The 144,179-nt window shown below is 37.9% G+C and overlaps 3 protein-coding genes across 5 annotated transcripts; 1 reads left to right on the top strand and 2 right to left on the bottom strand.

Moving 5' to 3' along the window:
* Positions 1-37,275: 37,275 nt before the first annotated feature.
* Positions 37,276-40,468, bottom strand: LOC124157786 (dnaJ protein homolog 1). Its single transcript, XM_046532800.1, has 3 exons — positions 40,317-40,468; positions 39,167-40,068; positions 37,276-38,161 (listed from the first exon to the last, which is right to left on the bottom strand). The coding sequence occupies exons 2-3, from the start codon at positions 40,058-40,060 to the stop codon at positions 37,928-37,930; spliced, it is 1,128 nt and encodes a 375-aa protein (XP_046388756.1). The 5' UTR covers positions 40,061-40,068; positions 40,317-40,468; the 3' UTR covers positions 37,276-37,927.
* Positions 40,469-40,624: 156 nt separating this feature from the next.
* Positions 40,625-51,507, top strand: LOC124157787 (very-long-chain enoyl-CoA reductase). Its single transcript, XM_046532801.1, has 7 exons — positions 40,625-40,722; positions 40,809-40,956; positions 41,048-41,098; positions 41,396-41,703; positions 41,779-41,995; positions 45,656-45,848; positions 50,871-51,507. The coding sequence occupies exons 2-7, from the start codon at positions 40,951-40,953 to the stop codon at positions 50,996-50,998; spliced, it is 903 nt and encodes a 300-aa protein (XP_046388757.1). The 5' UTR covers positions 40,625-40,722; positions 40,809-40,950; the 3' UTR covers positions 50,999-51,507.
* On the bottom strand, positions 48,628-97,884 carry LOC124157784 (cilia- and flagella-associated protein 57). Of its 3 annotated transcripts, XM_046532798.1 has the most exons (21): positions 97,588-97,884; positions 93,425-93,698; positions 92,680-92,945; positions 92,378-92,588; positions 90,689-91,051; positions 89,617-89,818; positions 87,653-87,870; positions 81,422-81,634; positions 75,822-75,995; positions 75,545-75,709; positions 70,682-70,837; positions 70,220-70,404; positions 66,093-66,192; positions 62,683-62,864; positions 61,967-62,117; positions 61,042-61,185; positions 60,584-60,799; positions 56,956-57,135; positions 56,034-56,228; positions 51,534-51,656; positions 48,628-48,926 (listed from the first exon to the last, which is right to left on the bottom strand). In XM_046532798.1, the coding sequence occupies exons 1-20, from the start codon at positions 97,791-97,793 to the stop codon at positions 51,543-51,545; spliced, it is 3,915 nt and encodes a 1,304-aa protein (XP_046388754.1). In that variant the 5' UTR covers positions 97,794-97,884; the 3' UTR covers positions 48,628-48,926; positions 51,534-51,542. The 3 variants fall into 3 exon arrangements, with proteins under 3 accessions (XP_046388754.1, XP_046388753.1, XP_046388755.1); XM_046532797.1 differs by lacking the exon at positions 48,628-48,926 and having other exon boundaries at positions 51,234-51,656; XM_046532799.1 differs by lacking the exons at positions 48,628-48,926; positions 51,534-51,656; positions 56,034-56,228; positions 56,956-57,135 and having other exon boundaries at positions 60,708-60,799; positions 61,025-61,185.
* Between the last annotated feature and the right edge of the window lie 46,295 nt (positions 97,885-144,179).

The following is a 144,179-nucleotide window of genomic DNA, read 5'->3' as shown; positions in this document are numbered from 1 at the left end:
GAAACCAAATAGGTTGAATTACTCGCAGATAAAACTTGCCGTCAGAGTGTTAACTATGATATGCATTAATAGTACTTAACAATTTTCCACATAAACTTTATTTCACCTGAGGCAACATGTGTTACTGCACTGCAACATTATCAAGACTGTCAAGAAGTCATTATCAAGAAGTTTTTTTGGATTGTTAACTATTAGTTGAGTTTCAAATCCCGAGTGCTGTGGGTGTGTGTTTAAAATAAATCCTTTATACTGAGCCAAAATTTGTGATTTCAATTACTTCCGTCATAACGGCTAGAAAAATTATTTTTTCTCGAGAAATACTTTTTACGGTGCATATATGACGTAATTGATCGTAATACTTACGCATATTTTTATTTTTTATATCAAAGTCAATGTAGCGATGCAAAGACTTAAAATGTACACCGTATAAAGAGATTTGGAACAAAATTATACCTCCACTGCACAAACGCTTAACAATTGCCCACCGACTCAAATCCGCTCATCTAGTACTACTAGGGCTACTAGATGAGCGGATTTGATTCAATGGGCGATTTTAGAGCGTTTGTGCAGTAGAAGTATCGAAAATTTCAAGTAATTAAAAGGAGGACATGAAATTACGAAAAGTTGATTGGGAACTCGACAGAATCCATAAAAATAGAAGCATCTTCGACATTGGAAACCAAAATATACTGTCATCAATGCCGATATTGGGAGATACACTTTACGTTTTCTACGTGACTTCTACCTTCGATATCGATATAATCATCATTAGTCAACAATCCTAAGATTGGTTTGACGTAGCTCTCCATTCAACTCCCCTATCTGCAAGCCTTTTCATATCAACGCGACGTAGTATTTCTTCTCTTTTACGTCCTCAATAACCAGTGGCGGATACAGATGGGGGGCGCAGAGAGCGCGCTCTGTATGTGACTTGTGTTTTATTATGATAAAAGTAAAGGTAACTCAAGATATCTTTTGCGCCCCCCCCCCCTTGAGTTTTCTCTGTATCCGCTACTGTTTATAACCTTCCCTTTAACGTCCTTTATAACCTGTAACTCATTCGGGGCCGTCCCTTGCCCTTCTTCCCTTCCACCAATCCATCATCTATGATCGTTGTCATCAAGCCATAATGCGTCATAATGTGGCCAACTCAAGTTGTCCCGTCTTCTCCTTAAGGATTTTAGAAGACTTCTCTTTTCTCCCACTCTTCTTGGCACTTACTCGGTCGATCCTTTTATATTAAAAAATTCTTCGGTAGCACCACATTTCAGTGTTTCTACGATATCGGTATGGCGAATTAAAATATAATAATTTCAAGGAGTATCGTTGAAATATATCGCCTTAGTTTTCTCTCTCACCGCAGACGCCTAGCTGACACTTAGTTAAATCGAAAATTGATGCACGTACGTGGTGGAAGGGCTCCAATATAATAATAATGAAAGACACTTTGTTTCTTCCGAAAGTGCATAAAAATTTCTATTTTATTATTGTTTTTTTTTCGTTTATTTCAGGATTTATTTTAACACGACGCGTTCTGATGTTACAAGCATCATTATCAAGAGCCGTTTGTTTCATATCGTTATTTGCAACAGCGAAACGCGTCGTGTTAAAATAACTCCAGTAGAAATATTGCAATGTCTGATTTACCAGTATTAAGAACTTCTACCATATCGTGCCGTATATATCATACCTATAGCTGACAGCCATAATTCAAACTTGACGTAATTTTTCGCTCCTCAGCCAGCTGCTGCGTCCATCGGGTCACCGCTAAATTCGCAGTGGCGCGACTCTCGGCCGCTAACCACTGGTTCAGATGAGGCCATCACGAGCTGCGTCCAGCGGGGACGCCCGTGATCGAAGTGCAAGCCTCGGGAGGACTTCGTGGGGGGGCACATACGCTGTGGCAGCGAATACGCAGTTTCGCAACGCAAATAAAGCAAGTCAATTGATCGGTGACGAGCAGCTCGTCGCCTTACGGCAGCGAGACGTGCGATGACTGGAGATGTCCGTTACTTCACGACTAATGATTTAAGCGAACCTTCCAAGAAATCTTTTAGGAGAGTAGAAATTCCGACGTAGAATTCCCTTGAAAGGCATGGTTTTTACGCCTTCCAATCATAAACTACTTGGCACATGTGCGACGAACGAAATAAGGAGTGACGTCTATGCTCAGGACGACAGAAATGGCCACAAAGATGCTTCATGCTGTTTATGAGCGTATTGCTAACCACAGTGATTTATATTCGCTCCAAAATGTACGTATCAGATTAGCCGATGGGAAAGAATGACTCTTCGGAAAGCGTTGATGTGCGGATCGGAAAAATAATAAAATGGGATTTGGGTCATTGGATTTATCCTACCTGTTTTAAATCCCATTTATATCTAAAAAAATCATTGTTTCATTTAGGCTCGACCAATTAGAAAGGGTGTTTTTTTATGTGACTTGCTTCCTTTTAAAAATTTCACTCACTAGCTCAAAAGTTGGTGCAAATTTGAAAAGTAATTGCGACGAAGCTCAGATACTTAATATAATACCTACTTAACGATTCTACGAGCGAACTCCATATTTTTATAACATGTCAGGAGACAAAGGGGTGATCAAATGTCCGGTAACTTGAAATATAAATCAAATAATATAAATGTATGAGCCATTAGGGCTGTAAATCAGCTAAAATGACTCTGCTTACCAGAGAGGGAACAACGAAATAGGAGTGCATGCATGGGAGAGTCTTCACTTATTTCCAACGCTAATTGGGGAGAGAATGAAATCAGCGCTGGTTATCCGGTTATTCGCGAGGAAACGCAAAACCAAATCGTCATTTCCCCTTTCCTTGATAATGATGAACACGTTACTTACTCAAGAATGCGGAGGAAGCGAGGAGATAAACCCTTAATGAACGCAATATCAGAAGGATTACAGGGGCTAGTATCACATCATATCATGCCATGTATTCTACACAACAATCCACTACGACACCCAGTAAGGACCAAGATTCTACATTTGAACAAACTTCCATAAAGTGATGAAAGCATACAAACGATTTAAACACGGGCGTTATCTTGTTGCAATCCCGTCCAAATTTAAAGTATAAAATTTCCCGAAGGGAAAATAAATTAACGAGAGTCATTCCTCATTTCCTGTAATGCGGTCTAATCCCATTAGAAGTTGTACAGATCCGAGAAGACCACAGACCGCTAGATAGCTGAACATGGCGACGTAAGGGTTGGTCAATAAATATGGAAATTCTATCAGTAGAAAATGAAAGGTGGGATATAATTATTTACTTTTAATTCACACAGGAATTTCGCCATATTCAAGGCATTTCAACAAATTATTAAAAGCTTTAACAAGCTCATATTTTTGAATTGGAAGGTGAGGATTTTACTCCACTATCATCAACATCATAAATCGACAATCACAAAATTGAGTTGACGCAGCTCTCTATTCCACTCTCCTATATACTAACTTTTCCATGGTAACATATTACTTCTCTCTTACATCCTTAATTAATCACCGGCTTCTAACGAAAAATACAATCTCAATCACAAATTCCACAATTTACCGATTAATTTTACACAAAAGATTCGATTTTTCTACGTCGATTACTCGCTCGAGGTATATCAACTCCACACATTTTTTAAGTGAAAACTTCTTACGGCGCGCTACACACTTTTTTTCAGATGGGTACAGGGGCGGATCCAGGATTTCTTTCTGGGAGGGGCACAAGCAAGGCCGTATCCAGAATTTCGTTCTGGGGGGGGGGTATATAAGGATACCTCGTAATACAAAACGAACCCAATGATAATGGGACTGTATTACAAATCTTGCATATTTTTATGGGGAGGGGGCACGTGCCTCAGTGCCCTCCCCAATATCCGCCAATGGATGGGTAAAAAAAACTCTGAACTCGCGTGATCTTCACCTCAAAATCGTCATCGCCTCGCTGTAAACGAAGGAGAGGGAAATAAAGAGAGAAATATTTTTGAAGTTGCTCGTGCCTCATGTGTGAAAATATATTATGAAGCAGAAAGGGTCGCTACGTTTAGTGTTGACAATAATTAGTCGATTTTTTCATGACAATGGTTACAAATATTTTTTTTCGAATTTCTGCTAGTAAGTTGGATTTTCCGAGTTTATGTTCCTAATCCAGTTGCCAGCAGACTGTTCTTAGTATTAAGTAGAAACTTGCATGAAACGTATATTGCACATTTTTTATATACTGATCAACTTTAATTTTTATTCTACGCTTAAAAAACCGTTAAATCCATAACTAAACCAAGGAAACGTAACAAAGGTAGGCGAACATATTAAAAATAAAATCTGAGGAGTGTGAAGAATGTATGATGTTCTCTAAAGGAGACATGATGTGTAAGGAAAAGATAACGTGTATCACGTACGAATAAAAATATCGTGTTGGTATTCAAGAATTATTATCAACGGGGATTGACAGCAAAAAAAATGAAAATAGTACGAAATTCTCATAGTGATTGTGCATGAGCGAATGGTATACAGTTTTTAAGAATAAAATTGAAAAACCCGTTTTTTTTGCGTGGACAGTTGAGTGCAGCATTTTCTAGAGTCCCCACTTTCCGTAAAATTTATGTTTTTGTTAAACAAACTGAAAACGAAAAAGTTACAGACGAAAAAATTGTTACATCAAATATTGTCTTTAAAGGAGTTCTGTTAATTGCGTACCATTATTAAAAAAGTTTATTTTTTAAAGTTGTACATTTATTCTCATGGGCCTCAGTGCTCACGAAATTAAACGAAATTATTATTCAGTAACAGACGTCATGGTTGTTCTTCCTAGTACCAAACTATCTTGCCTGTACTGTATTCATATGTTCTGTACATTTTTGCAAGAAAGCAAGTATAAAGAAAGTACTATATGATACTCCTTCTTCTCTATTTAAATCCCAATTACACCGTTTCGTTAACATTTTTATTCCCTGATAGCGGGAAAGTGCGAAAATTTCCCTCGGGTTATCCAGTTTCTTTCTCATAATAAACTTTTCTTAGGTAAAGAAATGTGCTTTCAGGCATAATTAAAAAGTACTATGCCTCATACTTAGAAAGAAAGCGGATTTTTGCCGTATGCAAGTCAGTAGACAACAATGCTAAAAAAAATGTATTCCATCCAAAATCCATGATAAAGAAATTAGAATTATGATTGATCCAATTTAATAGATAAAAATAACCGAAAATACACTTCAAGAGGGTATAAGTGGCAGCTCTGAGCAGCGACAGCCTAATTCCTGCCGAATTCTAAACGGTCTCTCTCCAGGGTGTGAGCACGTTGTCCTCTCTTTTTATTCGTTTTTTATTTTATCTTCATTTAATTACCTTTATGATTATAATCACGGTGGCGAAGCTAGAATAGCTGAAGATTATGGAGGTCTCCGGTTCGAATCCCTATGACGACTTTTTTGAGAATAATATTTTTCCTCCTTTCCCATTCCATTGGAGGCACACAAGGGTTTCCACTAGATGTGGTATCACGCTGCCCTCCCATTTTCATTTTTTTCATATCACTATAGACAAAATTGGCATTGCTGAGATTATGGTGGTTGCCAGGTCCTGTCCCAATGAGGGGGATTTTAATGAGGGAATCGACCGAGTAAGTTTTGAGGAAGGGATAGGAGGAGTGGGAGAAAAGAGAATTCTTCTAAAAACCTTAAGTAGAATACGGGGAAATCTAGTTGGCCACATTATGAGGCATGATGGCTTGATGGAAATAATCGTAGATGACGAACTGGTGGAACGAAAGAAGGGCAAGGGGTCGCCCCGAATGAGTTACATAGGACAGTCTATAAAGGATGTAAAAGAGAATAAATATTTCGCTATGAAAAGGCCAGCGGATAGGAGAGAGGAATGGCATCATACCAATTTTACGATTACAGGGATTAAGGAAGGTTTGCATGGAGTACTCAAGAAGCATTCTGGCAGCCTCCCCTTCATTCAAGGGCGTACCCAGGACCATAACTAGGGGGGGGGGGATATAATTTTTCGTGGGTTTAAAGAAAATTTGTTGAATACTTTCGTTTAACTTCAGTACTGATTTTACTTTAAGACTTGTGCGATTTTTGTTTCCAGTGCGGGCCAGCTGCCCCTCGCTGGGTACGCCCATGCCTTCATTCATGTACTTCCCTTTCAATTCAGAATAACGCCGACTACCTTTCATTCTATCTAAAAAAAATCCCATTCTCTCCCTTCCTCTCCATCCTCTCCTTCCTTCCTCTCCTCCTCCTCTCCTTCCTCGTCACCCAACATTCTACCCTCAACACTGCTTTCAGCATTCCCTCTCCGCTAAGTATTTCCTTCATCCATACTTTTTTCCTCCTCCGTATCTCAGCTACAAGCTTCCTCTCCTCACCGACCATGTCCAGCACTTCGTCGTTCTTCTTCCTCTGCGTCCAATTCACATTCTCCATTCTTCTCCACACCCAAATCTAGAATTCTTCCAGTCTTATCTCTTCCTTTTTCCTCGGGATCAATGTTTCTGTACCGTAGAGCGCTAAACTCTAGACCAGACTCTTCTCTTAACTTTTCTTTAACTCTTACATAATGATCCTCTCATAAAGTCCTTCCTGTCAGCCTGAAATATTTACCGGCTATGGTGTAGACATGATGAGAGGGAATAGAAGGATGAAAAGTCATTCAGAGTTGCAATTATATATGTATAAGAGAAATTTCCTGCGGAGAATTGAAAAAGGCGGATCAAACGGATAATACCGGATATAAAGTGGGGTTTGGCTTTAATTAAATACGCACAAGCGCGATTTTTGGCTTTTGCGCATGCGACCAAGATTGAAACTAAAATTAAAAATTATGCGGATGTCAGGCGGATTCGTAGTTTTCTCATCCAAGAGTCGGTAACTCGTGGTAACAGCCGAAAGCAAGGTGCTGATGGAATAAAGTTAACAGCTTATCCACAAAGAGTCACGGAAAAGTGCGATCGGTGTCACCTTATTCCTCAGTTTGGAACCACGCGAGAGGCATAACAGTTACAAGCCGCGTTGGGGCATGAACCCAAAACCGTTATCCTGAGGACGCTTGGCCAGGCAACACTACCCTGGCGGAATTGACCAGCTCGCGCCTAAGTAAGCATCACATCGAACTTGCTGAAAGGATGAAGGATTTGGTGCTTTCCCGGCAAATCTTGCTTATGAACTCTTCTCGGGAAATCAGCCGGGTCAGGATGGACATTGCTGCCGACGTTTCGATAGCCTTCTCTGCCATCGTCATCAGGGCGAATGATGGACCTGGTTAGTACCGGGTTTGTATACACAGTTGGGGCGGTCAAGTCTTCTCTGATTGGTCCGTTTTTGGTGTCCTCCTTCCTCTTAGCTTACTCATTCGTTTGATGATGGGATTCCATGTTTTGCTCAGGTTGAAACCCGCGTCTCTATTCATTATATTCTTTGCGAGTCCTATTTCAATCGCCTCTTTTGGTAGGCCGATCCCAATATGCATTTGCCTTGCAGAGGATACTGACCCGGCTGGTTTCCCGAGAAGAGTTACTGAAAGAAATCCAGTAGGCACTTAGAAAAAGTACGATTCATATAATCGTTCACGCATATGTTTCATTAAGTTATTTCCAAGGTTGGTGTAATTCGGATTATATTCATCCCATACTTAGCACGGTATTACTATTATGTATTACCCTGAGAGCCACTTCTAGGATGTTTGGCAGTAGATGACCAATCTCGAGTATGCCACAGATTCCCCTCACGCATACCACACGGACGTAAAAAAAACACTCACAGTTTTTATATATAACATTGCATAGCAAATAAATAGGATTCATAGGCATAAAAATTTTGATTTACACTATTTATGCCTGCGCAACTGCGAAAATACTTCTGTATTAAGTATTCGAACGATAGGCATGTCTAGAAAAATAGGAAATAAGACAAATTTTTCGTTTCTCTCTTTTAAATCAGGAAAATTTATTCCCGATTAAAAGGGATGTCTGATCGTCAAACCATGAATGCAATATCTTCTGTTCGATTTAACAGCTTTTCATTGTAGTAATCGTCTGTTAGTTGTATATATGCAATGTATTTCTTTCGCATATATTTTCGTTTCCTCTTAGCATTGGGATAAAATAAAAAGAGACCAAAAACACAAAAAAAAACACTTTTATGAGCTAGAAAGTTTAAACTTCGCATAAGAATTTTCAAATAGTTTCTGTGTAACACCATGGATCTGTAAATGCCTTGTGCCCCCCACGCAAACCATGTATATGGGGTAAATGCTAAACAAATTTCGAGAAAAATGACCACCACTTTCGATTTTTTTTCTGATAAAAATACCAACTTTGGCCTCTCGTTATGGTTCAATGAATTGATTCGCGGAAAAAACTATCACATCATTATAACATATAGTGCTTTCTTTTCTATCTGGAAGTTCTTCAAATATTTTTCAAGAGCACACCAACAGGCAATACCACTATGTAAGATGGTAACTTGCAGAGAAATCTGAGGTAATCGCGAAATTAGTTCACCTTTCACCGTATTTACATTTTTAACTGGAGGATATGGGATAAAATAAATGCGAAAAATTATGCAAAAATTATTTGAAAATACTTATGAAAAATTTCCACTTCCTTGCTCAAAAATAAAAACGTTTTTAAGGTTTTGGCCAGCTTAATTCGATTTGAGCCCTAAGTGCACCGACTCGATTTCCATCAAGCCCACCAAACTCGAAGTCAAGTTGCTTTTTCAAAATGAGACGGCGGCAAACAAAACTCGACACGGGAGCCCGACCATTCTCTGGGGGGAGGTTTCCGAATGAAATGTGACTCCGCCGCACGTAGCGTTGATCAGGGAGAGAAGCCTGCTGAGCGCGCGCAGCCAGCGAAGAACGTGTAGTGTACCTACGTATTTCCCTACTTCATTTCTCAAATGGCGACGGCCCCGCGGCTTGCCGTGGAAATTGGGACGATTGGCACATGCGGGTCGAGGAGCGCTGGCATTCCAAGTACACCGTTCCAATGAATGGCGCTAACGAATATCGAGGCCTTTTCAGAGACAAGGCGACTCATTCCAGAAAAACTTACGATAAACGTAAAATTCACCATAAATATCGTAGTGATTCCGTGCACAACTTCTAGAACCGTACGATTTTCAGCCATCTACATATTTTTACGAGCACAACAAAATATATGCGTAAATCAATGAAAGATTTCATTAAGGACACATTTATGGATGAGCATCCCCCGGCTAGTTACCGTATTAACGTTGATACTGGCCTTCTTAAATAAAATCCGAAGATTAAAGCGAGATGGAGTGAAATTTTTCCATATTGAAGTTAATACTAGCAATTTTCCACGATTATAAAATTTGTTACGACCTAGGCTTCAATGTTACTATGACATTTAAAGGTGACGTAGAAACCTTGAAATCTAGAAGGTGATGTATATTAGGAATTAAACCTTCTTAAATATGTTTATGCAAAGTTAAACATGATAATCATTATCCTGATAAAAGTACATAATAAAAAAAATTTCACAGCTTAATGGAAAATTTCCTCAAGAGTAAATGTGGTTCTTTGTAACAATCAGTATTTAAAAACATAAATAGGGTAAAATAAATGGCAATGAAATTATTCCATATCAACAAAGGTCGATAAAAACTTCTTTTTTCCTCTAATCACTCTAGCAAGGTTTAACGCCTTCAAATACAGCTAACTCGCAACCCGATATAATGTACGCACATATTTTTACAAGACTCCTAGAAGAAGGACTCTATAGAGTTCAGAGGCCCTCAAACGCCGTACTTTCCATTTCCCATACCATATTTACCATTTACCCAGTACAGTTCGTGGAAAGAAGTAAAGTGTTCAGCAACTTGAAATCCTACGCAAAAATCACAAATAATAAAAATTCACTACTGTCTAGTCTACTTCGTTAAGGGAGCGTAGTTAAAATTAAAAAGTTACGCACATACTTTGGCTTTATGATACATGCATTTTAGCTTTATGTTATTGCCAAAGAAATTCTGCTCAAAAGTCGGTGAAAATCCACAACCTATCGCAAGAATTGGTGACAACGCATATGAGTTCACGCAGTCGTACACATGGAAAAAAATTTCGCGGCCGAGATAATAGAGCAAATTATGTTCATCGTTTGGTTCTTAGCCGCTAGATGGAGGCAGTCGGAGTGGAGCGATCTAAAGCTTGCAACTCTTTCACCAGAACGACCAGAAAATTATGAATTCAAAGGAGCGGCTCTTGTCAGGCATGATTTTGATGGCACTAGCTAACTTGTATTTAAAAAAACAGGATTATTTTAATTCCATGAGCTCCAAACGTTTTTTAATTGTTCATGGGGTGAAAAATACTCATTCCGTATACCTTACAGAGTTTTTCTTCTTCTTGGAGAGATCATATGTTATAGGTCTGTGAAAACAAAACATAGCTTATATTATTACGACTTCTTAGAGGTGGCTTTTCTTTCCACTTGCAAAATTTTTAGTCTTTCTTTCAAGTAAAAGAAAAGTTGGCTATTTTCAATCAATATCTTTGCATAGTTTAATCCATTTACTATGGAGAATAAATTAATTGTAATGACTCTTGTAGCTATTTAGGTCAAAATCATAGCCGGAAAATTGCTAGGGAGGAATTATTTTTAATGGATAAACATAAGACTGTACCCCCGAAAATTTAGAAAGGGTTTGGGGTTAAAGTACAATTAACTGAGTACCTCACAGTGCAAGCAGAGAATCCTAAATGAAGTCCAGGTTGTGCGACAGCAGCAACCTTGTATACAATGGGAGCGCCCTTCAATTGTTTCAGCTCCATTTATGCTCCGATTTCATCTAACTCCTCGTCTATATCTCCGTGAACTATGAAAAGTAATTAACCCAGATTACCATACACCGTCTTCCAAGAGCAGATTTTCCACAGCCAGTCTCAGCTGAGAGGACATTTTCAAGAATAAAGCGCAGATCCAATAACAACAATACACGCCAAAACCATAGGTACAATCTTAGGTATAGTATCAATAAACTTACTTCATTAATGCACTTTATGGCTATTTTTCAATCATTTATTTTCATTGCCAAGACTCAATGCATACAATTATTGGTGATAACATTAATGAATTCATATTATTTTGTGTACAGAACGTCGACCGGATGAATTTCTACGTACATAATTGATTTTCATTAGAATAAAATGCACGAAATTGAAACTGAAACCATAAATTCAACACACATGAAAAACTAAACAAAAGCAAAACTGCATGACGTTGGAAGAATGGTCTGACAAGTAGAGGCTATTGCCAAACTGAAAACTGTTCAGGTGTATTCACCCTACAAATTCAATTACAACCTCCCTTTTTGGGTTTCCATTGGTTCAGTAACATTTCATAGTTATTCAAATTAATTGAGAACTGAAAAATAGCTAATATTTTCATTGAATTGAAAACATTGCTATTCAAAATTTCATAATACTTAAGAATTTGACCTATGATTTGAAATAACTTCAAGCAAATTATATATGAATATACCAAATCGTTCTCTTTGAAAGTTAATAAAAATTTTCCGCTCGGCCGTTTAATGAAAAACAAATTCTCTCCACGTGATTCATGTTTCACAGAAAAAAATAGGTGCACGAAAAAAGTCATAAGCTATTTTTTTTCGAGGCCCATTTTTCTCGGCATTGGTACGGGAGAGAAGTCTTCTTCGCCCACTAACTCGAGTGAGGCTGCTTGGAAAACAAGGTTATGACCTTGTATTCAAAACATAAGCATACACCTCATGATAGCTGCATTTTAAAGCTAAGGTCAGAAAAAAGTATAATTTATCGAAGGTTCATCTTAGCCAGAATATAGAGAAGTAGCTCTTTAGCCACTGATATTATAACATTTTCATTTTTACTGAGAATAAAAGATTGCGAATGGTGTCGATGAACAAATGGGTAGAGGGAGATCGATAGAGGGTTAGGACGATATCTTCAAATCAACATATAAAACAAAGTCGTAAATCGTGTTACTTACTCCATTGAAAACTCGAGAACGGCAGTACCGATTTTAATGATATTTGTTTTTTTTTATCCGTCTCAGTCCGGATTAGCAGAATAACCATTAAAATATCGCAAAAGCTCATGGAAAAATATTAATCTTGATCGATAGAGGTATTATTTTTAGGTGCAGGAAACTCTGCAACAACCGTCAAATCGTTCGAAACTACGAACTAAATGATTTATTTGTCTATATCAATGTAATGACTGATCTTCGTAACAATATCAAAACATTTTAACGGATTGAAAGTTTAACTCCAATAAATTTGAGCTAAGCCCATCTCGAGTTGACACGTCACTAACGCGTTTGTAAACAAATCATAGACAATTAACAAAAATTTATGTTGCCAGTCAAATTGTTTCTTTAATTAGTAGTACAAGATAGATTAGATTAAAATCGGTCTAGCCGTTTTTTATTTGTAATCGGTAAAACTAAAATGTTCATTATTTGTTAGGCGGTACGAAGTTCGCCGGGTCAGCTAGAGACCAATAAAAATGAGAGAAAAATCCTGAGAATAAGACAGGGGAACCTTATCGGCCACATAATGAGACATATGATGGTCTGATAAGGGCAATTGCAAAAGGGCATTACGACGGGAAGGACGTCGAAGGAAAGCGTTGTTACAGATCTATATGTCAAGAAATTAACGAGTGAACAAATGGAAATAGATTCGCATGAAAATATAAGCTGATAAGAGGAATGAGTTGATAGCTTCGTCAAACAGGGTTCCCACTCTACCTGAACAATGAAATTCACGGCTTTTTCCAGGTTTTCACGGTTATTTTTCACGTTTTCACGGTTTTTTTTTAAGGTTTTCACGGTCTCAATTTTGCTGAATTTACGGTCCGTTAATAAGCCAACAATAAGAAAATCACTGGCCGTATATCAACAGAAAATTAACGTACGCGAAAAACGCCGTGAATGTTAACGCCGCAATGAAAAGTGATATCTGTTATGACGTGATCTATCGTTTGCAAAATTCAGGGCCGACTAAAGGACCAGCCCAACCGCGCTCTTGCCCGGACGCCGAATACCCTTCGGACCTTCTTCCGTCCGGACACTCGAGGTCCTTTTTTAATTCCTCGCTGAGAGATTGTTTTTTGCGCACGTTGTTATTACTGCACAGTAACCGAATTTCCCCCACCCCAATATTTCTTATTTAACGGAAAATATTTTATTTAAATTGATTATAGAATATAATAAATTGATTCTTTCTTACTCAGCGGAAAATATTTTATGAAAATTGTTAATAGAACATAATAAATCGAAAAACAATTTCATACAACGTATTAGCACGAATCTAAGACGATCACGATACTAAGACTACCCTCCTTTTTTGGAACTCCTCTAGGGGACAATTTTTCTTTATTAATAACGATACGATTATAAAATGAATGCGGAAAAACGATCAATGCTTAATTTTTTTTGCTAGATTGCCTATGTCCCAGGAAACGCAGGATTTTGGCGAGTGATTAAGAAATTCATTAAAGGTTTCAAAACAATATTTTAGATAATAACAGGAATAGTAGTACTTTATCAAGACACATACGTCATATTGTTGATTCGACCCATATCTCTTTCAAAATTCTGAATGTTTGCTCTCCACTCGGCATTTACACTGCTATTATGGATTTCAGTCAGATGTAAAAATTCTTATCCATCAAACACCATTTCCAGTACACATATTCACGAGAGCAATGTGCATGTTGTGCCTAAAACAACCGCATTCGCCGGTGCAGTGACTGGTTGTGAGATGGATCACGAAGGCCAAAAATAGTCAATTACTTGAATTGTTCATGTCTAATGAATATATTTTTAATACAATTGAGGTAGTGTGTAAAGCGTGAACAATGTTGCGTTAATCGTCAGCGGCACGCCCACCTGGATCTTCGCCTTCATATCTCTACTTGTTTTCTCCAGGTAGCTCACTCTACCCCCACCCCTAACGTCATGTGCTAGCGGACAACCCAAGGCGCTCTGCAATATTCACGCGCATCTAGCCCGGATTATTTTCTTCATGTTCAATTATTTTCAGTCCATCTCTTTAAGTTCTCAAAAGTTACTTCGGAGGGGCCATGGTCGGAAGACGACTAAAATTAAACTAGTGAAAATGACTTTATTAAACCCACATGGAAAACACTCGGTGGTTCGAAGTCCAGCCACCCCGGAAAGTAGGGAACCACTCGTACGAGGTGAAGTTCGGAACTGACGTATCGCCAGAGCACACTGCAGAGGGCGAAGCGTGACCATATGACTGCGCCATGAAATTTTTTACCCTTAAGATGCCCATTCTTTTCTAATTAGCGTAGCGCCAGATCAGATGAATTCGGATTGTTAGTAGGGAGAAACAAAAATCCTGAGAAGATATCCCTTCGTCAGTAACTCTGACAAGTGAGACTACTAGTAGTAGTATAGCTCGTAAATTGATAACTGATAACAACCTGGTATCATGTTTTCGGAACAAAATGCCGAATTAACTGCCGTAAGCTCAGCTACGAGGATATCGCGTTTCGCCAAAAATCACCATCGTATTTTTCCATCTATTTCCTTGCTTAAAATACGTCATGTGTGGTCTCGTTTTTTTTTAACGTGCAAATTACTAACATTTCAATCTAATAAAAGCATAATAGCAATTACTGAATATCATTGTTAGATACCTTTTGGGCTAATAGGTGATTCATGCAGCAGTTGACCTCCATAAACTGGGAACTTCGAAGCAGTTAGGCTGAAAAAGGTCAGTTGGTGAGAAGAGGGGGGAGCGCGAAACACGTTTCTATTGTTCTCGTGTAATTCGATATTTTATTCGAAGCTAAGGTCTTCGTAATAAGATCCCTGCGCGAGCTGGGACCTGTTTTTATTTTGAAGAAGAGGAAAGCGTCAGAAGGGGGGAGGAGAATGGTGAATGGAGGGGGATAAAGGTTCTTGGGAAATGCGCTAATGTTACTTTCCCACGGCACTGAGCTTCTCCCAATGGTAGTTCCATCTCTTGGGGAGGATTCCAACTACGTGCTTGTCGTTATTAGCCATAAATGACACATTGTATTTATTTCGTCTCATTTTCGTCAAACGATGGATGCGGGAAAATTCTGCGTCGGAACCGCGATCTTCAAACGATCAATGCGAGAAACGATACTTCGGGGAACGATAGATGCGGGAAAAAATTAAATTGTCTATAAGGAACTTTATTTGGGACCAGAAACGGCAAACGATCAATGCAGGAACGATAGATCGAGGTTCCACCGTATAACATTCTTTTGAAAGCGGCAGTGTAATGACTTCTTTTCTCTGCTATCGTAATACTCTGAAACCAAAACTGAATCGATCTCTCTAATCAGAGGCAAATCATGTTCCCTTCTTACCGTTGCTCTGGGAAAAATGGAACGACTATGTAGCATAATTAATCGTAGAGGGCGTAACTTGGTGGAAATCCATAATATCACGAATACAAGGATCAAGGAAATAGCAAAGTTCTTGATCCTTGTATTCGTGAGACTATGAAGCAATTTATATCGCGACGGCATTGAGGCTTTAACGACACAAACAAACAGCATTACCTTAGATAGCACAAAGAGGAGGAACTGGATCACCACCGACAGTAAATTACTCCACACAAACTTTCCGGTTGCGACGTAAAACTGGCAAGTTCCAGGTCGACGCATGCGACAATCGTGTAAAGCGGAAATCTTCTCTCGTTTTCAGGGCCGCAATGCGCGAGAATTAGTAACGTCACGCCGAAAGCTCGCTGTCACCCGGTTCAAACGCAGGGAGCGTAGTGTCCACAGCGCATGGCAGGTTGTCAAGGCTAGCGGTCTTCCAGTCATAGGATTGAGGGTGTTGAATAAACGTTCAAATTTTTCGACACAATGGCCATCTAGATTTAGTTTCGAAAGTGGTCGCTGCAGCCAGTGAGAAGGCTAATTGGGTGGAAGGGGGACTAAGCAGTGACCGAGGGAGGGGAAACCAAGCCATTTGAGGAAAGCAAACAAGCTGATGAGAAGTGGTGTCATATTTCAGGAGGGGGAGAGAAAAGGCCTGCGCTGGGGAAAGATGTTTTTTCTTCAGGCAACATTCGTTCCCACGATTTTCTGACCCATGCGACCGCATTCGACGATGCTCGCCACAATGAATAGAAGTGCGCTAGCTACGAACGAAGATGAAAATTTCTGGGAAGGTATTATTATCAAGATTGAGAGATTTTTAAGGTTTTAAGACGAAATTCACGGCTATTTCCCGGTTTTTTCACGGTAGAGGAAATTCACGGCTAATTCACGGTTTTAAGGTTTTCACGGTTGAGTGGGAACCCTGTCAAACCAATATCAGAATTGATGACTGACGTAAAACGGGATAGCGAAAACATTTTGGGAAATTTAATCGCCTCAAAAATAGCATACTCAAGATGTGACATTTGCAGCGGACAAAGCAGAGTTTTGGCAGTTACTTTTACGAAAAAAATTACAAGTAAATTTTCAAACTTGGCCCCAGCAATCAACATTTGAAACAATGATTCTGAAAAAATGATAAATATCAGTTACATATGAATTAAAAGACAATATGAATCTTTCCCTTTCTCCTCCCCCGGCATAATTGTTGTCATTGTTGGGGCTGAAGAAGAAGACGAGGCATTACCACTGAATGGTGTTCCTTATGAAGAAGTAAGGTAAAAAGAAATGGTATTATCAAGTGTTTTATTGATTTGAACAGATGGGTGACAGGTGCAGCAATTTAAAATAGATGTATACAACGGAAATGATACAAATATGTTGTTAAGGAGAATCAGATGATGTCACTACCCATTGATAATTTAGGAAAGCTGAAACGTATTTTAAATAGCAGTCAAAAATGGAAGCGATATTGCTGTGGAGTTCTTCTGCTGACTGATTCAAAATATGAACGAGTTTTCCCGTGGACGTTCCACATCGAGGACCCAAAGGGAAAGTTCAAATTCTCATTTCATGCCAACCGTACCGGGGTCGGAAAGTGGGAAAAAGGTGCTTTCATTCTTGATCACGCTTTCTGATCGATATCCCAATTATCTTCACTTTTAAAACCCTGTAGCATGATTCCACCACGGTAAGAAAAACGGTAAGCAGGCGACGAATGCCAATAGGTTTTCCATCCTCAAGGCACATTGCTCAAGGCACCGAAAGACACATTATAGAGAATTATTGAAAATAAAACATTATATTTCTGTTTAACATTTAATTCAAACATTTTTAGCTAAGTCGTACCTGATTTAACATCTCATTTTGATTTAAAAAGTTATATATGTATATTTTGGAAGAAATAAGCCATTATCATATTCTAATATGTATGTTATTGGAGCCAGTAGATAGATGAATCCTACGATATAAAATCTACGATATAAACACACGTAGTCAAGTATGATAGGGTGATTGGACGAGACAATTTCGAAAGAGGCAACATTTCTTGTTTTGATAGGCGTATTGGCTACTTTTTATGGACCTTCTCAAGCAATCACACGAATTTTGCAGAAAAAAAGGCTCATCATACTGTACAGCTGCATCTGAATAACGAAACTGATGTAGATTAAAATCAAAGGTTTCAGACCGAACGAAATTACACAACGGTTCCTCTAAAAATGATACATTTTTAATCGAGAAGAGAACTAGATGTGTCTAGTTAAAAGAAATATGCTAGGCTACCATCAACTGTTAATTCATTCATGACTTGGGCGTCATTTCGCGTTGAAATTTCCAGGAAGACCTAACTGTTGCCGCGGCTTCATATTGATCACCACGGCACGGCCAAGTACCTACTATCGATTCGGGCCATAGGGAAAACTCCAGTGACACACTCCAGTTACTTCTCAAAATCCCTCATCAATATTCCTTACACCGAGGGAGAAAACGCCTTAGGTCATCAGTATGCTAAAAATAAAAACCAGATTCATAGCAAATTAATTTGGCGGCATATCAGATTTCCCAGGGATAATTTATGTTCCGTAATAATAGTGACTCCAAGGAAAATTTGGATATCTGGTATTGAGTGATGACATATATGTAATATACTAAGCATGACATAGCGAAATAAGTACGAGGTTTACATTAAAATGAGGCGAGTACCAATGCAAGATATGCGAGAATCTTCTTTATTATTTCTACTGTATAGATACCTTTTTCTCAACTTATACGCAACCAACTCTACAAATGAGGTATCAAAATGCACAGAATTTATCAGAGAACATGCGACGGCATATCTTACTTCCTAAATATTGCTATTGTTTCCTAAAATTGATTTTTAAATAAAAAAAACAAAAACCGGTAAATATTCCTGACGTTAACGGCGCACAAACTGATACATTTGTTCATTTGCAACAATATCTCGCATTATTTAAATAACTTTTATAAAATGCGGATGATTCCACATTGAAGTCTCCTGTTGATACGTAAGTATGAGACATGATGTGCGTTTAACAGAGGATAGTGTAATTACTTCCAATGTTGTGTTTAAAGAGGTCCTCTGACCTCAATTTGAACATGAACATTCCAATTAAACTTGTACATAAGACACTGCCTTTTTTTCTACATTTTAAAATTAGAAACGCGCCTATCCCTCTGTGGACCTGCATTGAAAAGAGCGGGGAAGCCCGCTGGGAGCGGGCGCAGCACGCTCGTAATTTTAAAATAATGAAGAGGAGCATGTTTGCTTAGGACACCTTCATAGATTTCGTTTTCATGGTTGCACTTGGAAGCAGGAGGAGCATTCAATCCCAAACGGACAACGATAAAATCACGCTAATACTTGTTCTGAATTAGCCTTAAGCGAATATTCAAGAAGTGTCGTCACACTTAGGTAAGTGCTATATATCAGTTATCGAAGGGTCGCCGAAAAGGCGACGAGGTCGAACGTACAAGTTTCTTGTTTTGCCCAAGACGGCCATCAATTGGTAGGAGCACATAATTTTACCTCCATACAGTCTTGTAAGTGAATATAAATATGATATTTTGGTCGTTCTTCGAATTACAGTTCGACATTAGTATTTCCTGACATAAAGTTTCATAATTCACCACATATATCCTCTCCTTTGTAAAAGCCGCTATACACGGTGAATGATCATGCGAATGATCATGTTGAATGATCATTCGCAGGATCATGCGAGAAAAATAGAACATGTTCTAATTTTCACTGAATGATCATGCGCATGAAGGTTCATTCGCGAATTGAAAAATAGAACATGTTCTAATTTTCACTGAATGATCATGCGCATGAAGGTTCATTCGCGAATTGTTCCGTCATACACGGTGAATGATCATGCTGAATGGTCATGCGAATGAAATCATTCGCCGGGTATAGCGGCCTTAAGGCGTGAGATTCAACCACAAACTGGCAGTGTTTTTAGCCTCTCTTTGAAGAAATTGTTCCAGAAATGGTAAAGATTAGATGAAATAATTTGCAAAACAAATCAAACGTTAAAATGAAAACCAATAACTTCCGAGAAATCAGCAGGTGGTAAGATCTTAACCCTATGAGTGCCAACCGATTTTCTGGGCACTACACTCAATGCGCATTTTTGCTGATTTTGCACTAGGTTAGGAAAAAAATTAGGCCTAAAAAATAACTATAGGTATAAATTCAATAAATTTAGGAAATATTATTTACAAGTGGTTTCAAATTTTTAATGTATTATATAACGAACTTTTGGTAATATGAGTTGATTTTTATAAAATAAAGAATGACATTGCAGGGGGCACTCTTAAGGGTTAAAATCCTCAGCAAGTTTTTGGATCCTTTCTCTTTCTCCTTCGGCAAAAGTTTTCTAAAATTCATATTATATGAACATGTCCTATGATATCTTACTTTTTGCAACAAAACATGGACATTTCATAGATATTTTCTCAAATAAAATGAGCAAAATTAATCAAAACTTCTATTTCGTCAAGTAAGGCGCGAGATTCAACCACATTCACGGATTTTAGTCTATTTGACGTAATTTCACCTGCCAGTACATCTTTGGAAACGAGGAAGGCAAATTCGAATGAAATGTTTTTACCAGCCTCGGTGGCAGCGGGGTAAAGTCCTCGCCTGGTCGCGGGTTCGAGTCCCACCTAGGTAGGTTGCCTCAATCCAGGGCGTGATTGTTCGTGCTCGCGTAATTGTTACATTCGCTAAAACCCCAATGAAAAAGCCCAATATGAGCTGATTTCGGTGGTATAAGAATGGATGAATTAAATTAATTAAACGTTAAAATGGCTCTTAAGAACTCTGAATTGTCGGCGGGTGGTAAAACCTCAACAAGCTTTTTGGTACTTCATTTATCTCCTCTCGGGACACTTAACGACCACGCTTTTCGCTCAGAGACGTTTCGCGCCAAAATATAGACAAGATTTCAAACTCAGCATCAATCATGCGCCTCACTCGAAGCCTGAATGTTTCCAGGTGGCATACCAACACAGAAAAAGGTCAAAGGATGCGGAGCGCACGCAAAGGACTCGACTTCTTAGCAGCCATTAGCTCCAGCTGGGTTTCCTCGTGATTGTATTACGACCCGACACACATAACACTTTCTCTGGTCGCAAAACACGGCCTTCCCCTCAAACGACCTCTCTTAGCGCCACCAGACTCTTCCCTTATTCAGAATATACCCCCGCCTCCTCCACCTCTATTCGCGTATTCACGGCCACAAGAGAATTTCTCTCAGTCAGAGATGATGTCATCCAGCGGCGACGACGCCGCGGCACGGGCACGCATAACATCCCGAAATCATGAGCGAGTCCAGACCGCTAGTCTGGAAATGCTTTTTACCGTTGGGAAACGGGGGCGTATGGAAAATGAGAAAGGAGGCGAATGCCAAGAGGTTTTCCATCCCATTACGTGAGCGATCAAACAATGGAAAAAATTGCTGTGATTGTCTCTCGGGCTTCCCACCGTGTTAGGCATTCCATACAGTGGTGATCCTGCGTGGAGGGACCTAACGAAGCGGTTAAAAGGACCAAGTTATCCGGGGAGGAGGGATCATAATTACAAGAGGGATCATAATTACAAGGCCCCAAGGCAGCTGTCAAATAAACTGAAATTTTCTTTCCTACATGGGGGGATAGAGGAATGGAATGGCTTGCCGGAGGAAATTTTTATTGAGCCCTTTCCAAATCACGCCACAATATTTATCAATAGGATAAAAAAATTGAATTTTGAGGGCTTAAAATCGTATATTTTTTAAATTTGGTGTTTCTTGTCTTTTTTACTTTGGTCTTAGTTTATTATTGTGTAAAAATGGATTTTGAGGGGAATGTAAATTTAGACATGTATTGTGTTTTTTTTGCTGATTTGGTGCTATGTGGACATGCATTGTGTGAAATATTTGGTGAAAAATTTGGTGCTTTGATGACATGTATTGTGAGTGTGAAAAATGGTATTTTTAGGGCTTTGTAAATTTTTTTTCTACTTAGTATTTTGTTTTGTATTTTGGGTTATGTATATTATTGTGTCTTAATGCACTTCCTAAATCTATGTTACCACCCGACTTCATGGTCGACTTGTAACTAAATATTTTAATAATAATAATAATTTCTGCCGACGTTTCGATGAAATGCTTTTTCGTCGTCCTTAGAGCTGGTTGATCCGTTGAGCTGGATTCGTCACAATATTTGTTGCTGTCCCGGTAAACCATGTTTACCCCAACCAGCAAATTAATAATTTTATAAATAATAATAACAATAATAATAATTTCATTTACTCCTACATTTTGATTTTGAAAGCTGAATAAGAATTTAACGAAGAAAGGAGCTTTTAGTTGGTCTCCAAGGTCATAGGACCAGAATTGTGCCACCATCAAATAACAAAAGAGTATGGCAATAAAATAATAATGCAGTATATATTACATGAGGGTTTTAAATAAATAACTTCAAAGTAAATGTTTTATTATTTCTTGTGAGAAGAGCCAGTCTTTGGTAACTCTTTAATTTTTTTTTAGCGGGCAGTAAATGAAATAACTTTGGCCCCATATAAAGAAAACAACGTTTATATAATGTTAACCTTGGCAGGGGCGCAGCTGGGAATTACGGGTAGGAGGGGTTTTAGGCGCAACACATGCCATATTGGCAACAATTTTAGGGTCACTAACAACGGAAATGAGTGTTCATAAGGATTTTTGGACAATATTTCCCGATTTTTTAAAGTGCGCATTTGTCTACCTATGTATACCTACTGTTATTTTTGTGTTAGCAGAAACTTAAAATTAACAAATTAGATTAGAACTGGTTGATGCCGGTGGGATCTCACTGAATGACGGCGCTAAAGGCGCGAATTTTCTTGCTGTACCGGTGAGCCTCACCCCATCCAACCAGTTTACAATTATTAATTTAAAAAATAGCGGATGTGTACTGTTGTTGGTTTAAAGTGTTGTCTGTGTGTAAGAGAGACTTAAATTTAAAATTTATTACATAGAAAAAAGCGATTCTACAATAAGAATCCAAAACAGTAGACAAATTAATTTTTTTTAATTTTCTCATGTCGCGGCCTTATGTACAATCTGAGTCAGTTGAGGCTGGTTCTAATTGGAGGAGTTAAAGTTGGTTTTTCCCGCCATTATTATAATGGAATTTCAGGTGTTGCTGATGTTTAGCTCTTTGTCTCAGTTGACTTTGTTTTTGGCTAATCGTGTTTCTATCGCCTCCTTGGTGATTCTTTCCACCAGCGCTGAGGAATATGAAAAAGGTTTTCATTCAAACGTTGGCATAAAGGGAACATGTAACCCAGTGAGACGAATGAGAGACATTCACAGCTACCATTCGCCGGGAGAGAATCAAATCCTTAGTTAACGGCAAAAATTCCATGAAATCTTTCCTTCAAAGGAGTGGGAAGAGACGAAAAAGGCACGCGAATGATATTTCGTCTCTATTTGTCTCGAATGTTCACGATTGGTTGCCACTCACAATCAAGTCAGTCAAATTTTACCGAATTTCCCAAAAGGAGGCTGGAACTGAATAATTTTAAGTGACACTCCCACCTCACAATACAGGGTGTTTCATGAGGAATTTGCTATATGTGCTTCAGGAGTTGGTAGGGGAGACAATTTTAAACATTTTTTTCTCCCAAGAAATGGGACCTTCGCACCTTCTTAGTTATTGAGTAATGGCGAGGAAAACATTTTTTTGGATGCACTATGCAGTTACCATGCTAACGGTTTTTCTTGGGTATCCATCCTTCTCGAAATTTTATTTAATACTATGAATTTTTAAGCACAATATTATTAATTTATGACGAAAAGTTCCGATTATAAATGCCACACACAATCAATCAATGACCTTAATTAAACTAGAGCTTGGGTGATTATCAACGATACGATTACGCGATCTCACGCTTTTGAGTCTTTACGTATGCTTTTTTTTCTTAAATGGTTATCGAAGTTACACAGCTCATTGAATTATTATTTTACTTGCAATGTAAAAACACGTTGGGGGAAATTTCGCCTCGTCCAAAGTGGATTTAAAAGGTTTACTAAACAGCTTTTTTAGAATACACAAGATAGTTCTCGAGTATTTCCCATTTCGTTCACGTTCACGTCGCTCTACATTTCGATTCGTCATTTTTTGTGTAAATTTTTTATTCCTCCATCGGGCCACGACCTGGGAACCACAGTTCTGCAATCAGGACTTCTTAAGATGGCTCATGTCTTCGTGCAAGCAAACGATTACGAAACGGTACACTTGTCTAAATAGAATCATAGTCGGCTCTCTTACGCGTTCACTCATTCCAACAGCTGCCCAAGCGATCACAGCTTTCGCTATTTTTCTTTGTGCGATTTTCGTGATGCAAACGTTCGCGATGAAATTGCGCACATCAGAACTACGGGCAAAATGACCATCAGGCTTCCGGTAGTACGTGGCTGTCGACGCTTAAGACAATGTACCCTCTTTTAGAGCCCCTTCCAATCTTCCACTCCCAAATATCCCATCATTCTTACGGCTTCCCCCGAATTTCGGTCACCAATCCCCTTTACTCTTTGACCAGACAAAGGAAAAGAGGAGAAAGACACACTAAAATGGAATGAGAGGAACTTCATTACTGGGTAGTATTGACTGAAGTCCCTAGTAAATCCCTAGTTGGAATAAGCGGAAAATATTAGCTGCTTGCTTAAAAAGCACTGAAGGTATGCTTGATGACACAGACAGCAATCGAGGAGCAGTAAGAAAAATTCAAGGTCGTAACGAACCTTTGATTACTACAGTGAGCCTACCAGGCCTACTTCAACAACTAACTGTAAGATAAGAGCCAACATCAGACCATCCGCACCATAAAAACTAATCATAATACTAAAATACGCTTGCAAGGATTATTTTCTGAGAGGACAAAAATATTCTACGACTTTCTTCTCACTAAAGCAGGCAACTTTTAAAACAATATGTTTTTTATTTAGTGATGTATGGTACCAGTTCCCGTTCTGTAACCCAAAAGAGGTATTCTCGGGCTCGGCTATAGAATGGTATTCAACTTGCCAAAATGTAAATTTTCATCACAATTTTTCTTCCGTAGGCATAAAACTCCAAGTTGAATTTCCAGACAAATCAATTATTTTAGCCGATTGTGTCACATTATCCGTACAGAAATCATTAATAAATTTTCTTTTTGTATTTTTTTATGAGAGCAACTAACGTGTACTTATATGACTATACTTAATCAGTCAACAATGCTGGTTTTTCACAGTATTTTATACATTTGCCATCTTCAGGTATGACCACAGTGATCCTGCTCACCAACTCTTCGCTTCTCTCACCAATTCTTCCGGAGAGTGTGCTTAACTGTATAACGTGTTTCTTTCCATTTGTATAAATCTCGTAACAATATTCATCTACAACATTCATCCTATCCTGGGACACACGTAAATAGCTTCAACGTTTGCCTCTTGCTACTTAGGCACTCGACCTTCCCTCACTCCTTTTTTCCAAGAGGGACTTTACGGTTGGTTCCTTACGGTTCTTCACAACAATGCCGTCGTAGAGGAAAAAGTGCCTCCGTGAAAACGAAAGTTTAGGTCTATATCCCTCGGCTTGCCACAATGGAAGTTTTGGGCTTGAAGAAAGCAAACAAGCTTTTGGTCACTTTCTATAGGTATAGCCGGCTCCTATCTATGCCATGTAAATCAGCTTCTCTTTGCTCACAAATATCTCTGAATTTAGCCCGGTAAGTGGTGTATATTATGATATCACTGGAAAGATCAAGACTTTTTCTTTACAATGAGATAAAAATCATAGAATTCTATGATGATTGATTTTTCCCTCAAACTACCTTAAGGCACTTCGTAGCTACCCAAAGGACTGTAGTGGTCAAGGTGGTTCGTGTAGTGGTCACATATAGTAATGCTAAAAGCAATTGATTTCAAGTTCTCGGAAGTATGCTATCATTACACGGGTAGGGATAATATACACTGTCCGTTTACGTCAACACTAACAATAAGTGAAGTGTGACACACACTCTCCGGTTATTTTGTGGCATTTCGTCCTGAAAATATGATTTTTATTTCTTTTTTACAGCACCTGAATTGCAAAAAATATTTTCCCTCTTTTTCTTTGTATCTTTAATTTATTGTGGTGTGCTAAAATTTAAAGTTGAATCCTTCGTTCATATAGATTTTTACTCCCGTTCCCAGTTCATTACTTAATAATTTTCACAAAGAGTTAAAAGTATTAATCTCTAGGTTGTATAATAGTGCTTGATTATATTGAATCTATAACACGGCCATTCATTGCCTTTAAGTATGAAAATATTTTTCTTTAAAAAACTCTCGAGCACAGAGCCCGCAATGGCACAGCTAATAAATCCCTCATCCCATGATGTGGGCGTTATTAGCGGTCAACTTTCATTTTCCAATTCCCCCACCCTCTGATATATATCTTATTTTTTTCATCGCCAATTCTCTTTCTAACACGATTTTTATCTGAGCTAAGTTTTATTACATTCAATGAATCTCGGAAACTGAACGTCTCACTTCCTTTTAAATATTTAAATTGTCCTCCTGAATAATACTCAACAGTCCCTTCGATTATTATCTTCTAAAATAACACCTGGAAAAGTCTTTGAACAAGAATTGGCCACGTAAATTCGCGGTTTTATCAGTAAACCAACTGTATTAACTCGAACTAATTCATTGGAGAAGTTACAACACCATGGTAATATCAATTTAGATGGATTATAGGGTAGAGATATCACAATAGGGTAGTTTCCTTCATCAAAGAAAACGAAAGGCATTGATTGCGATTCGTTACCCACCATTAGTGTATTCATAATACACAAATTATTTGGTTTTTGAAATACCGGTTTAGACGAATGGCAAGGGTCAAATTTTATCCTCATTTGAAAAAGGCCAGATTGGCGCCCATGCGATTCCACTCCACGTGACGTCACAGGGACCTAGTTTCTACACGAGAGGATAGGAGTTATACATCGTCTGAGGTTACCAATGCATGCATGAGGCACAGAGCTCAGGGAAACATGTCTTAATAATCACCTATTAAAACTGGCTAAGGTCGGAAAGTTTTCTTCGTTTGATAAGGTATTAATAAACCTTTTTTGAGCCAAGCGCTACCAGACAGCAAGGTACTCAGCTACCCTCTAGCATCCTGCGTCCTATCAGCGCTCAGAGCCTCGATCAAGGTCACCTCACAAGGCGGGAGGGGGAACCAGAAATGCGTCGCACGGACTTTTTCCCATCATTCCTACTTACGCGTCGCGTTTTCGCGCGCTTGAAAATTTTCACTTTTCATTTTAACGCCAAAAAATAGATATCGTCATTTAAAAATCTAAAAGTTTGACATTCGTACTCCAGGAGTAATAATCTTTCGATTTAGGCAATAAAAAAATAATAGGAAACCACCCTATTACGATAAAGCATTACATCCACAACTACGATTTGGAGAATATACTTAAATTTACCTTTCAAATCCAACCCAACTTCCCTTCCCCCATATGTTTCCGAAAGTCTCAACTCGCGTCATATATTTCATTGAGCGACCCTGTCTGGGTACAGAGGAAATGAACGATCGACCAGCTAATCTTCAATTACACTTCTTCTCAAGCTAGGGATAAATTTCGGTATGTATATGAGATTCGAAGCCTCAGATGTTAATTTTACACCGGCAGCTGCTAAAAGTGGGTTGTAGCTCAGCTGAAGATGCTTGGAACGTCAAGAAGACTTCAGTTCATCTGACAACAAGCGGTGACTCATTCGACCCAAGGTAAATTATAGCAGTTAATCTTGACGCTTTGAAAAGTCAGAGAGATGCTGGTCGGGCAAATTCCGAATATCCTCTAAGGACGAGGAGACCGAGACATAGATTTAATAGAATAACAGCTCGATTTCCCACTACAAGGATCAAAACTATACTTTTTAATTGGCATACCGATTGTTGTTCGCATAAATTATTTTATTACCATTAAAACACACACAGATACATATGGAAGATTCGTAATTATGAACACGGCTACTCTACTTTTAAATACCATATAACGGAATACGAAGGAAAAACTTTGCTCACAGTAATACAACGTTCATACATGGCTTAGTCGGTATTGTAGACAGTGACCTCTATTTACACTATCTAATCTTTTATCTATTCTTTGGTATGCAGTAGGTACCAAAGAAGACGTGACAAATATTTTCAGAAATTCTTCAACGTATTTAATGAGGGTCAAATCAGGGATTGGACCATTTATGGAGACATGGTGACGACATTAATGGCTTGACTTGCAACTTGCACGGGTCAATCATTTGAGCAAAATGAGATATAATTGCCCATTTTCCATTAGCCTGATGCAAAAGGCGATTGCGCACGCATCCGTACGCTGTATAAGTTGAGTTGTTCGTAAGAGCTTGTCGAAAGCTCAGAAATACAACGATCACTTTCATGGTTCACAAATGAAATCTATAAAATACAATCGGCGAATCAGATTCACATGGATGTCAACATTTTTTTAGCATATACCATCAACAAATACAAGGTAAAGGTATTATCAATTCAAAACAAAAATATCATATCTTAATTGTCCAAGGCAGTCAAAATATATGTTAAGTTCATCTTTTTGGCGCTAGCGCTTTAATGTGTCCACCAACATTGATCGACAATAATTTCATATATAAACAAGAGAGTAATGTAGAGAACACGGCAAATGCTTCATAACGGTCTCCAATCTTCCCATACGTGTACCCCGTACAAAGAGATATATCACAATCCTTTTATCCCAGCCCTATGGGAAATCAATTCAATATTACTTGGCATGAGTACAAAGCCACGCACGAGAGCACACCATTTCATGATCAATGTATGGAAAAATTTCAGAGTGATCCATCGGACTTATACAGACTGCCCCAAGGGTCGTGTGTCATTTTTGACCTGTAATTTTAGTAACTTTGCATCGAGCAATATTCATGAAAATTGGCATACTTATGGGGAAAGGTCCTAAGTTTTGTTGAGTGTAAGCAAAATCTTACAATTTTGACCTTTTTTTGACCTCACAACGTGGGTCCGAACCAAAAATTTGAATTTGCCTTATGGGATTTCAATGTTAAAAAAATCGAGATAGAAAAAAGTCTGAATTTCATTGACCAATATGTCAATTCTTAGGTTTTTGGACACGAGAAACCCGAAAATAACATGGGTTTATTTTCCCTAGTTCGCATCAATACCATTTCAAGAAAGATATTGAAGAGTAAGAAATTGCTCTTCAAGTCACGGATATTTTTTATTAGTTCCATGAAGAGTAAGGAATTATTTCGATCACTAAAAATGGCAAGTCACATTTATAGAAGTCCCTCATCACAGATTATAAATCCGGAAAGCATACAATCAGGGCGTTAACATCATTTACCCAAGGAATGAGACATATCATCAAGTGATACAAAGGTAGTGGCGGCGATTTTCAGCTTCGAGGTGCCGGCTAAAGGAAGGAGCAAAATCACAGGAAGATATTTCGGAACGGTCGATCATCACTGAAGGATTATCTAAACTTCCAAAATGTTAGGGGAAAACTTCCCTCACTTACCGCCAAATCGCCACCTCTGTTCGCTGCTACGAGGACGCCTTCGCTGTCTTAGGTGATCGCAAGGACGGATTAAAAGGGGGCGGAGTAGACGACCGCCTTTCCCCCACCCGAGAAAAAGAAATATAACGTCGGGTCAACGGCGCGGCACCTCGCGACAAAGCTATGCACGAAGTTAGGTGGTTTTACGTCTCAAAAAACCGATAAAACTGCCTAAAGGGACATTTTTTTTCAAAATTATCTACGATAGTGTCCCCGGACATACCAAAAATTGGGGAACATTCTTCGTTAAAACTTTCGCGGGTGCTCATCATTATGATTAAAAACTTTTGGGCTATGTCGCCGCGTCAATTCTTGGGTGGCCCCAACGTTTCACGACCGATGCTGGTCGCTTTTTCAAGGGATTATGAAGAGATGGGAATTAAAGATCTTTTATACAGGTATCTGCGTCAGGTGGTGGGGGGAGGGGAGCCGGAGGTTGGGGGGGTGGGTTGCTGCTTGTTTCTTCTTATTACGGGTTGCCAAGTACGGCTAATTTTAATGCCGGTGTCTCTGTTGAAATTATTCTTATCTTCTTTGGATATTTCAATGGCTTCTCTGACAAGTCTCTGTTTAAAACCTTTAACTTTGGCGAGGATTTTGACTTCCTTGAGGTCGGTGATGTGGCCAAGCGCTGGCCACCCAAGAATTGACGCGGCGACATAGCCCAAAAGTTTTTAATCATAATTGGGGAACACTTCTACACCATTCTTGTTCCGGTTCCTAGTTGCTAAAGGTTAGCTACAGACGGTACGAATTAGTGATGGGTCGATCATGAACGATTCGATCAAAAAGATTGAATCACTAGGTGAATCAAATGACTCATGATTCATTTAGTTAAACAAGTCGATCATCAATCATCAATCACTCCGACTTCCGGTTTCATATCAATCATCTCGGTTTCCGGTTTGATTCAAAATTTGGAACGACTGATGCTTAATCTCTTTTCGTCAGGGCAGAAATAGTTGTGATAAAATTAAATACTATGTTATGAAGAACTGAATACTTGTGTAATCTTTTTCTTAAATGTTTTCCAGCAGTTATCAGTATTAATAACACCAGTACACGTAAAAGGAAAATATTAAGATGACTCCTGTAGGAGAACGTTAAGAAGTAGAAGTTAAAGCTGTTTATATTTTATTTTGCCGTTCATAAAATTATCCTGCAGATCAGATTCATGCATAGTGTGTGGTGTATTTTGTATTATATTTTGATCAACTATAGTTAGAAATTATTTTATTAGTGTTAAGAAACTGTGGCTGTTTCGCCTTCCCAAATATTTTCATGACACTGCTTCCTTCATTTTTGCAATCTAATTTACTCATCTAGGAATTTACAATTAAAATAGTATATGAAATGATAATATGGATAGCAATCAGCGTTACCAATGCTCTTCGCAAATGAGGCAGTATTTATTCGATTATTCAAAGTGATTTATTACATCCATTGATTGAGTCTTTTCGATCTTGATTCCTTTTGAGTCTTTTCGATCATGATTCCATTTGAGTCTTTTCAATCATGACTCCTTTGAGTCTTTTCGATCATAGTGATTGAATCTTGATTTGAGTCTTTTCGATCATAGTGATTGGATCTTGATTTGAGTCTTTTCGATCATAGTGATTGAATCAATTGATTGAATCACTTATGTGACTCGAGTCAAAATGATTGAATCACTAAAATGATCGACTTTGCCCATCACTAGTACGAATAAGTATTGAAGCGACAGTCGCTAATACATCCCCTATCTTTCCTTAGCAACCGCTCAAAGGAACGCGAATAAACGCGACTGTTAGTGTTATCTCCCACGCAACCGCTTCTACCCACAACATTTCATTAATTCGTCACTGAGCAATCAATACCATAACTCGATGATCAATGCTCGCCATTGCGCTAATTTGCATGACAAAAACACGCTAAGCCCAAAGGATTTCACGTTATAAATTAACCATCATATCCAATCCAAACTGTGGCAAAGGTATCTCATGAGCTTCTGTAGTTTTTCATTGCTTATTAACAGTAGGAGAGAAATCGTTCCGACAAAAGAACATAGTAATAACGGCTTAAGGAGGAAGAAATTAGAGTAGAGGATGAAGAATGTATCGTGTTGATGATGAAAAGAAACAAGACATGAATTATGTAAAAAATGAGCAAATCTAAATAACACTTTGTATGTAAAAAATTGGATCAGGTATGAAGCGGGAATAGGCGAGGAAAGATTTTGTAGGTCACCTAGGACGCCGCTCTGTCCCGCTGCATGACCACTGAGCGCACCTCTGGCATAATGAGGCTTCTTGAAGGGCTGGGTGCTTACATGGCTATGCTCGGCGCTTTGCTCCCGTATATCCGCTCTCTCGGGAAATTTACTGCTCTTACTCAGCATGAAAGAGTCCGGTACCATTTACAAGAGAAGAGCGTGTTTCGTAACAATTTAGCAGCGAGTTATGGAGAGTCCCAGTCTGGAAAACTTGGATTAAAATGCCACAGCAAGCCAAAAGCATTGTTTTTCGAATGGGTCTATGTGAATTATTTCTGATTTTTACCGCTCTACAAGTTATCCACGTAGACCGAACGGGCGCAAATTACTAAAGGAAGGAGATGTTCAAAAAGACATGAACAGATGAATATTTTTTAAGTAAAGATAACTTGAAATGTGACTGGTTTTCGGGCGTTCCTTCGCGTTTGCGTGTATCGTGGCGAAAATACGTATTTTCAGCCATTCTATTCCTTCAGCGTCTTCGGGAAAGCTTCTCCTATTAATGATTAACTCTTTGGCAACTTCATTGCTCATTAACTCTATTTTCATGAAATTTATCAATACAAAACTCTCTTCCTCCGGGTAATATGTAGTGCTTCTGTTTGAAGAGGTATCTGAATAACAATAACGAAATAATTCATATGACTGAGCATAGGCGGATCCAGGGGGGGGGCACGGGGGCACGTGCCCCCCCCAGACCCTTAAAAATATGATAGATTTTTAATACGGTCCCATTATAATTTCGTTTGTTTTGTATAAAAAGGTATCCTTGTGCCCCCCCCTGAACAAAATCCTGGATACGGCCTTGCTTGTGCCCCTCCCAGAAAGAAATCCTGGATCCGCCCCTGTGACTGAGGCGCAAGAGCCGATGAAATCCTCAGCAAAAATGCGAAGTCCTGTAGTCGTCTAACAACGGGAATGAATACCTTTATTTTCACCGCTCCGAAAACAGCGCAACTAAGACCTCCGTAGCAGAGGAATCAAACGAACAACAATGCAGGACGAACACCCATTCCCTGGTTAAAAGCAATATTCCCAAGCGGGACTCGAACCCGCGACCTTGTGTGGCAAGCGAGGACTTCATCCCGCCGCCTCCAAGGCCGATAGGTAGTGAATAATCCCTTTCGTGTAGGTACATACGCATATTCATTTCAATAATTCGATGTTACTGGCATAGGCTTCGTCGAATCGTCGGTTACGACAGATATTTGACTAGATACCACATAATTGATTTGATATATAGACGAAATCCTGGAGTATAGCGCTTTGCCGCGTGGAAACATGCTGACTTATAGGCAGGAGGACGAGATAAGAATGAAGGCGTTCGAAATGTGGGTGTGGAGAAGAATGGAGTAGGTGAAGTGGAGGGAAAGGAAGAGGAGCGAAGAAGTGCTAGACAAGGTGGATGAGGAGAGGCAGCTTCTAGAAGAGATAAGGAGGAGACAGAAGGTATGAATGGAGAAAGTACTTAGCGGGGAGGGGGTTCTGAAAGCAGTGTTGGAGGGTAGAATTTTGGGTAAAGGAGGGAGAGGAAGGAAGAGAATACGATTTTTAGATAGAATGAAATGGAGTAGGCCTTATTTTAAATTGAAGAGGGAAGCCCATGAGGGGAGGGGAGACTGCCAGAATACTTGTTAAATACTCCATGCAAACCTACCTTAATCGGTAAAATACTTTCATATTTATAGACGGAATCACTTCGGTTATTACGGTGTATCTTGAGTCAAATTTTGCTAATCCTGAACATCACAATGAAGAATCCGAGTTTTTCCCGGCGAATGACTTGAATTAATTCTTCTCGGGTTTCCAACCGGGTTAGGGTGTATTGGTTGAAGGCCGATGTTGCGTTGGGAGAGACATTCCCAACATTTTCAGGGAATCTTCATGTGAAAGAATTCGGAAACCCGAGAAGAATTTCATTCTGAACGGCAGCATTCCCGATATTACTTTACGTCTCCAAATGGCATTCAACAATCCGATGACTATTAGTAGGTATTAGCGAGGTTACTGGCATAGGCTTTGTCGAATCGTCTGTTACGGCAGATATTTAACTAGATCCCACATAATTGATTTGATATACATGGTGAAATAAAAACACAGTACTATTCCACAGCCTTATATTTTTGCAGTCTACTAGTTTCAACGTTTACACCGTCATTATCAAGACTAATTTGATATATACATAAACTCCTGGAGTATAGCGCTTCACAGCGTGAAACATGCTGACTTATAGCAGTGGTTCCCAACCTTTTCTTGTTTGAGGCACCCTTGGAAAGCCTTTCAAAAGTTCCCGGCACCCTTATAAGGAAATAGATATTTAAAATCTCCGTAGCTTTTTTATTATTATTTATTTATTTGTTTCATTTCGAGAGTTTGCATGCAACAACACCTTATACCTAGTCCTAGATGATATGAGAATACTGTTTACACTGATTCTGCCTCAATAAAAAAAATAGTATTACGATACAATTATGTAATGTGAAATTTTGGCGGCACCCTCAAAAGATCTCATGGCACCCCTTAGTGCCGCGGCACACCGGTTGGGAACCACTGACTTATAGGAAGGAGGATGAGATAAGACTGGAGGCGTTCGAGATGTGGGTAATACTTCAAAAAGTAAAGTTAATCTGCCACGATTAACTGTAGGTCCGCCGCTGGAGTGAAGACTAGCTAGCTCGCATCTTTCTAGCATTCTCGCGGAATGAAATTTATAAGCAAAATCCGCTTTCAGGAGGGAACAGAAGGCTTCTAATCTTACATGGACGATTACTTCTTACAACATGCACGATTAAATTAACCGAATACCACCATCAGGAGAAGAAAATGTGGAGGAAATCCTATGAACCCCCTAATTATCAAATCAAATAACAACCGTCAAAAACTTTGCCATAAACTGATAATATGGACTCAGTGGCGCCGACTCCATGGGGCCTGAGGGGGCCCGAGCCCCCCCAAAAATTCGTTGCAGATGTGAGGAAAAAATGTGTCAGGCTTGTCGATTTTCCCCGGAGTGTCCAGATATCGAGATTTGAGTGATCAGGGTTCTAATGTTGACCATATGACTCTTCTAAAATGCTTAAAAAACTTAAAATTCACTACTTATAAAATTTACCGGGGCAAGATCCCCGGTTTGGCCCCCCCCAATATTTTTTGTAAGTCGGCGCCCCTGAATATGGTTGATATAAACTGCAGAAAATGTGACGTTAAACAAAAACCAGAAGCACTGTCCAGTTTATTTTGAGATGAAAAAAACCTCAGAAATACAGTTATATGAGTAAAATTCTGATGAGATCACGTTGGCTACGATATTTCGCTATTATTTTTGGTCCTCAAAAATTTTCCTTTTTTAAACTACTTTTTTACTTCATCCGATTCATTTTCTATATCGCCTAAGTTATCCAATTACGACGAAGATTTCTTTGGGATGATATGATGCAATGGATACTTTTTTCGAATATTCTCCATGATTATATTCTTTGACTGCTACATTTCATCTGATACTGTAGGACCTACGGTGTAGGTTCCTTCACACCCTCATGAAGCCTTCGAAAGTGCTGGCCATCAGAGAAAGAAATCGCGGATGCATATAGGAAAGCCACGAACAGAATCCTTATCAGCGGCATAGGTAATAGAATTTAATTCTTGACGGATTATTTTTGCGATAAATATCACTTGGTAACTTCCTGAATACGTAAGTTTTGGCCGAGAGCACATCTATACCTCCACTACATAAACGCTCAACAATCGCGCACCGAATAGAATCCGCTCATTACTATATTACAAGAGCTATCTAGATGAGCGGATTTGATTCGGTGGGCAATTGCTGAGCGTTTACGCAGTGGAGGTATCGACATACCAAGCGTTAATTAATGATCAAAAATTGTTTCAAAGCTACTTTGGCCATGTATAGCATTCGATGCGGCCTTCAAAGTACGGACATACTGGCCTCTTGGAATGAAATGAGGCTTCCACCAGACAGGCATATTCAAACGACCTTCTTACGAATGCATGTATATACGAGACATCAATAAATTCCGAAAAAAAGTAAATTCATCCCTCATCACATTTCCCTCTCTGCCTGGCGATGAATCTGTTTCCTCCAGTGTTAAGTCTTAATCACTGACTCTATTTCAAGCCGAAGGTAGGTTTAGATAAAAGTGAGGGTTGAGCTCACCCCAGACTAAAACGTGGGTTTGTGCATAACTCACATTCAGGGTAGACGGGAGGGGGGGGGGGGCAGTCCTTCGTTGGGGGTCTGGAGTAACACCTGGGGCTCTCAGGTAAGAAGAATTACGCTCAGCTCACTACTTAGGCTACCACGACCTCGCATCGTTTGGATAATTTACAATACTTAACCTCACCCATTGATTTCTCCCAAGCCTTAGTGGCAATTTATTTTCCATAAACCCAGAAAATAATCAACTGGTATCATTGGGGACCCCCTTCCAGCAACTAGAAACTCTCGGGGCAATACTCCGATGTACCAATGCTACTGCGTCTCAGGGAATAAGTTATCAATATCTCTCCTTTAAGCCAGTAATAAAAAGCTAGATTTTTTCGCAAGCACAACTAAACATGATCGATTGCCATGATTAAATTTAATGCCTGGCAACTTGCATGGTTTTTGCCAACCAAAGCAGTTTTATTAAATAAACAACTTCACCGATCGTTGCGAAATAGTTTAAAATTAGCAGATAACTGCGGAGCACATTCGCAACAAGCTACTGGCAATGCATCCAAATGAAGAACTCATTCAAATATTCACTCATTGTCAGAAGGAGAGATGTGCTTCTTCTGCACACGAAATTCAGCAATTTCGCATTCTGTAAATCACTTTCAAGGAGATAACCTCAAGGACGTGGTCTTAACTTCACCACTCGATCTCACTCCTAGTACGTGGGCAAAGTTCTGGATATAATATCAATGACGTCTTACCCCTCCCCTCCAGCCCCTCCCAATACTGTCGACCGCCCACACTGTCTCCTCGCCTCAGCCTCCCTCACAGGCGCTGGCACCAATGCGTGTTGGTCTGCCGGTTCAAGCCGCGCTGCCTATTTTGGGAGGCCGCCCCGTCCTCAGGCGGGCCGGAGGAGGGGAAGGCGAGAAGGTAGTGGGAGTAGTGGTCACTGTGGGTTGTACACGCGAGGCAAATTAACGGGACACAAATATGCACTCGCGAGCGTCAGCGTAAAAACTCCACTGACCTCTCCATTAACTTCGACAATGAGTGGGAGATGAACGATTACGGTGATTGCTTATCTCCGGAGCCACTATTCAGAGGAGATGTTCATCTCGATGAATTTAAAGGGCCAACTCGTAATACCTTCAAGGTTGTCAGTCAACATGAACACCAACAAAATACTAACAATCAAATAGAGAGTTTGCAATCTCCGAAAAGGAATGATGACCAGTCATCGGCGGACTCGAAAGATTGCCTCGTAAATAAGCATGATTCTAAAATAATGATCAACGTATGCTGTATAACATTGCCAATTATCATTTTCCTAGCTCTTGGGAAAAATAGTCAATCCTCGACGCGCCCCGTCTCACGTTTTGAAACAATTTTACTTCAAAACCCTACCCTCACATTGGGGAAAGTGGAACACGCGATGACTATTTTAGACTGGGTGAGTAACCACACGCACATCTGTTTGACACCGGACACCACGCCTAACAAAACGTAAAATTATTTCGTGGGGAGTATCACGCAAATGGAATTCCTAAAAAGAGATCATATCCCACCAACTTCCCACGATGACAGACAAGTTTAACTTATACATGAGTGATTTAGCTTCTAATTATGTGGTAGGAGAAGTAAGTTTTCATTATACCGGCCACGTAATCACATATTTCAGTGCACCGGCTCGGCAAAATGAAAGCAATCTATCACAACCACCAGCGGGAGTATGTTCCAGGAATTCAACATGGAGGGTCACAAACAAGTACTATAGTAAAAACACAGCGTTAGATATAAATACTCAAAATCTTGATTTATTGAAATTAAATATGGAATATTTTCATCGATGGCGTTGAAACAAATTTAAATTCAGTAGTTCACTTTATGAAACTGTACATTGCTATAAAGGAAATAACATTACCATGCTCAAAATCTAACTAAACGGCAGAAGACACATACACTGACAAATTAATTACATTACTGAAACCACATCACAGTAAAAACCACACACACCACGAAGTAATAAAGCCATTAGGGTGTCGACACATAAATCACAGCTTCTCCTCATCGGCATTTAAAAAACTTATGCAGTTCATAAGAACGGATGTTGTCAGGTTAGATGACACAAAAAGAAGGCGAAAGAGCCAAGTGAGTCTGTCACTGTACTCTAGAGTCTATAAAATTATATACAAGCGTTCAAGCAGTCTCTTTCTTGAAAATGTGGCCATATTCAATAATCACGGCCATATTGTACTAAAACGTACATAAATAAAACTCCTCTGTCTCAGGAGGTAAAATAAAACCACTCGACATGAGATTTCACTCATCCACGAGCTGGCAGAAAAAACTTCATTCACAGAGTAGCAGCCTGTCGTCGAGACGAAGGCTACTTCTCGAAGTCCTCCAAGCCCAAAAATATTTTTAATCCCTGAAGGAAATTCAGTTCGGGAGCGTATCATAGAGGATATCCTTGGCTGACTGCGTCATTGTGTCTGGAAATTTGATGTCAAAGGCAACTAGAAGGTCGCCTTTCCGTGATGAATCCTTAGGAAAAGGAAGTCCCTTGCCGCGGAACCGCTTAACCGTAGTCGGCTTAATAATTTCCTTACTAAGGTTGAGAGATAGTTTCTCACTTGTCAGGGTTGGAACTTCAATCACCGTCCCACAAAGTGCCTGCAAAAGGAAGGCAAACATGGTCACATGAGTATTTCACGAACAGCTCTTATAATATGAATTCATTACTTAAGTCATTGAGAACAAGAGAAAAAACTATAGTCAGGGCATCCAGGTTGACTAGATGTAATGGATTTTCATTGCAATACATAGAGAATGGAAATTAAGACAGACAAAAACCCCTATTGACAACAACGCCCAAGATGCCTAGGCAACATTTCATACTTGATACTGCGGTATAATGCATGAAATAGCCTTAAAAACGCGCAAAACAATCTAAACAAGGGAATCGAGGACTGGCATATCTGCAAACATTTCTCAGCCGTGTGCACCTCCGAGGGACTTTTAACGATGGGGATCTGAGGCATAGTGCCTAAGACAGGCCCCCAACACTACATTGTTTCCCAATGTAGTGCGTTCCAGTACTTCATTATTGTTTATTCATTAATGCGCCCGTATGCTCAGAGGTAATCAGCATGCAGACCTAAGTTAAAGTTGCTTTTCGGTGCAAGAACATTTCCACCGCGGGAAAGAATCCTCGGCGCAAGTGCTTTCATGTGCTTACGAACAAAATGTCACCATAACGGCCTGACTAGAAAACAATTACAAAGGCTCATCGAGTTATGAAGCGATTGTGATCTATATCGGTACACACAAATGGCAGCATAAATTTCTAAGTCTAATAATAATCAAGCACCACCTAGAAAAAGTGAACGGCTGAAACCTTCCTACAAACGATCCATGTGCCAACATAGAAAAGTGAAAGCGACGTTACATTAAGAAGACACCGCAAATCCCTGGATGCAATACATCGAGGTCATCCTGGCAGCTCATGTGGAGCAATTAGCACGCCGACCCTTAAGGCGCAATCCAACACAAAAGAGAATGCTAATGAGGGTAACTAGTTATCCGAGCTTAACGGGATACAAAGAATGTTACAAATCAGTTGTCATGCCGGAAAATTCGTTACTCTTTACTACTACTGGTTATTTTAAGGGTGCTTACCTCTTTCAGGGATATTTTTGCAGTGTATCTGACGTCACTCCCTTCCCTCTTGAATAGCGGATGAGGCTTATCCCTGATGATAAAAACAATATCAGCAGGAATTTTAGAAGCACCCTGATCGCCTTCCTTCTGGAAAGTTATCCTGGTGCCAGCTTTCCACCCTGGTTTCACATTGATGGTAAGAACCTTGTCCTCTTTCTGCGGAGGGCCACCCTCAGGAGGGATGACACGACGCGATATCTTCATCTTCTTCGTGCATCCTCTGTACACGTCATCCAATGTGACGTACAAATCATGTTCAATTGTGGGATCTTGCACCATTCTATCCTTGCCTCCTCGTCCCCCACCGCCAGGACCAGGATGGAAATTAAATGAGTGGGAACGGAAGGCTCCTCCAGGACCAAAAGGCATTCCACCAGCACGTCCCATTCCCAGATTGCCAAACGGATTGTCCACATCCATGTCATCTTCATGGAAGAAAATATTGGCACCAGGGCCCCCAATGCCCCCGGGTCCACCGCCCCCGCCACCAAGATCGAAGAAATTCTGGAATGGGTTGTCGGACCCAAAGAACTGGGCGAATGTTGCTCTTGGGTCTCCATGGTAGGAGTAGGAGAATGTACCACCAGTGCCACCACCACCAGGCATCCCACCAGAACCGCCTGACATTCCCCCTTTCAACCCTTCCTCACCAAATTTATCATAAACGTCCCTCTTCTTCTTGTCACTCAACACTTCATAAGCCTCTGCCACCTCCTTGAACTTCTCCTCCGCTCCAGGACTCTTGTTCTTGTCAGGATGGTACTTGAGGGCAAGCTTTCGATATGCCTTCTTGATTTCATCGTCCGTTGCACCTTTAGCGATGCCCAGAGTTTTATAGTAGTCTCGCCCCATTGCTCAACCTGTGCAATATGAAGAAGATCGCAATTAACTCCCAACATGTCAAATCACGGAGAATTATCAACTACAGAAGAGTAACACTAAATCTAACTGAAAACCAATCCCATATCATTGAATACACAACGTCTTCAGCAAATGATGTCCTCAAATCCTTTTAGAACGGATAACAGACGTGACTGCTGATGTCACCAACGATAATGGTGATATTGACTGCTAAAAAGAATTTCATATACGTGTTTAACAATCTTACCTGAGATGTATTCAATAATCACTGGAATTCCACTATTACTGCACTTCCAAAAAGGATCAAACACTTCCCACGCAACACTCACTTCAAGCACAATCACCAACTGAACTGAACTCGGACCTGTGGAAGGGGTATGCATTTATACTCAACCTACGCTTCTGTAGCATTCCGGAAGTTTCTAGAAGCTGGCTCCCTTCCAGAACTTCAGAAATGAGAATAACCTCTTTCATGCCATCTAGCGGATGTAGTTGTAAGGTTTCAATTCACTGAGTCACAGTCAAAACAAATATAGAAAAGATGAAAACCCTGATGACGTATCGCATGGTAACGGAGTGGATCGAAGATTATAATTTTAATTGAAAAATCAAGTTGGAATCTTGGGAAGAGGAAATAATATGCTCTCTCATCGGTAATGTAATTTGTTAAAGGTCTCAATCAGGGAATAACTTGGCTTGTACGCCAGAGTATAAGATTAATTTACCAATTCTCCGCAAGGATTACGGAGGCGACAATTACACTACTACCACGGGGAGTGTTGGTGAAACTCAGGGACGCTTCTCGGTTTGAAACTCAAGAAAACGCTGAGGTGGTATACTGGTGGCACGATTATTATTAATTGTGAAATTGTCTAAGAAAAATGGAGGCAAGTGATCTCTAATAGTTTATCTAGATAACATATGTGATGGTAAACAAAAGCGATTGTTGGTATCAATTTTTTTCTTATCTTCTTGTAGCTTGAGCTCGTCAGCACATCCAATGCAAAACCTATTGGGACCTTAAAGAATGTGAGTGCTTAAATCTATTTATCAGTCGCGATAATCAATAGTTTGTCATCTGCTACTCTTACCGGTGATATTTGTGCGCCCGGTGTAATGCGGTTGAGAGTGGCATTGTTAATGAAAAGGTTTTACTTGAGAAAATTCTTTCAATCCGTAGCTCATTTCTTGCTTCTGCATTTTAATTTGTGTTTTATATTCCACTGAAAATTTTTTTGCACATCGAACTGAACCACACAAAGTTAAATGAATTGTCGACGGCACCTTATAGTCCTATAAGCAAGACTTGAAATGTATCTGTTTCAGATAAGTCCATCTACAACAGTGAAGGAGATTAAGAAGGAGATACACAAATTGAAGAAATCATACAAGCCAGATAGGTTAGAACTCCGTTTGGAAGCCAAAGGGAAAGGACTGAAGGATGACAGCACATTACAATCCTCTGGTGTTCAAGGTCGCATATATGTTAAAGATCTGGGTCCTCAAATTGGGTGGAAGACAGTATTTTTAGTGGAATATGCTGGTCCTTTGGTTGTTTACTTATGGATGTATCAAAGGCCGTGGTTATTCTATGGTGATGGAGCTCCCGAGAAACCAATGGCCCTCACAGCACAGTATGTTTTTTTTAAGTGTTTGGATGTATATGTCTTCTCTATATGTCAGTATTTTATTTGTAAATCATTTTACAGTATTGCTGCTGGTTGCTGGAGTTTTCACTACGCTAAGCGGCTGCTGGAAACATTATTTGTACACCGCTTTTCTCATGCCACTATGCCTCTGGCGAATCTCTTCCGTAATTCAGCATACTACTGGCTTTTCACTGCATACGTGGCTTACCACATTAACCACCCTCTCTACACATCCCCTTGTTCTAAGCAGATGTTTGGAGGTCTTGCAGCCTTTCTTGTAAGTCAAATATTCTACTTAAACTTTTCTTAAGACTGATTTTAGCATGTGTTCTGCAGTTCTGTGATTCTTTCTGTTCCTATTCTGAAATAACTGTAGGTGAAACAATGTAAAGTGAAGTCATACCTTACTATGTCCAATCAGTGGTACCATCTACGCCCGTCAAAAGCGAGACATATAATTTGATCTGCGTCACAGGTAGTTGTAATTCCAAGATATCACGTCGTGTCTCAATTATTGTCATGTCAACAGCCTATCGGTTCTACTATTCAAGGAAGTAGTTGAATGTGAACAGACTTCAAATATCCGGGAATATTTTGTTCCCATTGTCTGTGGACCTATACCAGTGCTATCCACATGACCGCTATTCCCTGTAATGTATTTATGTGAAGGACTAATTATTGTTATGCATGGATAATGTCTTTCAGTAATAGTAATTTTCGGAAGAAGTAAATAGGAAGTACATCACAGCTTAAGTGATTGCTCTAAATTTCATTAAATTTACCCACAGGATCAATTTTTGGGCTCTAATTAAAGCCCAGATTGAATGATTGTTAAAGTGTTACTTTGCCAAGTGTAACTCTCTTTGTGCTAACCATCTTCCTTGGCCGTTATTGAGAGAAATTCTGTGGGCAGTTAAATGAAATGTCAAACAATAAGAAAAAAAAAACATTTTGTACAGGGTTTCCACTCAACCGTGAAAACCTTAAAACCGTGAATTTCATCTACCGTGAAAAAAACCTGGAAATAGCCGTGAATTTTGCCATGAAACCTTAGTAATTTCTCAAACCTATTTGTAGAGCTACGATTGGCGGATTAAAAGAAAAATCTATCTTTCGATCATTATTCAAAGTGGAGTCACGTGCAGATACAGTCCGGACACATTTATCTACACCCGTGTATTCAAAGCGCAATTATTAATTGGTCCATGTACCAAGACAGCACATTGACCTTAAGCCTGCGATTGGAAGACATTAACTCTGTCAAAAAAATCAGGCACTTCTTCACTTCCCTGCCACCCTGCTCCCTCCATTTTCCCACTCACACCCTTTAGCCGGACCTGAATTTTGCTAATGATAGGTGACATCATAAGAGAGCACTTTCATTGCTGCGTTTGCATTCAAGGCATCAGTAGCGTTTGTTACATTTTTAGTTAGTTTAGTGCGGCCGATGATTGTTAGGTGATCAATATTTCTGCCTAAAATGCGTTATCAACACACCGTGAATTTGATGACATTTAGACCGTGAAAACCTGGAAAAAACCGTGAATTTTGCGATGTAGTTGGAGTAGGAAGCTATTTTTTTTTTAACATCGAGGTGCAGGTTTTACCTTATTTACAGTAAACTCCTAATCATTAGTGATTTGTTCACCTATGCATTAATTTCACCCTTCGATGTTTCCCACGATCTCCTTGAAAGATTAAATTGGAAGCAGAAACACCAGAATTATCACACTTAAATGCAAGGAAACATAAGACTTATTGTTTCCATCAGAATTCCTTTCGTAAAACGTAATTATTTTCTTTCTTTGGTGGCCTCGGTGGGGACAGGGTAAAGTCCTCACCTGCCAAACTTTCATAGGTTCAAGTCTCGCTCGGGCAGGTTGCCCCCACCCAGGACATGGATGTTTGTGCATGTGTAATTGTTAAATTGCTGAAAAACACTGATGTAAAGGCCAATATGCACTGTGTTCGTAGGTATGAGAATAAATAAATAAATACTTTCCAACAAGGAATGTGTCAAGTTTACTTCGACATCTGCGCTAGGAATGCAGATAAGAGCGAGTGGCCAAAAAAAAAAACCAGATTAATTTTAGAAAATTTATTCAATCAATAATCAGTCATAAATTAAGAAAATATTATATACAATCTTTAACCCTTTCACTGCTGTGGATGTATCTAGTACGTCCGCACGGCAGACTGCTGTGGACGTACTTTTTCTTCCTCCCTGCCATGCGGTCAGCACTTCGAAGGGTTGCTAATCCGCGGCCCTATCCTCAACCAGCTCACCCACGCAGGACCGTCTCCTCGACCCTACGAGCAGGCAGCCTACCTCCCGAAAAGTGACGGCTCTGACTGCAATTTGAAAATCAATCACTCAATACGATCATCAAAAACTTATTGTTTTCATCGCACTCCTGCCAATCATGCAATCAAGTACGTCTTTGAATCGTGTTTCTGCGATGAAAAATAACGGTTTTGTTAACTTTGCTAAAATGGCAATTTTTCCGGTTGTCCGCAGCCACGTTTCTAGAAAAGTTAACAAAATCGTTATTTTTCATCGTAGAAACACGGTTGAAAGACATGCTTGATTGGCAGGATTGGGATGAAAACAATCATTTTTTGATGATTGGATTGAGTGATTGATTTTCAAATTGCAGTCAGAGTGGTCCCTTTTCGGGAGGTAGGCCCCCCGCTGGTAGGGTCGAAGAGACGGTCCTGCTTGGGTGAGCTCGTCAAGGATAGGGCCGCGGATTAGCGACCCTTCGGAGGGTGTACCGCACCCATCCTGGAAGTACCTGCTCCATGGGCCCAGGAAACGCATTTTAACATTTTCGCCGCATGTGAGGAGTTGGTTTTCGGAGATTGAACAGCAGCGAAAGGGTTAAATGCATTTTTAATAATGCAATTGTGAAATTATTGTCTAGTCCTTGCTTGTAGTGGAAAAAACGCAAGAGAACAAGATAATTTCGATACTGGTATTGTCACCTCGACCACCCAAGATCAAATGGGAGGGGAAGTGGAAGTGAAGGTAGTTCAGTGGGGAATTGGAAGCAGAGAGGGAGTAGCAATCGGATAAGTCAAAGCAAGGTGATTGCCTGCTTAGAAATTTGCTGGAGTATAAGGAGCAGTGGCAATACTAGTACAACGACGTTATCGTCACCAAAAAGGTGTGTTTGGGTGATGAAAGCTCTCCATTAGTCCTTGATGCAATCTAAAATAACAGACTCTATGCATTAATAATAATATAGTGCCATAAAATTTAACAATGCATTTGTGGCATACTGGCCCTCCACACTTGTCCGAAATCTATAGGCTGATATATTGGCCTGCAGCAATAAGAATATTAAGTTCCCTAGCTTAAGCCACTAGTGTTTAATTTGTATGCTTTCTAATTATGCATCTAAAAACATAATATGGTGAGTAAATTTTTCAATTCAAATCAAAGGGAGAGGAAATTAAAGGATGGAACACATTTTGCAACATGGCAACTGTCCTTGGTGATTAGGAATGTTTAAAGCCGTAAATCAAGGATAAATGTGGGCTGCCTAGGAATTAAACTCAGAACCAGCTGAGGTTGCTGTTGCATGCTACCAGTTCCAACTTCGAGACCCATAGACTTAAGATTTATGTGCCATGATTATGGTAGGGATATATCCAAGAGAAAACTTAATAGACAATTATACTCGTCTACATATTTTGTGTTGTATTCCTATCACTTTCAACAGTCTTATTTTAGGCCGAATGAAAGTACATATATTCTAATTCATATTTAAGGTTTTTTTATTCGTTAATCTTAGAAAGCGGGCTAATGAATATTGAAGGTTACTGCCTTTTATGGGTGCTGGTATAGTCTAAACAAAACTCTTGCTGTGAAGCCTTCAGAGAAAATATCATTTTGGTAAATTATGGTACTAACAATATTTTATATTCCTTATAGTTTTGTGAACTTGGCAACTTGAGTATTCATTTGGCTCTAAGAAATTTGAGACCAGCTGGGACAACAGTTCGCAAGATTCCCACCGCTACAGGAAATCCTTTTACATGGCTTTTCAACTTTGTGTCCTGCCCTAACTATACCTATGAATTTGGATCTTGGGTATCATTCACTGTAATGACACAGTGTTTACCAGGTGTGTATGCCATTCTGGTTTAAATAAACTCCTTACAGGCTAGATAATTATTAGCCTTTATTGATAATCCTATGTTAATTGCTAGAGATAGGTAAGTTTTTCTTTGCTGGCAGTGTGAAAGACAATTGCATTCAGTGCCAATATTTTTCAGTAAGACCTTGGTGGTGATTTACATCCCAAACAAAGCTATTTTATTTACTGGTAATAAAATATTGGTTGTATTCATAAAAAAATTAAAAAATAACTCTTAAGAGGATTGGCATACTACATCCATTTTAAGAATAAAAAGCAGTGGTGACAATTTTGGGGGATCATATTCTATGAAGTCCTCTTTTGTTTGGAAGAGTGATAAAGCCATGGTAACAGCTTACTCTTTTAAAGTATTTCCTCCAATTCCCCCTCTCCTTCCTGTGCTGTACAATCCCTGCTACTATTTGAGAGTATTTACCAGTGATAATGTGATAATTTATGCTTAACATCGTTGCCTATTGCTGTTTCCCTTAGTACAGCATGTACTTGTGATTAGGTAGAAGGATCACTGATTTCAATTTGTCAAATGGAAGCTTCCATGAGACGAAGTTGCATTATTGTGTATTCTGTCTACAAATCCATGTCTATGAATGTCTATCAGTGTGAATCACCTTGTAGTGTGAAGTCAACAAAACTCCACAGAGGAAGGAGATATGTAGGTTTTTAAACCCCCGGCATGAATTCAAGATCCAGGTTTAAACCCCAATCAAGACATTTATTTCTCCTCGGTGGAATTTTTGTTCTGTACAAGCACTTGTGGATGACTTTATTGAGTTAGCTGGCTTGTCCACGGTTATTGACTTGAATAATTTCATAGGTGAAATTGTAATATTTGTAAGTTTTTGGCATGATGACTGTGGCACCCTGCACAAAAAATATGCAGCCTTTAAGCATTGTCCTCAAAAGTCACAAAAACTCCACAGAAGAAGATGCCTTGATACCTAAATGGTGAAACACCTGGCACGGATTCGGAAGAGTTGGGTGTGTATCCCAGTCAATTCACCCCTGTGGAATGTTCATGCTTTACATGCTATAGCAGGTGTGTTGTCGGCCAGTTTGTTGTTAGTGCCTTGAATAATTAATGACAAAAGTCATAAGGTCTTGATAATGATTGAAGCTCAGCTGCAACTTGAAATGGTATAATTAGCCCTATCGAGACAGTGGAGTTCTTTCTGTAGTATGACTGTTGGATTGAGCCCCAAATGGCACTTCCGTCCCCTCTATATGGAGCATTTTTGCAGGACATCCGTTAAGAAGGGACTCAGGAAATCGCACGTGCTCAGCTCCTGCGACCCCTCTCAGCAGCAGAAACGGCAAGTGAAACTGAACGAAAGTCAAAAGCAGTAAAATTTCAATAGTTTAGTTCCCAGGAGCGAAATGTAGAGAGGAAACGATATGGATTTAAAGCTGGGGAGTTAAACTCAGGGTCGAAATGAAATCTGAGTCATAACTACTTTCGGTTGAAACTAATTTGTGAAGTGAAGAAAGGGCTTGTTTTGGTGGATCGGGCTTATTTCAGTGCTCCATATGCATTTGATGACGTGGTATGACTTAGCGAGGGTGTGGGATGCATTTGGAGGACATCGATTGGCTGCAAACCGTGTTGGCATTGGGTTTTCCACCCCTCCTATTGTGGTATCATCGAACAACTCTCACCGGCCTGACTGTATGCTAGGAATCAAGGAGTATGGTTATCCTGCGGAATGCAACACTGAATCACATTTTTTGCTAAATCACGATTGTGACAAACTGATCTAGTTGGGTGCACGACGCATCTGGAGCTGAAAAAATAGCTCCGCAGTTCCCTGCGGTAAGGAAGAATGGGGTAAGTGCTGAACAGTTCTTAAATTAACACCGGATTCAATGATACTTTGTTCAGATTGTGCCCTAAGTGAAAATTCCTCTTTGCCACCCTGCTTAGCGTCAACCAAATTGAAAGGCACCAAATTCGAAATTTTTGAATGTTTGTGTCTCTGAAAGTTCATAAATCGAATGTGCGTTAGAAAAGGACTAACTGTAATTCCAATTTACAAGTGGTTATGAGTGGGTCACCATGACTCCACAGGAATGAAGCTTTTCATAGGATTTTTCATGTGTACTGAATATAGAACAATAATTGACGATCTTGGGCACAGTACACGAGAAGAACTTAAACGTGGTGTGATTATTAGAACTTAGCATAGTGTATATCCACCTGAATGCCATTGCTTATTCATGGAACTTAACAGTAAAGTATATTGTGTTACGGCCTGGACTGGGACTGAGGTTGTAATTTCGTAAAAACGAAAACGTCGTGATAACGTTTCTTTTACTATAGCTTGGATTGGCCTTTTCGTCAGGACCAAGGATTTGCTTCATAATTACAAGAACTTTGTAATAATGTTGTTCGTATTAACGAGTGTCTTCTGTATTTGTTTCAGTTCACTTGCTATCCTTGCTTTGCAGGGACTCTGCATTATCTCGGACTCTAAGGGTAGTTAGGCTCTCTCTTTTTGGAGATAAAGACCCTCCCAGCATCATTGGTTCACAGTCAACTTATGATTTGTCTAAATGTATTAGCTACATGGATAATTGTTTCTTGCTCTTAAATTGCAGACTTTTAATTGAATTCCTTGTATTTTTCTGTAATTTTAAATGAAGCTTTACCATCAATATTGTCGTGTACCAAACGACTCAGAAAAGGTGTGTAGCTCAGATGATCAGGGTCTTCATATCTCATAGGCGGTCACAGAAAAGAAGTACACACCCATTCTTAAGTAAAATCCATTTAATTCATATAAATGAAATACATAATAGAGGTTTTCGGCTTACTCGTCGAAGAACATGATGTTACAGGTGGTCAGGAGTAAACAAGGAGTCTCACGAAGGGTGCGTCCAAGATTTGGCGATCCAAGGCACCCAGGCGAATGTAGGATTTTTATTTCCAGGCCGGTGAACGGCAACCACCTTCCCGCTATCCCCTTGAACTTTGCATCCGCCTGGTCCCTGATATCCGGTAGCCTGCTACCTGATCCCTCTGCGGGTGCTGTGGTCCGCTTTTCACTCACCCTTGGGATGGAGGAGACGGAAAACTGGGGGTCGGTGGAAACCTACCTTCGATTTCCGTTAGTCTTGGGATTAGAAACCTTAATTGAATTGGGAGCCATTTTAGACATTCCTCGGTGGACCCTCCATTTGAGGGCTATCTGAGGGCATTTAATTGGTGGGCTTTCATCTCGTCTAACATTGTCCCCTCAAACGCAGATTTGAAGGCAGTAACTAATTCCTCCAATGTACCACGAAGAGTACCAGATTCAACATCATATGCTGGTAGGACTTAACACTGGTCTACGTTCAACAAAATTTCTTCAGCCAATATTTGGTCATTGGACGTGAGAATACGTCTTTTTCCTTGCTTTATGGAAGGCACAGCCCAAAGATGGTTGCAAGCCCTACCAGCGTATGATGTCGAATCTGGTTCTCTTCACGGTAGATGGGAAGAATTAGTAACTGCCTCCAAATCGGCATTTAGCGGGACAATGTCAGACGAGATGAAGGAGTTAGACTGGACTGGACTTAGTTTAGTTTTTTTAACCTCTAAGTTAAGTTTTCTGGAAGTTGAAAGTGGAACTTATGTGGTCATCAAGGCGGGTAGTGCCGACCGCATTTAAGGAAGATAGCAGAAATAATGGTTAAGATGGAGAAACTGCAAGGCGAGAATAAGAGGAAAAACTGTTGGTCCCTTAATGTGTGTCTGTATATTGGCAGTAGGATTAATTAAGGGAGTGTCGTGAAAGATACGACTGGAAAAGATGTAGAAAGCGACTGACTGAGGGAAAAGAAATGGTATTTGATTTAAGACCAATAGTAACCAGTCGGCTCACGACAATATTAATGGAAGTAATGCATCGATAATTTTAATGTTTCTCCTGAAATGGAGATATCAGTTAATTTTTACGGTTGAATCTCGTTTAACGATTCTAAATACTGCTCAAGAGAGAAAGAATTCAATTCTTAGTTTAAATTTTTTGAGAAAGCAAAGAATAATTAGTTTGCAAAATGCCTGAACATGCAATCGTATGACTGCGGCCCTTTACCACAAAGAGGGATATTGTAAGACGAGGGGTTCAGGCGTCTGCTCTCGAATTTCGAGGGTAAGGCCTGGCCCCCACTGCATTGGGTCCCTAAACTAAGACCATCATAAGTTGCTGCGACCATCACAGTAGGGGTAGTGCATGGTGCTGTATATATATGGCATTCGTTTGCTTGTGTAGGAAAATCTCTTACTGTTATTTCCAGCATTTGTCTTCCTGGTCAAGAAATCTACTGGCTGATATTTCTGGTGTTAGTAATAATGGGGTTATGAGTCAGTGAAACATTACCAAAGTGATGTATTAAATCATCTTTTAAACAGAGTTTCACAAAGTTCTGCCATCCACCATCATTTTTTCTAACCACTGATTAATATCAAAATTGAAGGGGAAAAGTATCAGTAAAAAAGAGAAAGAGTATCCTGCAGTATAATGGCTGCTTAAAACATTCATAAATTTTTCAAAGTGGAAGAAGTGTTCTACCCAAATCATCAGGCTATTTATTGCCTTAAGAAATATTCTGAGGTAGTCATTCAAATAGCCATAGTCAGAAAAGGGACAGTGGAAATGACTTTGAGATTCAGAAAATGCTAGGTGGAATGAGCATATCATTGATGCCTGAAAAGCTATCACTCAGAGGGACAGAAAAAATAATTCTTTGATTCATTCTAAAGCAATTTAGTGATTATTTCATTCTGCATGAACTATGACTTGTTTTATCTATAAAGTAATGATGGCTAAGGAAAAATTATTACTATTTTTTTAAGGATGGTAAATTGTATAGATGGCACAGGAACACAGACTTGTGAAAATTATTTATGTACCCTAGCTCGTGAAAAAATGTTAAACATTGGTTATTATGAATTTACATTTACTAGAAGTGAAAAACTGGTAAATTTTACATGGCATTTTTTTTTTTCAGCGGGCATCTTTGCCCTTGCTGGAATGTATCAGATGACTGTGTGGGCCCTTGGCAAACATCGAGCATACAAAAAGGAATTTCCCAACTATCCCAGGAGCAGGAAGTCCATCATTCCTTTCCTTCTCTAAGTATTCCAAAAATATTTCGGTTTGCCATCAACAACTGATTGAAAAACGAAATTCTAACAAATGCAGTGGAATGTCTTTCAATCAATGTGGATTTTTTAAGTTTCAATTTGAGCATCTGATCAATTGTTATAAACAAGCAGCCATTAATGTTTAGTGGTGCGCCATATTGTTGTTTTGCAAGTATTTGGTTTAATAGGACATTATAATACCTGTATTCAATTTTTCGTTGTTTCCAGTGACATCAAAATATTTGATTTGTATGACTTTAGGGAAAAAGGTGGTGCTTGGCTAATATGGTGTTGGACCACATGAGGGCTTGTACTTCCAAGTAATCTCATCCAAAATATGGCACATTCCTGAAATTGCCTCTGCTCAATTTTGGTTATTGCATTAGGTTTTACTAAGACTGGTTACAAAATATTTTATTTTATTGTTATCCTCCTATTTAGGAGTTGTTTTACATTTATATCAAAGGTTATAATTTCATTAAATAGTTGGTTTTTACCTCAGCACTGAAGAAAATTATTTTAAATACCTTCCTCCCTTAAGAAGTAGATGAAGATCTCCCTGGTTTTGCTGCAACCTGCTCAAAATGGCTCAGTTTGGATGACGTTCGATCCAATTCTTCTTTCTGGACTTCAATGATCTGTTCTAAGTGCTGAAATTATATTTACTACCATTACCTCCATGCTCGTATGGATGACTCAAATTCTATATTTATCTAAATCATGCTAGCGGTAGTGGGATAATGAACAGTTTTCATTACAATTTAACAGTAATGACATTGCACACTGAGCACTAGGAAAGTTTTTAAATGGCAAAAGAAAAATTACCCATTAAAAAAATAAAAAATACCTAATATTTTATCTGGCTTGTATTTATACCTTATGGGTTGCAAAATTAAACTAAGTACTGTATATGTCTGAATATAGTCCCCCCTTTTTTTTCAAAAAATGCCCATGGTAAAAGTAAAGGGGGAAACTATATTCAAAAACATTTTTTTTTAACTTTTCCCGAAACTAAAGCCTCAAAATCAGGGGGGGGGGACTATATTCGGAGGAATACGGTAACTATGCTAATAGGGTGGTTTCCTATTATTTTTTTATTGCCTTAATCGAAAGATTATTACTCCTGGAGTACGTATCTCACGCTTTTAGATTTTTAAATGATAATATCTATTTTTCGCGATTAAATGAAAAGTGAAAATTTTCAAGCGCGCAAAAACGCGACGCGTTAGTAGGAATGATGGGAAATCTCTCCGTACGTCATATTTCTGGTTCCCCCTCCGCCCGGTGAGGTGACCTTGAGGCGAGGCTTAGCGCTGATACGTCGCAGGCTGCCAGCGGGTAGCCTAGTGCCCTGCCGCCTGGTAGCGCTTGGCTTAAATAAGGATTATTAATACCTTATCAAACGAGGAAAACTTTCAGACCTTAGCCAGTTTGAATAAGTGATTATTAAGACATGTTTCCCTGAGCTCTGCGCCTCATGCATGCATTGGTAACCTCAGACGACGTATAACTCCTATCTTCTCCTATAGAAACTAGGTCCCTGTGACGTCACGTGGAGTGGCATCGCATGGGCGCCAATCTGGCCCTTTTCAAATGAGGATAAAAATGGACCATTGCCATTCGTCTACACCGGCATTTATAAAACGAAATAATTTGTATATTATGAATACACTAATGGTGGGTAACGAATCGCAATTATTGCCTTTCGTTTTCTTTGATGAAGGAAACTACCCTATTGTCATCCAAATCAGAGAATTCCTTTCACTACAGTCTGACCAAAGGTAATTAGATCAACTTTCACCTCCAACAGGTCCTCCCCAGCATGTTGAAGGGAAAACCTTCACAACAACTCAGAGTTGAAGTTATCACATTACGCTTTTTTTTTTAAATTCTTCTATGTTTACTGCTTTTCACTAATTAAAACTATGTGGTTGATTAAATATTTTCATGCAATGCCTCACAAATACCTTTGGAAATTTTTTCCCTGTAATGGAGTAGTTAAAACACATCAGCACCATTTGTAAATGATGGTGATATCACTTTTTGGACAGCCAGGCTGACTGGATTGGGTGCTTTCCATTCATGCCTCTTGTGTCGACTCACAGAAACTGTTGATAACTCTCCAATTCCTGCACGTAATCGTTTATTGACCTCTGGCACAACAGTCGGCGACACACAGAATGGAACACTAAAACCGCAATGCAAGTCGACTTATGTTGACGTGTGTTGATGAATGGAAAGCACCCATTGTGACACAAGCTGGAATACATGATTTTTTCGGCCACCCTGAAAATTTGGTTCTTGAAAGAAAGATCACCACCCTGCCAACAAAACGCTAAGGGTGTATTGTTCCCCTAAGTACCAACACACATGAAAATTCACAAAATAAGTTTTAGTGACTGTTCCAACTAGGAAAAGATGAATGAGAATATGGCTGCATTCAGAGCGAAGAGATGACCTGTTTGGCAATATGAGTGATACAACTGTTCTCGTTGTTTTTATAGATAGGGATCACTTTAAGGCAAAATACAACAGGCATATTGTATGAATCTTCCCAAAGAGATGGAACTACTATCGGCAGAAACTTAATGCCACAGGATACAAACTGCATCGCACATTTCCCAAAATCTGCTTTCCCTCTCCCATTAACCCTTAAGACTTCCCTTATGACACTTTTCTCCCCTCTAAGACCACTCAACAGGCCCCAGACATCCCAGATGATGGCTCGCACTAGTTTCATGACACCAGTTTTGAAGGAAAATATAAACTTGAATGAAAACATGATTCAAATTAGAATTAAATCCGGCAGTGAAGGGACCAGCTTAAAGGAAATTCACACAATATCTAGAGTAAATAATTTACAATTGACATGCAATCATAGAGAGACATAAGGGCAGAGCTTGCTGAAATATCAGCAATGCAAGTCAAAATCCTACTCCTCTAGCCACGAGAATTTTGACAATGCAATACGAGGAAAGGTTAACCCTTAGGTGCACGCACCTACAAGTATAGCACCAGTGCACGCTTGCGGCTTTTTTGCCGCACTTTTACATTTTTGATTTTCCCTAACATACATTCAAATTTGAGGGTGTTTTAACGTATTTGGGTAACTTTTAATAAATAAAAGCACTTTAAACATTTTTTCCATTCATTTATAAACAAAAATACCGCATAATTATATGCAAATTTCTTGATAAATACTTAGAGTAATTTTTCTAAAGGAATTGCAGACGATAATCTATACATTATCAAGTCAAAAAACACACACAAAAAAAGGAAATGGATATGCCAAAATGTTAATGCAATCATTAAAATTATAAAAATATCAAACTGTATAAATAAAATTAATTTTTTCATCCTTATTGACCATCACTGTCTCTGTAATGACATTCATGACATTTTTTGATGCAGGTGGAATAAAAAGCGTTCATAACTAATTTTTCGGTCTCTAGTAAAGTGTAAATAATGCATTTTTACACCAATGTAATTCATATTTAGGTACGAAGATGACATTTTTAAATTACGACTTGTGGTTTGAGGTTGAGATAAATTTTACAAATAATAATAATAGCAAAATAATAATGCAGATGCTCACAAAAAATATAATAAATACAAAACAACATATTAACATATTATTGAAATAAGAATTTTGCTTCCAAGTTTTACGGTAGCGACAGATTATCAGAAGTTCCTTAGTATCGTGTGACCGCCATCTAGCGGCATATCACACAAAGTTGTCGTCGTTCTCACTTTGTAAGATTCTAATGCAATAGTTGGTCGTCACATTGACGCAAACATATGTTCTTGGTAGAGGGAAAAGTACAGAAATAGAATACCAAAGTGTACCACCAGTGATCCATGCACAATAAACGTGCTATTTCGAATTTTTGAAAAATGCGGCAAAATCCGCGCTTAGCGTGCACCTAAGGGTTAAAGGTGCAAAGAGATGTCAAGGATGGACATGTATGGCTTCATAAAAAATCTTAATAGAGCAATGGGTCAACAGGCTACTTTGATGCTACAATTACACAAGACGATTAAAGAGTAGATTTAGAGATACATTTTTTTCTGAAAAGTAATAATGTTGTATGAGTAATTCTTATAAAAAAATTCAATCACTTTTACTTGATTAATGGACATAATTGTCATAAGAGTACATAAGGAAGACAAAATAAATCAACGTACATCTAAACTACACTCGGGACTGAGGATGCTAAATTTTTCATAGGAAATTAGTGATTTGAGAAAAATTGGAAAATAGATACCCAACAAGCAAAGCAAATAAAATTTCCTAGTCAATATAGAAGCATTGAGTAGGAATAATTACTATTTATAGTTTTTTCTTTAACTATGCACATAATTTCTTCCTACTGATAAGGGGCCATCTGGGGTCTATGGGGGCCCTTTTTACCAGGGGATGCAAAGGGCCTCCCCCGAAATTTTTTTAGGAAATTGCGTGGATGAAAATGGATTTTGGTGCTATTCTGGTTCCTAAAAACTTCATAATAGATAAATCAAAATTGCAATTTTGTAAGAAAAATACTATGAAAAGTGAGCATTTCTCAGCTTACAAAGTTAAAAATATATTATGGTTTTATTATCTATTTCATGAATTTTTTCCTTGAAACTGCACTGAAGTCTAAAAAACCTATAATTTAATCTTTTTGACTAACCCTTTCCAAAAGCATCAGGTTCTCTCTTATTTTCTGACACCTCTATTTATTTTTACCTAATATTTTTACACTGAGTATGTTGTAAATTAAGGAACTATTTAGGTATAACGTAGAATTTTATCGTAGCAAAAAACTTTGGTTTAAGGAATCTGAGTCTTCTTCCTGTAACACCTTTCATGACATGTGTGAGCAATGTGGGGCCCCCCCTAAGCTCGGGGCCTTCGGCGATCGCTGATGTGGCCAGACCGCCCCTGATACACACTGCTTTACATACATATATCCAACTTCAACCTATGATAATCCAAATACAATTAATATAATGCCCATATGTACATTGTCATTCATACTACTAACCTCAATTCTCTTAGCGTAGGACTCATGTATTTCCTCATTTGTCGTAAGAGCTGCCTTGAACTTCATTTGTGCCTCATTTATACTTTCACTCTTTCCAGTCAAACCAACAATGGTTTCTATTTCTTGTATATGTTTTAGGGCTGCCTTCAACTCAAACTGCATCTTATTCATTTCTGTGATCAATGCTGAGTTTTCCTGTAGGATTATTTTATCCATAAAAAAGACTTGCATAGATACAACAAATTTTCAACTGAATCATTGCCAAAATTACAATGTTTGATTTGTTTCCTGAATTTAATTTTTTGAACTTCATCACTCAAAAGCAGAAAATTAAACTAATGACTCTTTAAATCCGCAGTAGTGTTACATACTTCATGGAGAAAAATGCAGGATTTTTCAACTAAACTTACTTTTTTATAGAATAGCAATTAAACTTTCATAAAATAAATTTGATAAAACCGGAAAAATGATGACAAGGTAAGAGGTTTCCCAGCTAGCTCAGACCAGAAAACCTCCCCTCCTCATACATATGCCCTCTAAATGTAACCATCAAACAGCTTCCTTTAAAAAGGAGGTCCTCTGTATGCATAGTGGAGGTCGAGTATAAGCGCAAAAGCGGCAGTCTGAGTTCATACTCCATGGCATTCAATTTGCCTCCTTCAAAATTTCTTTATAAAAATATCTGAATAATACAGAAGAAAAAAATAAAAACGATAACTAGTGCTAAGAAAAAAAAACACTCTCTCAACACATCACTCCTGAACACTGTCTACTGGATTTATGTTCAAAAAGATGGTAGACTCATGAAAAAACTTAGATGATGATAAAATATGGTAGACTCATATTTAAAACTTGCGTTAAAACTGAATGAGCTCATGAATTTGAAGTTATTTAAATATTTCATTCCATGCTCCACACTCACTCCAACAAGATGAAAATGATTCCTCCTGCTCCTTTCAGTTTCTTTTTGCAACTGGCTTCTCAAAGTAGCGATCGTTCTCTCAAGGTGTTCACGTTGTCGCTGAAATTCAATTGAAGCTCCTTCATCTTCTTCTTTGGCCTTAATGATAGCTTTATCTTTATTATACTTCATATTCAGTTGCTGAAAAAAAAGAATTGGAATTTTCCCTTTTAAAGCCATGTTTTCAATCAAAAGGTTAATAAGGGCTTCATGAACATATAAACATAAATTTCACTATAAGTGTATAGCAATGTCATAGGGGATTAAAGTACTTGAAATAGCAATCATTTGAGTTGGCTAAAAGCACCAAATTCATGGAAATGTGAAAACCATCAGCCAATGGGAACGTTTGGAATGCATTTCTGTAGTTGAAATAATAACTACATGGAAATGTTGTGCATGATAGGAGGTATGCCCTCCCCAGAGACTTATATGATAGTATTAAAGGACAATATGAATTATCTGTGTATATAGTAACTGCAGCAAATACATGCTATTCATTCAAAGGGTCTAGTAGGTTAAGGTGATGAAAAGTGCTCCCAGGTATTTTGAAAAATAAATAATATACACTTGTACCAGCATATTGTAACCAAAATTGGTACCTATGGCAATCGAAGTTATCCTTACTAGAAATCGGCATTCATTTCTCGCTTCAATTGTAATTTGACCATAAGATGACTCTTTTCAGCTACTTTTTACTCATTTATTGTGAATTTTTGTAAATTTTGCAAGATGCACGTCTTTGAAAAAAAAATTATTTGGTTTGATCTGAAGAGCAAGTCCCTGATTTACACAACATAACAAAATCTTGCGCTGTAAAACATATTACTGGCATTGAAAAATAATTTTTGAGGTGCTTCAGTGGTTTTAGATAGTGGTGGCCATCAGTGGCTGGCATTTTCCTCCCAATCATAGCCTCCGCTGGTTGCTACTTGTAACTCAACCAATCCACCTGATGCCACTACTCTTTAGCACAGCCTATTATCGCCACAAAAAAGGTAGAATGCTGAACTATAAGGATTTATATAAAATCCTGAAGACTAACATTAAAATAGGGAAGCAAAAACTAATCAAGGTGGATGAATTCGGTTATTTGGGAAGCAAGATAACTAGTGACGGGAGAAGTAAGAAAGAAATTATCAGCAGAATAGCCCAGGCGAAGAGAGCATTCCACCAAAAGAGAGACCTGCTTACAGCGGGAAACTTAAATATGGAAGTAAAGAAACAATTTATAAGAACCTACATTTGGAGTACATATGCTCCTATAAGGAAGTGAGGCATGGACAATGACCGCAGCGGAGAAAACAATGATAGAGGCCTTTGAAATGTGGTGCTACAGAAGAATGATGAAAATCAAATGGATTGACCGAGTTAGTAACGAGGAAGTCCTAAGAAGAGTGGGAGAGAAGAGAAGCCTCATGAAAACCCTAACAAGAAGACGGAACAACCTTATAGGCCACATCTTGAGACATGATGGCCTGATGAAGACAATCGTCGAAGGACAGGTGGAAGGCAAGAATGGAAAAGGAAATCCTCAAACAAAATATGGATCAATGGAACAAGAGAAGAAGGATGTGAAAGAGAAGAAATACGTAGGTGTGAAAAGATAAGCTGATAGGAGAACTGAGTGGAGAGTTGCGTCAAACCAATCCTAGGATTGTTGACCAGTGATGATGATAAAATCCTGCCAAAGCTACATAGGGTCGTGTCAAGTATAGTTTTACTCATTGTTTATTCAACTACAACTATAAATCATTAAACAATGTTTAAAGGTAAACTTATGGTTTCTACGGCCGAAAGAGCTTCAGTGAGTGAAGAAGAGCACGCGAAAAACTATGAGAACGGCAAAATGGCCATCTTCTTCATCTCGTCACGGGCAAAATATTTGATTGGTGCACTTCATTGTATTTTTATTGAGATAACGACATTTTCGCATTATGAATAGCTTTTTAAAATTAAATTTTACCCTTTCTATTATTTTTAAATGGCCAAAAAGTAGATTTAAATTTCTGAGGTGTGGAAAAGAAAATGAATATCGCAGTTAGATATGCTACATGTAAAATATATTTCTAAACTTTCCATGCAAGGATATGTTAATACATATTGTTCCTTTTCATTGTTTAGTGTTACATCTACTGTTCAGTATGTTACATTTTTATGATTCACTTAACTTCCATGACGTGTCCTATATCTATATTCTGTGGCTCACTGTAATACATATATGATCTTTTGGACAAATAAAATTATTATTATTATTATTATTAAAATAAACCCAAAAAGACAAAAATCATCATTTTGGTTGAGTGCATTGGCGCGGAGCTGAGCTCGCATGAATATCATGCTTTTGTTGCAAATATGTCACTAACATCTTGTGGTGGTAGGGGGCCCCCAGAAAATATCAGGAAATTCATGCCTGTAAATGGATTTTGACACTATTCAGGCTCTTTAAAACTAGATTAAAGTTAATAAAAAAATAGCAATTTCATAAGAAAAATTAATATGAAAAGTGAGAATTTCACAGTTAATAAAGTTTAGTAACTTAACATGGTTTTATCACCTATTTTGAGAATTTGTTCCATGAAAATGCACCGCAATCTAAAAAAATAACCTTTTCGAATAATCCTTTCAAAAAAGCATCAGGTTATCTTTGATCTTCTGACAGCTTTATTTTATTTCTTTTTCCAGCATTTATATCAACTCACCAACCTGTCTGTTTGTTTGTCTGTTTGTCTGGTACAAATCTTGTAACTCAAATTTGACTCACTTCCTGTGAAGCAAAAACGCTGAAATTTTGCAACTTCTTCATTTCCGATGACAATACATGAAAATATAACTTTTTCTCTCCAACCCCCCTTGAACCACCCCCCAGTCAATCTATAGCCCCCCAAAACATGTTTTTGATCTAAGAAGTTCCAAATGGTCGATTTTCGTGTTTTGCGACCACAGTAAAAGTTATCCACTTTAAGCATATCCACATAGTAGGCATTTAAAAGTATAGGGGTGGCATTTTGAAACATAGGGGGCTTACCATTCACTGAAAATTTAATAAATATAGTGACTTTTTTAATACGTCACTTTTGGTTTTTCGGGGTCACTGAGTTTTTTTGCTTTGTGTCATATATAAACGTTGCTCATCCCCTGTAATCTAAATATAAAGGCTGGTTTTAAAAAAAAATTTTTTATAAGAGCTTATTTAAATTATCTTTTCATACCAAGACTATAGTAAACAAAGCAAATAATGAAAACGAAGAATTTTATAATGAAAAAAAAACATTGGTTCAAGTATTCTGAGTCCTTTTTTTGTTGCACCTTTCATATACACTTTATGATAGACGTAAGCATTGTGGGACACCCCTAAGGTCGGAGCCCTTGGTAATTGCCCATCACCCAACCTAGCCAGACTGCCTCTGCTGGCATCAGGTAATCAGTCAATGGCCAAACCCATTAACTACAGCTCAGTAACAGTGGTCAAATTTACCAAATAATGGATTAAATTCATTTTCATCCTTTTGTATCTAATAATGGATGTCTAATGAGTCCAAAAACAAATGCCAGCTAATAAGAAAGACAAATGATAGTAATTATGTACCTTCACCAATTCTTTGAGTTTTTTCGGATTATGAATAAATCCTGATGCATTATATATGTCACACTGCATTCGCTGACAATATGTGTTCAATGTATGAGCATGAATATTTCTATTTTTTAGCTCTGCTTCCATTCCAGCCAACTTCTCATTGTAATACTTCATCTTCAATTCAAAAATTTCATTTTTATTCTGTAGTACTCCCAGTTCCCTCTCCATCTGAAAGTAAAATGAGTTTAACAAATGATAGAAAAAAAACTGATGCACCTGTTGCATGGGTACTTCCTTGAAGCATCTAATCCTGCATTACTAACCGCTCAAGGTCATGCATGAGGTAAGCCTTTTTAAGATGTACATTGGAGCGAGACTATGGTGAGAGATGAATCAACATGCCAAAAATTAAACTGAATGCTAACATTAGAACATTTTACAAAAACTACTCACTGTGTTTCCTAACTTACATCTTGTATTTGCTCCTTCCTCTCCTTAATTTCCCTCTCTCGCGGCTCCTTCTGATTCTTCAATTCAGTTATCTTAAAATTTAATACATATTTGAATTTTTCCAACTCTTGATTTCTCCTTTTCAATTCAAAAATTCTTGTTTCCTGTACAAAGTTGAAGAGTAAACTTCATCAATCACAAATTTCTGGATTTTACCACCTGAAAGTGACCTTGGAAGTGATAGAAATCATTTTTTTTAAATGCAGCCAAAAGGGTCCTATCATTTCGTTGCCAGAGAGATTAGGATGATGAAACCCTGATCCAAGCCCTGAGAACAGGAGATCTATTAGAGAAAAGGAAAAATAAGTTAATGAATATAACAAGACCCCTAGGTCCTAAAAGGCCAGTTTCATCTTGAGAGAAATAAAGCACCTCTTAATAGTTTGCGCATTAAATTGGTGACAAATGAAAGAGAAGAGTGTTATAAGACCTGCAGTGGTAAAATAAGTATCATTAGATAATTCAAAATAATAAATGTGATAACTAATTGAAATTAAAGATTTATGATTCATCTCGAAACATACTGTAGTGTATTTGATCTTTAAAAAAATTGGACTTTTTCTTAATTCCATCACAGGGTGCTTGAGATTGGATGACGCACTATCAGTGAGAATCTAAGCCCTCTGCTAATGCCCCATTAATAACTATACGAAAGGCATTTTTCATAAACAAGGACCCCAGTTAATTTTGTAACGATACAGCAGGCTTTCTGTGGATATGCTATGTGTTTTGGACATACAGGGGGCCTATTCCATGTTCATTCATTGCTAAATAGGGCAACCAGGAATTTATCTGAAGATGCAAACCCTCATTTATGGCTCACATTTCTGGTAAAAAGGAGTGTCTCTTAACTGAATTTATGTGGTAGTTATCAGTCATACTTACCTTCAGGTGAACACTTGTATCTCTTTCTTGAATTTCCTTCTTCAAGTCAGTAATATCTTTTTCAAGTCCATGAATGGCTTGTTTGTATTTGTGCTGCTCACCTTGCAATGTTTGTACTTGGTTAACTAACTCATCGATTTCTTTCTGTGAACTGAAAATATACACAAAAAATGGTGGTTTTATTGTATTTTGACAGATCCAATCATTTACACAAACTTAAGTTGGCATGATAAATCTCCAAAAGCAATTACAAAATAAGCTACTGATTAACCAAAAATATCTGAATGAGATGCTGAGGCATGTTTTTATTTCTTAGCTGTGTTATTCCACAAAATAATTTTTAACAGATAACACTTCATTGTAGAATTCTGCACAATAAACTCCAGACATGAAAAAAAATTGGCAGGTGAAAATACTGACCTTTGAATCTATTTGTTTGTTTTGGAAAAATTGAAATGAGAGCAAAGTTCATTTTCATTACCCTTTATTATGCCAGATTTAGCCATAATGACAGCTATTTTTGGTATATGATCGAAAATTACAATTTAAAATGCTTTTTTAACTTGTGGTCTACTTTTCAGTTATTGCGAGTGCAATACATTCATATTGGTTGAGCCCTTTCTGGAAAAGGGGGCTTGATGGTTGTTTTAATCACTTGCCTTTCTCATCATATCTCAATGGAAAATAGATTGTAAGCATATGTCCTTTGTACATACCTAATTAATCTTTTCTTCATTGCAGCCATTTCCCCTCTCAAATGCATACTGTTGTCACGCTCTTCCTTGAGGAGACGCTCATATTTTGTTTTTAATTCTACCATTTCACGGTCCACATCATCTTCAATTTGAGATTTGATTTCTTCATGCTCCTTTGCCCGACAAAGGGCTTGCTTATGCAGCTTTTATTTTATCAAAGAATATTTCACAGATCAGTAACAGAACACCATTTCCAATAAAAAATTTAATTAGAGAATAAAGCGATGTTAATTCAAATATGCAGTGAGATGGTATTCTGATGAACAGTGAAAATATATTTCATCTACATCTACATAATACCCCGCAAGCCGCCTAAGAGGTGTGTGGCAGGGGGTGTTAGGACACCATCCGTTTACGGCTAAAAAAAAATGAAGTGCTCTAACAAAGTTGGGACTAGCATTTAAATAAAGTCCTTTATGGTTCGGGGGGAAAAACGAATTCGCACATCTATCCGTTCGGCAAAACATCTCTCTTAATTTATCACTTCTATCGGACCTGGAAATATAGTGTGGCTCTAATATTATGTTCTTGCGTCGCTCTTAAAGATATCTATTCTCAATTGTTCAAGCAATCTAAGCCTAGCGCGCAGCCTCCAATTCTCCAGCGGCTCCTGCCTAATTCGCTTAACATCTGGGTAACACTGTCTGTATGCCCGTAGCAGTTTTTGACGAAACACGCAGCCTTCCTTTGTATTTTATCCAGTTCGCGGATAAAGTCTTTCTGCACCGGATCCCATACGCTCGCTGCATATTCAAGGTGCGGATGGACGAGAGCAAACAAAATAGCACCTTTCTTTTACTTTCTCATTCGAAAATCTTTCCACAATACGCTTGACAAATCCTAATTTCTTCAGGGCTATGCCGCAAATTTTCTTTATATGTGTTCCCCACGCGAGGTTCGAGGTTATCGTAACTCCTAGGTGCTTCACTTCGTCTGTTGCCTTTATGTTAACATCATTCACTGCATAAACATGGTTAGAGTTGGACGAATTCCGCAAGAAATGTACCGTCATGCATTTGCTCAGATTAAGTTCGAGTCCCCACTCTTGGCTCCACAAATGAATGTTGTTTAAGTCCGATGATAGAATTTCATAGCCAGAGTGATCACTAATGTCGCGATAGATGACAGCGTCGTCAGCAAATAAACGTATTTTACTGCTAATGCAAGAGCAGAGATCATTAATGTATACATATAATGAACAACAGGGGGCCGATTACACTTCCTTGTGGAACACCTGATGTAACTTTTACTACATCAGAGCTAATTCCGTCAAGAACTACTTTTTGTTTACAATCACTGAGAAAGTTTCCAGTTTACAACTGTTTCATTTAATCCGCATGACTGTAATTTGTATAAAAGTTTGTTGTGAGGTACAGTGTCGAAAGCTTTCTTAAAATCTAGAAATAGTGCGTCAACTTATCTTTTCGATTCACCAGATTTTACAACGTCGTGAAGAAAGAGCGCGAGCTGTGTTTTGCATGATCTACCTTTTCAGAATCTGTGCTGACAGTCATGGAGGAAGTTACGTCTGTCCAAGCATGATGTTGCTAACGACGATATGCTCAATTATGCCTATAATCGATGTTAATGAAATCGGATGGTAGTTGCCTGGGTCATGTCTGTTTCCCTTTCTGAATGTGGGTGTAATGTTTGCAATTTTCCAGTCTAGCGGTAACTTCCCTTCGGAGAGTGACTTCTTGAATATGATCTCTGAGTAAGGTGCGATCTGTGGAGCTAACTCTTTGAGGATACCCATGGGTATTCCTTCCGGAACCGGAGATTTACTATTCGTAATCGAGTGTAGTTGTTTAGTTATCCCATTGCGTTGTATAGATATTTCTTCCATCGATTCCTCAGTATATGGGATGTCTAAATTAAATTGAGTATCGTCAGTAGTGTATACACTTGGGAATTTAATGTTAGCTTTGTCAATATTTTCAGTGACAAGTTTACTATCTTTATCAAATAACGAATCTTCGGTTGAATGTTTTCCCTGAAGCTCTCTCGCATACAACCATAAGGATTTTGGATTTTCTTCAAGTAATTCACCGAGTACTTTTTTCTTAAACTTTCGCATTGCAGTTGGCATTGATTTCTTAGTTATTGAGCGTTGAGCAGCGTAACTTTCTTTAGCTTCAAGTTATTTCGATTTATCGATAGATTTATTACATGACGTAATGGACTTTCTGTACACGTTGTATAGTTTTCTCTGTTTCCTAAGTTCCCTTCTGACATCGTTGTTGTACCAGCAAGGTTCCTTATAAGGAATATATTATCACATTTCAGTTTTTGCAAAATTTGTTCCTTGATTCCTTGGCGCAGAATTTCTAAAAAGTGTTTCCATGTTACATCTGTGCTATGGACCTTTGATGTAGCTACGAATTTTTTGTAGGAGTCATTAAGCATCTCGCATAAGCAAATTTAGTGAAGTTGCATTTATCAAATAAGTAAGTATTGCGTTTTGGTTTTATGGCTGACACTACATCAATTTTTAACATTGTTAAGATTACACTGTAATCGCCTATACCGTCAATAATATCGACTTGTTTTATCAACTTAGGATGGCTTACTGCTAAAAGATCTAATATGTTATTTCCTCTCGTAGGCTTGTCAACTACTTGGGCGAGAGAGTGATTTGCAAGAACGTTGAGTAATATCTCGCTGATTTCTCTATTCATTGAATTTGGTTTTACAATGAAAGTATCCCAGTTTATGGATGGAAGATTAAAATCTTACTTAATACTTAGGTACTACTTAAAATACTTTGGTAGAATGATTGAAAAAGATACTCAACAAAAGACCAAATATGTATGTCTAAGGCTGAGTAGCTATGAAAAGATACAACGTAACCAATATACTTAAAAATTAGATATTATACTCTAAACTTTCCTTAGAACAGTTTACAAGTAAAAAGCCATAATTAATACTGATTGAAATCAAAATTAGGACATTCCCTCAGAGAAGAAAGAATATTATTTTTTTATTTATTTTTTATTTTATCCCTAAACCTCCAAATACAGCTCATATTGGCCATTTTAGATCAGGGTATTCAACAAATTTTAACAATCAAACGTACACGAACAACCATGCCCTGGATAGAGGAAATCTACCCAGGCGGGACTCGAACCCGCGACCTTTTGTTTGGCAGGCGAGGACTTTACCCCGCCGCCACCGAGGCCGGCGAATATATTATATAATTATCTTTTAGGAAATGACCAAAGTGCAATTAAAATTTGATGCAATGAGGTATAATGTGATGATGATTATCTAATTATAACTTTAAAATTCTTATGATCATATAAATATAGCAAAAAAAGACCACAACATAAATATCAAGCTTCAGTAGATCCCCTTCCATATTTCATGCTTACCTCTGCTATTTCCGAGATTTTTTGATTCAGCTTCTCTTCATAGTCGTCAGTCATGTTTTGCAGTGCCATTTCCTTATCTTTCAATAACTCATTATACTTCCTGTCAAGAAAAATTAAACAAAAATGTTAGAAAATGCATTTAACTTCTAAGAACTATTTATTTATTTAGAATTATTGGGCATAGTGGCAGTTTAAAAAAATAAAGACAGAAAACTGACGTACTGAAAATTGTGCAACAAATTCAGTGACAAAAATATTATAAAACCTTATACTCCATTGGATTCCATTATACTGACATTCTACTGCGTACTTGCATTGAGTATAAATCTATGACCAATAATTTATGTAAGGTGCAATTAATATGCTGATAAAAGAATTTAGGACACCTACAACAGGAAAACTAAATCAATCGACAGAGTTATGTCTGCCAGTCCAACACTTTAGCATAATTATATATTGAATTTCCCATGCTTGCTAATAGAGGGAGAGGGAGTGTGAAGTGCTTGCAGCCCTCAGAGATGACTGGGGAACATTAGCTCATAAATATTCAAACAAACTTTGCCCCAAAGGCTTGCCTGACATTTAGCAGTCCTGCATATGTCAAAGAATGGGGTAAGTTTTAATAAATATGACTGCTAGATTTCACACAGTAAGAAATTTTCAATTTCTTATTGTGCTACTGTGGTAATAGGCCCTAAAAATGATATAATGTATGTATACTACTTCCTGCAAGCTCGATGTACTTGTGTCTTTTCACAGGAGTTCCAGCATTATGTACACAACGCAGCAATAAAGGATGGTTTTATCGCTGGAAAGAAACTACAGTGCTATTGGCAGTGGCGGCGCGTGCATATACGCATGTTAGCAAGTGCACACCCAAAGATGAATAAATTATAAAAGAAAACTATTCCTTTGCAACGCGAAGGATAAAAGTACTGTCTGCATATGCAAGAAACATGAGCCTCCGAACGCTACGGCTATCTCCTTTTCGAATTCACCGCTCTACAAGTGTGCGATCCCACGGCATCATGCCGGGCACATTTTCGGTCTGTGCGATCGCTTGAGGGAACTCTGGCGGGACGAGGTAAGCGGGGGGGTATGTGCTGTTCAAAGGGGCGATGGGAGCAGACTCAAAACCATGCGAATGCGCACGCGCATGTTTTTGGTGACTGACTAGCAGGTAGTGTAGTGGTGTAGCCGCCACCTGCACTACCTGCGCCCAGATCCTAGTCCGTCTACAGAGCCATCTGTATAGCCGTTTTCTACACTACTTCCTCATAGGGTGTAAGGAAAAGATAATGAATTTCAACTACCGCCACTTGTAAAGGCCGTTTTACACGGTACACGGAATTGCGCAGGTTAGAGCTGCATTAATTTCTAAAATGGCGCGGAATTGCGCGAATGCATGAACGAAATTAGAACAGGGGCTATTTTGCCGTCTCGCATTCACGCATTCTCGCATGTGTTCTAGCAATTCACCGCTTTACACGACGCAATTTTGATTGCGCCTTCACACGTACGTTAGACTGTGCAATTCCGTGTACCGTGTAAAACGGCCTTAAAGGTGTGTTGAGAATAATTATTTTCGTACATGCTAATATTATTTCTGTTCATGCAATTTTAAGGGTAGAGTGTACCAGTGATATGTTTTGCTTGCTAAGTATTCTATTACGACGAAATATGACACTCATGGATTAGGATTAACATAATATAATTAAAATCATCCTATATCTGCTCTAATGCACATCCTAGATAAATTACCACCAGCCGCCACTGGCTATTGGGCAAGTGAGCAAATGATATTTCATCCATAAAAAATTTCATTTCTTGTCAAAAATTTTTGGAAAATATCATTGAGGTGATTAAGCCAGTAAATATAATAAATAATGTAATATTGTGTAGTTCTACTGGGCATAATGTTGTGCAACTATGTGAGGGTGAATGTAGGACGGAGCAAGTATGACACAGAAACTAAGAGAGTTGCTAAGGCCTTTTCAAGGGTGGAATGTGAATCTTTATGGAGTATGTTTTGAGTTTTCTAAGCCACTGACCATGATATTCAACAAATTAAAACAATCAAACATTTTACAAAAATAATCCCCTTTCCATTGAATATGATACTATGTGAGTATTCATACAATATTGCTGGATAAAAATTAGATATTAGGTAATATCCAAGTTGGATATTACATGGATGGCATTTGGCGGCAACTTTGGATATTATGTGGATATCCAAACAATATTGTTGGATGAAAATTGGATATCCTTTGGATATTATAATTGGATATTATAGATATTGTATGGATATTGCATAGATATCAATTGCTACTAGGGGAGGATCAGCTGGCCAAATCAATCTAGAAAAGTGCTAAATTACCTTGCAAACAACTGACCCCCAGCCGATCGTTACTTAAGTGTTTGGATAAACCTGGTTGACAAGAAAAAGAGATTTATAGAAAAACTTAACATTCCTGGCTTATAAAAATGTCCTGCAGTGAAAAGGCTTTCATGAATATTTTATAACGTTAAAGGTTATTTAGATGGTGTCCTCGCTATAACATTATTAAACATGATGAAAATTACTTGATGAATTATCTTGGGAAATCAAGCATATATGCTAAGAAGGGGCTCAAGGGCTTAAAAGCTATAAAAGACACCAATACAGTAGCTGCTCCAGCATGATGGCTTCTTCAGTAAGTGGAGAGTTGCTTCCACTGTACATGGTTTACAAAGTGCATTTGCACCCAACTTGGGTCAAAGTGGTTTGCATTCAAACAATGGGTTTAGAAGAAAAACTTAGCAAAAGCTGTCCTTAAACGCAACCCAGCTAGCACATTATAAGTCATTGAGATAAGGTGAATGGAAGAAATAAGGAAGGCGCTTATCAAGTAAGCTTGTTATGGGTTTCTTGTGGTCAGGCCGACAAGCATCCAGAGTAATGGCAAAAGAGATGCCAAACTTTTAGCACTTCCATAGATGTTGTTTTTATTCCATTGTTTTAGAGTATTCATTAAGGGATTCATGTATAAGAACAATTTTTCCATTCTTGGCACATCTATAGTATGAGTAGAAATAACATAATACGGCCATGATTTGAAAATCATTCACATTTATGAAATGATGGCTAAGTGACGGTCAAAAGAAAAACAAATAATTTCACAAGAATAGCGACGTAGAATAACATAAAAATGCCGGAAGGAATCTGTAATATATATTGTATTCATCGGGTTATCAGACCATAAATTAAAATTCATAAATGTTAGATTGTGTGGACCTTGAATAATTTCAGTTTTTTCATTCATGCACCAGCTAAGTTTTTCTATATAATTGGATTTTAAAATGGTAAGTATGCCTTTTACTCTCCTCAGTTGCCGTGGTGTAATATTTAGTGTATAGGGATGCGGATGCATAGGTCATACGTTCGGTTCTCCCTGGAGTTTTTTTTTTTCTTTCCGCCACAGGGATAAAGTACTTGTATTACGCTATATATCTTCACCAGCCAGTTGCTTATTGTTGTTAATTTTTTTTCTATTTACCGATATATCTGTAATCAGTTGTTAAGCTCTTATAAAGACTCGCTAAATTTCCCCGGTAGGCTATAAATTCATGTCGGGATGAGCAGTGTAACATGTGTAGTACGCCTCTCAGCTGCCTTTGACACTCCAACAGAAGCGACTTACATTGTCTGAGGATATTTGACGGCATTCCTTACCTATTCTTCCTTAAAATCTTACCCTTGCCTTATATAAGCCCCTTAGCTTACACTAAGCTGCTTATCAATTTTTTTCATAAGAAAACCATAGGAAACGGATAACTATCTTACATTGTGCTATCTGGGAAAAGTATACCAGTAATTCCAGCAGAAATATACATAAATAGATCACAATATTAACACATAAGCAGACCAGGGAATTTAGTTCATGAGCAGCAATGCAGTAACTTCAAAACAGGACAGCTAAGAATAACTGTGATCAATCAGTAGAATCACCCATGGGTTCATGAATCTTCATTCACTAAGGTTTTTCTCAAAAGTCACAATTTTAAATTTGGGTGTATGCTCATACAGCAATGAGAATATTATTTATAGACTAAATAGAAAAAAAATGCATAACATATGAATACATTACGTTTCACATTCTTCCTTCAACAGCTTATGAAGCTCTTCAAGCTTCTCATATTTATCATATTCTGTTATCAGTTTGTCATTGTATTCAGATTCCAAGTTATTAACTTTGGTTTCAAAGCCAAGCTTCAATTTTTCTACATTTTCATTCAGTAAACTTATTTCTTGGGCGTGCTTACTTTCCATAACCTGAAATACACCACTCGAGAACATTATATTGCAACCCATATCATGTACAAATTTATTATGTATGTATTATAATAAAAGTATAATAAAAGTAAATTTTAACTAACAGAACAAAATCTGATGAGGAGGGAAATCAATGCATAAATTCTACAAAGCTCCCAATCTCAGAATCTGACTCTTATTATTATGCCATTTGATTACCTAATAGATTAGAAAAACTTGCAAAACCGGGCAAGATATACGCCTCATATACTATTTTACGAGCCCGAACAGAGCTTACCTCGTTCACATTTTTCAAGTCCTCCAGTTCCCCGTAATAAGAGTCTTGAATCTCTTGTAGCTTTTCTGCATGTTGATCTTTAGCCTGTTTCATTTTGAAAGCATGCTCTAGTTCCAGATGACTCACACGGGCAGTTAGTTCTTGGATAAGTTCCACCTACAAATCAGAAAATAACAGCATTATGAACACTCCATTCCCCATGATAAAATTATTTATTACAAGAAAGTAAGTGACAACAACAACTGTCATTAATAATAGGGTAGTTTCCTTCATCAAAGAAAACGAAAGTCATTGATTGCGATTCGTTACCCACCATTTCTGTATTCATAATATACAAATTATTTCGTTTTAGAAATACCGGTTTAGACGAATGGCAATGGTCCATTTTTATCCTCATTTGAAAAGGGGCAGATTGGCGCCCATGCGATGCCACTCCACGTGACGTCACAGGGACCTAGTTTCTATACGAGAAGATAGGAGTTATACGTCGTCTGAGGTTACCAATGCATGCATGAGGCGCAGAGTTCAGGGAAACATGTCTTAATAATCACTTATTAAAACTGGCTAAGGTCGGAAAGTTTTCTTCATTTGATAAGGTATTAATAATCCTTATTTAAGCCAAGCGCTACCAGCCAGCAGGGTACTCAGCTACCCGCTAGGAGCCTGCGTCTTATCAGCGCTCAACTCGCCTCAAGGTCACCTCGCAGGGCGGCAGCGGGAACCAGAAATACGTCACACGGAGAGATTTCCCGACATTCATACTTATGCGTCGCGTTTTCACGTGCTTGAAAATTTTCACTTTTCATTTAATCGCGAAAAATAGACATAGTCATTTCAAAAAATCTAAAAGCATTAAATACGTACTCCAGGAGTAATAATCTTTCGATTTAGGCAATAAAAAAATAATAGGAAACCACCCTATTATGTAAAATAAAATCTTTCAGCATCAACTTAATCATAATATTAATCTGTGAATGTGATAGAGGGACTGCGTTTACAATTTCCTGAGATCAGTCCAAATCTGACTCCAAAGAACAGAAATCAGCAAGAGCATTTAGAGAAGAGATCAATTTAAATTATTCAGTCATATGTCTACTTTAAAATGAGGACTGGAGATGATGCACATGTGTATATCACTGCTGTGTCCATCACAGAGGCAGATGATATACACTAAGACATGAGTGAAGTGTGCCATTAATTACTAATAGGGTAGTTTCCTCCATCAAAGAAAACGAAAAGCATTGATTGTGATTCATTATCCACCATTAGTGTATTCATAATATACAAATTATTTGGTTTTAGAAATACCGGTTTAGACGAATGGCTATGGTCAATTTTTATCCTGATTTGAAAAAGGCCAGATTGGCGCCCATGTGATGCCACTCCACGTGACGTCACAGGGACCTAGTTTCTATATGAGTAGATAGGAGTTTTGCATCGTCTGAGATTACCAATGCATGCATGAGGCACAGACTTCAGGAAAACGTCTCTTAATAATCACCTATTAAAACTGCCTATAGTCGGAAAGTTTTCTTCGTTTGATAAGGTATTAATAATCCTTATTTAAGCCAAGCGCTACCAGCTATCAGGGTACTCAGCTACCTGCTAGCAGCCTGCATCGTATCAGCGCTCAAGCCTCGCCCCAAGTTCACCGCACAATGCGGCAGCGGGAAGCAGACTAACATCACACGGGCTTATTTCCCATCATTCCTACTTAGCCGTCGCGTTTTCGCGTGCTCGAAAATTTTCACTTTTCATTTTATCACAATAAATAGATATCGTCATTTAAAAATCTAAGAGCGTGAAATGCGTACTCCAGGAGTAATAATCTTTCGATGTAGGCAATAAAAAAATAATAGGAAACCACCCTATTGGTGGATCTATGCTTGCATCAACACATTTTTAAAACATTAATTATTATAGCAGGCTTCATTATTATAGCAGCTGAAGATTTTACCTCATCTATCATAGTTCCTAGTTTTGTTAATTTTTTGATACCTCTTCTGCTAATCAATGCCTAATTAAGATATAAAAGGGCTAATACATATGTGAATGATTTTCATAGTTGTTTATATTCTTTGTTGCTCTTTCTCACCTAATTTCCGCTGATGTACGAGATTCCTAACAGCAACTCATCCCCGCTCCTTCAACTCTTCATCCTCGTTTCCCATCCATCAGTTTTTCTACTCGTCATCACCCTTCCAGCACCTTACCTCCTCGTCTATTCCTCCTAGTCTATCGTTCCCCATGTAATGTCACATCCGACTTCTTTAGTTTCTTTCATGATGTACTTCAGAACTTCAATAGCAAGAATGTTGTTATAATAATCATTTTTGGTGAGATGATTGACTTTCATGTTCATTCTCCAATCACAGCAGATTTTATGAGCCTGCTATCTTCCCTTGGCTTTACAGTATTCAATAACAAACCAACCAGGGTGACTACTAACTTGAGTACCCAGATTGACTATTCTATTACAAATGTTTCATCATCCGTCTACTATGATACCATGGGCGTACCCAGTGAGGGGCAGCTGCCCCCCTACAAGCAAAAGTAAATTTAGTTTAAAACGAAAGTATTTTTTTATACCCAAGAAAAGTGATATTAGTACTTATAAAACATGTAATAATAATAAAAATATTTTTTCGAGCAAATAATTTAAAAAACTAACAAACTACTGTTTGGTTTCCTTAACCTTTTCTTGTGACAACGTGAACGATCACCGCTTGCCCCCCTCTAGATTTGGTCCTGGGAATGCCATTTTATAATACAGTGAGTCCTCGTTTAACGTCACTTACCGTTCCTGAAAAATGTGACGATAAGCAAAATGACGTTAATCAAAGCATAATATCCCATAAGAAACAACGTAAAAAGTGAATATCGGCTCCTAGACCTCACAATTCCTACGCGAAAAAAATGTTAGCATATCATATCTGGGGCATTTTTTACGGTGGGAATGCCAAACTATCGCATAAATACGAGTTCCTGTCTTCATCGACGACAATAGCAGCAGTGACGTAAATCCTTCTCCATTTTTGTATCTTCCAGCATTTGCTTTTCAGCTTCGCTATGGTGGTCGCCCAGGCGAGCGTCGCCTGGGCATCATCCAAGGTTCTTAGAGTACAGTCTAAGAACCTTGGGCATCATCATCGCCGAAACATCGTTGCAGTTACAGGAACCAAAATTATTGTGAACTAGGCGAAAAAAGTGACGAAAAAACTCCGAGTTCTATACGGAAAAATGCCTTGAAATCACTTTTTAGGTTCCTGAAAACCATTATGTCAAGTAAAACCTTGCGCACCTACGCAAGAATTCATTTTGCAGAAATTTTTGCTAAAACTGTAATCGCAGTTATCAATAAACAACACTGTTTTACACTTTGTATAGACTGACTATATTACCGCCCACAAAACAAACAACCTGCAACGCCCGCCACTTCACCTTTTTTTTTTTTTGCACGAAATTTGAAAGACTTGACGTTATCGCGAAGCTTAGGTGCGATAAACGAATGACGATCTCAAAATTTTCGTGACGTTATCGTGAAATGACGTTAAACGGGGTGACGTAGAACGAGGACTCACTGTACTAAAAGTCCTGATTTACTGATTATCTTGGTTTGTGTGTTTAATTGGTTTATGCTCCAACAAATTAAAAGCCTTCATGTGTGCTCATACCAAGATGATTTTTTAGTACGGATGCCATCAATAAGTTGGTCTGCAATTTATCCTTTGAATCCTGGGATGAAGTGCACATAGCTATTGGTATTGACACCAAATTTAAGGCATTTATACATACCTATATGTTGCATTTTGAAGTTTTTTCTCTCATCCGGAGAGTCAAGGGAAACATGCATCCATATGGTGAATTCTATGTCAATTCCACAGAACTGAAAGCCCTGTACGCACATGTTAGAAGCATCCACTATTAAAGGGAATTTATTGATAATACCTGTTGCAGCAAATATCTAATTGTCCTATAGCACTTCAACTCCTGTGTCATTTGTGAAAAAAGCTGTAATTGATACAATAACTTCTTAATAAATCCACCAATATTGTAAGAGATAATTGGAAAGCAATCGAGGAGAACACTCAATCCTCCACCTGCTCTGGTACTGTAAATATCAATTTTGAGGGTAAACACGACAATAACCCTAAAAATATTTATACATACCACATTCTATTTCAGAAATCACTAATTTAAAGGCAACGTTAAATGAATTAGTAGCAGCTTAAGCCCGTATGTCACTTCCCAATTTATTGGGCAATTCTTTGGATATTGGATTGTGGTCCAACTGACACGCGCCAATTTTTTGGCCAATATCCTTTTCACAATATTGGACACAATTTATTGCCCAATTTGTAATTATTAGAACAGGTTCTATTTTCTCGCGGCCCATCTCCTATCAGAAGTCAGTTGTGTTGACTCCTATAGCGGCCAATTCAAGAACCTCTTCGCAAAACATCAGGTTTGGCTGTAAAACATTGGATTTGTTCCAAAAATTCGCTTGAAGTTTCTAAAACGTGGACAAAAGTGGTTGTTTCAATACTGAATTAAGCGTACAAATCACACAAATGCTTATGCAACGTAAAATCGTCGAAATACAGTGGCGTTCTATAGCGGGACATTAGAACACTACTTCGGCCAATATTGGTGTATATATTGATACGTCTCATACGGTATAAGTAATGCCCAATATTTTAAACAATATTGTGCGCCTATTTATTGGCCAATAAAGAAAGTGTCATACGGTCTTAAGGATAGCAACATCATACAATGGGTTATATTCCACATGTTCATCTGTCATTTTTATTCTAATGCTCTGCATTATGAAATCAAAAGTAAGGGATATTACAGTTTTCTGACCTTGTTTTGGAGATCCTCTTTGCCAATGAGTACATCTTTTGATTCAATAATATCAGCACTCAATTTTATCATTCCAGTGACCTTTGAAGTATCTACTTTCCATATACAAATGGATCCATCCTCAGATGCTGTAATAATCCAGCGGTCATCAAATGAAATTTTCATCTACAAATGAATATGATTAACATGAGAGGTGAAAAGATAATATCAGAATATTTCACTAACCAAACTCATTCCAACATATCTCTTGATTCAAGAAAATAATTCAATTCATTACCTTTACAATTAGTTGATTGTGCATATCTAATGAAGTCCATTCATTGCTTGGAGTCAAAGGAAGACTTAAAGTAATTAAGGTTCCATCACTATCAGTCACAAAAATCATTTTGTCTGAGTGCGATAACATCACCATATTCAGCTTTCTATCAGCGAAAGTGAATGTTTGCATGACCTAACCCATGAAAACACAAAGAAAGAATTTTTTTCAATAAGTAGTTCATAACAGTAATCATAACAGTTTCACACGATCTAAATCCAACTTACTATATAATTGAGAAATTTTCGCAACAATATTCAGATCTTTAGGACAATAAAATTAGAAGTAAGAGTAAAGTACACCCTGTTCAAGTTATGTATCCACTTTTTAATACCTGTAGAAGTTTGTCAGTACATGATAACATCAGTCAGGTGTACTAGAGTATTTGGGAAACAATCTTAAAAAAAAGATACCTCAATTAGACTGAGTCTGAGAATAGTGAGGTATGTACCTACTTTTTAAGTGAGATATTAATAATTTAAATTTGCAAAATTAATATTGAGCTGAAAGACCACGCAACCATGTTTTCAGAGCTGTGGCATCATTTCGTACTTGCATGTGTTTTCAGGCATAGCTTGTTCTTCGGGGTGAGCCCCTCGACAGCATATACTGAGTTTGGAAAGAAGGCATAGAATCACTGAATGGATTCGATTCAACGTGAGCACATGCCATCATCTACATCTTTCCATTCATTTATTTCTCGGTTATGCTGGTCTCTATATGTATCAACTTTTCCATCTCGAACTACTAACTAGAACTCTCACTCTTCAGTTTTCTCTTTCGTGTTTTTTTGCACATTTATATTGACATAAACGGTAATAGTGACACTTAAACAGTGATAATCCTTGTAATAATACGAATTAATTTGTGAAAATGAAGTCACTATGTAGCAGAACCCTTACCTCTTACCAGGCGCGACAACCGACAGCCGACTTACAAAAAATATTGGGGGGGCCCTAACCGGGGATCTTACCCAGGGAAATTTTATAAGAAGTGAGTTTTAAATTTTTTAAGCATTTTAAAAGAGTCATATGATCAACATTATAACCCTGATAAGTCGAATCTCGATATCTGAACACTCCGGGAAAAATAGACAAGCCTGACACATTTTTTCCTCACACCCATAACGAATTTTTGAGGGGGCTCGGGCCCCCTCAGGCCCCATGGAGTCGGCGCCACTGCATAATATAACTTAATTAATTTCTTGAATTATTGGGGGGGCTCCGCCCCCCCAAACGAATTATTGAGGGGGCTCGAGCCCCCTCAGGCCCCATGGAGTCGGCGCCTATGCCTCTTACATAAATACATATTTATTATGTGAGTTATAGAAACAACCTCAATTTTAGGACTCAACAAAAAACACGAATCAAAACTAAAAATTAAAGGCGAAAATATACGTGCGTGGAGTCTAAGCTAGTCAATTACTAAAATTATCCATTAAGTTCATCGCTTAAATTAATATGAATTGGTGGATAGTCGCAACAAAACACAGTAAAAACTTGTATCTTGAAAACCTATAAACTTATACACTGAAGAAATGCAGAAGAGACAAAGCAACTTAAAAATTATGCTACCAAATACTTAGTGATCCATGAAAGCGGTTTTAATTTTTGATAAAATTCATTTTAAAACTATGTGATTTTGAGAAAACCTTGGATTATTATAGATATTGTAGATAATGTGTTATTGTAACGTTACAAATTTAGCTCATTTCTAGGTGTTCTATTATTTTTTGGTGCACGTTTCATGATTGCTTATACTTTTGTTAAGTATTTTACATAACATTTGATACAATTTCCATTGTACAAAATTTCTGATAAAACCAATGAAGGAAATGGTTCAAATGATATTGGTTCAAGATACATATATGTATATATCAATGGTTCATGCATTAATATTATAGAGTGAGCAAGAAAAGGTGCACCGTGAACACTTCACTTGATTAATTGTCTTTGTGAGAAAGGTTAAGCCGATGTCCCACGGTCAAATTTACGTCAAAATATTTGCATCAAAATTTGATGCAACTGACGCGCACCCTGTCCCACGGTCAAAATTTTGTCCAACTGGCTTTTGGTCCTATCGTTTGTACAAATCACCGATTTGTACAAATGGATAGGACAGGTTCTAAATTTTCATCCAATTGGATGAAACCGACCAATCACAGAGCCTTTGACAAAAAAGCATCGCCAAGCGCTGACACACAGGCCAAATAGGTTAAACTTATTTATCGTCTGCATGAGTATTTTAATTAATAATTATGTCTATTATGGACACAAAAATAAAATTTGTTGTATTCCACACAGTATGCATTAAAAACCCAACCAGTTTCCACCTTTTCAGGTCGTTATCTTAATCGTAAACCTCTAGATAAGGACCTGAAAAGATCGAAACCGGTTGAGTTTTTTCATTAGTATTGTATGGAATACTAAAAGGCTTAGTTTTAAATTTATAATATCAACATACCACGATGTGAATTCACAAAACATTATTTCAAATATATATATACGTTCGTGATCGTCTATTTCATCGCCTGGTGTGGCCCTAAAGGTAAATATGAGCAAAAATTTGTCTTAGTGATAGGCGATGGAAGCTCTCAACTAGGAAATCCGTAATAATTAGTTGATCTTTAATAGAAAGGAAGCGATATTTAGAATCGCAATACCAGGAGGGATGTTTTGGAAATAATAAAAGATTTACTTTAGGTATCGTGGCCGAATTTTACGCTTTGTGGAATGCATACAATGCGAGCGAGCAGCTGGAGAAATGACTAATATGAACTGACGATTGTACCTATGGAACACTACAGCTGCCCGTTTCTATTACTATGATTATCGGATAAGGACCTTATTTTAGAAACTGCTAGATTAGGAGAGAAAAATGTGATTTAAATGCACGCTTACAGCACTATTCATAACGTGTCCTCAACCACAATGTCCATCATTTATTAATAACATTTTCCTCGCGGGAATAAACTGCCTCACGTTTGTATCCTGGCGTTTTATTCTGCCCTCAACCTTGCTGATAAGGGACATGAAAATATCCTCACTTGTCAATTATTATCGATAATAAACGGGAACATCGGCGACCAACTCCTTCTCCAACATGTTTAGCATGCTTATTCCAACGCTTTCATACCCCCTTTCCAGCCAAGGCCAAGTTCAGCATTCCTTCTGTTTTCTTTTTTTCGCATCTTTAATGTTCAAGAGGCCTGTTCAGACAATTTCGCCTGCTAAAAAAGAAAGAATCCTCCACCTCCACAAGTTTCCTAATTGTTTACATAAATATCGTCTTTCGTTTGTTTTTGATCAAAATGAGATGCATCGTGGGACATCCCCAGTCCAGTTGTATCAAAATATTTGCATCAAAATATTTGGACAAACATTTTGATGCAAATATTTTGACGCAAATTTGACCGTGGGACATCGGCTTTAGAGTAAAAATTGACCAAATGGTACTGAAATTTGTTTTCAATTTCATTTTATTAATTTAGACCAATGACACATTATTTAAGCTCTTCCAGCTTCTTTTTCCCTGAAATCGAGATTTATTATTGGTGAATATATTGGCAGATGGCAAATCCCTACTACCCTTCTTGTATGTATGCATGTACTTCGAGAGCCATTCCCAAGTTTCTCTACACTAATTCCAGCATTTCAAAATGCTTCTGTAGTAGCCTTCAAACTCCTTTTTCTTCTCCTTCACTTTCTTTGATTGAGTAACTGTCTATTCAAATTATAGCTGTTGTTTTGCGGGTCCCCTTTCTTCACACGTTTAATGATGTGTATTGCCACTGCTATGCCTCAAGTCTTTCATATTCAAGTCTTTTATCACTAAATTTGCACAGCAATACTTTGTCTTTCCCATAAAATCCATCTGAGCTGAATTCACTTGCCCTGGTATGAGAGGTAACACTAGGTTTTCGGCATTTTCAAATTCCTTTCCTTCGTTTTGATATTTACCGGTGCTACCATGATAAAAATAGTTCCATCCCAAATCACAACCACTCATAACAGTGTTTTCAAACCAATTGCTAGGTAGCTACAGCATAACTATGAGAAATGTATAACTTACATTTTGGCCAAAATTTTTCATGTCGTGGGCTTTTGATACCCCTCACCCAGGTGCCGAGGGAAGATAGGTAGCAGCTAGATTTAACAAAACCACTTAGTATTGATTACAGCTGTTGCCAATCGGTCAAGAAGGCCAGTGAAAGAAGCACGCACAACTTAACACAATTGGATACAAAGAAACTTGAACTGGGTGTTTGTCGAAATGATTTTACTTTGCATTGAAGCTCAGTGGAGTGCCGAACATCCGACGATCTGTTCGCTAATAAGTAGCACCCCCTCTTCTCCAATCCTTTCTGTTCCTTCCACCTCTTCCCCAACTTCCCCCAATGCTTCTTGCATTCAAATAACAATAGGTCCCTATGGATGTCTTCAAACGAGACGAATCGCTTCATTGACAGCACGGCACTGTCGACGGCCACTGTGGTCTCCATGGTGCCCATTTCAATCCGGCACAACGGTGCGCCGTCTACGGCGTGAAATGCAGGCAGCAGGCAACATTGAGGCTGCTTTCAGGCAAAACGACATTTCACACCAGCTGCCTGGCACGTGGGCATGAAATTCAGGCTGCTTTGAGACGAGATGACTTGCTCTGCCACTCCGTGTACCATGCCGAGAACGGTGGCCGGCTGTAAGCCGTCTCCTCAAAAGCAGCCTTCCTTCCCCAGCCAGTGGCCATGTTTAAGTCTACAAAATTGCTAAGTTAGGCCCACACTTAAGGTTTTTCTACAACAAGTTATCCAATAACGCTGTCTACTGCGTCGCGGAGAGTCACCGGAATTACAGCTCGGCTTTGATGCTTGCCGAGCGTGTGAGTTTATATCTCCGCTCTTCCATGGCCGCGTTAAATTTCTTTCAGCACTTTATTGATTCAGAATATCTAATTCTTCAGGAGAGAAAGTGCATAATTGTAGATACATATTTCGGAGAATTTCAGGATTTATAAATAAATCAAAGAGAGAGGCTGTGATAAATTAAATGGCAAATTCTGGCGGAGACATCACTACAGTGTGCGATATCACGCAAATGCGATATGCAGGAGACAAAACAAGCCAATTGACCGTGAAATCGTAATGAGAGAAATTGAATGAACGTCAGCAGCTTCAAGCAATGAAGGCTTAGGCTTTAATAGATTAGGATTCATTAGATGTCATTTTTTCCCTTATTTAAAATTTGCAATAAAGGTAAAATTTTGTTTTTTATTTACTGATCATTATTTCGTGTTATTTCACGATATCGCATCTCGCAAGTTTCACGAATCTCTACAAATACTACAAGAAGAAATTTTAATTTAAGGAAAAATTTACATTTTTGATATATAATGTTAAATTGAATAAACGTATACAATTACCCACAAATGTGCATAATTTATCCAATATTATTAATATAATCAATCTTATTCTTTTTTCAATTACTAAATAATATCATTAAAATGAATAAAGAACATTTATTTAGAGCAAAATATGCAACCATGGAATGAAATAACCTCCAAACCTTAGACTGAGCAAGTTCGCAGATCCTCCCATCCAATCCTGATGCAAAAGTTGAGGTTGCACCTGGTGAAATTACAGCACAGGTAAATGGTTTCGTGGAGGACACAGTTTCTGCAGTTCTTTTTTTCAATGGTAAATCCCACTCGTATACATTTCCTTGAATCCCACAAGATACTAATTGGTAATCTGAACGTGACCATGACAAACTAACGACCTGAAAGAGAGGAGAAAAAATTACTGATTTCATTCACACTCATCCAATAATACCGAAGGGATAAGAATGGTAACTATCTCCTGAATTATAAATTTGAATATTTTCAGTTAGTTAATTTCCAACACATTTTTTGAATTAACTAAAAGAGCAAGAGCGGTCATATCTCTTTGAAATCATAGGAATGCAGGCCAAGAATTTACTTATATGTCCAATGAACAGTCAAATATTTTAATGAGAATTTAAAAAGTTAGAGCTAAATACTACATATAATGTCTACTATGCTGTAATTTATGTTCTGGGAGCAAAGTTCAGTTATCCTGTACACAAATAATCACTTAATTTTCCTAAGGAAAATTTGTCAAGAACAGGGGACATTATTTGGTAAAATATGGCAATCAAAAAATTAAGTCAAATTTATTATTGAACATAATTGCTATTATATAAATTAGGGATGATCGGATCGGATACTTCAGATCCAAATTCCCTGAAGGCATCGGATCTGGATCCAAAATTTTAAATTTATGCTTCAGTGAACGCTGCAGCGTCCCATACGAGGGAGTGGAAAGAGTTTCAATTCTGCCTTAGCATGCACCGTTGCACTGGGATGCTTGGCCTACTCATGAACAATTTTGTTAAAAAGCTCTCGTAGGAGTTATGCAATAGAATTTTAGCTGCGAAAATTTTTACGGCAAAATACGACTCTTACAAAGAGATTGAACAACCATCGGAAGAATCTCTACTCCGTAGGATAACAACCATATCAAAAGTGACTACATCGCAGATAAAAAATAACACCCTCGACCATCCTCACCCCATGCCTCTGATATTTTTTTTCCTTCCCAGACCACACAGTCCATAAATCATTACCTTATAAGGAAAATATTAACTTACAAGAGAACAATAGAAGCGTGTTTCATCCATACCCCAGCTTGCAAACTGACCTTTTTCATCTTACCTGCTCCAATTTTCTGTTTCTGGAGAACAAATGCTAGGTGAGTCACTCACTGGACCTGAATATGTCTCGATAGTTTTCGGCAATTGGATGACGTGCCCGAGATTCAAGAAAGAATGAGACCAAATGCGTCGCATTTCTGGCATACATATTTAGTTCTTTTTAAGTTCTAATCGATTGTAACAAGTTTTTTTTTGTTACAACGAGACCATACCAATATTCAACATTGTTCAAGCAGCACAATTTACAAAGAAACAGGCGTGCCATTAGTACCGTCAAACAAGATGATCCGGCCCGGAAACGACACCTGTATACATCACATAGGTCGCCCAGCTTCGCTTTGAAGGCAACAACATCACAAAATACCAAGGTCTAACATATTCGTCCTTGACTCCCTCTTTCATTGTGACGTTGCGTAAAAGAATAAGGGATTGCTCTCCTTCCCCGCCACCTCTCCTTCACGCACTTGTGCTACCCTTCCTCTCGCTGAGCCGCTGTCTCGTTGTTCCCATCACTCATCACACGTGACGCTTATGTTTTTCTAAACATTGTTAATTGTGTTGCAGATTGCATAAGTTTCAATTTAATTGAATGAAATACCGATAAAAATGTCTTTCATTGTGTAGAAACATTTTTATTGACATAAAGGGACATTGACATCATGTGCCTGGACTGTGACTTGAAACTATTGCGAGGAAGTGGAAAATCCACCTCACCGTAACTGAAGCATTTGCGGGTGAAACACAAGTCAGTATGCGATGAGAAAGTGATAAAATTCTGGTGAAACTTATGTGAGGAATATCAAAAATCAGTCAATGGCTTATCCAAAGATAGAAACCTATTTTCATTTCCAAACGCAAGCATAACTGTTTACACCCTGAGCATATAAAGATTTTATCATTAAAAAAAATAATTTGAAAGCTCATCAAAACGATTTTTAATCAGTAAAAATATTTAGACGTGTATGTAAATCTAAATAGCATTCCTTTGATAGTAGTTACCCAGAAGAAACTAATTACTTCGTTTTATAGCAGACAATTGAAAATGCATAAGGATCCAAAAATATTCGAAGATCCGGCTCTGAAAATCAAGGATCCGATCCGGGTTTAAAAAAAATCTTGGATCCGTCCATCCCTAATATAAATACAGTGAAACCTCGATTTTACATCCCTTCATTTTACGTTTTCCCTCATTTTGCACACTTTTAATCAGGTCCCAAACAATACCGCCTTTAAACAATGATACTATTTCTATTTTACAATTTCCTCAATTTTGCACTTTATGTAAGTGGTCCATTCAAAAGCGTAAAATAGAGGTTTCACTGTAAATAAAAAATCCTATTATCAAGTTTACACAGCTCTTTTACCAACAACTGCCTTTGACTTAATTTGAGTTTTGAAAAAGTGTTTGAGTTGAGTATCCTAGCAACAGATCTGTAGTGCATAGCATTTACTATATAAGTGCGTGTAAGAGGAGCACCTTTTTTTTCCTAGAAATTGCAACCGAAAATGGGGGTACGTCTCTTACACAAACTTCTTATCTTCCCCTCTCCTTCACCGGTTGCAGGTCCAAGGGGAACTGAGTAGCCTCGGTTTTCACCTTGAGTCAGTTATCTGAAACCCTATGACAAAAAAATGCTGCAGGCTGGGGTGTTTCTCCCTTAGTGACGTATTTTAACCCTTTCGAGACGGCAGAGTTTTCGTCTTAGCATGACTGCAGTACTGAGCCCCAAGAGACTCTTCTTTCTCGTGGTACGGAGCATTTTTGGAGAGCATTCGTTAAGAAGGGTCTCGCTGAACCTTTTTCGACCCCTCCACGCAGGGACTTCGCATTATCTCGGACTCCGAGAGTAGTTGTGCTCCCTCCTTTCCAGGTTTACGACCATACGTGCGGCATTGGTTCGCGGTCAACTTATGTATTGCTTATATGTATTTAGCAAATGGATAATTGTTGCTTGCACGTAAATTACAGACTTTGAATTGAATTCCTCATTCTTATCTTAGCATTGTCAAATTTTAAACGAAGTTCTAAGGCCATTATCAACGCATTTAACACAGCAACAATTTCCATGTTGATGTTTATGCATAACTCGAGGTATAAGTTAATATTTGTCGTAGAATTTCGTTTAAAAATTGTAAACGCTGCTCAAAACACAAATAATTCAATTCTTAGTGTACATATATTTCTTGAGAAATGAACAAATATTTATTTCGAAAATTGACTGTATAAACAATTGAATGACCGCTGTCCCGTACCGCTGAGAGGGGTTCTAAAAGACGAAGGGTCCGGGTACCTGCTCCCGGATTCCGAGGGTTAATCCTAAACCCCGAAGAGTTGGGTCCCGAGACAAAGACGTCGTAAACCCACGACCGTCCTAAAAGGGGGGGGGGAGCTAGAAAATGTATATATACGGCTTTCGATATCCTGGCCGGGAAAATCTCACACGTATATATATGCCCGTCGTCTCCCGGGTCAGGAAACGTCCACACGTATATATACGTGTACAGTAGGGAAAAGGTTAAAAAATGCTCCTGTTTGCTTTTCTTACTTGTAAGCATCGCGCTGTCATGTTGGTACCTCAGAGGTGACCATGGAAAAGATCGTGTGGGGTTTATCGCTCTGGAGGGCACGCTCAATTTACTGCCACGAGTGGACATCCTGCGGCATTTATACTGCAAATAGTAATAGCATATCAAACGTAGAGAAACGCATAGTTTTGAAGGACAATTACTGGTTAATAGTCAATATCTGTCTCGCTGAGTGATTTTCAATACGCTAAGGACCTGATTTTTCAAAAATCATCTTCAGACGCTGTTATGAGGATTATTGCAACTGAAAATTATATTGATCTCAAAATCTGCAGTTCAAAAAATTAGAACGAGTGTGTACATTGTTGGACTAAATGGTAGATAGAAGAAATCAGAAATGCTCATAAGTGAAGAGTGCTGAAGGAGAGGTAGAGGGGAAGGAGTTCACTCCCCCCGTCTTTCAAGCAATGAGGCTACGAGCGAAGGAGCAAGGGAAGAACACGTCCGATCTTGCATGTGACGTCATTGCCCACAAAGTGGAGGCGCAGCAATGTGATATACGCAGTTTGCGTCGCCTGAAGTTTCCAGTCCGTCTTGTTTGAACATGCTCATTCTAAGGTTGTTTCTTCTGAAATGGTCCTGTTTGGACTGCATTGAATATTAGTGACCTTGTTGTGACTATAAATCTTTGGGTCATTAAATTAGAGCTCAAAAAACTTAAATGCTTTCAGATATGCATTGCATTAGGTCTTATTCTTTTTTGAACCTCGTGCATGTCATACAATCATACAACTGCTGAAAGCTATCGAGATATCTTCGAGCTCAGCAGGTGACTTACATAGCATTTAGCCTCCAGAAACTGGGAGAATTTTACATGGTAGACTGAAAAAGGTCAGTTGGTGAGATGGGGTAGGGATGAAACACATTTCCATTGTTCCCGCGTAACTTGATATTTTCCTTTGATGCAAGTGATTTATGGTCTGTGGGGTATCAGAAAGAAAAAAAATGGCAGAGGCATTGGCTTATGGAGGGCCGAGTGTGGTTCCGTGAAATCTACGACGTGGTTATTATCCTTCAGCACTGAGATTCCCCTGATTGTTGTTCAATCTCTTGGGAACGTTCTGTTGTGTTTTGCCATAAAATTTTCCGCGGGTGCAATTCTATTGTAATACTCCTATGAGAGCTTTTAAACAAAATTGTTCGTGAGTAGGAAAAGCATCGTCGAGCATTGGCATATGCGAAGAGAGGATCGGAACTCTTTCTACTCCCTCTAATGGAACGTTACATCAGAAAAGCATCGATTTAAAATTTCGGATTCAGATTCAATTTCTTTGACGAATTTGGATTCGGAGTATATGGTGAAGGCATTATCTGTGGATATTTGAATCCGAGATATCCGATCATCCCTAGTAAGCATCATAAGGTTAAGACTACAAGTGAATACCTAATTATCTCCGAGTACCATACTTATGGAGAAAATTTAGCTGAAAAAATGCCACGTAAATTTTTAATATACGAAAGAGGAAATTTTGATAACTGTCGAAAGTCCAGGCATACATCTGTAACACCGTGTGATAGTATAAAAAAATGCCGCAAATTTATTTTTCTTTAGCTCCGATGCTAAAAATAGGGGTGCGTCTCTTACACGTGGCTATACAGTATTTAATGCTATGCGCTTTGGATAGCACCAAAAGGCAGCACTTCCTGGAGGATGATGAGTAGAGGACTCTCAATTGGTGCCTTAAAATAATGGGATGAGGGATCTTGGTGATCTTAGCCAGAAAGTAGCATCCCCAAATCAGTCGTACGAGGACCCTTAGAGCTTGAGGGCGACAAGGACCAAAATCCACAGCCATCATGGAGTTAATTTTTTTTATAAGTCTACACTCGTGGATGATCAACACACATTTAACTTTTTATTTCAATATTAGAGTTTTGTTTATTTGCTTAACATGAGCATGGATAAACCATCAAATCCTATTTTTCTTCAACTCAACTCTTTAAGGTGAATTTATACTATAATTGGTCAATTTAACTTGACAAGGGTCATTGTCAGGACTTAATGGATGTACATCATTGCCTTAACTTATAAATATTTTATTCGTGATTTTTACTTGATTGCAACCATATCAGTTATTGTAATCACAATTAACTTAATTTTATAGATAGACCCTTGAAAAATAAATAACCCCATAGGATTTTTGTGTCGCATATATCAGCTGACATATACGACACAAAAATGATGTTGGACCTAAGTCGGGTCGACGAAGGATGCTACTGGAGTAACTAATTTATATAAAAAAGACTTAACATATGTATATGCAGTCTACTCTCACGTTTTTCAATGAAAATTTTTAGGCACTTTACTTAGCATTAGTTCACCTTCAGAAATTGCAGGGCAAGGTAAACTATTTAATAAAAAAAAGAATACATGGTCAGAATCACAATGCTTTTCTGGCTCATGCATATTAATTGAATTAATTACAATAGAGTGATGCGCACATTAAATGATAACTCAAAATTTAATACTGATCTTACTCTTTTTTTATGGCCCTTGAAGGTCAAAAGCTGTTCAAAAGTTAGGGTAGAGTAAACATTGATGTTTGAGCTATTAGTGGCAGCAAAAAGGTGACCGTTAGAGCTGAAAGCACACTCATTGCACTTTCTAATGGCTATTTCACGCACTTCTTTAAGGTCATCAATTAATACATTCATAAATCTAAGTTTGTCTGAAAATCCAATGATAATATGGAGACCTGAAAGAATAAGAAGAGACAAATTAAAGGTTAGAACAAAAGAGTAATTTAAAGATATTGGATATAAAAACATGATTTTTACAGCACTCAGTTCAGCATCCACTTTAATTGCAACAACATGGTGTTCATCAAGTCTTCAGAAAGCCGTGTAAATTTAAAGGAGTGATGTATCATGGGAGAGCTCTCACTTATGGTTTCAAGTTAAAATGTTCAAATTATCAGCATCAGGTTAAGGAATAATGAGACTACATGAAGCTGTTTTTTTAAGCTACCACATTCAATTTGCCTGCTACATGCTGCCTGTCTGCGACCTGATCCAGTAAGAAAGGCAAATGTCCATGTGTACAAAATTGATTTAAATACGAAAGAGGAAGATTTGAAAAGCAATCTCAATACGAAATTGGGAAAACATTCAAATATGGAGGCTTTGAATACCAGGGATGACTATACTTCCTTCAAATTTACAGTCTATTTGAACTAAAAGACAGTGCATCAAATCCTAGTACATGGCAAGGAGGCAAATGTGGAGGCCAGGTGCTTGATGATTTTGGTTTAACACGAACGTTAGGACTTTGAGATCGAACAGTGGTAGCTCGAGTAAAAACGACACTGAAACAATCCAGACTAAGGATCAAGGATATTCCCCACAATCACCCTAGTGAAGGCGGAAAGGTGAATTGTGCAGCCATAAAGTTTCTTTTTGCTAATATTCAATGTACAAGAAACAAACACCTTGATCTTATGATATTATAAAATGAACTAGATACTGGTGTGCTAATTCTAGCTGAACACTGGTTGTCTACTGTAGAAATATCCACTTGAGCTATTGAAGGTCTCAGTCTAGTGTCTTCCTATTGCAGAAAACAATTTAAATGTGGTGGTGCCCAGGGAGCTATGTCAGGACTGCACGAAGGCTTGCGAAGCTGTACAATATCTTGCATCACCAAAAATTGCAGCGTCAGGTGTGATGAATGTGAGGATGGTTTATATAAAATGATGTTTCCTGGAGTTTAGGTCAATAAATTAAAAGTTTTTAAATTTATTAACCTAACTTAACTTTTAATTTATTGACCTAAACTCCAGGAAACATCATTTTATATATTAAAATAAGGTCAAGAAAAAGGAGAAAATAGGATGGTTTATGAGAGTTATTCATTGTGATCAAGAACTGGAACTCACCTAAGGCAGGGTGAGGAATTTTTGGGATGGCAAATTTTAATATTCGTGTGTACAACAGAATCAAGTGAGCCACCCCTTCAAAATTAAATCAAGGGGGAATTTTAGTATCCCCTTATCTCTACTTTTAACATAAAAAAACAAGTATGATTTAGGAACAACAAATGGAAGAATGAACAATTAGATTTTTAGGGGGAAGAGAGCCATCGTCCTTAAAGGGGAAGTGCATACTTGCCATAGGGTTGTCTCTTCCATTATTAGTGTTTATAACCTGACACTACCCTGTGGACTACTTTCATTTGAATCTTTCCCTTGGGTCCATCGGGCATGTATGCCCATACAGACTAAAATAAATAATTTTCCCATTCAACTATGCATTATATACATACACATCATTAGAATGCATTTGGCATCCCACAGAATAACAACACTGTAATCCAAGAAAGGCCATTTGATGATTATTACATTAAAAAAACTTAAATACCTAATATTTTTTTACAAAATGGGAACTCAGAAAATTTAAAATGAAAATTATCAAAGTTATAAAGGTTAATCACAAAATTAACTCACCAGTGGGATGAAGATCAATGCAAAATATGTCATCTTCAAAACTTTTCACTAACTCTACATTAGCTGTTTCATAATTCCACAGCCGAACTGTTCTATCATATGCACCACTCGTTGCAAATATTGACTTCAACATGCAAACTGAAAGCCCTGATACTGGCCCATAGTGCAAATCTTCTCCAATCTTTTGTAAGGAAACATGTCCCTAGAAGTAAAACAAGACTTCAGATTTCCACGACTGGATCTTTTGGGTTGTGGCTGCGCATAGTTGCTGGTAAAGTTCAACTGAGTAGATGGATAACATCTGTTGTCCCTCAGCACATTACTAAGGTGATGCAGGTGATAAGCCCTTGAGACCTGGTTCCTATGCGGCTAGTGACAGGAGTGGGTATATAATGTCTGAGAAGAAAAAGAACACTTGCTCTTTTGTTTACAAAAACTACATATACACATGCCAGTACATAAGTTCTCTCTGCCTGAAAGGTTCCAAGCACTCCACCTACACAATGTTTAATACCACCCCAAACTACATTAATGCTATCCCTTGACCTGATTTGTTTAAACCATTCTACACATGACCCCTTGACTCATCCTTCCCTCACCACGGATAAGCTTTTCCATTCCCTATACCTCCATTTACTCCACTACAATAATTTAAGCCTTGAAATGAGAGGGGAGGGGAAAATTGATCCAGAGGGCAACATACTCCAATGTAGGTCAAGTCCATGCTACCGTACTACTCAACGATGTCACTTTGATGCACTCGTACATCGAAAAGACCTATTTAATAGACATGAAATGCCAAAGAAAATGTATAAACTATATTATAAAGCATGCGAGGGGAATAATAACATTTTCAAACGTAAAATTGCATTAAAAAATTAAATTAGGCCAAAAAGTTTTCATAAGAGGATGATATTAGAATAATTTTTGGTAAAAATAGTGATGAGATGTGGAGGATAAACTTAATTTACATATGAATAGAATTACTACTAAAACAAATGTTCATTAAGGTGAGGAATCGAGGATGTAGGAGTGATATTAATTTTAAATTATACCATAAAATATGAGATACCTGCTTCTCATCAGTCACCCAGAGCTGAGTGAAATATAACTGAGATCGACCTGTTGTTACAATTAGCTCACTTTCAGCAATATTAACACAGATTTGACGAACAGCATCCAAGACAGATGTATTCAAATTAGTTGAACTTTTCCTGGCTGCACTCATCTCTTCAACGGCTAAAGCTCCTGTATCAATAGAGGCATTTCCTAAACTTGTCAATTCTATCAAGTCCGATGATGCACTCCAACTTTGTTCATATGATACAGGAATTTCTTGAGAGCTGCGGATGGTTTCATTTGAATCTTTAGCTTCAACTTCTGGCTCTTCATGTTCCTCAATAGGTTCATCAACATGGTCAGAAAAAGTAGGAACCTATTCAGTAATAAAGAACCATCTGTAAGGAAATCTTTACAGCAGACAACTAACACGTGAAAAAGAGAGAGGATATTACCAACAAAAGGTCATACTTTACAAGAAAACAAGAAAAATAGTGCCAATACCAACTCAAAAACAGATGACAAATCTTGATATTTTTAGCTTCTTACATAATAACTACATACATTATCTCATTGGATAAACTTATCCCCTTAGCAGGCAACTTTGTCGAAGAGCAATGAAAAACATGAAATGGTATTCAGTCCCTGACAGCGATGAGAGTAGGTTACTAGAGAAAAATAACTCGGTAGAAATTATCCATAAAAATGTTCCATTGTGACACAAAAGCACCAAAAAGAATTCAATGAAATTATTACCAATACCACCTTTTTCAGCAAACTAATAACATCGTTTTCTTTATGCAGAAACATGCAGTAAAATTTATGGCCAGAGTTTCCATGCGATCACCTGGCTCACCTCTTTGTAATGATCTAAAAATTCTAACATTCCCATCACTGCACGTACTTGTGTCTCCTTTGTTAAAAATAACCCTGAATACTTTCCAAAAAATAGTTCTCTGCATAATCACGCAACCAGAACCACTAATGACATTCACCGGAAAGACTACCCCAGTACTTTCTGCCAAAAAGGACCCTCATTCTCCCCATCAAAAATACACAACAAATTACCACATAATATCAAATGTCTTCCACATGTACCATTTAAGAATGCTCTGAATAAGTGTTTACAGAGAAACAACTACTATAGCCTGAAGGATTTCATGCTGGGCTCTGAGTAATCTTTGTCCATCGGCTACTAAAAATTGTACTTACAGTATACTCTCGCTATTACGAAGTTCACAGGACCAAAAAACCAGAGGTATGTAATAACGATTTTTTCGTCGAATCGTCGAAAGAAAACAGTGTGCAAATATATAAAAACAAGAAAATTTGTTTCAGTTTCTCAATAGAAGAATGCGGCATCATGCAATCGTGGGTTGATATCTTCCCGAATACAGTAAGTTTTTGATATACGAAGTACATATATGCATTCCGAGACCTTGTTTGTAAGTTGATAAACCTACAGTCCGTAATTTCATAACAATGTTTCTTTTACTATAGCTTGGATAGGCCTTTTGGTCGGGACCATCGATTTGCTTCTTAATAACGAGAACTTCGTAATAACGTTGTTCGTATGAAAGACAGTATACTGTATTCTAATAACTCATTTATTGTAACTACTATTATAATTTTTTTTGACGACTTCCAAAGTGTACTACATGCAATCTTTAGGAACAATAAAAAATATCATTATTATTATTACCTTAAATATATGGCTCCTCCTGAACCGTGTGTCTGACTCACGCCAATAAACATAAACAAACCCAAAGCCGTAGCTAAAAGCAAAGCCTTTACCAAAACTAATCAATGAATTTAATTCCATTCTCCCAGGTCTACTACCAAAAGGCTCATATGCAGCTTTAATAGCTTCTTCCAAACTACTTGCACTTCTGGACTCAGAATCATCTGGAGCTCTGAAATAATGGGATAATTATGCAAGATAATAATGAATAGTTTCTAACACAATTCACAGAATTAAGGAGTGATCAAGAAGCTTATTCTTACTGAACTCTATCTCGCAAGTTCAAGTAAGGAAGATCCTTGGCTATGTGAGTGGCTCTAAGATCTCCATCCTCAAAGACAATCAAGCGACCATCCCGAGTACCAGCAAGAACTTTATACTGGGATAGCCAACAAAATGTAGTGATTTGAAGATATTCACTTTTTGAAAATCCCTCTTGATTCCACACTGTTTCTGTATATTGTAAAAAGCGAAGACATCCAGGCCCCCCAATGCAGACCATTGAAGAATCTTCTGGAGAAAAAGAAACCTAAACACGATAAAATGTGATTATATAGAGTATATCTAAGAGGTATACACATTAAGGCAAAATCTACCCAAGCATTAGTCAACCGTCAGTGGATGTGCCTAATTCAATTCCACGAGCGAGCCAACCTCAGAAAATTTACCACAAATTGCATTCCAGTCCTTTAGGTGGAGGTATTTTCTTATTAAAAAAATTGAAACTGTTGGTGTGACTTAAAATGTCATCTATCATGGCACCAGCAATAAACAATTGAAATGTATTCTTATAACTCATCAACCTCTCTATGATGTCACAAAATCTATTGGAAAGTTCGATGGATTATTGATCCATAAATCAGAAATAATACCTCTTTTATTGAAAATTGAATACCTGGATACACATGCATTAAATACACTGACAGCTCACAAACTGACAGCTCAAAAACTAAAAAATTTGTCAATTTGCCAAGGGCACATCCACCAGAGGGTTGAAGGTTGACTTGCCTGTAAAATTGGGCCAGGGTTTACAGGATTTTGAGCCTTGCCAGAACTTTCAACTCTGTTCCTCTCAGTGCTGTAGCACAAAAGAAGCCAATCAGGATGTCCAGTTATTCCAGCCAAGAGCTTGTTGTCACGAGAAAAAGCAATAGAGGCAAACTCCACAGCTGATGGTGAATCTGAGCGTGACACATTCCATACATTAATTCTCCTTAATGATGCTAAATCATATATGGATACACTTGGGGGATCTCCTTTCTCTGCTACTGCAAGCAGTTTTCTCATGGAAAAAAATATAAACAGTTTCATTTGTACATGCATTCAAAAGATCAAGAAAACATTGCAAGTTAGACAAGTGGGTGGGGAAGCTGAAAATCGGGTTAGAGGGAAGTATGTTAGGCGAAATGGGAGGAAAACAGAGTCCATGGATAGAATGAGAGCAACAAAAGTGAGCCACAATTTCAGTTAAAGAGAAGTTCAATGTATGAGTGATGGCAGGTCAGGATGGTAAGTTACAAAAATGTTTCATATGCTTCCCTAACGTAATTAGAAGAATAATTTCAGCAAATATGTCAGCACCTGGCCTTGGGCAGGAATAAAAATTTAAGAAAAATATTTCCACATATAGCAAGTCGCACTTGTAGGGGGGAATCACTACTCCTTAAATGTTACTTGTATGCTGTCCACTCTTTCTGTGGAGTCACGTGTTCATGCTGACTCGAGGGCACAGCCTATTACTGGTTCTGACTGCTTTAGCATACAACAATTTTCACAAGCAACTTTTAATGAATGGAATTACCATTATGTACATACATTATCTAATTCACTTTAAAAGCAATATTCACACGGTTTGGCAGAAAGTCAAATAGGATGACTTAATTAGAAAAGAAATATAATAACAGCATAGGATTCCCATGGGAGCATTTTTGAATTCCATAACTATAAGAGTTGGAAAACCATTAGAAGTGGTCTGCACGCAGCATCTGAGGAAGTTCTTGGTAAAAGAAGAGTCGTTATGAAAAAGCCATGGATCACGCAGGAAGAATTAGATCTCATTGAAGAAAGAAGAAAATACAAGGCTACGAAAACAGAAGAAAGACAAAATTGTTACAAGAGAATAAGGAACGAAATATGTCATAAAGCGCGGAAAGTTAGAGAAACCTGGATGAAAAATATTTGTGAAGACGTACAAAACAATCTTAAACATGGAAAAGTAGAGGCCGCTTATAGGATAGTGAGGAACCACTTTAAGGAAAGGGGCGTAAGATGTAATACCCTTAGGGACAAAAACGGAGAACTAATGATTGAAAACGAAGACAAAGGGAAGAGATGGAAGGAATATCTGGAAGATTTGTACAAAGGAAGCAGCCTAAGAACAAATGCTATCGAAAACGAGAGGGAAGTGGATGCCGATGGCATGGGAGCCCCAATTTTAAGATCAGAAGTTTATGTGGCTGTAAGAGACCTTAGGATAAATAAGGCGCCTGGCATTGATGATATTCCCGCAGAGCTAATTAAAAATGCAGGAGAGAAGACGTTGAACCAGCTATACAAAATCATTAGTGTAATGTATTCTACTGGTGAGATACCACAGGACTTCGAGAGGAACATTAAAATCCCTATTCCTAAGAAGAAAAGAGTGGAGAAGTGCGAAGATTTTAGGACCATAAGCCTAACTACACATGCATCGAAGATACTGACAAGGATCATCTATAGAAGAATAGAACGAAGAGCAGAAGAGTTCTTGGATGAGGACCAATTTGGATTCAGAAAAAACAAAGGCACAAGGGAAGCAATATTGGCCCTTAGACTGCTCATACAGAAGAGAATGGAAAAGAACAAGCCAACGTTCGTTGCATTCGTGAACTTAGAGAAGCCATTTGACAACGTGGATTGGAGCACAATGCTTGGAATCCTGAAAGAAATTGGGGTTCTTTACAATGACAGAAGAATCAATCACAGTTAATACAAAAACCAAATAGCAGTGATAAAATCAGGGCCCAGCTGTGAAGAAGCAAGAATTAGGAAAGGAGTGTGACAAAGCTGTTCGTTGTCACCCGTAATTTTCAACGTTTACATTGAGAAAGCCATTAATGAAATCAAAGAAAAGGCTTGTCCTGTATTTGAACTCCATCAAAAAATATTCTTTAAGGTAAGAGAATACCGTGCAAGGGAGAAATAGAGAGGAAGCATCACCAAAGATGCAAAAGGTATTAACCATTGTCAAAGAAGTGGCAATGTCAATTGTGAGACCTAACAAAAATTGAGTTTAATCACTCTACTGCAATAGTGATTTGAAGCTCTATCTACATTGTTTTCTCAAGAAAAGTAAAATATTTTCCATGGGGGAGTAAGTCCAAATGAAGTTAGTTGATTCCTTGGTTGGCTTAAGTGAGCATTTGATGGGAAATGGCAATGAAATGCCTCTGGGGTTTGCTTTTATTGCATGCAGTGATTTAAAAAATCTTTTATCAATGCATGACACAAAGAATTTGTAATATATCAATCATATCATGCGCAAACAATATCTTCATCATACAGCCTTCATGGAACACATAAACAGAAAGATTTTCAGAACACATAAACAGAAATAACAGATTTTTTTACTTTGACAGGAAAATTCCTGAATAAAACCTGAAATTCATAAATGATTCAAGGAAATTTCTGACTTTTCAAGGGTCTGTGGACTTTACACTTGGACATAAGATGGCCATAAAGAAGGAGGGAAGAAAGGTTAGTGGAAGTGAAATGGTATTGCAAATAATTGACATATGAAATTTATTCACTCTATCTGTTGAAGGACCAATCCCTCTTTTGTAATTTCCAGCTCCCAATGTAACTATGAATAACATGTGCAAGCATCAAAATCTATTGTTGATTTGTATCAGGTTATTATTATCATTGATTCTTCTGCTCTCCGAGTGAACAGATGTATTTTAGATACTGTGCTGTTGTGACTTGAATACATATTGATTTTTGATCGTAGTCTTTTATTGCATCCCATCATCCTGCAGATTCACCTCAATGCTACCACTATGATAACAATACACCTACTATATGATAAAATACAGTAAAACCTGTTTTAAGTGCCCCCTGACTGAGAAAATGAGTTCCAACTTATGGAGGTGACTGCGAAACAAAAATTAGAATGATGAAGGATTAGGTGCTTTCCCGGTGAATCTTGCTGATGAACTCATCTCGGGAAATCAGCATGGTCAAGATGGACATTGCTGCCAATGTTTTCATAGTCTTCTCTGCCATTGTCACCAGGGGGAATGATGGACCTGATTAGTGCCGGATTTATATACACACTTGGGGTGGTCTTCTCTGAGAAGTCTTGACCACCCCAACTGTGTATATAAACCTATAACTTCAGGGCGAATGATGGACCTGGTCCTAATGGAATGATGGACCTAACCAGGACCATCATTCGCCCTGATGACGATGGCAGAAAAGGCTATTGAAACGTTTGCAGCAATGTCCAGTCCTGACCTGGCTGATTTCCCCAAAAGAGTTTATCAGAAAGATTAGAATGTACATACATGAAGAAATACAATCCCATTATTGAAGTACCCCGAAAATTAGAGAATGCCTTGGTAATAAAAAATAATTCACATACAGCAAACTTTTCTTCTCCTTTTCCTTACCTTTGGAATCCTATGATAAACGGTACCTTTAGACAGTTACTGCAATATCTTGCGGTCCGGATCATACGATTTTGCATAGGAAGGTCAAATATTATTACAGTAGCTTCCTCAAGCACAACATGCTAAAACAGACACTCTGACGCACTGAAGTGTTGGGTCATAGGATCTCTATCAGCAAGGGTCTAACAAAAATTCCTCTTTCTCCAGCCATTTCATTTCACAATAATAAAGCCTTTTGAACAATAATTATACGGGCTGAGGGGTTTATGGCTGATTGCATCAATTTAACCAACCTAGCCTATCAGCTGTAATGCCTAATTGATCAGCTACTGCTTCTAAAATTTAACATTCACAAAGTTACGCAATGTTTACGGCAAAGCCACTCACAGAAATAGTATCTACTCACTTCACTTTCTGATTCACACTGTCGAGGACTACAACTACTTGGGACAATTAGACTACAACTCTTTGTGCAATAAAACAAGTTTCAAATAAAGATATGATACTCGTGTATTTACTTACTTGTTGCTAGAAAGGCATATGATATTAATTGGGCGGCGTTTATCTGGTAGTTTAAGGTACTTCTGACGGTTAGTCTGAAAGTCGTGGAGTGCAATAACTGCACCAACGGGATAAAGAACCTCACTGTCCTTCGAGAAATAAACATTTCCTTTTATCTCCGAATTTAACCCGAAAATGAAGTAAGGAGTTATGGCAGAGGCGCTCATCTTGAGTCGAAATACCAAGTGGAAGTTCTCTAAAAACCACCGCTCATGGGATGGGATTCAAAACAAGCGGCCGTAACCAGGCAACAAGGCTACCCGGAACGACGGTGAACGCAGAGATGGGGGTAAGTCCGACCACCTGTTGCCAAATAAATATTGAACGAGACGATCGTCGCAGTTTCGAAAAAGCGGTCGCAACCCCAACCAGCGGCTTCATGAGGGCTGAAGGTAAAAGCACGGACTATCAAAATTGATCGACGCGTACTACTGCGTATCGAACTTCAGGCGAATAAAATATTGCGGTTGAAGAGAACTATATACTTATTTATAACAAAGAAAATAATGTAAAATCATCGGCTAATACGTATATCTCGAGCTCTCACTCAAATTTATTAACATTCTCGGCCACTAATAATGAGACGTGCCTTTCCGTCGCCCAAGTTGACATATATATAAATGAAATGCAACTTAAACGATGCGGCCCAAGGTCTAACATTATTATTACCTGGCGACTTAGACCATGTAAGCTTATACACATGGTGTTATTCAAGGGGTCCATACAACTACGTTCAGGGAGTACAGGGGAGAGTGGGGTATGGCGCAATCCAGCTATGACACCTTCAGTCCTTCCAGTTCCAGCCTTCGGTGCTTCGGTCTTCGCTGCCTGCCGTACCCGCCGTGCCTTTCAATTTCCGAGGCTTCCGAAGTGGGAGGGTGGCGGCTGGTGGCAGCGCTTGGGCGCCAAAATTGAAGGAGGAATTTCATTGAGCGCAAGCGCATTTTCTCGTTACCAATGGCAATATCAGTTCCAATCCTTTATTCTCCTTTCTAAAATCCTTTAAATACTAATTTCGGTTTAACCATGCATTTTGAAGTCTCTACTAACGTATTGATGGCGTAAAAGGATTAAAATTCGAATCAAAGGACAAATCATGGCTTGGAATATTGGATTCATGGTTAGTATATGTTGGGCGCGAGAAAATCATACTAAAAAGTTGAGTTATTCAATATATTATAACTTCTGAAAACATTTATGCAAATATTATGAATATATATATTCATTTTCATCAGGGTATCACAGTTTGCGTAATTGCGAGCAGTGACATTTCAATTGTAACTTTAATTTGTGAATACTATAATGGATAATCTTTGGATATAATTTTTAGTGTCGTCGCAAGGAGCGTAAAAATAATTGATACAATGTTGGTAAGAAATCGAGATAATGTAATTGGATTACTTGCAACAATTACTATCAGTGGTGCAGCGAGGGGCTGGGGTTTTGGGGGATAAAACCCTCCCAGAGCTCAGAGAAATTTTTAAGTTTAATCCATTTTACTTATTTGGATCAGTATTACTAATAGAATCGTGTTTGGATTAATCAAATATCCCTCAGGAAGCCGTAAAACTCGCAATTTTGAAACATTATTCTTAAATTTTTTCTGGAGGAGGGCCCCCGCAACTCCTGCTTACCCTGGTGGGTATGCAATACCCCAACACCCGTAAGTATTAGTTGCCCCCCCTAGCCTTAATTCCTGGCTGCGCCCCTGATTACTATTGCAGTCATTTTTACTAGTTACGATTACTTTTTAAGAAATTTAAAAATATTTAATTGTAATTTACGCCTTACGTTGAAAGAGGATTCTTTACTTTCGTTGTAATTGTTACTTGCTCGTAAATACATGATTACTGATTCCACTGATTTACCGGGGCCTACCGATACTTCGCGTCCCATTTTCCTGTTTAGATTCAGTCATTCTTAAATCGAAACTTGAAGGTTGTACGTGACGGAAAGGCTCCATATTATCAATAGCAGACACTTTGTTACTTCCAAAATAAATTTAAAAATAAATTTCGACCGATTTCGGCTGTTAGGCCAGGGAGTTTCAGTATAGCTATTAGCCAAGGGAGTTTCAGTGTAGCTAGTAGCCAAGGGAGTTTCAGTTTAGTCGGCCAAGGGAGTTTCATTGGAGTAGCTGGAGTACCTAATTGCATTGCCATCCCTCTTCCAAACTCCACTGGTTTTATTTCAGTTTCAATGCAGTTTCAGCACAGAAACATGGCAGTGAGTTTCAAGATTGTTTCAGCCCAGTTTCAGGTAAGTTTCAAGGGAGAAATTTTTACCTGAGTTACACCATTATTAAGAACAGAAAATGGCCATCCAGCCATTCTTATGTATTGTAGCCTACTGATGAGTGCAAAATATGACACCCACACCAGCCTAACCTGCGATGGATACAAAATACAACATTTTTCGCGAGTGCAATTGCAACGTTAGCAATACCTATGGCTCAATAATTCCACGATTTTACTGCACTATTCGACAGTTGCTGGGTGGTCTCTAGAGTGGACAATCTTACAAGAAGTAACTGAAATTGTTGCTAATTTTACTAGTTACTTTTTGAAATCAGTAATTTACATTTGTAAGTGATTACTTTTTTTTACCAAGTAACTAACTGAGCCTGATTACTTTTTCTCAGTACTTTTACATACACTATTGATATATACTAATTGAATTGGGTGGCCACTGTGGAAGTTCTTGTATTGTGTCTGGATAGTCACAGAATTTTGGATAATGTGCTCAAATAATCTGGAAAAATCATATTCCTTGTTAAATCCTCTGTGGGGATTCTTCCTCATCCTTTTACACATAACATCATTTTTGATATTTGAATATCACATATCCAACATGCCTTTCATAAACTCACTTTAAAAATTCTCTTTTTCATGCTAGTTAGAGGCTAATGACCTATGTGGATAATGCATCTTATGAATTAATGAAAGGAAAAACAATATGTAATGGAATCATACATTTTTCTTGTACTTCTGTAATTAGTATTTTGTATAGGAAATACAATGTCTAAAAGTATTTAGTATCTAAAATATATTGGCGAAGTATTTTGTAATTTCAAAATACATTCAAAATCAAGTTAAGTACATAGTTTAAACCAGTTTTGGTTGAACAGCCATGGCTGCCCCTAAGCACCCTAGACATTTGTTTGGCCGGCAACACGATGGATTTTTCACATAGATTAAATTTACTGTCAATGCCATTTCAGCAATAATGTAATGAAGTAAGTTGGAGCTTAGACACTTGAAACTAAAGTTTCCTTTGACAGTGGTGTGCAATTCCGTGCCCCGTGTAAAACGGTCTTAAGACTGCATGACTGGTACTAAGAAACCGTACCTCATCTTCCAAAAATTAGTGTATAGCAACAAAGGAGGAAACTTCCCTAAATATTAAGCAAGGCTGTTGTGCCACCTCTCAAAAGAAAATCCCAAACTTTTTTCTGAATAGAGAGCTCTGAATATTGATGAGAATTTCTTAGAAAGAAGATTGTTTGGTCTTAAAATATGTATACTTTTACTTTGAATTGAATGAAATATATCTATGACAATCAATTATCTGAAAGAATTACAGCAAAGAAGCCATAGGGCTGATCAGTTTCCCAGTTGTGGTAATGAAAAAAATCGATGAGAAGTCAATGATATTTTTCCTTATGTGAGGAGAAATGTATCCTACAGAAGAAGTGGGTATACAAACTCACAGCCACCATTTTTTACTATTTGTCTTAGACTTTAGCCTGTAACTCTTTTAGCTAGGTGTTTTAAATTATCGAGTAAAATATGGATATGGATAATCTATAGGTATCCAAATTTAGTTATTAGAAGTGTAGGTTAGTGGAATAATGGAGTTAATTCATAACCGACTTTGGTGGGTGAACAGTTAAGGCAAGCTGAGATTAAAAAAATTCTGCATTCAGGCATTTTTCCATAAGTTCTAAACAAAAACACACAAGTTTCTGCTCTCTTTTTCGTGAGTTGGTGACGTTATTCTAGTTCATTAACTCATTCTATGATAACCGGTCATTGAGGGAAAAAATCGCGCGTAATAATTTAAACAACAATGAACCACGGATCACTCTTGCATGGAATGGAGGAGTGGCCAAGAATCATTGACCCATTTGGTAGGAGTACAGGTGCAATTATCTCCATAAGGGCTGCGGCTGGTTTGAGAAGTAGGCCATGAGTTGAAAAGCGAAAAAAACGTTTCTTTATTTTTCAAACCTTATCGCAATTGTCATTTAAAAATTAGCTGAACGAGCCAATGCTACGATGTGGCAAGATGTGTCCCTAAAGGTAGGCAACCCACAATGCCGCATTCGCCTTCAGACAGCTTGCGATTGTATCTATTAATTTGATTGGGAGTGGATTCTTTTATTATTTCATGAAAAATATGTTCGATATGATCGATGTAAATATATCCCTAAAGGTAGGCAGCCCACAATGCTGAATTCGCCTTCAGACAGCTTGCGATTGTCTATTAATTTGATTGGGAGTGGATTCTTTTATTATTTCATGAAAAATATGTTCGAAATAACATTATATAATATGTATTCTAGCCCAAACCTTTTTCGCTGACCCCACAAAATTGAATGAAGTTGACATGTTTTCGTGGTGAGTGCTAGGCGGTTTATTTCGTGTATAGCTCCGTAGTGGTTCCTCCTGCTACACATAATACAGTCGATTTGTGAGGCATAGCGATTTACGAATTACAGTACTTTCCTTTCAAATATATAACTGTCGGTAATAACAGCTTTTTCCTTGTTTATTAGTGTATGTGGATGATTTAATTCAATTTCAGTGATTTTTTGACGTTTTTAATTTTTGGATCTTACAGTTGATCGAAACAGGTGAAATGTCTGTGAAGCGCTTGCTGAAATACAAGATACGCATACTTTTTAGAAGACAATTTATTTCTTTACCTCTTTTCTCACTAAAAAATAGGTGTAGCTCCTATGCGAAGTTGGGCTATCTAAAAGTAGAAATGAAATTTTTTGTTCCCCGTTTGAAATAATATTGTTTTCTATGAATTTCCAAGTATCTCATCGCATACTAGACCAGGGCTAGCTTCAAAAATCTTAAATTATCGCAATTTATCTAAAATATGGCGCAGCTGCAGAGAGGTCACCAAAAGAATTCATGGGCTAGTTAATTTTGGCACTAATTGAAATATTGATTGGTGGTCTGGCCGTTTTTTTCATTAATAACCGTTTTATTTGGCATTTTTTATGAGAGAGTCGAATTAAATTAAAAAAGAAGAACTTTGTGCTTTCACATTAATATTTATTCACGACCATGGTTTCAACGTTAGACGTCATCATCAGGTGAACTCTACAGAGGTCCATCACATCCTTTTATACCAGGCTATGAGGGGTAGGGAGGAAGGTAATTAGGTTGAACGGATTGGTCAACAGAGAAGAGGGAGGGGGAAAAAAACTTGGTCATATGGTATGAAAGAAGTTAGGGGGAGGAGGCTCCCTTACGGAGGGCATGGCAGATGGAGGGGGAGGGTTCAGGTGAAAGAGAGGCCGAAGAGTTCGTCATGTCATTAGCCCAGGAATTTAGGAGTGGGAGGCTTAAAAGAGGGGAGTGGTAGTCATGAATTTTTGTATTTAATTTGACTTAATCTGAGTGAAGGATTATATAAAATTTGCTAATTCGAATTTCACGAGTTGATTCCCTTTATTCTAGGTTTCGGGTCATATTTGAAGAGATACGTTTCTTCCCCTCTTCCTTCAATACAGTTGCTCTAACATGCAAATTCAACCAGTTACAATATTACACTAGATACAGCACTTACTGTAAGTACATTGACAGTTGAGGAAGAAGATTTAAAGAAAAATTAAAAAAGCTTTAAAAAGTTCTGCTCCCAAATCCGTTACATTTAGGGCAAAACCATATAGATATGCCATAAATGAGGACCAGAATGTTGTCGGCTTTGTAAAAATTAAAATGATGTGAATGAGAGGAAATTATTGTCGTAAATTCGGGAACAAGAAAAATAATAAAAAAATCTCACACTTATTTAGTAGAATTTTACTACATTTAAAGGGTTTAAGAGGTTACGGAGAATCCGGAAAATTTGGAAAGTTCAGGAAGTATTATATTCATAGTGCGACATTAGCCAACGCACTTAAATCGCCAAACATTCAAAAATGCTAAACTTCCTGAAATAGTTTACCTTGTGTTAGATGAGACTCAATTGGGGGGGAGGGCAATGGCCCCTTGCTACTGCCACTGGATGAAGCCAAATTTTGTCCGAGAGAAAAATGGCGCCACTCTTATTTGCTGAGAAACGTATTTGATCCAAAGTATATCCTGGAAGCGTCGTATGAAGGGGATATTTGGTATCGACCCGAGTGGTCATTTTGTGTAGTGGAGGTGGTACTGGGGCACCGTGCCTTCCGAGGTATACTCCGTATCAATCGTTGGTGAGAAGTTTGCAGGGTCAAGGCCGGAATTTAGGCCTTGTGGATCTCATCAATCACTCAAGGACTATGACGCGCGCGTCTCAGTTTGTATCCGAGTTTGGGCATGTAAGGCAGAAACTTCGAGGATAGAAACTTACCTATTTCTCGATCACCTTTCTACGTTCGTCATCTTCAAGAAAAAACGTAAGTTGCCTCTACTTCTTGAGAGTTTTGCTGCCTTGCACAACTATTTCCTGGTCAAAGCTCATCTCTTTATTTTTATGGGAAATTATCATGGAAGTAATGAAATGCTCCTTTAAAACATCCAAGTTGAATATGCCTAGGGATTGAAGTGATTCATGGATTAATAAATCTGCTGAGTCGATGAGATTGGAACCGATTAGTTGCTCTGTCATTTAGTTAATTAGTGTTGTAGGATCAAATTCATGATGGAGATAACCGTGAAATATTCAATTCAGAATTAGAGAGAAAATATGCGCATTATTCTTCGAAGGCAAAGTAATGGCCTATTTTCGGAAATTAATTTGGCGAAATTGGCATTTAATTATGTATATTAGTTGAAAAAACAAATTGGAGACATAACGATTAGATTCCAAGGATCGATCGCGTTAGAAAAGTTACTAGAGTGACGCATTACGGTTGAGTAATGAATTAATGTAAAAATTGCTTAAACGGGGTGTAAATATTTCGGTAAAAAAATTGCATGTAACGATGCCCACGCTCTTCGAAAAACTTCTCGGCACTTGGAGAGCATAGTGGTCTGGTAAGTCAAAGGTCTATGGTTCGATCCCCGGTTCAGGGGAATTCTTTTTTGATGGCAATCAATCTGAATTTCCTTGTAGTTCCCGCAGCAGTCTTGAAATAAGCCGCATGTATCGGAAAATATTTGAATTATTTCGAATATTTGCCAATTTTCCTAAATTGGATGGCCACCAATAATGGAAGACTCAAATAGGTCATACCTTTTGACACTTGAAGTTTCGTTCCTATGTCGTGTAGTAACATTCCTTAAAAATATTATCAGCGTCATTCATTTGAATGTGGCATATGGAAAAAATGCAGGGAATTAAAATAAGTGGACTAGTTAAGGTGTTTAGCACGAAATTCTTATCAAAAGTCCAAGTTACTTTGCCCGCAAATAAGCTGGTGATGCGAAATATTTCTATAACACAATGATCAATAATAAGTAGACTAGTAAAGGTCTTTTGGCACGGAATTCTCATCAAAAGTCCAAGTTATTTTATTATAATACGAAAGAACACGATAACTTGAAGATAATGACACTCAGGGTGTCATAGTGACCACTCGTATCGCTACTCTGAGCGGCGAAAATGTAGTTTTCTCTTTGTATTTTTTTTCAAAGGAAGGCGGGTCATTCCTTATGTTCCTCGTGTTGTCCTATTTGTCATATGCGTTTCCTATCCACCTGAGATCCGTATGCAGAGAGGGGGCAAACGAAAACCAGCAGCTCGAGTTCCTTATTAATTTTTGTTCATTTACTAAATTTATTTGTTGAAAGTTAATTAGTTTCTATGCCATTCGGCTTACGTATATCGTGCAAAGAACAAAGGAAATAAAAAAATACTCGCAATTTTACCGCTTTTGTTTTTCGTCCACACTGCTTCTCCGAAACTTCCCCAACCAGGAGTCATTAAGATGTGCGTTTGAGAGCTTTTATGCAGCGCGTAGCATCAAAGGGCCTGGTTGTTTTCATTAACTTACAATTTTCAAACAGTCTTTGTTCTGCATCGCGTGAGAACGATGTCGTGACTTCCCTTCATAGGTCATATACTCTTGCGTTCAAATTATGTACATTCATTGGGTCAATTTAGTGTTGCTCGCGTAGCACTTGTTTGCCATTATTTGTTAAACGATCATATTTAAAAAAAGTAATATTTCTCAAAATCTGTGTATTTGAAATAAAAGTAACTTGGAGTTTCTATAAGAATTTCGTGCTAAAACACCTATGCTAATTTACTCATTTTAATCCTCTATATGCTTGTCACATGCCAAATCCAAATTATTAACGCTAATAATAACCTATGAGCAATTTTAATATGTGCAGTGGTAAAGTATTTTCCGATCACCAAGCTGCTTTAATGTAAATTTTACTGTTTAGTCAGTCCATTAGAATTTCATTATTACCACTGTATGCTTAGTTAAATCGTCTGCATGTATGTTATATGTCAACTTCAAATTATTGAAGCTAATTATATTTTATGAGGAATACGCGCAGTAATGGAGTATTTTCTATTTGATTTTAAGGTAAGTGTGCTATTTAATCGCTAAATTAGGATTTTATTATTGCCGTTGTATGCATGATCGGTAGAATTTTATCATTATGTCATTGACTCATGATACATATGAACTGGAATATTTAATATAATGCGTACAATATGGAAGACCAGTTCGAAGGGTGTAATTTTAGTTGAAACAGGAATATAGTAACATTTTTATTTTTTATTTTGTGAGTTGCCAAAATATGTTCTTATTCTCTTTCATGTGTTTCATTTTATGAAGACGATAAAGATGTTATAACTATCTTGAATCAGACTATTAATTGATAATGGCTAAGGGCGGATCCAGGATTTTTTCTGGGGGGGGGGGGGGCACAAGGGTCTGACAGGTAAACGGTCACCTCACAGTGGCATAGCGAGGAGGGAGGTCCGGGGGGGGTCCGGGTTTTTATATTTCGGGGGGGGGGGGTTTCCCCCCCCCCCCCCCCCCGAAATATAAAAACACAATTAATTTGCTTCATAAATGAAAACAAAATACTGAAAAATGATGAACTTACAAACAATTTCTTTGAAATATGAAGTTTTTTGATTTCTAAAAGTGTGTCAATTAGTTAAAAAAACCTGTACTTACAAGAAGTACCCTGTTTCTAAAACATTTTCCCTTTTGGTTTTGAACCCCCCCGGACAAAATTCCTGGCTGTCCCACTGTCCTCTCATATTTGAGATTAAAAACATGTAGTAACGGAATATTCCATTTATTTTAATATTAAAGTTATTAATATGGAATTAAATTATTGAGGATCTGTAATGCAGAAAACAAAACGAACATAATGATGACCGTATTAAAAATCTTGTCCATTTTTTGAGCGTCTGGGGGTGGGGGGCACGTGCACCCGGGCCCCTATCCTAAATCCGCCTTCCATAATGGCCGCGTTTTCTTTGAAATAATGTTCGTTCGGGTACATCCTGTCACGGTATTTGATCTCTGAAGAGATTTTGTCAATGCAATATTCGGATTTTGTATCAGCCGAGGGAAAAAATTCCCACTCTACAGCTGTTTATAAAAATCATTTTAGTATCAGTATTTAGTTGGGTTAAGTGTCAGCTGAAGAATAGCAGTTTCTGATAGTTGCTTCGACAATATTTGAAAATACCTAGTTCTTTGGAAATGGTGGATGAAATTAATAACACCTCCACGAGGTAAGACCTAAATCCTAATGTGAAAATTAGACAATGTTCAAATGAAAAGAAGAACTATGTCTTTGTGTATTTTGAAACATATGAATATTATTTCTAGTCAAAATCTATAAATTTGGTCAAATGTGACAGATAAAATACTTTTTTCCTTTTTGTAATTTGGTATGGTACATGTGCAATGGATAAAATACTGAATTCATGACTCAGGTTTGAGAATGAAATTTGTCTGTAGCCGATTTTTTTAGCGGAATCTCTAACTCTTCCTGGGTGTTCATTGAATAAAACTGGAATTAAAGGTGGTGAAACTAGCCTTTGACTGAAAAAATATGAAATTAACAAGTTGCAGATGAGATTCACCTCTTCTTTCATTGAGTTAGAATTTAGCAGAGTCCGATCTTTGTTCTCAAGCCCTTCGATAACTTTTTCCTGATGACAAAAACTTTTATTAACTTCTTTTGTAGTGATATCAGAAATTGATATCACATATTTGCAGCGTACGAAGCGTGTATTTAAGGAAACTTTTTCACTATCTTATCTTAACGAAGAGTTTTTTTTTGCAGTCGGTTTCATTTTATTGCTCACTTCTCGCGCTTAAAGAATTGCAGTTGACTTCTTGAAAATTACTCGTGAGTAAACAATCTCCCTTATGACGATGATGTATTTTCCCTTAAGAATTGAATGAAGGTGGTTGGAGTACTATATCGCATCATTTTCTTTCTGCTCGAATTACACTTTGTGCCCAAAAGAATGGCGGCATGCATATCGAGTTCCTGCCGAGAGAGAGGGAGAGAGAGATTGGTTGCTGCTTTAATATTTTTGCGCAAGAGCGAGACTGATTTCAGTTTCTCGTGCTCTCTGAGGGACATGACTTCATTCGGAATGAAAATTGACTCTCAGAGATTTTTGAAATCGGATTCCATCAGTAAGATTGAATCTCTGCTTCCGCAAAAGGTGGAAGAAGTGCAGTCTTGAATTCTTGCAGTAAAGTTACTGAAAAAACGTTTGAATATGGGGCAGGATATGTGATCTACCTGAAGCATTTAATTGAATTTTAAGTTAAAAGGGAAATATATGAGTTCAATCCTCGTTTTCGGATGTTCGTGCTCGAACGTGGAAAAATAGAGCCCGAAATTGCGAGATACATATGGAGGAACCCGGGGCAGAATGTGGTATCAAGTTCAAAACATTAAAAAACAAGCACAGAACGGTTTAAGAAAATTACCTCACTTTTTAAATAGACCTTTTGAAATGTATTGAGCACAAAAATAGAATAAAAGAGTGGAAAAAATCTTAATTATATATTTTTTCCTAAAATTAAAAAAAATATGTCAATCGCCCCGTTCTGCCCCATGTATGGGGTGGAATGGGATAGCGATAAAATGAATTAGAAAAACAAATTAAATATGTGACGCAAAAGAAAAACTCAACTTGCATGTTCTTGTTTTTTTTTTAATTTGAATGAATTTTTAGGTGCAGTTCACTTTTACTTAGTCTCTTTTGAACCCTAATCACAACATTATTCACAAGTACAGTATAATCTGCTTCGCTATCCACTCCTGTACACGAATTGTGAGCCAATTTCTTACAAAAGGAACAAGCGACCCAGCCTTCAACTGATTTTGAATGAAAATTGCCGCAGTATAAACATAGAGTTGTCTATTCATTCGATCATTCTTTTTTCCATTTTTTCTTACTTCCCCGTTCCGCCCCACCCGTTCTGACCCAATAACACGTTTACGCTTTCCTAGGAACTGACGCCCGATAATTACGTTTATTCAGACGTTTAACTATAGGAAACTAACGATAATTAGACTTACTTCAACGACATACCAAGAATTACTGTAATTGAAACGCTTGAATATGACTTACCATCGATACAAAATCTTCCGAAGTTGGAAAACAACGGCTAAAATTCACACAACTCACAGTTCACATGGTAGCACTAAATTAACTAAATCAACATGGCTGCAGAAGATGAGAAATAACAGGTAAATCTATTTCGAATACTCTCTGATAGTTGATAGCACCTCCTAGTCGTAAAAAACCCGAAATCTCATTCTGCCCCGGCCCCCGTTTTACCCCGTGTTCCCCTACATGAACGTATATCAATGGCAGTTGGCATGGAAAACTATTTGCTTTACTTTACTCTCGCCTGGATCATCATATCATTTTACAATTAGCATACGCTAAGATAAACATGACTATCAATCTAATTAATTTTTTTTGCAATCTTTAGTTCTACAATGGTCATTAAATTAACCGATTTCCGCCCAGAGAACTTTCTGCTTGCGATTATGAAGATATTTGGGTACGTTTCTCCTATAGAAGCTATGCTTTCAGTAATCTAGTGAAATATTCTGGCGATAAGTCAACTGGTTTCTTCGAAATGACCAGTAGCAATAAAACTACACTAGGTACAGAATCTAATGTTGTGCAATTGCTACGAGTGACCTTGATGGGAAGGACGAATCTTTAGAGCAAGCATTTTTTTGGATGAGAGAAAGGTAAAATAATCTAAACAATGCATTTCCTGTATATTTTCATGTAATTTACAGAAAGTGGGCGCCCGTTTATTGAGTTTCCGTTTCGCATCCGTCTCTTGCGGGAAGTGAGCTTAATTCCACCGGCTTTAAAAATAATCTAATTAGTGGATTAAGTTATTGCCAGCTTCAACCACATATCTGTGCGGGCAAAAAGGAGTGCGGGTTTTCTTCAAGAGGCCCTTTCGCTCAGAAAGAAAGGATATAGCCGTAAGACTTCCTATACAATGTCCGGATATGGGATAACTGTTGGGATGATGCAGACTTCTGGTTTAAGTAAAAGAGGGATTAGGTGAACAGGGGAAAATGTTACATTTTTGGAACCATTATGAAAAAAATGTGCTCTGTCGACTGCGGAGAGTCGAGAGAACGGGGAGAGTTCAGAAGGTTACGGCAACCGTGACTGACTAGGTAAAACAATGCGAAAGGAAGGCGTTGATCGAGGAAGCCATGCGTTATTTTTGAGCCGGAGACATAAATGAGGGTTTGGAAAAATTTGGAGCGCATCTGAAGGAATGCATAAAAAATAGCAAATACTTGGATATATGGAGGAATCGATTAGGAGAAAATAAGGGGAAGGTAAATTTTAGGGACCAGTTGAATGAGTTAAACCTTTAGCCTTTCTTTTTACCTCGAAAAAGAATGGGGTGATACACACAAGATGCATGATAGTGGGAAGTATCCATATCTTTAATTTTCACGTGGAAGATTTTTAGTAAGGCCCCCTCAAAGTTTTGTTTAACATCCGTTTCTTTAATTATACCTCATAGAGTGTCCATTAACAACATAAGTCCATTACTTTGACTAGTTTTACTTAATCGAAAGACGTAGAAATGGTGCTTAAATGTCCCAGGCTAACCCACCGATGGTAGAGGCTGAAGCTTCTCGCTGAAGATTTTATGGATAATCTTGTTAAATATAAACGACTATTTTTGACAGTTATGCCGTGGAAGTCTTGCTGTGACCATAGTTACGCCTCTTTAAACAATTTGGCGTAAGAGTTTCTCTTTCAACTGAGACACTAGCTTCTAATTAAGGCAGTGGTCAGACGATGTTAACCCTTCTGAAAGTCTCGTTAAGAACGTACCGCATCTTGATGAGTTGAGCGTGTTTAGCTCCCATGATAGGCATGCATAATAGACAAAGCCCTTACTTCGAGTTTAGGTTAGGGATTGTAGGGAAGTATTTGAGACTTAAAAAGGCAGAACGGCGGCGCGTTTGCGATTTCAACCGCAGAAGTCCCATGCCGTCGAGGCCATTTGACTAGGGCCGAAGGGGAACGCTTGTCCGAAGAACGTCGTGCCTGCTAAAGGCATTTCGTTCGTGCTATGCCGATGAATAGTTAATGGGCTCATCAGCGAGACCGGGAGCTATTCACTTCCAGTGTTTCCAAAGCGCTTGCAGTGCGTGTGGAGGTAGCTACTCTTTCCAAATGCTGGGAAAGGTTTTTTTTGCGATAAGGTCGACTGCGGGAATCTTGATCCGTCATTGTTTTCTCGATGAGGATCAAGGCCTGTTTACTAGGGTGAGCAGACGTCCGGATTTGTCCGGACATGTCCGCCTTTTTGAAAATCATGATTATATATATGGTAAATCTGTTAATAGCCATTCAAAACTTCTCAAAATTTCTGAATATTTATCCAGCATGCCGGGGCACAATACTAATGCAGAGGGGTATTTTCAATAATTTCATTTCAGTGGACTACTGAGAGAAACATATTAAACATTGACTCATTGACAGTAAAATTTTATAAAAGGAGTTCTGCTAAGAATGCAAAAATTGCTTGAAAAATTATATCCATAGAAAAATATACAAAATCATAGTGCTAATAAATTTTTATTGTTCTTAATTATTTTTCAAGTCTCCTACATTTTCTTCCTTTATCCTCCTTTTTCACCTCTTTACATCTGGTCACCCTACTGTTTACACGATACATTGTCAAATACGTCAAACTGTCTGTCAATATGTCTGATTGCACGAACGATTTTGGTGGACCGGAACGGAACATGTACGAATGTATGAATCAAATTTGAACAGTTTCTATTTTCTGTTCATGCATTCGCTCATGCAGGGTGGTTACACGGTGCATTTTTGCTTTTATTCTCGCGTCCATACATTTAAAAATTAACCCGTACGTGTTAATTTACCGTGAAAACAGGCCATTATGCTCTATTTAAGCGTGTCAGTGTTCAATTAACTCGTAATTTTAAAGTTTATAATCCTCATATCACTGGGAAATCTCATCTCTGGAAAAATTCATCATCACTGGAAAAAATCTAAACATTGGTTTGACGCAGCTCTCCGCTCAAATCACATGTCAGCTAATATATTCATATCTACGAATTTATTCTCTTTCAAATTCTTCTGTTACGTATATTTTATTCGAGGTCTTCCTTTTCCGATCTTGCCATCCACTTGTCCCTCGACGATTATCTTCTTACAAATAATATAAGGAATGAATGGTGTGGTGGTTAGAGTAGTCGACCTTAATATTCCGAGGATCCCGGTTTTATGTTTTGCGGTGATATTTCTCAAGAAAATTTGATAATTTTTTATTGCATGGAAAATATTCTAAGGCATGAATATCGAAAGTTTTCTATATTCATTACTTGAAAATAGAGAGCTAATGTTTATGTTTCAAGTAGGTAGAGTTTTTACACTGTCCAAAAATTGTAAACCTTTTAGTACCTTTCGGTATGATTGGTAAGTAGTATGACGGTACGATTAGACCTATGTCGAATTATGGCTTCTGTTTATCCTTTTTGGTTTTACTGCCTACCTACCTGCGTAGATCGACGAAAGGGATATTATTGGTGCTCTCTCTCCATGCTCTAACCATTAGGCAAACTTGCTCTCTTTTGTTGCAGATACTATAATGGGCAAAATACTAACGCACTTTTACTTCGTATGATAGAATTGTATTTTTGTTTAATTATGTGACGATGTTTTACTTTTTTATCAGTGAAAATTTCCCCCGCTCTCTTTGACTCTCTCTCCCATTCCTGCATACTCCCTTGGCTACATCTAAAATCGTTGCATCACGTTGTGTTGTTACTTTTACTACTAACTTTCCTCTGTTAGGTTGTTCTGTTTATGGGTTCATTGTTGATTCTTGGTTCACCCCTTCTTCACATTTACTGTAGTTACTCTAACTCCCCTCCGTTTTGTTGTTTGACTCTAATCCGTTCTCTCCACATTGAAAATTAATTTATAATGCTCCGTATGGACTGTTATGCCACAGCTGAATCCAAATCAAGTCCTTTCGTGACCCATTCGTTATATTTAATTAATCATTTTTGTTATCAGCGCTTCGGAGTTGTCCCCATGGGAGAAGTCTAGAGTTTAATTTTGAGGGGAGCCAGGCTCTCCCCCCCCCCCCCCAAACTTCGCCAATGGTTGCTCCTTGTTAAATTCTTCAAGCCGATTGCTCTGACTTGTGTTTTTTCATCCAAAATTCACTGCCACCCAGAAAACGACATCAATATAGGATGAAATTTGCTCATGGTCGCCGCCAGGTAAGAAATTTAATGCCAGCCGATGATTCGGGTCCCGATTCGTCTCCCATTCTCAAATTTATATGCACATTTGTGCATTGCACAGTCTTGCCAAAGGGTGACCTAAAACGCCGGCTGACCGAAAATTTCCTACCCGGTGAAAAGCCCAAGAAAATTTCATGCACATCGTTAACAAGAAAAGAGTAAAAATAATAGCATCAATGCTGCAACGTGATTTACTGAACCGAAATCGAAAAATGTGGGAATTTACGCGGCAAGTTGATGTTGAGATGCGAATGTAACAACGTTATGATACTATGGTTACCATGTAGAGAATAATTTGACCTTGTGTATTTACGCCCTCCTCAATTCCTGCCCGGAAATATTCACAACGCCAGGAATGATTCGAATTTTTGCCGCCGCGGCGCACAGGCGCGCCCGCCGGTTCGCTCAATTTAATCTACTTATCGGATATTCCTTTTTCTCTCACTTCATTTGCTTGATCCCTTGTCGCCGTAAGTTGGAAGGAGAAAAAAAGTTGCTTGTTCTGATGCTTTCCCGGCGTATGCTGGTGTTGAAGGTTGCTCGTGTTCTCCACCTGGTAAACTCCTCCATGGCTGCCGACGTTTCGAGTTACGAGTCGTACTCCGTCATCAGGGCTCAATATCGTGGCTTGGAAAGTGGTCGCATCACATACTGGTGCTTGGATCTCAGATTCCATCTGATTGGTCCTTGGTTTTGGTCTGATCTTCGCAGGACGGGTTTTCAGTTGCTGCTCAGGGGGTACTGCCGTCTCTATTGACAATGTTATCCGATAGCCGGATTACTAAGGCCTCCTTCGTAATTCTTTCCAATTATTTTTTTCTCTCGGGATATGACCTTCACATCTTCCCAATGGATAGAATGGTTTTCATTGAAGCTGTGTTCGGCCTCTGCAGGTTTTTTAGGTTGACATAGCCTGAAATGCCTCTGATGTTCTTTTATTCTCGTTGCGATTGTCCTACCAATATCTCCCAAGTAAGCATCTTCGCATTCTCAGAGAATCTGGTATAATCCGGGTGTTGCGAGGCCACAGGGACCCTTTGCTCGGACTAGTTGGTCTTTAAGTTTAGTGCATGATCGGAAGAAGGATTCAATTCCATTTTTTTTTTCAAAATCCTGGATATGGAAGGAGAAGAGGGGATGTTCTGCTCCTGTAAGGGGTAAAGCCGTTGTGCGAGAAATGAGGAAGGAGCGAGAAAAATGGTATAAAATAGGGTGGTTTCCTATTATTTTTATTGCCTAAATCGAAAGACTATTACTCCTGGAGTACGTATTTCACGCTTTTAGATTTTTAAATGACGATATCTATTTTTCGCGATTAAATGAAAAGTGAAAAGTTTCAAGCGCGCGAAAACGCGACAGGTAAGTATGAATGCCGGGAAATCTCTTGTGTGACGTATTTCTGTTCCCGCTGCCACCCTGTGAGGTGACCTTGAGGGAGGCTTTGAGCGCTGATACGACGCACGCTGCTAGCGGGTAGCCGAGTACACTGCTAGCTGGTAGCGCTTGGCTTAAATAAGGATTATTAATACATTATCAAACGAAGAAAACTTTCCGACCTTAGCCAGTTTTAATAAGTGATTATTAAGACATGTTTACCTGAGCTCTGCGCCTCATGCATGCATTGGTAATCTCAGACGATGTATAACTCCTATCTACTGGTAAATAAACTAGGTCCCTGTGACGTCACGTGGAGTGGCATCGCGTGGGCGCCAATCTGGCCGTTTTCAAATGAGGATAAAAATGACCATTGCCATTCGTCTAAACCGGTATTTCTAAAACAAAATAATTTGTATATTATGAATACACTAATGGTGGGTAACGAATCGCAATCAATGTCTTTCGTTTTCTTTGATGAAGGAAACTACCCTATTACGGAGAGTATAAGAAAATGCGGATTAATTGTAGTGTTTTAGTGGAAGAAAGAAGGAGAGAAGGATGGTGAAGGTACGTTCTCAATGAATTCACTTGGCGTAACTTGACTCATTATATAATTATCACTGCACATATTATAATTATCAGTGCTGTAATTAGGCCGCTACGGCGTACCCCCCAAAATCCAAACTCTTTATAAGCGTACCGGTTAAACTACCTTTTTACATGTGTAAAATCAATTGGCATTTCAATTGCGACCGGATGTATAATAGATGTTCAGCAGTTGGCAATTTTTGGTGACTGCTTCCTAAATTTTTTTCCCAACTGCAGCACAGCAAAGTAGCTCTTCTCACAGCATTACTTATTATTGTACATACCGATCGATGATACAATCCTTCAAGCACAGGACAAACCTTGCTTCAATTCCGTGACTGATTTTCGAGTGTGACGATAGTTTTTTATGTCCCTCGATGGACAACACCACCTGCTTTGCTAAAAGTTAATTTCATGAGAAATGGGAGCTGTTCTCAGCTAATGACAATCCTAAATAGAGTTACGCATTTTTTTAAATTGTTGTGAACCAACGCCCTTTTTAAGATTTTAAATTTTAAGATTTTAAATAGATTTTGTTACGCCAAGTTAAATTGTTGAGAAGGAGGTTAAAGGGAAAGTAGGATGAATATGAAGAGGTTGAATTTGAATGCGGCAGTTGGAAGGGCGTGAATTAATACGTAATAATTTCTTCATGGCAGAAGTTTGCAGAATTGTCGCTGAAGAGGAAGAAAAGTGGGATTTTATTCAAGGGTCATGAGAGATAGGGTTGACCGGTATTAGCTCGCAATGTGCTCAGATATAACGTTTTTGCGATTTGTCTTCAGCTCATTCGACCCAAATTCATTTAATTAAATGGGAGGCAAGTTAGCGTTAAGGGTTGCGGGAATAATTTAAGTAAGAAAAAAACTTGGCGACATTTCGGAATCTTTATTGAAATTCCTTCTTCATTAAAATTTGTCATTAAAAGCTCTTCCGCTTTGCTCTTGAAAAAGCCTTTTATCGCAATTTGAAAGATGAAAGCAAAAAGTGAAAAATATTTATGTTGCTTGCAGGAAAAATAATTACTCTTGATAGTCAGTCAATGCAGAATCTCACTACTTAACAATTTGAAATAAATGCTTGCAATTTTCCACGATTATTAAATTTATTACGACCTAGCGATACCTCCTCTGCGCAAACGCTCAACAATCGCCCACCGGCTCAAGTCCGCTCATCTAGGAGCCCAACAATATGAATCCGCTCAGCTGGGAGTAGTCGGAGGATAACGCTCAACTCCGAATCTCCAAGCTTCAGAGGTGAGCGTTTGTGCTCCGTCTACTGCCAGCTGAGCGGATTCATATTGTTGGACTCCTATGTAAGCGGATTTGATCTGGTAGGCGATTGTTGAGCGATTTGTGCGGCGGAGGTATCACTAGGTTTCATTGTTACCACATCATCTGTTAGGTACATTTTGTTTCAAATGCAATGTAAAGCGTAACCTTTGTACCCAAAAAGATAATGAAGTAACATTGACACCTAGGTCACAATACATTTCATAATCGTGGTCATTTGCAAATATTTATTTCAATGAGGAAACATTTTACTCAATAAGGCTTGAATCTTCCGATTATATTCGATTCTCGACTCAACCATTCGTTTCACAGCTACCCAATTAGGTAAGTGTCTACAGCAAGGTCTTAATATTTACTTGTTATTTAGTATGGTATATCGGCTCACGAATTCACTAGCGAGTTATTCCATAAAGATGCACCGCTTACTTGTCATGCCGCATTTCTCCCGTGCCTGGAAAAAAATACCGCGAAGTACAGTTGCGAGTTAAAGTTAATATTAAAATAAAAAAATAAATTTGAAGAAATTTTGTAAAGATGATATTGTTATGCATTGAAAGGTGATTCAATGATTCTTGACGAAATTGAGATATTTTATTTTCGAAGTTTATGATATTCCAGTACTAATAGCGTGTCACTATGTCATAGTGAACCCTGCAAAAAGGAATAAAATTGTCAAGGGTTCATAATTTCAGCAAATCTCCCTGCGTTTGAAGTAGTTCCTGGGATTGATTTTATCTTTTATTATTTAAGAGTATTTTAATCCCAAGTGAAGTGTTTGAAAAACCGAAGACAAAAAAAAATCCGATGTGCGAGCAGGCCCAGGAAAAGGGGGTGGCCCCCTACCCTGAATTAGTGAAATCCACTCACCCTTGGCTTAGGGTGGGACAAGCTCTACCCTCGCTAATCCAAACCACCCCTCGAGTTGAATCACTGAGTGGGTGAGTGAGAGTATTTTTCTCTGGGAACTTTTAGCGCTTGACTAATAAAAATGATGGTCTCGCCGCGCTTGAGCTTTACTTATATATTTTCGCTCAGTTAAATTTAAAAAATGCGGAAAAAGCGACTGCTTATTAATGCACTAATTTAAGGTTCACATTCAGCGATGCACTGTTTCCGTGTTGTTCACTTTTTGTCCTTGCCACCCTATGAACGGAAGCTATCCTCGTATGCAGTATTGCGAGATTGAATTTTAATCTAATTTAGATCTGAATTATGGGCTGATTTATTTATATAAATAGGCTGATAGTCACTAATAAATAGTAATCCTTTGCATCCCGCAGGAAAAATAAATAGCCATGGGATTTTAACAGATCGATTCTGAGCTATCTGGCAAGATAAAAAACATCTTTGTGCTATTAATGTTTAAATAAGTTTTATTTTATGTGACATATTTAATTTTTTGATAATTTTAAAGGAATTTTAAAATATTTATAACGCTTGGTAGTTCAAATTCGAAGTACATCGTGCCTTGAGTTTACCATTTGTTCTCTCATATTTGGCGCAGTCTATCGTTAACGACCATCTGTTTCCCAATCTCCGTCACAGGCGCTGGTGCCGACCCCTAATCCCTTGCCCTCCAATACATGTAGAACGTGACCGAGGCGCCAAAAAGGGCCTTAATGTCTAAGGCTGAGAATATCGGAAGAGGATGGAGTGAAAGGGATTCTTTGAGCTCTTACGTTCCACACAGAGATTACTTTATAAAAGAGATAATTTATTTTTGAGGTTGGCCTTGATGGTCCATCCACTGTTTTCATTCGTCCCTTCGAAAATTGCGCTCGTGTTCTATTAAGAGCATGGCTTTTCTCATAGGATACCTATTCAACAAAGATGATCTGCGCTCCATTTTTCAAGGATTTCGTAAATCCTGTCTACCTAAGCATGGCAGGGACCACGGCTTTCTCGTGGTGTGCACGGAGAGAATAGTTTACAGTTCTGATATACAGTTATGTGTATACCTAAAATTTTAAATTGGGATAGGCTCTTACAACTTTTTTAATCACCCAATGAAGGATTTAAATGTTGTGGATGAGAAATAATTCAAGGAATGGAGGCATATCTGAAGAAATGTAGGTGTTGGAATCACAAATTCATCAGTAGTTTCCCTCTATTTATAAGCTCACGTATACATTATTGTTCCGATTAACATTAGAAAGAACTCGTTCAAAAGCGCCCTACAATGAATATATTAGCGAGCATAATTGGATCCAATATTATTGAACAATCTTCGTCATTCGAATTTGTGTTATCGACTTAAAGTCAGTATTCATATGACTTGACATGATTTATTTTAATTCTTTTTTTTAGCTTTATACTAGGCTTATACTAATTATATGACGCAAACTATTTCGTACTAGATACGTAGCTATCATATTCAAAATGAAAATCCGTCATTTGATGATTGGAGTGATGGAATTTTGAAACGAGGGATTTATTTTACCCATAAACTGTACTTGATATCATCCTTAAACATCGCTCAAAAGGATGGATTTTTCATATCTATGCGCATCGGCTAACATCTCAGAAGTAATTGTTAGCATCGAAATTCAAAATTTTCATGACTTCAAAAAGGACGTTTATCTTACTTGTTGGTGGGAATAATTGACAATCAAAAGCATTTTTTACTGAGTACAGGTGTATTTAAACTGCAAAGGAGTGAGAGCCTAGAGAAAAAACATATTTATTATCTCAAATACCCCCGAAAGCAGCGCAATGAGGCCTTCACATCGGTGATTTCAACGATTACTAATAGAATATCACAAACATCCATTCATGTGCAAACTATCCTACCGGAACTCGAACCCGCGACCTTCGGCATGGTAGGCGAGAACTTACCCTCGCCGCCACTGCGGCCGACAAAAAATTGACATCACCGGGATCGGAACCCAGAGCACTCGTGACAAAGGTCACTGGACGCGCGCATCAACGCACTCAGCTACCCCGCTTAAAGATGTAGATCGGCTTGGTAAAAAAATTACCACTTTTTGAAATTTTAAAATGAGTTTTATAATACAATTTGCCCATCGTTTGAAAAATTTTACTTTTTTTTAGAGTATTAAAAATAAACACAATTTTCCAGGATTATAAAAATTTTAATACGACCAAAGTTTCGATATTACACAATCTTCAAGGTACAAATGATGTGTGGTGCATTCACTTCATTCAGTTTGTAACAAGAGTGGGGGAAGTAAGAGAATTTTTTTTTAGAGAATGAGACTCCCAGGTTACTTAGGATATTCTTAACTGGAAAGATTTGCGGACGGAGTTGAGTCTCTGTGATACGACCCACCCCCCAGACAGCTGCCATGAATAGTTAAGCCTGATTCTCCCCCTTACTGACTAGCTGTCATTTCAATTATGAATGAAGCCGGTCTTAAGGCTTGAGAGCCTGGATCCTGTTCTATCACCGTAAGACCATGTCTTGGATGGCCCCCGTAATGCTCTTAAAGACTAATTTCATCGTATTTTCTAGGCAGCTGTTATCTCCGTTTTTGCCACTGATGACCTCATTTTTGGGAGCGGAACTTACTGTTTTTAAAAATTATTTCCTTCTGTATTCTGTATTATTATTAAATAATTGGTTACAAGTCGACCATGAAGTCGGGTGTTAATATAAAGTTATTACACAATAATATACATAAGCCAAAATGCAAAACAAAATACTTTGTACCACAAAATTTTTTTAAAAGCCATCAAAAAACCATTTTTTTACACAATACATGTACCCGTATACATAGCACCAAATCAGCAAAAAAAAAAAAAAAACAATACATGTCTACATTTTCACTTCTAATGGTATAAAATAAGTTTCTTGGGTTGATGGAGTAGAAAATGTTGACATATAAATGTATTTTTGGATAAAATAACGAATTGATGGCTATAGTCACATTTTCACTTGATAGAAGGAAAAAATGTGAATGTTTTCCTACTGATTGATTTGCTTTGGATCATCAAGCTCCTAGCAAAGTGCATTCAAATGTTTTGAGTTAATGGGTTTCATTTAGCTTTTTCATTTAAGCCTCGAGATCAAACCGGGTGTTAAATTTTTCTTTCCTAATTTTTTATCAATAAGGAGACTGGCGAAATGGAGTTAATGGATACATTTTAACTCGTCGACATTCTGGCTACGTGATATTTTTCCGAGGGTGGCATTTTGTATCGATCTTTCACAGACTCAAATGGATGATTGGATAAAGGGTTGTCGTAAGGTCTTTCGGAATTTTTCCTAAGAAATGTTCGCCAAAGTTTTTTTTAGTAGAACAGGGTAGGGCGATACTTCTATTTTTGAGAAAATAATGTGTTGATGGGACCAATGGCTGTGCATCAAAATAATTTACAATCTCAATATGTTGATGTTGAATTTTGTTTTCGTTGATATCCGAAAAACTGCTTTTGATTAATTACTTTCCGCGAAAAAAAAACGAAAAATCAGTGATTACGCACTTATTAGTCACTTTTTTTGGCATTAAACCATCGATCATGCTCGGAAAAATATACCATTTTGTACAGTATCGTTATGATTGAGTACATTATGTGTACTATTGAGGCTGTTGGTCCAAACATTAACCTGGACCACTGACGTGACACTGCTTATATTTGCATGAGGGGCCCATTAATGACATAGTTTTGAGCTTGCTGTTCCGATTTGTGCATGCGTAACACGATTGTTGGGGCGTTTGACGTTAGTGGTCCAGAGATGACTCATGACCTCTCACGAAAAAGCTATTCCGTTGGTGGGAATATTTAATTGGAAATGGATTGGATTGTCGATTTCGATGATATGACAATTTTGCGGCAACGCGTTGACAATAAGTGGACGTAAATTTATTCGATTAAATTTGATTCATGAATGACTTTGACTTGGTTTTATAAGTGCTTGCAAAGTTTACTCTGAAATAGAATGAATTCAATAGTGAAATTTTTATCTTGCATCATATATGTGTATGAGAATTTATAACTGTTGTTTGGTATAGTTTTTTTAGCTTAACAGAAACTATATGGTCGAACTACTAGTTCAAATTTATAGACATGTGAAAATTCACTGTTTTCATCCAGCTCGCCAGAATGGTCGTTGATGGCATATTTTAAAAATTACTGTAACTTCATAACTAATTAACCTAGAAAATTAAGAGGGGCCAAATTGTAAATCATCCATGTAGGTCTATCACATATTTAAAAAAAAAATAAATTACCACTATGGTGGTGACCCGCACCTACTGCATGAACTAGGATGGAATGGCACAGTAATATTTTAATGTCGAATTCATTCATCTAGACGTCCTTTAGATTCATAAGCAATTTAGAAACAAAAAATGTTAGCTTCCTACAACTCTTACGCGTATAGCATCGTGCGATTTCATTATACTTATCCATGAATCTAAAATTTAAATTGGGATTATTATTTCTCGCAATTTTGTATTCAATATAAAAATTATACTAAATAATTAAAACGTAGTATTGACATGGTTTATCAAGTGGTTGAGTGGCTCGTGATTTTTAAAATTTCATCGCTTTACAACGTTTGCAAACTTGAAACTTCGTAATCGAATATGAATATTTGGACATCTTGTAAGAATCACTGATATTGCCAATTTTTAGTTTAATAACTGAATGATAATCGATTTTCGCTTAAAGATAATGTGAATAAATGAAAAAAAACTGCTCTGTAATGTTCATATTTATTACGCGAGATGTAAAAATTATACGATATATATTTCATCTTTCATATTTATGAGATGCCATGGCGCGCCATCGCGAAATGTGACTGCAAGGTGTTCTTATTTAAGGGGGTTATGAGGATGGGATCATATGTACATGAGACGAATTATGTATAGTTTTATTAAAGAAGAAAAGTATTTTCTTTATGGAAGGCATTAAATATCATCAACAACAGTAACAACAATATATATGAAGACGTGGAACGCAACAGGAATACGCAAACAAAAGAAGACCGCATGCTAACTACGGAGAAATTACTTATATGCCTCATTCACATTACGATCGTCCGAGCCGTCTTCCTAACGATAGTTGACCGAACTAGCCGTGTGAATGCAAGTTCTGACTATAGTTGACGTAGTTCCGAACGTTGCCACTTTACGATGGTTAGGCGCTGGGAGACCGGAAACGGAAGCGACAAGAGAAAGACGAAAAGCTCGTGAAGCTCTACTTTTTTCCAGGATTTGTCCTAGGAAGGAAGAATATGGGCGGAAGAAAAATGATTCGGTAAATACACGTTTAACACAGTAATATTTTGTCCATGCATACCTCAACAGCTTTGTCAACCGTCAATTTCCCATGCACTTTTCATGTCAGCACTAAAGGGCAGCACAGGTTTTAACCATCGTTGTGTGAATGCACGATAGTTCCGACGACGGCTGGAACCATCGTAATGTGAATGAGGCATTAGTTCAACACAAAGTACCGGCAGTAACACTGGAGACGTTGTCCTACATATAAAAACTTCCTTGTGGGAGCATTTAAACCATTTGACAACTATTTCTCCTCTACTTCGACAGCAAAAAAGAGAAATAATCCTCGATGAAGAGGCTGTACCAGTAGCCGGAAGAGCTGGGTCAAAGGAGAGGGCGTGTAGATCGTCGTTTTGCCTGTTGGTACCTCGTTTCACCGATTGACGCGGATAGGAAGCGAGCACCATTTCCACCAAATGACGGACACCAAAATTAAAAATTGACCATGACCTTGGAAAAAAAAGAGCGAGAGAACGAATGCGAGGGACGAGGCCGAACGAATGAGGTTGAAGGGGTTGGGGCAATGGGGAGACGGATCTATCTATTCCTGTTCGATACACGGATTCGCTAAGAGGATTACCAAAACGCGAGAAAACGCTTCGGAGCTCGTACAGCCCTCCAGTTTTGGGTTTCGAAGGGAGATTTTTTTTCCGAAGTGGGGGCCAAAGTTTTCCATTAGGGGAATCGGAGAGAGCACGGAGCTATGGTTCGGGAATAAATTCGTTCGTATCGGTTGCGAGGAGGGTAGTGGTACTACCTGACGAGATTTCGCTTCCATTTATTCGCTTTGCCCTTACTCTAATCACTTCACAAATCCTGCAAACCTTCCCAATTTTCCTGGTCTTCAATCTCCTCCTTGCCAAAATAATCTTATCATCCAAGTGATTATTTTCTAGGCTTTTGAAGATAATATTGGTCAGTATGTCAAGGGGAATGGCCAATACTATTGAATTCATTGTAGCTTGTAGTTGTGCAACCAGATTTAATGATTAATTTCTGTATATTTTCGGCACTGGATCCGGAGATAACCTTCATTTTCTTCTATCGCGTCAGAGTTTTCGCAAAATTCAAAATCATGCTGGTCGTGTGCTTAAGCAATTGCGATTAGGGTGACTCTTTCACATACTCGTAGTTATAACAGCTCGTTTTTTATTAACGTGAAATTTGGAAATCAATATTTATTTTATGAATTTATAAATGATTTATTTCTCATGCAGTCAATAAAACCTAGTGTTATTACCATGAAGTTTATGGTGGAGACCAACCGGATGAGATGGGGGTTTTCGGGTTTTCTTCTACTTATATCTATTACTTTGGGCAATAATTCGCCGGTGTTCACGCGAGCTTCTTCAGAGCCCCTGGAGTAACCTTCTTTAGTAGATCTTCAGTGGACATGAAGACGGCACCTGGAACGTTGGCGAAATATTGTCCTCAGCAATTGATACACGGGTAAGGGAACTCGAGAAACCTATCTCATTACTACCGAAATTATGTTCAAACAACACAAGAATAGATGATACTCTCCCACTCGAGTCATAGGGAGCATGTGCATGGGTATCGATTTAGAACTTAAGGAGCCTCATATAATAATTAAATATGTATTTATTTTAATTCATATACGAACGAAGTCAAATGGTGAACGACATAATTGTTAAAAAATTAGCTTGATGAATCTCCTTATATTTTGTTTTGATGAAGACCCTAAAGAATCGGAATTCTAAATCAAGCTACAAGTGGTGGAGGCCTACTTGTCCGTAACTTGGATTTCTATAAGATTTTCACCATGTTACCATCCTAAAAGAAAAACGCATTCAGGAAGCGCATTTCAGTAACAGATTATATGTCTCAAAATCAATAGCTCGCTTTAAATTTCTTTTGGCGCATTCAGTAAGTTTTTGTCTAACGGTAATTACTTATTTCTCTTTTATTTTCAATTATTCCTTGGTAAAGTAACATTTCATGTTGCCTATGCATGCCCGTAGGAATAATTTTAAAGTTCCTGTATACTAAATATTAATGGCCATATTGAATATAAGTCATGGGTATAAACACAAATATGGCATCGAAGGTCGTCGAAGATAATGTCAAGAATGATATGCATCATAATCATCTTCTCCTGAAGACTGTTACTTATCTTCGACAAATTCTATTATCTACATAGCATCAATGGGAGCATCTAATGGCGCCGAGTGCATTATCATGTCATGTTAATGCAACTGCAATGCTGGTGTTATATCATGGTACATGCTAACCAACCGCTGTGTTAATGTTATTTGCTAATGTATGTACAGCAAAATGCATTGGATAAGCTGAATGATACAAGATACTTCTTAACTATGCATTTGGCGGGTTATAATTGTAATGCTTTTAAAATTCTAATTACATTATTTCAATTCCATTGTCAATTAAATGAACTGTGGAAACTGGAATTTTAAAGAAATTTTTATGGATGGAACTTATCAAAGATAACAAAGATGTAGAATATATCAAGTAAAAACGTAGTTCTCCGTGGACATTTTTGGGTAGTTTGTTTTTTTTTATCCTTATAAGTTTTCTGGGGTGCTCAATACGAATCTGAGGTTTGCTAAGAAAATTGCGAAAAGAAAGAGAGGCTTGAAAATGTATATTTATCTTTTTTGTTTATAACTGGTAAGCTGTCAACTTCTATCAAAGAAATTTATGAACCAGCATTTAAGTGCAATAATTTCATATACTTTTCATCCTATAGTTTTTTCTCCGAAGAGCTCCTCTCTTCTTCAAGCTTCTGTGCCAATCGAAAATGACTTTTCTTTTACCCGTCTCCACAAAAACATTTTTTTTACCGTAATTAATTATACACACCTGCGTTAGTTGTGCTTCTAGATTTGATGATTAATTGCTGTATATTTGCCATACTGAATACAAAAATGACCTACATTTTCTTCCATTACGTCAGAGTTTTCGCAAAGCAAAATTTCTAATTTTATGTTTTGAGAGGTGCGCTTTAGACGGGTGTGAATTATAGAGTCGTCATAGATGGAGATGAATTTTTGATGAATGATGGAGGCCCAGCAATTTTCTTCTCATTCGGGATGCATTAAAATGTAGTATTAAAAATTTGCATGTTGTAGCATTAAGAAATATTGCGATGACGCAAGTTTCGAATAGCTTGAAGGGCCTCGGTTGTCTCAAGTCTTTTATAAATCTATTATCAAAGTCAAGGGTCAATTCTAGTTCAATCAAATCAATACTAGCGGTCAAATTATTACACGAAGTTCTCTTAATTAGGTTATGTCATGGCCCGAAGTTTCTTCGGGACTAAAATCTTTTAATGATATGAACAATATTCTCCCTGACGGGTTAATTACAATTTATAAGTTAAACAAAGTTGAAGAATTTTCTGAAGGCTTCGTAATTTGTGCTTTTAATGTTTGAGTCACGTCAATAAAGAAATTTATTCGTCAGCTAATAAATATCTCTCGATAATAATTATAAATAATGAATAACTATCAAATGTGAAAATAAATCTCATTATTTGATTTGAAATTTGCATGCTCTTATAATGGCTCGAAGTTGGAATTAGTCTCCCAGTTCCCATCACTACCTATTTCTGTCATAAATGATATTATTGGGAAGTCTTCTATCCGACTGGAGAATATGCGAACGTTGTAAGATTTAGGTACGGCTCTGTTTCAGCGAGTCAGAAACTCAAATATTACGTTTTCATATTCGTCGCGTCTTTTCTCCGCTACTCGTATGCATTTTCTAACTTGCTTGAAAGTTGGAACGGGCCATGAGCAAGGCAACGCCTAGTAATTGCGAGTGATGGGATGGTGTGGGATAAGATGGGAGTCAGTCTCATGGAGTAGTCATATGATAAAACTTTAACCTTAATTAGTGGTTCGTGGTTATCAACGAATGAATAACCTATTTCATGCACTAGGGAAGGCCATCGAATATGTCAGTTTTCATGCGGTCTCGGCTGTGTGAAGGGCTGCCTTTCTGTCTTTCTCATGTATTCAGGTACTGAGAGTGTCATCTTTCCAAGCTGCTGTAGGTTCAGAGCCACTTTTAGACAACACTCTGACCGGTACAGTTGATTCGTAATCGTCAGTCGCGTTTTACTTAAAATGTTTTATGATCGATATTTTCAAGAGTAAAATTATTTTGGAATCATTTACTGAATAATATATCATAGCCGTTGAAATTGTAATATCAGAGACTCTAATGTGTAATGATATTCTGAAAAGTATGTCATTTGTTTCGCATACACCTCGTATTGTATCTTCTGTCGGAGATATAATTTCTGTTTAGCATGTTGATGTCGTGGAAATTCATGACATCTGTCGGCAGCGTGTGTGAGTAAAACGTCTCTCGCCCTGAAAGTGTTAAAAATGATATTACTACCTTTTATCTGTAAAAGAACGGTTGGAGCTCTTCTACATGAAGTCAATTTAGACTACTGATTGGCTGTAATTGGCGCGGAAAACAGGAATCTATATCTCAATACAATAATTACGGCATTGCAGTTCCCGATTTCTAGCCATGAGTTACGGCAATTAGTTGTGATGGTGCACGAGTAGCTTTCAGACATACAAGACCGGGTGAGTGAGAATCTGGTGGATATGGAAACCCAATATCCTTAATTTAGCAATAAATTTTCACGCACCCAGTACTGATACCTTCAGGTGTACAGCGAATGAACTAGAGATTAAAAATAAATATCAAATATTCGTCATTGACTCCTTAGGGGCATCAAGGCGGACCAGTTTTCGGTATGGTCTGAATTGGAGATTAAAATATTGGAGCAATTTTCAATATATGCTCACATAGGCTATATCAAGCCCCATTACGCTAAATCTTGTTTCTTATGACTGGGGAGGGTATGCATTTGGGAGAAAGTCAATAGGTCAAGGCTAAGGGTGGATGAAGAAAATGTCAAGGGGCTGCTTGCATTGGGTGGTAACACTCTTGAGTCAAGCCGGGAATGACCTTAAGAATATGTGGAGGCAGTTCTGCCATGCAGACAGTGGATTGTAGCTGATATCGAACTATGAAAATATCTATCAATCGATTTCAAATGAAATTGAAGTACGTATTCAACTGTGTTAACAAGCACTGGCTAAAAGCTAACAGAACGGCGCAATTTATCATATGTTTCATATTTTATAACATTTATACGGGTAATATTTGCTACCATTGCATGAAATGTTGAGTCACCCTTTAGGGTTGTTTCAAGGAAGGCGAGGAATAATGTAAGAATTGAATATCGGATGTGTGAAATAATGGCAGATCGTATAAGGAAATATTGAAATTAGATGGATTCGTTATGACGGAAATTACTGCTGGATTTAGGAGGCCTTAATACTTAATAATTTACTGCATGCAATAATTGAAACGTTTTGAGAACAATTTCCAAGTGTGATTATAATGCCAAGTAAATTCACACATAACGTTTTGAGATACCTCCGTTGCAAATTACTATAAATTTTGAGATAAAAAATTATAACTAGTGTTACTCGTTAATTTAATACTTTTGTGCATCTTAGATTCTTCGATTTCTGAAAATTTCATATAAGACAAAACGATTGGAATTAAAAAATTTGGGGTTAAATATTTTGCAATATGTATGATGAGGCACTTGCGTATGCTTACGCCATAAAAAATTTCTATTTCATTCTTTCTGTTAATTTAGTCGTCGGTGATGTATTAAAAATATACAAGACATAACAGATACTTCCATGTACGATAATGTGATTCGGATAGTGAGATGAAATGAATTTGAAAATGCGATGTGCTGACATTTCTTATGGGGATCGGGTTGGTGTGGTGGCTAGAGTGTTGGCTTCCCATCCCGTGGGCTCGGGTTCAAATCCCAGCAGTGACAGAGAATTTTCAGAGACGACAGATTTTAGTCGTCGGTGATGTATTAAAAATATGCAAGAAATAACAGATGCTTCCATGTACGATGTGATACCCATGTCGTGTGGAGGAAATTTCGAGCGCAACACTCCGTCCGTCGGATGGGATGTAAACCGTGGTCCCCTTGGCGCTTTTCGTTAAGAGCAGGCTAATGCCGACGCCGGGTTTCTCTCCACCCTTCCTTACCCATCCTTCCCTCATGGCGCAAATGACCTCAGCTGTCGGTCGCCTCCTCCAAATACCATGCCATACGTTTCTTATCATGGATTTTGATGGACGTCTATGATGTAATGGAGAGGCTGTTAGTTGGCGATGATACCCTAGTTAAGAATCTAAAATTCTGCGAGGTGAAGAGAAGGAAGCGAGTGGTATTAATGTTGGATATTGAATGCGGATGCAGTTACCATTGTGGGTTGAAAGATGCGTTTAGTTTTTGCATGCAAGTATAGAAAAATCAACCGTAACTATTTAGTTGTTGGTGACTGTCATGATCTAAGAAATTATAAAAATTTATTGGTATAATACAATTTATACGAATGATTTAAACGTACATGAGTCACGCGGTGTAACATAGCTTCAGTTAGACGCTTTACAATTACAAAATAATATTAGATGGAAGGGAAAAGTAATTAAGTTTACTAATCTCAGGCATCACCCAAAATATAATTTTTGGTTACCAAGTAGAACAGTTTTAGACCCCAAGCGCGCACTTTTTCAAATACCTCAGAAAATGATTAACCATATGTCATTGCTAGTCATATGCTTCTTTGCACTCAGTTGTGATGCAAAACGATTCGAGATGATGTATTTCAATTCGAGGTGTTTTATTTCACTTATTTATTTGTAATTAACTGCGATTATATCCAATCTGGCACAAACGGGAGGCTATTCAACTTGGCTTGTAAGCGAGGAATAGAATGGTGAGCCGTGGTCAGTAAAACCTATGCTCTGACAATAATTAGGCACAAGCGTGGTGGGTGAGACTTAAAAGAGGTTGAGATGCTGGAGTTGAAGATTACAGAAAGGCGGGATAGGGTGCTATTCCGGCGAGCCTGAGGTTGCAATTGTCCTCTCCGCGGTTTTAATCTTTTAAGCCAAGACTCCTTCCAATCTCCACGCTGCTGCGGTCATATACGCGCCTGTCATACCCTAAAATGCCCGTGTTCTGATATCTATGCCCATTGCGGTGACGTGGAAAGACGATATTAGAGTCTCGGAAGGGAAAATGAGAAGATCTTTCGTTGTTGGGGCAATCGTGCTTTTAGGTGAGATGAGAGGAAATAAAGGCGGCTATTCTGCTGCCCTCTGGGGAACTATAGTACACCTAGTTACGCGAAGCTGCAATGGCGCCTTGTTTCTTTTGATTGTTGTTGTTACTCGTGGGGGTTTCAGATTTGGGTCAATTCCGTGCGACCTAAGCAATGGCACACAGTCCTGTGATCGCCAGTATTTTTCTATTCTACGTATTGGTATGATTACAGGCATGAAAGGTTAGAATTAGGAGAAATGAATAATTTTTTTAATGAAAAATAGTTTCCTCGAACTCTACCAATAATAAATGCCTACCTGCATGATTTATCGTAATAAATGTCCTTAAAAGTTATTTTTTATTCGTTTGGAGAAGTAATAGAAAATATCAATGTATTACCTCTTTCCCGTTTACAATTCAGAGTTGCGGAAAGCATTCGTTTGCGATTTTAAACGGATTTCAGCGGGAAAAGAAAGTTTCTCAGGCCATATCCTCCCACTTTTTCCTATTTCCCGTGAATAGCTACGCTATTACAGTCTGTAAATTTTTCCTTTCTTGAAACGCTGTGATTTTCCTATCTTAGCAGTAAAAGATGGTGCTGAGAACACCTTAAAAGCGATTCCTTCCTATATTACGGCACCGATTACCTACAAAAATTATGTAATCGTCTCCGAGACTGAATGAATCCGAAACGGGGCATGACATTCTTCCTTATCCCGGATATCCAATTAAGGGGGTTGAAGGTTTTTTGAAATATTAATCCCACCCCTTGCACCAGTGGGTAATCTTCTTAGACAAGTCCACGTGGCGGGCTCTTTCGGAAGGCTCGCTTGATTCGCATCTGCGACTGCAGGATGGAAATCTAATTCCGCGGAAACGGCCGAACTCCGCTTCGCCGCTGTCATTTTGAGGAGAGCTGTGAATGGCGGGAGAGATGATCCAAAGGAAAAGGGTGGGCGGAGAGCGAGGCAGGAACATACTTGCCCACCGAACTCGGGAGTTCGCGGAGAGTGGTGGAACTGCGCCACGTCCAAGCTGCGATTACCCACTCTTTTTAGTGTTCGTACTCATTTACGAGCTCACTTTTAGGTCTGAGACTCTTTAATGCAGCTTTTCCATTCGGATGAAGGGTGGATAGAATCAATCCGCTAAATAGGGTGGTTTCCTATTATTTTTTTATTGCCTAAATCGAAAGATTATTACTCCTGGAGAACGTATTTCTCGCTTTTAGATTTTTAAATGACGATATCTCGCGATCAAATGAGAAGTGAAAATTTTCAAGCGCGCGAAAACGCGACGGCTAAGTTTGAATGCTGGGAAAACCCCGTGTGACGTCGTTCTGGCTGCCGCCAAGTGAGGTGACCTTGGGGCGAGGCTTTGAGCGCTGATACGACGCAGAATGTTAGCAGGTAGCAGAGTACCATGCTAGCAGGTAGCACTTGGCTTAAATAAGGATTATTAATACCCAATCAAACGAAGGAAAATTTCCGACCATAGGCAGTTTTAATCTGTGATTATTAAGAGACGTTTCCCTGAGCTCTGTGCCTCATGCATGCATTGGTAGTCTCAGACGATGTAAAACTCCTATCTACTCGTATAGAAACTAGGTCCCTGTATTGTATCATTCATTGTATCCAACAGAAATTTTAGTTCTGAATCTTTAATGCAACTTTTCCATTCGGATAAGCGGTGGATAGAGTCAATCCAGTAAAGTTTTGGAATAGCAAATGGGTTACTATGTAGGTTTTCTCTCATATAATGCAGCTTTCTCCTACCTCCATTGAGGGCTGTAGTTGATATCAATAGATTTTATAAATTAGGAATGGAACGGCACTCAACTCAGTCGAAGGAGCCAAAATTTAGAAAAAGCTTTATCCTCACAATGTAATTGTATCCAATAGAAATTTATATCTTTATTAATAGTTTATAAACCAAATAAATTTGTATCAAATAGAAAATAGACCGTGGATAGAATCAATTCACTAAATTTTAGGCCATTGTGCTACTCAGTAGGTATTCTCTCCGATGATCCAGCTTTCTCCTACGACCGAAGAAACACTTCCTCTGAGAGGATAATTGATATCGATAGAATTTATAAATTGGTTATCAAACGGTGCTTTCTTCAGTCGAAGGTGCCAAACTTAAAAAAGCTTAATTATCAAGAATTCATTTTATTCAATAGATATTTGAAATTTTTCTCAAGGCTTGATTTGTGCAAGTTCCAAACTATGTTTATTGTTATGAGAATTGTTATGCTTATTGTTTGTTCGTTTTGAGGAGAATCATGTGCTTGGTAACTGGCATTAGTTTACGACGGATGATACGTTACTGCAATTTTTACCCCAGAAAATCTACTTCTCATGAAATAACAAAGCCAATGGTGGACGAGAAACGGCGATAAGTCCATGAAAGGCTCTCTCTAGCTGATGTTTACATTTAAAAAATAACTACTTACGCAGCTCACATGAAATATTTAATAAAAAATAACTGGGAGATGTTTGTTGTCAGTAATCTACTTAAGAAAAACAAATAACGGAGTAATGAATTATGGGAAGCAAAAAATTCGGCGTATGATTCATTAGACTAATTATTGGAGTATACGATGCTGTGAAATAAGCATATTCATTCTATTTTCAATGTGATATCATGAAACTAGTTGCGGTTCGCGATATTGCAAAGCAAGCGACAAACTACAGATGAAATTAAAATCACATTTTGATGTTGTTTGATGCCAATAGGTAATAAAATGTGGTCTGAATCTGTAATCTTATTGAATTGCGGTGTTATTATATATTCCAAGTGGTATTTTTTTATATGCTTATTCGCCGATATAAACGCAATGCTATATTAAAATTTGAGTAATGTATCAGCCTATTGGGAATGAGATGCGAAAAAAAGTCGGAAGATGAGGGAGAGGAAGTCAAGGCTACTGCATTGTAGAATCAAGGCGTCGTGGGAAATGAAAATCTTAATTCCCCGCTCCACCATTGCTCGGAACCTATATTTAGCTTTCGCTGACTCTTTTCCTGTAGGGGAAGCTCAGGTCCTTTCCTTGGGAAGGTTTCGTCCCTGGAAGTCGTGACGATTGAGGATTTCGTGCGAGAGAAGTAATTAACCGGGTACAATAAGTACCGCCTCTTCTCGCACCTCTTTTGATTTGTTCGAAGGAAGGATAGTCTTGCTTTGCGTTCTGACCATTTGATTAAGGGTGATCAAATATAACTTGTGGCTGGTGCATGTGCTAAAATCCACCTTTCAAATGATAAGCTCCTTCGCAGCGATGAGGGAGCTTTCGATAGCCGTTAGTGACGTACAGGTGCCATTCTACTCTTTACTATCCTTTCATATTTTTTTAATCGATAATAATTAATATTTTAAAAAATCGATAATAATTAATATTTTTTTAAATCGATAATAATTAATCGAAAAAATAATTAATATTTTTTGATGACCCGAGGTGATCGATAACATGATATAATTTCAATAATAATATGGGATATATGTCATATGTATACATTATTTTATCTCATTCAGAGGGAGCAGAGTACCCCTTGAGAAGTTTTTCTTGTTCTATTTTTTTATCCTGTTTTCCAGCTCAAAGTGTGCTTTTTTCACCTGGCCTGGGTTTTTGGTGTATTTCTGGCATTTTACTCTTTAGATGGGAAATCTCTTGATTAGGAATCGCTACCGTGGATTGCGAAGATTCGTATATTCACTACGGTCATGCCAATTCGTAATGCACCTTGGCGATGCCAATTTGTAGATTTATTAGCGCCATTGTTAGTAACATTGCTGAATCTGATTTCCGAGAAATAATTTCGTTTGGGGTAACTGGCGGCAACACACACTCCGTAATTAGGTGGACTGCTTTGGGGAAGCAAGTTGTTATTTTTTTAGGAAACTCCAAAAAAATGCCCTAATACGAACGCAATTAATTACTCCTTGATAATTTAAATAGATATTGGGACTACCAAGCGGTCCAGTATTTTGTGTTCGTTCTGTTTTCTCCAAAATTTTTAAAGCTGCTTTCGAGAAGAACTTGAAGTTAGTCCGTAATCTAGGTTTAAATTCTCGTCTTTTCCAAAATTATCTATGGTTAACCTAAAAATATAGTTTTTGGTTTCGATTATAATTTATAGTTGCTATAAGAGGTGTAGGCGTTGCGGAAATGAGATTTTTGAAATTGGAAGTTATCCTTGAGGTTGTTTCATTTTAAATTGCTTAATTATAGCTACTCATAGAGAGGGAAGCTAGCTGTTCAAATTGAAATATTTCGATATAAAAGATTTCATTACTAAATCCGGATGTCTTGTATAATTACCGTTAAATCACTATATATTAATATTTATACAGTTTTGTAATCAAATGCCAATGGTTGATCGAAGCAATCTGCGGTTCAATGTAGTGCCGCAGGGATGGTTGGCGTAAAAATGATAATGAATGCCACAGTTTATTTCTAGAGTCGTCGGAGTATACGATCACCTTTTGGTGCAAAACCGCTCTCCGATGGATTCAATGATACTATACTGGTTCTGGCTCCCATTGCATATCATAATTTTCTGAGAAGTAGACTGCGCAGTGCGCACCTCCCCTACACAAGTGAAATTATCTCCTGGGACGAGCTCTGCATTTTACTTTAAAGGTATCCTGGCTATATTCCTTGAATTCAAGAAAATTAAAACATCAAATAAGGAAAATTGACCTCCACCAAGGAGTAATAAATGCTGTTTTCGACCCTACAACACCTCTAAATCATAGTTGAGACACAAATTCAAGTAGTAATTACGATAGAGATTTAAAATGCGTTATAACATTTTTCCGAATACCCGATTTAACGCGGATTATATCAAGAAAAAGAGATAGCGAACTTATTGAAGTTATTGAGGATAACAAATTGAGGAATTATTTCTCTGTGTTTAAATAAATATCCCATGCCTCGGACACATAATCAACCATTCAGCGTCTATTTCAACTTGTCCTTCAAAACGCATTGTTAAGCATGTTTAGTCGTTTTGAAAATTTTCAAGTTTTTTACGCCTTTCAATTCAAACGGTAAGAAATCGGCGAATTTCAGATTTTTCCTCCGAGATAATGAATTACTCAAACTGTTTTACAGACAACATCAAATTAAGTCTTTTCCAACTCTAAGGAAAGGTTCACGCGAAAAATAATTTTTTAAATCTTAATTTCTGGCCAAACAAATTAATTTAAGTGCACAAAAATTATCCGCCGCTCTTCGGTGTGACAATGACAGCGTTAAAATGATCGAAAAACAAGGGTCAATCTTCTACTTGAATATTTTCCTCTGCCTCTTTTTAGTGCGTAATTCAATAGGAGGAAAGTGAGATAAATGTCCTGAAAATGCTTTAATTATGTATAGTTATTTCACAACGGGCAGTTTGGGGAACGTTTGGCGAAAGATTTGTCGGTTACACGGTGAGTAAAGCTCTTCTCGACTTGTTTCCCATTTTGAGGATTTCCCATTTAATGAGTTACGTCTTTTTCCTTATACATTCTTCTCTGTAGTGAGTCTCATCTACGTTCTTTCTTATTGACGAATAATCTTAATTCCACATTGTGTTCTCTTTATGTTTTAATGATGACCAGTATTAAGGTGCTCCATTATGGCATCAAATTTTTTTAAATTTAAAAATTTATTTTTGCTTCGCTTTGGCATATAAAATTAAAGGATGATTTAAAAGATAATTAAAAGTATGACATAATTAGCTCTTAGTTTTATTGATGCTGTTGAGGTAGTATATCTTCGTCAAGCTATGGAAGAAACTAACTCTGGGTAAAGGTAAAGGTATTCTTTCATTGGATCCCGTGTACATTATAGTGCGCGCTAACTTGATAGTATGATGATCAGTTGTCAGGAATATTAAAATTGGTTAAATTCCGCTCTCTTCTCAGTTATTTGATGGTGATTATATTTTCACACTTAAGTGGCTCTTTTCTTTCCCATTCACTTGCTACATTTTCCATATTTTTATCTGAATATCAGCTTAATAATTTTTGCCATCCTATTGGCCCTTGACGATTTTCACCTTCAAGCCATCAATTATTGTGATATGACCGATTACGTTGTAGCGTGATTCGCTTCGGGCTTTTAACAAAATTCTCTTTAATACCTCTCTTCAGACCACTTCCTAATTACTAGAGGTGCCAAACTTTCGCGAAAAGAGAATTGCGTTTTTATGGTTAGATAATTAGTATTATTATTATTTTTCCTCTTCTATTCTTGACCTTGTTGAATACATTTTATGATATTTCTTGGAGTTTAGGTCAATGTAAATCAAGTTATAGCCAACGTTTCGATTTATTTAAAATCATCCTCAGGGCTATGAAAGTGAAAACATGAACAATATAAAATACAAAGATGACAACGATATACAATATTTTTACATAAAAATGTTACGATCGAGTTTTTTATAGAGTAATATTTAAAATATGGTCGTGATGTAGGCTGGTTTTCAATGCCAAACATACTCTTTAGGCATAGTTTGGACGTTTTATTATAATGATGGATGTTATTGAGATTGACTGGGCTTAGAATGGCTAATCGCGAAAATTTGGTGCCTCTTCTTGTTATTCGCTCGGTCGATCCATTTGGTTGTCATCATTCTTTTATGTTTATGCAGACATTTGATATGTATTTGCATTGGCAGGTATGTTTATGCATCAAATGCCACTTATTTTTGACTACTTTTCGAGTTGAGTGACGACTAATACACGAGTATAAACCAGAATGGCAATAGAAACTAAACGAAAGCAAAAACCAGTAAAATTTCTATAGTTGTGTCCCCGGGAGCGAAATGTGGAAACGAAACAAAATGGATTTAATCCCGGGGAGCTTAAACTCAGGGTCGAAACGAAATCGGAGTCAAAACTACTTCGGGTCGAAAGTAAACTAAAACTCTGGGACGAAACGAAACGCTAATAATGTTTCGTAACGGAGGGACCACGTGATTCATCTTCGAACGGTTTAGTTTCGACCCACACATCGAGTACGAAGTATGGTTGAATGAAGTAGAGGTTCGGCCCACCGCCATCAGATGCGTGTGGCGCTCATGTTTTATCACTGATAGGAGAGCGGTGAACGCAAACTGGCCATTCGATTTTTAAGCTCAATGTTTTAACCTATCTACATTCTGTCATGAAATGGGTCTAAACTATCCCCTCTTATCCCCTCCGCTCAGCTTCTGGGATCGAAACTTATTTATGAGCAGTTTTGATTAATTTAGTTTTGTTCCTGGGAAAAAAGTTTCGTCCCGGGTCGAAACTAAACTCCTTGAGTGCGTGTGGGAACGGAACTAAACCTAAGCCACGCATTTTCGTTTCCCTCCGGTTCGAAACGAAACTTTTCGTTTCGTTTCACATGCCATCCCTGGTATAAACATGTGCTCGAATGAAAATACGCTCTCTATTAGAATACGCCGTAGTTACGCGTCCAAAGGAGATAGGAGGCTGGTTCCGTTGTGTGGCATCAAACTCCTTTCACTGACATTCTTACTCAATTACGAATCTAGTTTTCCAAATCTGCCATACCGTCGTAGGCTGCACGCAAGATGTGAACGGACTTGAGCACGCCAGGGTGTATTGATGAGTGATGGGCAATGCACAGTGTGTTTGCATCCTTTATCTTACTTCGGTTGAGAGCGGTAAATATTGACAGTGGGCAGTTTGCTACCTGACGGTAAAATCTTACTCACCCTTTTCTATTGATAGATCCCCAGGAAGCTGGTTATGAAATTATATAATGTACATATTTTAGGCAGTGAATACATATGTGAATACAGTAGAAAATTTTAAGTGTATCTATGCGATTACTTAAGTTATCGTTCGAATATTAACCTAAGAGTGCTACGTGGATGAGTATCAGAAGGTTTTGTTCTTAACGTAGCCCTGCAGTGCCTCTAACGCGCAAGTTGTTCTTTCATTACGGATTTGCAGCTTATCAAGGGTCCATGTCGTCTGAAGCTAGCAATAAATTAGGTCTTCGTAAGTGTTACTAATTAGTTTCTTGAGTGCGAAACAAGAGGGCATGTAGCATGTAAATGTATATGCGATCGCTCAGAAAATAGTGAGTGAGTACATTTATGGAGAGAGCAGAGTTTTCAGCAAACATTGAGTATTTAAATATATTAAGTTAGAAAATAATGAATTCCAATTTCATATAATATAATTCCCTCACGCTCTCTGTCATGTCTTAAAGTTTTCACTTTTTTAGGTCCTTTGAAATGTTCACCATGCCTCTACCTTCATATCTGTACGAGCCGTATCTTATTTTGCAGTTCTTAGATATTTTTACCCAACTAATATGCAGTTCACTGCATAGTTTGATAATTTTTCTTCTTAAGGAGTTTTTCAGTTATTTAATCCTCGCGAATGTTTTTGATTTGATCTAGGATGGGACGCTTGGAATGGAAAAAAAATCTTACATGAACTTATTTATTTCGTAGATTTCTGGTGTATAATTCTCCGAAACGTACTTGTCCTAATTTGAATCTGCGATGGAGATGACTAACCCTATTATATGCATTTGTCTGGTTGATGGCAATTTCTCATTTTTTTGGGTTTACCTTTCTTACTTACTTACTTACTTACTTTCTTACTTACTTCGTGCATTGCCCTCCCGGAATGTAAAAAAGTAAAAAAGGTAATTAATTAGTAATCGGAGTGGAGAAGGCAAATATTATATTTTCGAAGGAAATAAGCATACTACCCCAAAGTGACAGTGATAAATGACACAAGACCCAATGATTTGATTTGTTCGCCAACGCTATTTTTAATTTAAATCATCAAATTAAGTTAAGTAAGTAAGGTTTTAACCTACTTACCTACTAACTTAAGGTTAAAACCTTACTTGCTTAACTTAATTTTCATGATTTGATGATTTAAATTAAAAATAGCGTTGGCGAACAAATCAAATCATTGGGTCTTGTGTAATTTATCACTGTCACTTGGGGGTAGTATGCTTAGTTCCTTCGGAAATACAATATTTGCCTTCCCCACTCCGATTACGAATTAATTACATTTTTTACTTTTTTACATTCCGGGAGGGCAATGCACGAAAACTTCTCCCTCCTCGATGCCATAACTATATCCCATCTAGAGTTCGGTGTCAGATTGCAACGCGAAATTGCTCCACCGTCCTCCGGATCCCTCCCACAGGAGGGATATATATCCAGTCACCCATGTGCTCCGCGAGAGATAGCGGCGAAGGTCCCGTTGTGTGAGAACCGTGGAGCATGAGTGTGATGGCGGTCCCGGCCATATCCAACGTACGGATGAGAGGCCAATCACCCATCCATTCCTGGAATCACACGCATCATACTGCGCCTCGTTCGTAATCGTCTTACATCATGCCCTGCTCTCTCTCGGCACTCAAGCTTTAGTACACGAGGGTTTGGTAAGCCTTTGTTCACGGCAACTTAACTCGTCACAGCTCGTGCTAATTTCAGAGTTGAAAAAAAAAAACAAAAGGTCCTGTTGGTTCATGACAACTTAAATGGCGTGACTTCACCTCTTGATAATAAACTGAAAAGGTTGAAAGTGGTCCATTATTTTAATAAAATCTGTGAGGAATGCAACAAACTTTACTTTCTAATCGATCATGTCACGTACTACAAAGTACCCTCACAAACGATTGATTTCATGACTAAATAATAATTTCATTAATTAAAATGGCATAACTCGTGGTAAAATGACTTTACAATCATTATTTCAGAAAATCTTATGTTTCTCTTGATAAAAACCAGTATAAATGACACCTTCAAATAAATTAGCATCAAAGAACTATGTGGTCCAGGGAGAGGATCTGCTCCCTACCCTGAATGTGTGATATTCACTCAATTCTGGGGTGAGCTCTACCCTCACCTATCCAAACCAACCTTCGGGTTGAGTCACTTAGTGATAGTGATAAAGAAGTAGGTAGTAGAGAATATTAGAAGTTTTGCATATCGAAAGACAATTAAAGTCCTCTAAAATCCGGTTTGTGCAATGATTTCGGGAATCATAATTAGGTCCGCTCATAATAAATCAAATGTTGGTGATTGAAATGCGATTATCCATCTTTTTTTAAATAATTTATTTGTTGTTATCTTCGACGATGATAACGTGTATTTGAAGCCCATAGACACATTAAATTGTTTAAAAAAAGGGAGAGACGCTTTCCATTCTCCAATATATACACAATGAAACAGTTCTACCACATTGAATATGTACCTTAACTTGTGTATTTATTTTAGAATCAATTTGCCCTTAAATCAGCATCAATGTGGTCATTTACGACGGGAAATCTTCAATTAGCAATGAAACATAACAAACACCAATTTCCTGGAATGGATCTACCCAGTCGGGAATCGTACCCGCGACCTTCGGTGTAGCAGGCGAGGAATTTACCTCTCCGCCATCGAGGCGTCTGCGTAAATTTAAAAGTCAAGTTACTTCTGGTTAAGTTTATGTAAGCTGGGGCTTTTGTAGTACTTGGGCGAGAACTTGGGAGGTTGATGTGGCGTTCGAAAATCTTTCCCATATCGCTCCAGATACATCATATCCCATCCCTTCCATTATAGTACCCCGGGCGTTATTACTATCCTCCCTGCTCTGGTCAACATTTGTTCTCGCTCCCAGCTACATCATGCCTATCTGATCTCGCGAGCACTTAGCGATATTGATCTAATCTATCTCCAAGTGTGATGGAAACGGCGGAAACGCGAATTCGGGCAGGAATTTTGAAGGAATCGGATGATTTTATTTGAACAGCTCGGTAAGTCCGCGAGAAGTTTTGGGGACTTAAGCCTCGCGCCAGAGAATCTCGTGGGAAATGTTTGGCAAATCCCGACGGTATGACGTTGCGTCTGACAGATCACAGCCATCTCCTATGTATCGGGGTCATATTTGCATTACTTATTTCATTTTTTTAATGTGTACTTAGGGACAAAGTATCTTGAAACGTGGTAATGTTTGTAAGAGGGGTAAAAAATGACTTGATTATGGTTGTCGATTGGAAAAAGTAATAATTAAAAAGTAAATTGGAAATCAGAAGAGTTACCGTCTTTCTGCAGCGATTGAAGTAGCAGTAACATCATTGGAAAAAAATGAATGCCAATAATCGAGATATCGTGAGTGATTTTTTATGATTCACTGGAGGTAGAGTAAGTAAATCAATAATTCAGTTGTCCTCGGCAAGTCCCGAAGGTATGACGTCGCGTCTGACTGATCACAGCCATCTCCTATGTACTCTATTAATAATGAAAGACACTTTGTTTCTTCCACAAATTTATTAAAAAAACTTCTATTTTATTACCGGTTTGAGCTATTACATCATTATCAAATACTTATCATAATTATTAGGTGTAATAGCCGAAACCGGTAATAAAATAGAACTTTTTTAATAAACCTGTTGAAGGAACAAAGTGTCTTTCATTAATATGGAGCCCTTCCACCACGTACGTGCTTCAAGTTTCGATTCCTATGTACTGGGTGCATATATTCATTACTTCATTTTTTATGTTTATTCGAGAACAAAGTGCCTTGACAAACAGTTGATAAGAGAAATTAAGTAACTTGATTATGGTTGACGATAGGATAAAAAGTAATAAGTTAAAAGTAATTTGGAAATCAAAGAAGTTCCCGCCTTTTCAGAGCGAATGAACAGTTAAAATCATGTCGTTGGAGACTGTATTTTTCACCTCAATCTATCAATGTATCTCCCGTGAATATTTTTAATAATTCACTGGATATAGTGTATGTAAATCAATAATTCAGTTTAGTCCCGGAAAATGCTTCGTTGAAATATTGAATCATTAAAAAGCAACTAATACTATGGGGGACTACAAATTTTTTTGTCTTAGATCTGAGAGTTGTTTTTGGTTAACTTTTGGCCTAAAAATAACCTCAGTTTTTATTTATCACGTCAACTTTTTAAGGCACAGGATACTCTCTTTTTTTCTCATTTGCCATACAAAATTTGCATATGAAGGAATTTAAATGGAAACTTTACCTTATATACTGCTCATACAGAATGATTTAATTTATATCCGGGTTATTTACTGTTACTGTAAGTTAAAATTGCTATCAATCAAATAGTGACGTATTTACCAAATGAAAAATATTAATATTAAGTAAAAACTTTGCGCTTCTGGTTTATTTCCGGAGTGCTTATTCGTTGGACATTTATCTGTGACAATATATTTGAGAGAGACTCAAATCTCGTACAAATTATGCGACTCATGCCGGTCTAGTACCTTATGAACGGAATCATCTTCAATTTCTATACATTCATCATTGGGGTCAATTCGATCTTATCCAGATTCTTATTCCTGTATTTGCAAAGACATTAAATGAGATAATTTGAAAACTGCCACTAGAATTTCAGCTAGATGAAGGACTGGGCGTATAGATGATGATTAACTAAGACAATCTATTTTTCATTTGCTTTTCTTGATGTGTTTAGACCTTTTTTTGTTATTAAAAGGCAACAATAAGAGTGATCTTTAAGCTTTCGCCAAGTCATAGGTATGCCAAACGGGAATGTACCGTGAACCCTTCCCCCAGGTCCGTCAACTCTTGGCAAGGTACTTGTTCACTTTATGAAGGGCCCATGATTAATCTTGATCACCAATTTTCACTTTAAAATAGGCAAAACAGGCTTGCCTGCATTGTATTTGACTTTTGACGCCGACTAGCTGAGGCAAACAGGAAATTCGAAGATTCAAACGTGATGGAGTGCAATTTTTCCATATTGAAATAAGCGAATTCAAGACAGGAAACTTTTCAGTTCATATTGATGTAAATAAAAACTAAACAGAACTAATGTTATAAAAAGAAAATAACTCTCAATCCACGTGAGAATCTGGCCCAGGAGCACCTATACTCTTATCCTCCACGTTTTGACATACTCGTATTAAATAATGCTTGCCAATAACCTACGGTGATTTTTAATTTCAGCAATACTCATACGAGTACGTGTCAGAACTTTGTAAATCCCTAGCTCAAATAAAATTCATGCCATAACACCTTCACATAACTTCACGGATTGAATAAAAGTTTAATCCTGAATAATATTTATTCATTGATATCTTCTGCGGTTTTTTTTCGAAAAAAAGTTTTACATTCCAGTAAATTGGGAGGTCAAGCCTTGTTAGTATGCGACGATGCTTTATGAATGGCAATCACTGAAGAGTTTTCTTTGTGCATAAAAGTTTGCTTTTCAGCGCCACTGGATTTAACTACCACCCTATGTAATTTAAGTAAGTGATACATTTAATTTTGGTATTCGAGGGCTCAAAGATATTCATGGAAAATATTGATTATACTGCGGGGGTTCATGAAGCATGATACTTGCTTCAATGGTTATGATTACTATTCATTCCCAAAAGATATGTTTTTTTTTCATTGCCACAAGATAAATGAAAGGATATGTATATGCCATTCAAGGGTCATTTATCTTTGGTATAGTTATTTTTTTTTCTATTTCAGCGGCAGGATAAGATGATGCAGCGTTTTCTCAATATTTATCTAAGGAATATTAACTAGAAATATGCCTTGCTATTTAGTTTCATTTTTTATTTAGAAATGATGTGGTTTTTTGTCTGTTATGGTAGTTTATTTAATGCTGCAACGAAAGAGCAATTGCAATAAGTAATTATTATAAGTTTTAGTTAATGAAATCATGTGATGGAATTGATATTCAATGTAAGGTGTTGAATATTATCACCTCATACCAAATGGAGTCAGATTACTGTTTCAGTTCACAGTAAGCATTGAATTCGGCTGAGCATTTGAAGTATTTTTTATTGCCGATGTTGTTTCAAATGAAATGTTGATGATGTAGGATATAGTTATTTTTTTAAGTGGATATAGTTATTTTTTAAGTGTGGCTCAGTGTGAGGAATTTAATTAACGTTTATAACAACTCCGTCGTTATCGTCTTCGTTTCTGT

This window comes from Ischnura elegans, chromosome 4 (genome assembly GCF_921293095.1).
Source record: "Ischnura elegans chromosome 4, ioIscEleg1.1, whole genome shotgun sequence".
NCBI classification, from domain to species: Eukaryota; Metazoa; Arthropoda; class Insecta; order Odonata; family Coenagrionidae; genus Ischnura; species Ischnura elegans.
This window is presented reverse-complemented; position numbering and strand designations above follow the sequence as displayed.

Bases quoted from the DNA above. Each gene is read 5' to 3' on its own strand.
- LOC124157786 (XM_046532800.1), bottom strand. From the start codon at position 40,060: ATGGGGCGAGACTACTATAAAACTCTGGGCATCGCTAAAGGTGCAACG. The intron at 38,162-39,166 runs GTAAGCACCCTT...TTCCTTTTGCAG, and splicing joins CAAAAATATCCCTGAAAGAG to GCACTTTGTGGGACGGTGAT.
- LOC124157787 (XM_046532801.1), top strand. The intron at 41,996-45,655 runs GTAAGTCAAATA...TATTCCTTATAG, and splicing joins GAGGTCTTGCAGCCTTTCTT to TTTTGTGAACTTGGCAACTT. The intron at 45,849-50,870 runs GTGTGTATGCCA...TTTTTTTTTCAG, and splicing joins AATGACACAGTGTTTACCAG to CGGGCATCTTTGCCCTTGCT.
- LOC124157784 (XM_046532798.1), bottom strand. From the start codon at position 97,793: ATGAGCGCCTCTGCCATAACTCCTTACTTCATTTTCGGGTTAAATTCG. The intron at 92,589-92,679 runs GTAAGAATAAGC...CCATTATTTCAG, and splicing joins AACTTGCGAGATAGAGTTCA to AGCTCCAGATGATTCTGAGT. The intron at 61,186-61,966 runs GTAAGTATGACT...AACTTTGTACAG, and splicing joins ATACAAGTGTTCACCTGAAG to GAAACAAGAATTTTTGAATT.